This window comes from Sparus aurata, chromosome 9 (genome assembly GCF_900880675.1).
Source record: "Sparus aurata chromosome 9, fSpaAur1.1, whole genome shotgun sequence".
In the NCBI taxonomy this organism is placed as follows: Eukaryota; Metazoa; Chordata; class Actinopteri; order Spariformes; family Sparidae; genus Sparus; species Sparus aurata.
Genome location: NC_044195.1, coordinates 6,321,208 through 6,463,240, shown reverse-complemented (window position 1 = coordinate 6,463,240; position 142,033 = coordinate 6,321,208). Strand labels below are relative to the sequence as shown.

General features: G+C 41.6%; 11 protein-coding genes, 1 long non-coding RNA gene and 2 pseudogenes across 23 annotated transcripts; 7 read left to right on the top strand and 7 right to left on the bottom strand.

Moving 5' to 3' along the window:
- The first annotated feature begins 24,651 nt into the window (after window positions 1-24,651).
- LOC115588504 (trace amine-associated receptor 4-like) lies at window positions 24,652-25,808 on the top strand. The gene is made up of 2 exons (XM_030429146.1): window positions 24,652-24,824; window positions 24,998-25,808. Exons 1-2 carry the CDS (start codon window positions 24,652-24,654, stop codon window positions 25,806-25,808), a joined length of 984 nt encoding a protein of 327 aa, XP_030285006.1.
- Window positions 25,809-33,266: 7,458 nt separating this feature from the next.
- Window positions 33,267-34,423, top strand: LOC115588132 (trace amine-associated receptor 13c-like). Its single transcript, XM_030428517.1, has 2 exons — window positions 33,267-33,439; window positions 33,601-34,423. The coding sequence occupies exons 1-2, from the start codon at window positions 33,267-33,269 to the stop codon at window positions 34,421-34,423; spliced, it is 996 nt and encodes a 331-aa protein (XP_030284377.1).
- Window positions 34,424-44,127: 9,704 nt separating this feature from the next.
- On the top strand, window positions 44,128-45,391 carry LOC115588131 (trace amine-associated receptor 13c-like; annotated as a pseudogene).
- Window positions 45,392-55,517: 10,126 nt separating this feature from the next.
- Window positions 55,518-56,686, bottom strand: LOC115588428 (trace amine-associated receptor 13c-like). The gene is made up of 2 exons (XM_030429046.1): window positions 56,514-56,686; window positions 55,518-56,328 (listed from the first exon to the last, which is right to left on the bottom strand). Exons 1-2 carry the CDS (start codon window positions 56,684-56,686, stop codon window positions 55,518-55,520), a joined length of 984 nt encoding a protein of 327 aa, XP_030284906.1.
- A 6,334-nt stretch (window positions 56,687-63,020) lies between these two features.
- LOC115587618 (trace amine-associated receptor 1-like) lies at window positions 63,021-66,532 on the bottom strand. 4 transcript variants are annotated; one of them, XM_030427540.1, is made up of 3 exons: window positions 64,435-65,088; window positions 63,985-64,246; window positions 63,021-63,228 (listed from the first exon to the last, which is right to left on the bottom strand). In XM_030427540.1, the coding sequence occupies exons 1-3, from the start codon at window positions 64,674-64,676 to the stop codon at window positions 63,202-63,204; spliced, it is 531 nt and encodes a 176-aa protein (XP_030283400.1). In that variant the 5' UTR covers window positions 64,677-65,088; the 3' UTR covers window positions 63,021-63,201. The 4 variants fall into 4 exon arrangements, with proteins under 4 accessions (XP_030283400.1, XP_030283398.1, XP_030283399.1 ...); XM_030427538.1 differs by lacking the exon at window positions 63,021-63,228 and adding an exon at window positions 66,517-66,532 and having other exon boundaries at window positions 63,277-64,246; window positions 64,435-64,855; XM_030427539.1 differs by lacking the exon at window positions 63,021-63,228 and having other exon boundaries at window positions 63,277-64,246; window positions 64,435-64,557; window positions 64,717-65,088.
- A 1,482-nt stretch (window positions 66,533-68,014) lies between these two features.
- On the top strand, window positions 68,015-73,404 carry LOC115587619 (uncharacterized). 2 transcript variants are annotated; one of them, XM_030427541.1, is made up of 6 exons: window positions 68,015-68,155; window positions 68,233-68,287; window positions 68,500-68,841; window positions 70,519-70,631; window positions 70,747-70,809; window positions 71,306-73,404. In XM_030427541.1, the coding sequence occupies exons 3-6, from the start codon at window positions 68,723-68,725 to the stop codon at window positions 71,695-71,697; spliced, it is 687 nt and encodes a 228-aa protein (XP_030283401.1). In that variant the 5' UTR covers window positions 68,015-68,155; window positions 68,233-68,287; window positions 68,500-68,722; the 3' UTR covers window positions 71,698-73,404. The 2 variants fall into 2 exon arrangements, with proteins under 2 accessions (XP_030283401.1, XP_030283402.1); XM_030427542.1 differs by lacking the exon at window positions 68,015-68,155 and having other exon boundaries at window positions 68,254-68,287; window positions 68,414-68,841.
- Window positions 73,405-77,210: 3,806 nt separating this feature from the next.
- Window positions 77,211-79,139, bottom strand: LOC115587684 (trace amine-associated receptor 13c-like). Its single transcript, XM_030427626.1, has 2 exons — window positions 78,936-79,139; window positions 77,211-78,747 (listed from the first exon to the last, which is right to left on the bottom strand). Exons 1-2 carry the CDS (start codon window positions 79,106-79,108, stop codon window positions 77,937-77,939), a joined length of 984 nt encoding a protein of 327 aa, XP_030283486.1. The 5' UTR covers window positions 79,109-79,139; the 3' UTR covers window positions 77,211-77,936.
- A 3,441-nt stretch (window positions 79,140-82,580) lies between these two features.
- LOC115587686 (uncharacterized) lies at window positions 82,581-83,009 on the top strand. Its single transcript, XR_003985129.1, has 3 exons — window positions 82,581-82,666; window positions 82,744-82,831; window positions 82,969-83,009. It is a non-coding gene; the product is annotated as an uncharacterized LOC115587686 (long non-coding RNA).
- Window positions 83,010-83,014: 5 nt separating this feature from the next.
- On the top strand, window positions 83,015-83,592 carry LOC115587685 (UV excision repair protein RAD23 homolog). Its single transcript, XM_030427627.1, has 2 exons — window positions 83,015-83,143; window positions 83,234-83,592. The coding sequence occupies exons 1-2, from the start codon at window positions 83,048-83,050 to the stop codon at window positions 83,570-83,572; spliced, it is 435 nt and encodes a 144-aa protein (XP_030283487.1). The 5' UTR covers window positions 83,015-83,047; the 3' UTR covers window positions 83,573-83,592.
- A 9,571-nt stretch (window positions 83,593-93,163) lies between these two features.
- Window positions 93,164-96,995, bottom strand: LOC115587636 (trace amine-associated receptor 1-like). 3 transcript variants are annotated; one of them, XM_030427559.1, is made up of 4 exons: window positions 96,980-96,995; window positions 95,171-95,309; window positions 94,889-95,011; window positions 93,164-94,700 (listed from the first exon to the last, which is right to left on the bottom strand). In XM_030427559.1, the coding sequence occupies exons 3-4, from the start codon at window positions 94,972-94,974 to the stop codon at window positions 93,890-93,892; spliced, it is 897 nt and encodes a 298-aa protein (XP_030283419.1). In that variant the 5' UTR covers window positions 94,975-95,011; window positions 95,171-95,309; window positions 96,980-96,995; the 3' UTR covers window positions 93,164-93,889. The 3 variants fall into 3 exon arrangements, with proteins under 3 accessions (XP_030283419.1, XP_030283418.1, XP_030283417.1); XM_030427558.1 differs by lacking the exon at window positions 96,980-96,995 and having other exon boundaries at window positions 95,171-96,244; XM_030427557.1 differs by lacking the exons at window positions 95,171-95,309; window positions 96,980-96,995 and having other exon boundaries at window positions 94,889-95,092.
- Window positions 96,392-99,545, top strand: LOC115587637 (G8 domain-containing protein DDB_G0286311-like). 6 transcript variants are annotated; one of them, XR_003985101.1, is made up of 6 exons: window positions 96,392-96,757; window positions 97,922-98,133; window positions 98,525-98,618; window positions 98,696-98,783; window positions 98,923-99,096; window positions 99,187-99,545. XR_003985101.1 is itself a non-coding variant. In XM_030427560.1 (3 exons), exons 1-3 carry the CDS (start codon window positions 96,629-96,631, stop codon window positions 99,523-99,525), a joined length of 642 nt encoding a protein of 213 aa, XP_030283420.1. In that variant the 5' UTR covers window positions 96,392-96,628; the 3' UTR covers window positions 99,526-99,545. The 6 variants fall into 6 exon arrangements, 1 of the variants encoding a protein (XP_030283420.1); XR_003985102.1 differs by having other exon boundaries at window positions 97,897-98,133; XR_003985104.1 differs by lacking the exon at window positions 97,922-98,133.
- A 9,789-nt stretch (window positions 99,546-109,334) lies between these two features.
- LOC115587665 (trace amine-associated receptor 1-like) lies at window positions 109,335-114,510 on the bottom strand. The gene is made up of 3 exons (XM_030427591.1): window positions 114,425-114,510; window positions 113,755-114,249; window positions 109,335-109,371 (listed from the first exon to the last, which is right to left on the bottom strand). Exons 1-3 carry the CDS (start codon window positions 114,508-114,510, stop codon window positions 109,335-109,337), a joined length of 618 nt encoding a protein of 205 aa, XP_030283451.1.
- A 6,101-nt stretch (window positions 114,511-120,611) lies between these two features.
- Window positions 120,612-122,023, bottom strand: LOC115587663 (trace amine-associated receptor 1-like; annotated as a pseudogene).
- A 3,166-nt stretch (window positions 122,024-125,189) lies between these two features.
- Window positions 125,190-126,990, bottom strand: LOC115588125 (zinc finger BED domain-containing protein 1-like). The gene is made up of 3 exons (XM_030428510.1): window positions 126,176-126,990; window positions 125,624-125,861; window positions 125,190-125,567 (listed from the first exon to the last, which is right to left on the bottom strand). Exons 1-3 carry the CDS (start codon window positions 126,988-126,990, stop codon window positions 125,190-125,192), a joined length of 1,431 nt encoding a protein of 476 aa, XP_030284370.1.
- Between the last annotated feature and the right edge of the window lie 15,043 nt (window positions 126,991-142,033).

Here is a 142,033-nt window from a genome sequence, read left to right as displayed (position 1 = left end):
TGTTAATTATCCATTATTTCTTTCAAAAAAACATCGGTTTACCGTGTAGTTGTTTAATATCAGCACTGTAACCTTTTTTTGTGGTGGTGTCTGTGTGGTAAGCACAATGGAGTATTGAGATTCCATTTCCAAACTCTACTCGTGTTTTTCCAGATGTGATTATCCAAGATATAAAGTCAGCCCAGAACCTGAAGAATTACAAAATGTAACACTCCATCCTTACAAATATCCCAAAAGTTAAACTTGCTCTTCTTAATCATAGCTGAACTCAAATGTGTGCCCCATACAGCCTTTAAATTCAACACTAAATAATTTGAGCACAGTGATATATTGTTTGGATTTTTTCCTTTTCAGTATGTTACCTACTAAGCCATGCAAGTTGCATGAGTTCAGAATGAGATATCTCAACAACTACAGATTGATTGCCATTAAAGTTTGGATTGGATTTATGGTCCCTAGAGGAAGAGGTCTATTGACTGTGAAGCCCCTAACTTACCACCACTAGTTTGACATTTGTGGCTTTTAGTAAAATGCTTTGATAACTATGAGAATGAATGTCTTGCATTTGATTGAGTCATGTGCTGCTGTCATGTAGTCCTTTTTGCTTATGAGGGTTTCTATACTTGAGTGATATGACCCAGACGTAATGGCAATCATAAAAAGAAACTCTTTCAATTCTATAAATTCTGAGAGAGGGGAGATCAATGCTTAGTACACATGTCATTTAGTAAAGGATAGACTGGACAATTCTTTATAAAAAGGAAAGGAGATTTTTTTCTGTCCCACAATACCTTGCAACATTTAAATCAAAGCACCTCTAGCCTGTTCACAGAATGAAAGGATCAGGGTCCGTGTATCATCTGATCATTCAATTATTCCATTTAATCCGACAAATAAAAAACGAAAAAACTAGTCAATATTTCATTCTTCTGATTTTCTGTTTGCACCCAACACTGAAAACTGGTGTTTGTTTTCCTATTTTCAGCAAAAAGTGGAAAATATAATAAACAAGGAAACTGAAATGATAAATTTCATTTACATATCCGTTACTGCCATTTCCCATGGTACATTTCTGCTGTGTGGCCACGCTTTGCGCAATGTGAAGTCTGTTATCTCTGGTCGCTAATTACTTTTTCAATAAAGAATTAGGGAAAATAAATCTCTAGTCGCTAAATATACTGCGGGCAAGCCAGCCATTGTTCGCGTTTGCTTGGTCAAATCAGCCGCACCTTTTATTCCAATGCACGAATATACTAACATTAACGGTAATCGTACTGAAACCACTTTGATTGTAGGTCAGACTGCAGGCTCACAATCAGACGCATGAAACATACAATGCTTTTACATTAATTATTCCCGGTAACCAGTAGGTGATTTGTTAATTTTTAACAGGGGGGATGGTCCAATGGGAGCACCACCCTGCCCCGACACACCTATGTACACCTCCCAAAGGACAACGTTGCAGGACGCCTAACCATAACTGTGACATTTCTAATTCTACAATTCCATTTTATCCAGTTATCTTCCTTCTCTCCCCACTACAATTGTCTTTTTATAACTGTATTCAATTAATGAGTAAATACACCTTTAAATTGTATGCAGTGGACTGAGGTTTTTCAGGCAGGTTTTCTCATGTTTCTCACAATACACTACAAGCAGGGTTCTTTTAAGTTACATGACTCACATGACCCCTTGGAATTTTTTACCATCTAAATTTCTTGAAGGACACACAATGAACATTGTGCAAAATAGCAAAGCCCGACCGACTTATCGGTATTTGCATTTATTGATTTATTGGCTGATTCATAAGGTTTTAAAACCTTACATTTAAAAAGTATGATGCAGAAAAAACATGCTTGGGGTAATACAAAATTGTAGTAATGACACAGTTTGCCCAGCAGAGTGCGTTTCAATGGGGGATAAAACAGCTGGTATCAGGAAATGTAACAGCTACCTCACTAATGGTTAAACTACAAACAAGCACAAAAATGACAATTGGCAACATAACGTAAGCCACCATGTTCTGAACAGACATACTTAGAAATGCTAACAAAAAGTAACATTTTGTTTTTAGAACAGAGAAAGCAAACTTTTGTTGATCTGGTCATTTTTTTGTTTTTATACAATAGGGAGTCTGTACAGGGCGTTTTATTTTGAAAATTGACCTGATGCTCTATGCCCTTCCTGTGGCGCAATCTGTGCTGTGCAGCTTTCGTCAAAAATAGACCAGGCAGCCGGATCGCAAAGCAGCCGTGCCCGGCTTGACTCCACAGTGCAACAGAGCTGATCGCGACCGCTTGTGATTTGTCACACACTATCTGCTGCTTGCGGATGGAGAGTGATGGCAGGTTGACAAGGGGGATGCTTTTTGGTAATTTTGTTAACAAGGGGGACGGCATCCCCCCTCATCCCCCCTCAAATTGCCTACTGCCGGTAACAAACTGAAGGTATCACGAAGGTATCCTTTGGGATTTCGAAGTGAAGGACGACGTGAGAAAAAAACAAAAACAAAACATTGTTTCCATAAGTAGATCAAGATTCATATACTGCTGAATTTAGCACTTCCTAGACTACTTTCATGCATGATATTACTGTGTACTTTTTGAGTAATCATGTGTCAAAATCCTTGAATCCAAGATTAAGGATATTTCACCCAAATTTGATGTGGAATAAAAAACGTATTTTCCATAAGTAGTCCAAGATTCATATAATGCTGAACTTAGCACTTCCTAGACTACTTGTATGAATAATATGAAGTTCTTTTACTGTGTACTTTTTGAGTAGTCCTGTGTCAAAATTCTTAACAGAGAACAAGTATAAGTATTTTTGTCCAAATTTGATGTAGAAAGGGATATTCCGGTGTAAATTTAATCCATGATCTAACACCCGTGACAAAGAGTAGGACCCTCCCTCGAGAGATAAAGTTTGCGGACCGCTAGCTTGCGTAGTTTCAGCATCCTCAGAAACGACCGCACGACAACAATACATTGCAGTTAATGAGTCCAAGTATAAACCGCCATCAAAAAGCCACAAATAATGCTCACAACAGCACCAAACTTCAGTGCAGTAGAGTCCCGCAGTAATGATCATCATTGAGCTGTGGAACTATAATGCACTCGGTAATCGATTCACAGGGCTTCCCGACAACAAGGAAGGCTTCTCGGGTGGTGAGATTTGTTTATCTATTCTGAAAAATACAGCAACTATATCAAATGTTTGATGCCTCGAAATATGTGCTGGGACTGTTTCTAATGTTGCTGAAGTTTGGTGCTGTTCTGAGCATTATTTGTGGCTTTTTGATGGCGGTTTTATATTTGGACCCATTTACTGCAATGTATTGTTGTCGTGCGGTCGTTTCTGAGGATGCTAAAACTACGTTAGCTAGCGGTCTGCAAACTTTCTCTCTCGAGAGGGAGTCTAACACGGTGTGTTAGACCATGGATTAAATTTACACCGGAATATCCCTTTAACTTGGAAGACAACGTGACACGATATACTGTATCCACACTAACCTGTCAGGTAGCTCAAATTGGGCTTGACAGGATGGTCTAGACCTGGAATGCACAGAGCATCCAAGGTTAGTGTTTAATCTGTCTAAGACTGGCTCACAGGTGATTGCGTATCACCATGCTGAAGAATGTAGGAGGTTTCAGTTTAAGCCATTTGGTTATGGTTCGTAGAGTGGCGAGGCAGTGGACCCAAATGTAGACCTTAACCCCAGTGAAGCTCAAAAGTATTAAAAAACAAAAATTATCTCCAAGGTGGTCTGCCGACATAATAATAATAAATAATAACTTTATTTATATAGCACTTTTCAAAAATGAGTTACAAAATGCTTTACAATAAAACAGATAACATAATGAGTTAAAAAAATCCAAACAAAGATAAAACATAAAATAATTTAGTTACAATACCAACAATTAAGAAAAAGCCATAAGATAAAAGTGAGTTTTAAGAAGGGATTTAAAAGAGGATACTGAGTTAGCCTGCCTGAGATCTCTAGGCAGGGAGTTCCATAGCGGAGGGGCACGAACAGCAAAGGCCTGGTCACCTTTAGTGACAAGTCGAGATTTTGGAACCATTAGAAGGGCCCTGCTGGAGGATCTCAGGCGACGATCAGGCTCATAAGGAGTCAGCAGATCACAAATATAGGCAGGAGCCTGACCATTCAGGGCTTTAAAAACAAGCAGTAAAATCTTAAACTCAATTCTAAAACTCACAGGTAACCAGTGAAGAGAAGCAAGGATTGGTGTAATGTGGTCACATCTCTTAGTACGTGTTAAAAACCTAGCAGCAGCATTTTGTATCAGCTGCAGTCTTTGGATGTTTCGCCTGCTGAAACCAGAGTAAAGTGTGTTACAGTAGTCCAGTCTGGAGGATATAAAAGCATGGATGACCTTTTCTAAGTCAGCAGAGGACAGGAATGACATGATCTTTGTTAGCTGTCTCAGTTGGGCAAAGCATGACTGCAACACTTTAGTTACCTGAGTATCAAAAGATAATTCTGAGTCAAAGATGACACCGAGATTGCGAGCCTCTTTTCGAACATTGTTAGATAAGGCGCCAAGACTAGAGGAGAGATTGGTATAGTTACTAGTGCTGGGGCCAGAGGGACTCATTATAACAATGTCTGATTTGGAGTCATTCAACTGCAGAACATTTTTGGACATCCAATTTTTTATCTCAGCAAGGCAGGAGAAAATTCGAGAAACATCACTTTTACCAGGCTGTAGTGGGACATAAAACTGTGTATCATTGGCATAGCAGTGGAAATCAATATTGTGTCTACGCATGGTTTGCCCCAGGGGTAGCATGTAAACAGTGAATAGGAGGGCACCCAAAATAGACCGCTGAGGGACTCCGCAGAAGAGAGGGGCAAAAGAAGAGGAGGCTTCTCCAAACCTTACAAAGAAAGACCTGTTTCACAGATAGGAGATAAACCAATCCAGAGCCACATCACTGATACCAACATAATTTTTCAGACGGCTGATTAAAAGCCCCCGCCAGCGGGGGGCTATCAGGCAGTATAACAACACCCCCCTCAGCAGGATCATGTAGCTTGCACACACACACACATGCTGCATACCCACAGAAAGCTCAGAATATCTGCTACACGCTCATATAAACCATTCGTATGACCAACAAACACAGTTACAAAACGAGGTGAAAACACAAATACGAGTGACACAGACAAATAAAGCAGGCACAGTGGCTGCTCTGATGTCAGCATGGTTTCACTGCATCCACTCGATAGCAGAGTCTCCACACGTTCCAACGATACAATTTTTTTATCCCTATACGACCAAGTTTCACTGATCCAGCAGCCAAACATGACAAAAAACAACAAGTGCCTTTGAAAAACAAAACCAGAAATGCTGTGTAACCTTTGTAGTATCACAGCGAAAAGTATAATCCACAGAAATAAGAACTGCTGAAATGGAAGGACTACATCTCCCAGCTTCTTTGACATTCTTAGCCCGCTATTCAAAGGCTCTGATTGGGTCAAAGCACCTGTCCGTCACGTAGTGTCACTCATCCTTATCGCTTTGTGATTCGCTAGTCGTGTGGTTTACTTGAAAAAAATGCGCAGAACTTGATTCTTTTGGCTCTTATTATTCCAAAGAGATGTCATGCTTCAAGGGGCTCTGTCGTACTGAAAGCTCATAACGAACAGTGACGCACTGGAGGCTGGCGACACACCACTGCTGTTGACACAGAACATACGGCTTAACTGTTCTGCTGCTTTTATTTCTTTTATCTTCTTTGACAAAATGTCAAGTGATAAGGGCATATACAGCGGAGAAGAAGCTTTGGCGTTGATATTTTTGGACAGTTGGGCAAATGTTGCTCTTGAGGACTCATCGTCTGACGACGACAGCCTGATACAGCTTGAGCACTCTGATTCAAGGTACGTAATCTCAAGTATTTTTTTGTGGAATTCATTGTTATGTCATCACTCTGGTGCTGACCTTTATTTGTTCTTGTAAACAAAGCCCCAGCCATTGTATGAGACCCGGCTATTGCGTTTCAAATTAAATGAAAAATAAAATGGACCCCTCTGGCACTCTTCCAGTTGTTTTTTAGTGCATCTGTTGTCAGGACAGTTATTGACAACACCAATACCAATGCAGCTAGGAGGATTGAAGCTGGCAGAAAGTTCACGTGGAAGACTCTGACAGTGAAAGACTTCTACATGTTTTTGTGCATCATTGTCTTCACTGGCCTTGTGCATGTCCACCACAGAGAAGACTATTGGAGGAAACAATGGCCATATAACTTTCACTTCCCTCTTGAGAGGACGTCCCGTGACCGGTTTGAAACAATTTTGTGGTCGCTGCACCTCAGCAACCCAAAAGAAGATGAGGACAACAATCGCAAAAAAAACTCTCAAGGCTCATTTCCAGCCTTCTCAAAACATTTGTATTGACGAGAGAATGGTTGCGTCAAAGGCTCGGATCAGAATGAAGCAGTACATGAGGGACAAGCCTAGCGGTTTCACACTGGCAGGACTCCGGCACGGTTCTGGTTCCCGAACGCAACTTTGAACCAGCTGGCGCGTTCAGACTGAAAAAATAATTGGTTCGGAACCTAAAAAGTTGGTTCTCAGCGGAACCTAAAAATAGTTGGTCTTTCCTTGTGAATCGTGACATCACCAGTGGGCGTGTCGAGCAGGAAAGCAGGAAGGGGAAGGAAAGAAAGCAGAGAAGACGATGGAGAAGAAAAATGTTCAGTGTCCGGCAGAAGAAACAAAGTGTTTGGTGGCAATTTGGGCATCACCCATGCTTTGTTAGATACGGTGTAGGCTAACAGTTAGCCAGGCTAACATATAAATATACTTTTTACATACCATTCGCCTTACGTAATTGTCTTCTACGTCTTATCATCATCAGTTGGTGCATGTTGGTGTGTTGGATGTGAGTAAATAGCTGCAGTAACAAAACAAACGCTCGTAAATAATCCACACGACCTGCCATTTTGCCGTTGCTGTGTTTACTTCCGCCTGTGTGACGCAGAATGACGTCCTCCCACTTTGGTTCCACTTAAACAGGTGTGAAAGAAGGCTGGTTCGCCAGACAGCACCAAGGTTCTGAGACTCCAGAACTGAACCAGTGCCAGAACCAGAACCGTGCCAGTGTGAAACCACTATCAGTGGGACCACAAACTATTTGTACTTGCTGACTCTGCTACAGGCTACATGTGGAACTTTTTGTGTACACGGGGAAGGGTGACAGGAGTAATGTCAGCACAGCTCATGGTCTGAGCTATTCCTCGGTTGTGGACTTACTGCCTTATTCTCTGCTTGGTGGTGGCTACATTTTATATGTAGACAACTTTTATACCAGTCCTGCCCTCTTCACAGATCTGCACCAAAAACACATTACCTGCTGTGGGACCATAAGGAAAGGCCAGATCAGGATATGCGCTGGATCAGGAACGACAAACTGCTGTTTCTGAAGTGGATGGACACTAGGGAGGTGACGTTCTGCTCCACACTACACCAGGCTTTCAGTGGAAAGACTGTTCAGCACAAGGTGAAGGAGGGTGGGGTGTGGAGCACAAAGGCAGTGCCTGTGCCTGATGCAGTTGTGGACTATAATAAGAGCATGGGCGGTGTTGATCTTTCCGATGCTCTTGTCGGATATTACACCGTACAAGATTATGAAGTGGTATAAAACTTTCTTTTACCATTTCATGGACATAGCTATCGTCAACTTTTTCCTGCTGCACAAGGAGTTGTGCAGGATGAAGTCTCTTCCTGCTCTGACTCAGAAGGCCTTCAGAGAGCAGCTTGCAACTGAAATGTTGGCATTTACTGAAGGGTCATCCTCCAAATCTGCTCCAGCGTCATCCTCCACGTCTGCTGCAGCGTCATCCTCCACGTCTGCTCCAGGGTCATCCTACACATCTGCTCCAGCGTCATCCTCCACGTCTGCTCCAGCGTCATCCTGCATGCCGCGTTATTACAGTACTGACGCGAGTCACAGTAGGAGGTACTGTAAGAGGTGCCAGAACGCCGGCATAAAGAGGATGAAAACTCCCATTTATTGCAGGAAATGCAATGTCCCCCTGTGCCTCACTCCAAAAAAAAAAACAGTTTTGAGCAGTGGCATGACGAGCTGCCAAATGCTTGAATATCACATCCTGCTGCCTCTACCTGTGGCTGTGCAAGCCAATGATTTGTGTCTGATTGAAAATGGTTGTTTGCAGAATTTTTTGTTTTTGCACTTTGTGGTTGATGCTGTTTTCCATCATTATTATTACATTATTACTATTTTTTATTACTATTTTCCTACTGTTATTCTTATATTATTACAGTTATTGTTGTATTATTATAGTGAATAAATAAATCTGCTACTGTTGGAGACAAATGTAGTCCTTTTGTAGGGTTTCTTTGACTTGAGGACGCCGAGTCATTTCTTTACTAAAACCGCTATAATTTTTCTCTGCTTTATTTCAGCTGCATCAGATTTCTCAAAGGTGATGTCCAGATGTTGTTCCATGGCTTTATCGAGTTTTTATGCGACTGTGGCATTATTTTCGAAGGGATATTTACTAGAGATGCACCGATCAGGATTTTTGGGGCCGATCACCGATCACCAAAAGCAGTATCTGCCGATCCCGATATTGCCGATCACCGATCACAGCATCAAATCCATAAATTCTTCTATATTGTTGTCTTGTGTGTAACTTTCATATATTTAATTAATGATTCTTCTTACACAACATTGACATTGTATTATTAAGTATAAAAATTAGGAGATGAGAAAGTATCATGAATTGACCACCGTTTTATTGCAGGCTGAGGCAATGTGCAATATTTCACACTCTAGAGACTCTTAGAGACAACTTGGACTCAGCTTACATAGAGTAACTGTAGCTTACTAGTGGGAATGCAGTCAGGGTGGGAATTTTGTCATTTTAGGGGCAAGTCCATTTGGCCTTCACTTTTTTTTCAGGGGCACCAAGGCCACATGACAGGGCACAAAGGCCACTGGGTAAAATGTGTTGATTTACCTTTCAGACTGATACCATAACATCCTAATTTATAATAAGACATGGATTGTGTATTAAAACATTTTTTAATACCAAAATCAAGTTAAAGTTACATTAGAAAGTATTTTTTGTTAAGTGGGGTTAGGGTGAGGGGAGTTTTGTGACACCACACTGAATATTAGTGTTATTGAATATTTCTCCCAATAGAAATTCCCCCAAATTATGGCAAAGCACATTTTTCCCAAACAAAAAATTGTAGAATAACCAGCAGGAGACCACTGATGTGTGGAGTGATTTTGGTGACACTACACTCTGAATAATAGTGAAGTTATTGAATTTTTTGTAGTTTCTCTTTTCAGTGTTGCACTTTGTAGACGGTCCCTGCGCCCTCGTCTCACAGACGGCTGACCATACAGACCAGAGTTAATGTCCAGACGCTCGTTTTGATTAACATACGGTAGTAGCTCGTTGTCTACCTTACTACGGTAGGAAAGAGCCGTCGTTTGTGTTTTAACAAGGTTGCACTTATGAGTTATTGATCCGGGAAGTTCGAATCTGTGAATATATTTCCAACTTTACCGGACTAAATCCTACCACATAAGTCAGTTACGTATCATCGTTACGCTGCGCTCGCTCGCTGTAAGTTTCGTTCTTCTGTTTTGAGACGCTGCTGCTGTTTGAGAGGCTTTCACGTGAGATCATCGTGATGATGAGACTCCACCTTCAGGGCAAGCTCACTACACTGACCGGGCCAGGGGCACAGAGGCCACTGTGGCGCGGGGCAACGGCGGCCATGAAATTCATGGATGCAGTTAATGCACTGTCTTTATACTTAAACGTCATCTGATCGGCCTGATGTGATCTATTTTGAGAACTCCGATCAAAACCGATAGGGGCATTATCGGCCGATTGCGATCGGTTGCCGATCGATCGGTGCATCTCTAATATTTACTATAAAATTATTTTTTTTTAGGCGAGGGAAGAAATTCTTCCATTTATGCTTTGTTCCATCTACATTTACTCTGACACAGTTGCATCAATAGTGATGCTTACGCGTCTGATGGAATCTCACAAGTGTTACCTTTATTAGTGATACCAAGATAATGCACAAAAAGCTTGTAATTACAGAGATATACCCTATTTATTCTGAGCATGTCATTTTCAAGCAGGAGCCTCAAAAAGGGACTCATTATGGCCCACTGTGTCAAAAGTTGAGCTGAGGTCAAGGAGAATTAATACTGAATAGAGGCCTGAGTCGGCAGTAAGTCATTGGCGACTTTGACTAGTGCAGTCTCAGTACTATTCTGCCAAATCTCCACTTTTTTTTAACGAAGTGATTAAAAAATTCTTCACATTTGTCTGGGAAGGATTCAACTGGCTGGCTGGGTGAGGGACCAACCACAGAGTTAACTGTTTTTAAAAAGAATTCTGGGATTATGACCCTGCTTGGCAATCAACTCAGAAAAATAGTTGTTTCTTGCTTCTCTGATTGTAAACTGATAAGTGAACATTAGCTCTTTGAGAGAAGCAAGAGAGACACTGAGTTTGTCCTTTTTCCATTTTCTCTCTGCCACCCTGCATCGTCTCTTTAAAATTCTTAGTCCTTCGTTCAGCCAAGGCAGAGAATTTGGTTTCAGCTTTTTGAGTCTGACTGGAGCTATAGAGTCTAAAATATTTGTGCAAGAGCTGTTAAAACCATTTACAAGATCATCTATTGTGAGGCCGTGTAGTTCACCTGCATTAAGAATCGTGCTTGACGACATAAAGGCTTGGCTGAAACGAGGAACAGACAGTGAATTTAGGAGGCGGGAGTGAATTAGTGTGGGGGGTTTGGGGTCAGGAGACAGGAGCGCAACCTGGAAAAGCACTGCCTTGTGATCGGAGATGACAAAGTCAACCAAATTCACTTAATCCACACAGAAACCATTTAGGGGGTCGGTAAATTAAAACACATAGAATAGGTAATTTTATCATTAAAATACAGCTAAGACACTGAAAGGTAGAGAAGCGGCCAAGCGGGACTTGAGAACAGTTAAAATCATTTCTGAGTATTACTGCAAGCCCCCCCCCCCTCGGCCTGTCATTCTAGACTGGTGGAAAAATAGATAATCTGGGGGGGAAGACTCAATGAGGGGACACATTCATCCCGATTAATCCAGGACTCTGTGATGATAAAAAAAAAATATTGTTTGCCATGATAAAATCCTGGCAGATAAAGACTTATTTGCAAGGGACCTTACATTACATTACATTGTGTTAATACAATATGTCAAAATGAAAGAAATAACTGTACAGTCACACATGTGAGGTTGTGCTGAAAATAATGACATCAAACAAGGCAAGCTAAATAGTTTAAGGTGAAATATAATGGTAAAATCAAAAATAGTCAAAAACGGCCAATTATACCACAGGCTCTTAAGGGTTAAAGTCTGTGTAAAGCAAATTTAGCCATTTTCTTCTAAACACGTTAAAAAGGTCATAAATGTATTTCCTTAAAACATGTAAAAAGCCATTCAACCATTTAGAATTTCATTTTAGAGCTAGGCTCACAAACTGTGTTTCAAAATTTCTGTGTTCAGGATTTAATGGGCAGGTCAGATGTTACGTAACGCGGCCATGATTTGCATAAACCCCACCCTGCTGCGGAAGCGGTATAAATACATTCAGCGCATTAGCTTCAGTGGTTTTTCCGCTTGCTTTCGAGTCTTGGATAGCATCTCTTATGGGGCGTTCAGACCGAACGAGATAGATGCGAATGGAGCGGCAACTCTACATTGAAAATCAATGTAAATGGCGCGATGACACGCGATTCAGGTGACGGCGGCGCGAATGGAGCGTCTGGCGCGGCCCGAATGAAGCGTCTGAAGTGTCTGGCGCGTCTGCAGCGGCGCGAATGAAGCATCTGAAGCGTCTGGCGCGGCGCAAATAAAGTTGAAAATATCCAACTTTTCAGGCGGCATCGCGCCGCGACATCCAATCAGCGCCGACGACGTCAGTTTCCTCATGTACGGTTGTTTACGGTTGCTCAGAGCAACGATGGAGGAGAAGCTAATTGTAGCTGTGTGTGGGCACCTGGTGCTGTACGACACCGCAACTCACCTCAGACAGATGGACAGGCGCTCTGCAGCTGAGATGGAGCGCCTGTAGTTGGTGTCCAGGCGGGAGATCCTGGCACCGACCCGAGCTAACAGGTCCTCGAACTGGGCTCCGGTCAGCCTGAGGTACCGCTGGAACCGGTCGTCATCCAGACGGAGCTCCTGGAGGAGACAGTGAAATTCCCCCAGCTTCATGCGTCTCCGGAGGACTTCATGAATCCAGACACGACGGCGGGTGGTTTTCCGGCGTTTCTGGGACTTGTACAGCAGGTACAGTGCAGCAACAGTGGTGATATCAGCCATGATAGACGTGGAAAGACAGCGGGTTGAGAAATACTGGTTCAAAATGACCGGGCAAGCGCGAATGACGCGATTGACGCGAATGAAGCGAATAGTCCAAAATGATCACGCGGCGCGAATGAAGCGCCTGAAGCGATTGTATTCGCGTCTGTTGCGTTCAGTCTGAACGCCCCATTAGAGTAGTTTGCAGCTAGCTAATCAGTCAACCAGTCAGCTAAACAGTCATGTCTCCTCCACATCACTCTGCATCTTTCCTGGATGCCACAGTGTGCAGGGAAACGGCACTGTTAGCTTAGTTTCCTAAGGACGACAACGTAAGGAAACGGTGGATTGATTTTGTCAAGACCAGCTACTGTTCCGTTCCGTTTTCTTCCGCTTTTTCGTCAGGGTCGTGGGGACGAACTACTGTGGAGGGTTTAAAATCACCACCATCACCCGTCTCTGCAGTGTCCACTTTACCCCCGATTTTTACAGCAACCAGGTAAAGTCTGGATATCTGAAGAGTCCGTTGACGCTGGTCAGTGGGGCCGAACGGACCCTCTTGTCCCCGGCTTGCATCCTCCCATCCCGCCGACAGCGCATGTTCTCATCTCCGCCGCCTGCGACCGTCCCGCCGACAACAGGTCTCTCATCCGGCATTACGTGCCTGCCTGCGACCGTCTCGCCGACAACAGGTCTCTCATCTGGCATTACGTGCCCGCCAGAGAGTGCTAGTAGAGTTTAGAATCTCTGCCCGAGCCCGACCCGGGCAGGGTCGTGCTGGTGTTTCGGATTAACACGCATGTTTCGGATTAACACGCATCAGATTAACACGCATCCATGTTAACTAGATAACGTGCTTAAAAGCCACCAAAAAATCACTAAACAGAAATTGGCCCAGGGCACAGATGACAATTTCCAAATTGGTGATATTGTACTCAAACAGAACATCAGGCAACAACAGAGGAAGGGAGGCAAAATGGCTCCAGATATGCTGGGGCCATTCACAGTGACGGGGATTAAGGGCAAACATGTGAGTTTGGCCAGCAAAACTGGCAAACTTGTGGCCAACATGGACCAGCTGGCTCATTACATCGAGCCAGACGAGAGAATTCCATCAAAGCTCCGTAAAGGTAGCGGCTCTCCTCTGGCTTGCCCCGCCAGCCCCCACATGCCTGTGACCTGTGTCCCTCAAGCAGCCGGGTCACCAGAGGGTCGACCTATCCACAATGGTACTTTCTGTTCAGTAATCTCACATGGTATAATAACACTATATATGCTTTGAAATTACTTTATTGTTTTATATTTCCAGCACACGACCATATATGGAGGTGCAAGGGGCAGCTTCTGTGGGCCAAGGTGGGGCCTTATCAGCTATATACGGCAGACCTCATAAGCCTGGCACCTGGGAGGGAATTGGTGTGTGAGGTGAGTTTGTGAGTAGTTTCAGATTTTCCCTCCTTGATATGCAAGTTAATTATTGAAATATGATTTGTGCATATCATAAATGGTTACCTCACACTTTTGATGAAAAAACAATCCTGATCGATTCATAGAGATGACGGCCATATGGAATCAAACATCAAGGGGGATGAGAATGGTGAGAATAATGGTTGTTTTTCAAAGGTGTTCACTACAATAGCACATCTTGAATCTTAAATTCTCACTTGCAGCTGGATGTGTTGGAGTGGCATGTCCTAATTGGGGCCGTCTGCAAGGATCAACATTGGATGTTAGTCGTAAGTTTAGTTAGATGAGTGCCATTTAAATCGATAGACACAAGTCAATTCGAGTGCATTGAGGTATCCTATCTGTAAAAGACAATGTATCCAAGCGAGAGACCCTTTGTTGATCCATTCGGAGCCACAGAAAATCAAATAAAACAGTGCAGGGATTCAACAAGGTCAGTAAATCAGGATTTATTGTGCATTTAAAGTATGTTAAATGGATTCTGTTGTGCAAGTTTCAAACGTAACAGTTTTCTTCCCTTTTTGCTTTAGGGCCTTCATGCGGAAAAAACTTCTCTCGTTGGACCTGCCATACAGTTGCACATCCCCGCCAGCAAGATTCCACATCATGTGGAGTAATAATTTGCAAAGTAAGATTATGTACCCTGATGAAGTATTTAAATGTGTGAACTGAGTTGCACTGACGGTAACATGTGCTTTAAGATTGCAGAGCTTCTGCTGAAAGGGGAACCAATCCTTTTTCCCGTTGACAAAATGGGAATAGACCACATCAGAAGGGAAATGGCCCTTGCCCTAATGAACCAGTCTGGTAAGATTCAATCATTTTATCAGCCTAGCTGAAATCTGCATACACTTGAACCAGTGTGAAATTGACATGTCTGTTGATAGACAACATGGCAGATTTGTGCCGCGTCTGCGGAAGGAGAGACACAAGAGAAGGAGGCCCTTCAGAGATGCCTGTGGATAACTGGGTAGGAAGACTATAGTTCTTAACATAAAGTGTGGATGTAATTTCTCTCAAAATGGTTCCACCTATGGTTTCATATGGTTTGTGTTGGGGACCCTAGCTTGCAGCAGTTGTTCCTGTGTCCTGGCTGCAAGTAAAGCTCCACCAACTCCACCCTCATTGCTGCCCTACATAGGCTGGCCAGCTAGTACCACCATTGCTCAGAGAAAACTACATCTCTCAGCGACACCACGAGTGTTCTGGCACCTCAGTGGTGGAACAAACTCCACCAATGTCAAAATGACAAATTTGCTTATTGTAAGTTGCTTTGGAAAACAGCATCTGCTAAATGTAAAAGAGTCTGACGCTATCTCAACTGTTGTGACTTTTTTGAAAATAAATCACAAAAACAACAAAGGAATGTTTTAACGAACATTGAATTTTCTTTCTCTCTGGGGGTGTGTGTGTGTGTGTGTGTTGGTTCCCCTTGGGTCTCCTGAAAGGTGCTATGTAATTTGAATGTATTATTATATTAAAGACAAAAAATAGCTTGAATGATGGAAACTGACTGTGGCTAATTTCACTGATTTTGATATTGTCCCATTGTTGCATACTTTGGGCTTTTGTTGCACACATTTAAAGTGGCCTATAACATTATCTTGCAGACACTAACATAAATTGCTTAACTTTAGGGGGGAAAATGTTTCGAACGGCCGCTTATTCGTGTTATGAGCTATAACAGTACAGACACGGTGAACAGCCTCTTTGTGGCTGTGAAATAGCTTATATCGCCCGATTGTTTTGTGGCTCCGTTGGTTTAATGGGTTAATTGCTGCGTTGTAGTGTTTTTTTTCCCTCACTGAGTACGAGTTTGAGTCTCGTACGTTATTATTATTATTTTATTTTTCGTTTCAAAGAGTTCCATAGTTCGTGATGCATGTTTACTCAAACAGACAGCAAAGACGGGTACATGTATTTAATAAAGGTTTATTAGAGATAGACATTCACAGGAAGAGCAACTCTCCCTTGTCCTGTTTACAACGTTTTCCATAACAACCAGCAACAACACAGTGACTGAGGGTTAGAAACACACTTACTCAAACAGGAGACCGAACACGCATCAGGTATGTTTTGGACAGAGAAAACCTGAACAAAGAGGCATATCCGAGGACAGCTACGTCTTCTCTTCCCGTTTTCAACATCTGTTGTAGCTACGGCGACCACAGATGCATTCGGCTCACGGTCGCCAGTTAACATGGACGCGTGTTAATCCGAAACACCGGCCCTTGATCAAGCATTTGTATGAGTGTGTTTTTTTTTTAATAACTCAAAATAATGACTGTATTTCCAGCTACAAAAGGCGCATCTCTCTCCTCCCTCCATGTTGTTTGTGCCGCTGCGTGGTTTTACACGGAAGTGTCTTCGTGCTGACAACGTGAATCCTCGCATACGTGACGTCACTCCCTGAGACGCAAGAAGAAAGCAAAAATATATATTTTTACTAAGGAAAATGACAAAAATAATTGTAATTGAAATATTACCGCGTTAGATTACTCCTCACTGAAAAAAGGTCAGATTAGAGTAACGTGTTACCGGCATCACTGCACGGGCTCGGCTCGGGTCAGGTCGGGTTTGATTTTTTTTTGGGCCAGATCTAACCTCTAGGCGTAAGTGTGTGCTTATGTATGTTATAAATATTGTACATTTGGGCAATTAAATGCATTTTGCTGAAGGTGCAAATCCTGAAAGTGATTTTACATTGTGCATCCTGTCATGCCCATGTATTGTTAGCAAATGTTATTGCATTTAATCATGACATGATTTGGCCTCATTCCCTGAGCAGAGTCCATCTGACAGCACAGTGATAATCTACATGTAATATTGTATGTGCACCAATATAGCTATGACAAGGAATTATACGTAGACTGGGGTTTTACTTTTGTGTGTAGTGTAAAACATGGACTGTGAGGAACGAGGCTGAGCACCATCATTGTCTGACTCAGAGTCAGTTGGCTCTGATGGTTCAAACAGGTCGGGCTGGGTCCGTCCGATGATGCTGCTAGCTTCCATTGTTACTGTAGGTTACGTCCTTGTACAGTACATGGAGGAGGCTACATAGAGAAGTGCTTGTTTTCCCATGATTTTGAAACCTAATTTTATATACTTGGCAATTTTTTTAATCTTTCAAATTTGGCTCAGTGGTCAATGACACATGTTTCTGTGGTGGGACAAACTCATAACACAAATTTATTTCTGCTTTACACGGACTTTAAGGACTTTCTGGCGGACCGCACTCAGAGGGTAAGAGTGGGCCCCCATACATCCACGGCCCTCAGCCTCAGCACTGGCTCCCCGCAGGGCTGCGTGCCGAGTCCCCTGCTCTATACCCTCTACACCCATGACTGCACCCCCGCTCACCACAGCAACACCTTCGTCAAATTTGCCTATGACACCACAGTAGTGGGGCTCCTCTTGAGGGGGGATGAGTCCAACAATAGAGACGAGGTGGAGCGATTGGCGGTGTGGTGAAGAGTTAACAACTTGCTCCTCAACACATCAAAGACCAAGAAGCTCATCCTGGACTTCAGGAGGAAGAAAACAGACATTCAGCAGCTGCTCATAGGTGGGACCTGTGAAGAGGGTCCCCTGACTTCCGCTTCCTGGGAGTCAACATCATGGAGGACCTGACCTGCTGCGTCCACACAAATGAGCTAGTGAAGAAGGCCCAGCAGAGACTTTACTTCCTGAGAGTTCTCAGAAGGAACAACATCCCCCAAAAACTGCTGGTGTCCTTCTATCGCTGCTCAATTGAGAGCATCCTGTCATACGGTCTCTGTGTGTGGTTTTCAAGCTGCACTGTGGCACAGAGGAAAAAGCTCCAGGGGGTCACAAAGGCAGCACAGAAAATAATTGGCTGCCCTCTCCCCTCTCTGGAAGAACTTCACAGTTCCCACTGCCTCAAAAAGGCCAAAACCACCATACAGGACTCATCACATCCTGGTCACGAACTGTTCAAGCTACTGCCATCAGGCAGGAGATACAGGTCCATGAAAACAAGAACAGACTACAAAACAGTTTTTATCTAACAGCCATAAGTGCACTGAATAGTGCTACTAAAGCATAGATCTCACCACTTACACTTACCAAGGGCTATGTGCAATGGTTGAATGTGGATGTATGGGTGTGTCTCCTATGTGTTTTTAGTAGGGCTGTCAAAGTTAACTTAATAACGCGTTGATAACGCAACATCCTCTTAACGCTGTTAATTTTTTTAACACGCGATTAACGTTCGGTATTACAAAAAAAAGAAAAGAAAAAAAAAGAGAAACGTGCATTGTATGATTTACGGCCGTCGGTGGCACCTGTAGTCTTGATCCAGAGGGCGGCAGAAGAATAAGACAGGCAGTCAGAAGAAGAAGAAGCAGGGTTGACGTTCGGGGAAAACACGGTGGACTGAAAAGCGAAAGTGAAAGTAAATGGAGAAAGGACTTACGAACGGCAAATTCACTTTCAAAACACTGCCAGATGGTTCGGTCGATAGGACAAAGGTTATCTGCATGTACTGTCGACATGAAATGAGTTACCATTGAAGTACGTTGAGTCTCAAATATCATTTGCAAGCCAAACAACCCCTTGCCAAAAGCAGACATCACCATGTTTTGATCCCATTAAGGGTGAGGGGATATTTTTTGAGCCTTTTATTTTCCTGCATGATTTGAAGTGTTGAATAAACATTTTTATAAAGCAAGCATATTTGCCCGTTCTTATGTTTTAAAGGTATTAAGAACATGACAAAAATACATTAAGCTACATTTAGAAGAGAAAGAAATGTGCCCCAAAAAAATTGCGATTAATCGCGAGTTAACTATGGACAAAATGCGATTAAAAAAATTAATCGTTTGACAGCCCTCGTTTTTAGCATTAATATGCATACAGTAGTTTTTATTTAAGTATTTATTTATGCACCTACTACCTCAGTAGATGTTTTTTGCACTGAATAAGGATTCTATTCTATTCTATTCTAAAAACACAGGACGGCTCAGCAAAAGGAAAAAACCCCACAAGACTTTAAACAAACAAAACCACTACTCATACTGACTATAACTATAACTATAACTAAAACTACCACAGGGAACAAATTAACTCCGCAAACACCAGAAACGACAATGACTCAACAAAGACAGAACAGAAAACAAGGCTTAAATACAAACACAAACGAGGGAAATGAGGAACAGGTGGAGAGAGCGAGGAGAAGATCAGGTGAGGGGAGACTGAGAACAGGTTGATAGGTGATAGGTGAGAAACACACCAGGAGGCAGGGAAAGACAAACAAGACAACAGGACACATGAGGCACAAGAGGGCAGATGCAGCAATCACACAGGTGGGGAAAAAGGAAAAAGGACAAAGACAGGAAGTAGACAGGAAGTAAACATGAACAAACAGAACACAAGGGGACAACTACTACAAAATAAAACGTTTTTTCTATAGCACTAGCAAAAAGAGGGAGGGGGAGGCCTAAATGAGTGCTACATAAAAAAGAATCATGCACGTAACAATTACAAAATGTGAGACATTCAGTATTCTAAATTAAGTTATTTGGATTCTAGTCTTTCCTTAAGAGCAGGGACGGACTGGCCATTGGGCAATGTGGGCAAATGCCACTGCGGCTGCCAGCCGCATCACAAATAAATAATTAATTAATTACATTAATAAACATAAAGCGGAGCGGCTGCATCAATAGGCGGCCACAAATGAACAAATAGGCTAAATAACTAAATAAATAAATAAATAAAGCAGTGCGGCTGCGTCAAAAGGCAGCCGCAAATCAATAAATGAATAAATAAGAATAATAAAACATAAGGCAGAGGTGAAGGCAGCCGACAAATCTCAGAGTGGTCCCAAGCTTGTTTCTCCCGGCTGTTTCAAGTGTCAATAAAGTTTTTTAGCTGAAGTGAAGCCAAATTTCTCCATATCCTATACCCTAAATAACATAAAGATCTAATGAGTATTTATATGCCACATACGAGTCTCTATATCACAGTCATGGTTACCCTCTACAGTCACAAACTTTTATATCACTCTGCATTGTTTTGTAGCGAAATGTCTTATTCAGATGTTCAAAAACGTGCATGGTTTGAAATAAAACAAATCTACCTGCATTTTTGTATTTGAATAGTTGTTTGCAAAAGTTAAAATGAAGCAATGCCTTCTGGGAATTTCAAGACTGAATTGAGTGGACCGTCTGCGTGTGGTTGTTGGAAGTTGGAGGTTGGAACTTGGAAGTTGACTGAGTTCAAGCTAGCTAAAAAATGAATCGAGGTATCAAGCGACACAAGGTGGGAGTGGAGAAAATGAGAGAAATCTCAGAGAGCACTGTTGGTTGACGGTGAAAAATGCTGCAAACCGACTGATTTGTTTTTAAAATCGAGTGCAACTTCAGCTAGCACTAGCGCTAATACTGTTAGCACCAGCACACCAGGGAGAAAGACAGGACGGTGAGGAATATGAGCAAGAGGAGGATGAAGAGGTAGACATGGATGACTGCGTGACGGTAAGACACGTTTGTATTATGGAGCGGCTGGCTCTGATGATTTATTCCTGTGTTTTATGTATTGGGGTGTAGTTGTTTATAGCTTGGGAATTTACGTTTACTATCACCGGGGCTATCAAAAGTGCCTGTTCTTTACGTGCGTCAAAAATTGCGCATGGGCGCGCGCACCCCCCTTTCGTGGGCCGCTGGTGGGTGAAAATACCAGGGCCGTTTTTTGTTCCCAGTCCATCACTGCTTAAGAGCTACAATTACTAAATGATGTGCACTGTGCATTTACACACAGTATAATAGCTGTAGTCTCAAACATACAGTCAAGGTGACAAATTTAGCACTGGTGAAGTATTTAGTCACATCAAACCTACAAATAACCACCCTAAGTAGTAGTAGTAACAACAAAGTAGTAACCATAGCTAAAACTTAACTTTGTATCTGATTCACATTGATACGTGAGACATTTTATAAACAGACATTACTTGATATTTGGTAAAGATGCTGTGAGATCTGAATTTTCCAACATTGCGCAGTCCAGGATTGCACATTACTTGAGGTGCATAGTTACGCATGATGACATGTAACTCATGTTTCATAAATCATAGCCCTTGATGATTTGCTTTGATTTGCTTATTCCATTTAGGCTAGGGTATCCCCAATCAACTGTATCTGGGTGGATGCCCAAAGCAGATCTTTTGCCCGAGGCGCTGGAGGCTGCAGACAGCTATGACCAGGAAGTGAGTTCCTCTTTGACACGAGCATCAGTTTTTGGCAGAAACCCATTTTACACAGTGCAGCACCAGGCAGCAGCTGAACAAGAGTTTACATGGCACTATTCAGACATTTCTGAGCTCTTTGACAGCACTGTTAATAATGAACTGGCATATTTTCAAAATGGGACTATGGACCTAATAGACATTGTCAGAAGACATGCATGACTACAAGTGCCTGAACATGATGTACCTGGAGGTCTGTGGACATGTTCTGTCCTAATATGTTTATGTTTGTTAATGTTTTGAAGTATAGAAGTATGGTCGAAGCATAGAATGATCACGTTATGATCACATGGTCTGTGATCATGACGTAGTCTGGTCTGTCTGCCGCAATATATTTGTGTTAACATTGCACTGTCCAAAGGCCGAGACGTACGCGAGAACCTTTATTTTGAAGAGAACAGCACAAATATAATTGATAGAGCACACTAGCCAATCAGAGGCAATGGGGTACCGAAGGCCCACCCACCAATGGAAACGAAATGTTGAGTGGTAAATTTGTTTTGTCTGTATGTACAAAAAAACAAGAAATCGAGCCGAATTGGTGATTTCTGTTTTTTGCTGTAAATTAGAAAAACAAAAAAAACAAAAAAAACAACCTGTTTCTGGTTTCTGAATGTGTCATTTATACCAAAAAAAAACCAAATGGTTAAAACATACCTTGGTCCTTATGTATGGAAATATAAAGGAGCAGTACGAACGCCAGGCACCAAACCAACATATATTTCTTTTTCACTCAATTTTTGCTCTTCCATTACTGCAATGCTTTCCTCTGGGACCCCTCGAACACTCAGAAACCCCAACAAATCTGACATCTTCATTGTTTTATGTGTCTCCCCTCCTGCATGTGATGACAGTCACTCTCTCACTGAAGTTGGTTCCTTACAGGGAGTTTGCCCATGATTCTCACTTCATTCTGACTTTATTGTGAGTATTCTGACTTTATTAAACCTTTAGTCAAAAAGCTGCCAGAGCTCTGCAGGTGTTATGACTCACACCATTGCAGCCCCTCCTTCTCCTTTGTTTGTCGTCTGTTTCCCCGTTTTCTGTCTGATCCTCTTGTTTCCCCCTCCCCTGTCTATGTTCTCTGTGTGTGGGCATAGCTAACTCTCTCCTGCAGGCAGTGTCAGGTGAAACCTATTTCAACTATCTGACCCACTCCATAAAGCCTCTGGATTTCCAGCCACTCATCACCAGATCGCACTATCAACCAGAGCGGTAGTTAGTTGGATATACTGGTTCACTCATTGTTTTGTACTTTTCTCCTGAGTAATTAGCTTGTATAGTTATCCTGACCTGTGTATCTTTCTGCCACAGTTTGCCTAAGTCATTTTGCCTGCCTGCTTGTGTTTGTGCTCATTTCATTGCCTGCCTGTCGGAGCGCCTGACTATCACCAGTCCCAGCTGTGAGCTCTTCGCCCTCGGAACAAAGCCGGCCAGCTAAACGCTGACCACGTGGATACAATCATCTGGCAGCAGGTAGCGTGGAGAGCAGGGTTTTATCAGCAGCCACTGATTGCCAATCTTCTGCAGGTGTGTGTGTGACTATGGAGGCGAATCTGTTCTATAATTCAAATTAAAATGGATTAATTGAAATGCTTTTTCATTTTCAAAATATAGCTGCATTTTTTGACTCATAAATAAAATGAGTAATAAATCATCCAAATTGCATTTTCTTCTGCAAGACTGCTCATTTTGTAGCTTAATTAAAATGATTAAGAAATTTACATTTAAGATTTAATGTTAATTCATGTGTGTGAATGTGTAAAAGAGAGACATTAACTTATAGCACTTTGTAGAAGGAGCTTCATAAAGTTTACTCCATTGACTTGTATTAGTTCAAGGGGCTGAGCTGCCACATCCAAGATGGGGGCGATGTCGACGTACGGTCCAGCGCTGATACCTTCAGTTTATTACCGGGAATACTGACTGTAATGTACCGTATGTTTCATGTGTCTGACTGTGAGACTGCAGTCTGACCCACAGTCACTGCCAGCAGCTCTTCAGAGCGGCTTCATTACGATCACCGTAAATGTTAGAGCATTTGTGCACTGGAAAAAAACTGTGCAACTGCTTTGACCAAGCAAATGTGAACAATGGCTGGCTTGACCGCAGTACAGAACTGGACAAGGTGGTGATTTCCCCGCTGTTTCTAAAAAACATGGACCACAGTCTATGCTACCAACACAGCCTTCACACTCTCCTCTTGCTCCAGCGTCGAATATGCACACCGCCCCCTAACGTATTAGATGCGTAGCACGGTCGGTCAGACTGGGGGCTGCAGGAGAACAGAGGCCGCTGACGTCACTCTCCTGCGCCGCTTGGGATTGCGAATTCAAATTGAATTTTGGAACATTTTTTGCGGGGGGCGGGCTTGAAAGCGAAAAAGCAGTTTTCTTTTTAGTCGTTTGACAAAATGAGCAGTCTTGAAGAGGAAAATGAAAATGCAATTTGGATGATTTATTACTCGTTTTATTTATGAGTCACATAATGCAGCGATGACCTTGAAATGAAATAGCATTTCTGCAAATACATTTTAATTTTAATTATGGAACAGATTCGCTCCCATAGTGTGACGGCAGCTTCGGTCATCGCAGACACTGCCCAGCCTCTCCATGCACCTCTGTAAACACAACACAGACACCCAAAACCCAGTCCAAGCACCATAAAAATCCACAAATATTACAGGACACGACAGATATGTCTCCTAGCAGCTTATGATTGCTTATGAGAGTTTAGTTTAGAAATAGTTTTAAATAAGTTGTTGCACCAGTTTCATACATTTTCCAAAATGTTTTAAATTGAAGCTTTGTTTATTTCTTAAATTCTTTTAAGTATTTTGAAATATGATTTCACTTTGTCATTTTGTCAAGGATATTTTTTAACACTTCTAACACTAAACATTATATGGAAATATTTGTTTTATTCCCTAGAATAAAGATCTCGAGGTATGTCTTGTGGCAGACAAATCACAGTCTTCAGTATTACCAGGCCCATCAGTAGGGCCCTATGATTTCTGCGATCACGGAATCGCGGGACGGAATCACGGAATTTATTGTTAAATGCGGAATGTTGCGGAATTTGACATAATTTCACTGAAATGCTGTTTTCCTGTGGAAGAGGAACGTATGTCTGAAGAAAACTGCACAGAGGGAAGCAAATCTGGGTGGCACAACAAGTCCAACAACACCAAAGTACTCTGTTTTACCAACGATATGGTCTCTGACAACTCAGAAAAAATTCTGGACATCGTTGCTGAACATCCGACAGCAAAATCTCTCATTTTACACACAGGGGCCTGGGATGTTGTGAAGCAACAATCGGAGGTATTGAAACAAGACTTCACTGATCTGTTGAACAAAGTCAAATCTCTCGATACTGTGGAGGATAAACAAAGAAGGCATAATTCTTCAATCTCTACGGAGAGGAACAACGCAGCAGAGGTGAGGAGGAAGGAGGGCTGAGCGACAGGGATAGTGATAAATTACTTGAATGACGGAAAGCTTCGGCCAAAAAGCTGCCAGAGCTCAGCAGGTTCTCCTCTCTCTGGTGATGGAGACCTTGGAGGAAACTGAACTCTGCTTTCCACAACTCCACAACAGCTCCTGCAGGAGGCCAATACGTCCTCACTTTGAAACCATGCTGATTTACATTCTGCTGTCATTCATCTCGCTGCTCACTTCAGCTCTTAACCTGCTGGTCATCATCTCGATCTCCCACTTCAAGTAGACATTCATTAATATATGAAAATAATAAATAGTAATAAAAAGTTTTGCCTTATATTAAACCAAGAAATAGTGATTGTAGTGTACATCAGGCATGTGCTCTATATGATTTTATCCCAATGGTAATTGGGGCTATAAATATTGATAAATACATTGCTGCTCTTCCTCTCCAGGAACCTCCACACCCCCACCAACCTCCTCATCCTCTCTCTGGCTGTTACAGATTTCTACGTTTGCCTCTTCATGTTCTTTCCAATTATGCTCATAGATGGCTGCTGGTTCCTTGGTGACCTCATGTGTACGCTGTATCAGTATCTAGCATATGTTATTTCCTCAGCGTCAGTAGGAACCATGGTGCTCGTATCTGTTGACCGCTATGTTGCTGTTTGTCATCCTTTGCATTACTCCAGTGAAATCACACAAAAAAGAGTTCAGGTGTGTATTTGTCTGTGTTGGATATGCTCTGTAATTTTTCAGTGTCTGATCCTGAAGGACATAATGAAACAACCAGGCAGGTATCACTCCTGCATTGGGGCGTGTGTAGTTTTCATTAACTACATTGCTGGACTTGCAGATCTCACTTTTTCCTTCATTGTTCCCATTACTGTTATTGTTGTTTTGTATATGAGAATATTTGTAGTGGCTGTGTCTCAGGCTCGTGCCATGCGGTCTCATATTGCAGCTGTCACACAATCAGGGAAAGTAACTGCAAAGAAATCTGAAATGAAAGCAGCCAGGACTCTTGGTGTTGTCGTAGTTGTGTTTCTAATATGTCTCTGTCCATATTATTGTGTTGCTCTAACAGGCCAGGATAACTTGCTCAATACTTCATCTGCTGCCTTTGTAATATATCTGTATTATTTAAACTCCTGCTTAAACCCTGTAATATATGCCCTTTGTTATCCCTGGTTTAGAAAATCAACTAAGCTCATAGTTACGTTTAAGATAATGAAGCATGACTCCAATGAGTTGAACATTGTGTAGAAAAACTCTGCATGGGCCTGAAATTAGGCTCTCAGCATGAATGATAAATGTACTCTGTCATGGAGAAAAAATATGACAGTAAAGTTGTTAAATGCTGCTAATCTTATCTATGTGTTCACATTGCTAATATGCTACAATGTGATATTCTTGAATAATGACTGAGCGAAGCCACTGAGAGAAGAACAGAGAACATACTTCAGGTTTGTTAATTTCTGTTGTAATTTTCTTTCAAAACAGCATATCATGGATTTGCTGTGTAGTCTGTAAATATCAGGAATGTAACCTGTTTTTGTTGTGATGGCATTGTGTTAAGAAGGGTGGATTTTAAAGAAAAATGCAGGTTTTCATTCCCAACTTGTAGTCATATTTTTCAGATGTTAATATCCACATTAGAAGAATCTTGTGTGAAAGTGCACCCTATTTTATACATGACTGAAGACTGTAATCCACAGACATAAGCAGGTTTCGTGTCTCCACTGTTGGTTCAGCTAGTTCTTGAATGCAACTATTTTGTATGTGACCACTGACAAAAACTTACATTTACAATATGTACATTTTGCCAGCAGGCTCTCTATCGAAACAAAATTAACATGTTTGTGCAGGGTTGTGTGGAGGGCCGGGCAGAGTGGGGGCAGGAGCCACTGCTCAGCTGCTTAGGGTCAGCTAGGAATTCTGAATTAGAGCCAGACCCTCCGGAGAAAAATTTCTGGAGTCAGTTCAGAAAAACCTCAAGGGGTGTTATCTATCAGGAGAGATGGAAAGTTATCCTAGCTTTCAATATGACGTGCTAACCCTAACCTTAACCCACTGACTGTAAAACAAGCCAGCCTGATGTTACTTACAGGTTTCTGAGGGGCTCGTGAGAGACTCCATTGTAAAACCTGACAAGTTAGTTCAACTTAAACTGTTTGAGGAAACCGATTGCCTTGAACTATTTAAGTTTACTAACTCAAATAAATTAAGTACCAGCAATTATTTTATGTAAGTAAAGATAAATCGTACATCTAGAGTTATTGTGACATGTGTATCATGAGTTACCATTACTAATTCCATTTACTGAAGTGAAATGTAAAGAATTTGCTTTTTACACTTAAATGCAGCAATTCATTCAACTTATATAACATGTGTTCATCAAGTAATACTAACTTTAATGCCTCTTGCATTGCTAAACTTTTTACTTAAGTGTTATCAACTTTGCCTTCCGACTGAAATAACTTATTACATTCTAGTTGTGATAACTTAAAATTACATTTTGTCTACTCAATTCATTTGAGGAAACCAATTGCCTTAAACCAGTCAAATTACATGAACACAATATAATTGACAAATCTCTGATCCAACTTAAATTATTTATTAAGCTGAATGCTGAACATTCATAACTACAAAACATTTCCATGTTCATTTCAAGTTGTCATTTACACAGCTTTACTTATTTTTTATATATGGACATGCCATTTCTTTAGGGCAATATAAACACAAGAAACACCCAGGCACAATATTAACTAACAGCAACTTAACTTTCCCTTGAAAGGAAGAATGTATGACTTCGCCCTTGAGCACCAGAATTAATACTTAGCAAGAGTAGTGTGTGGGATTTTTTTCTTTTTAAGGAACTAATTATCAGGAACAATAAAAAACAACCAAGATCTTGATCATTTACTCCAGCTCATTTCTCAATGCCTGCAGCGTTGGTTTGAGCTTTTTTCTCCCTTCATCAAGATTCAGCAGGACAACCTGGATGAACTCAAAGAAGCCACTTAGCTTTTCAGCTCAAATGTAGAGCATAAATCAGACCAAACAAAACAACAAGTGAGTCAGTCCATGATCTTGTAGACGTCACAACCTGGCCTTTCAGGATGATGGATACATGCTGCAGGTCAAAGGGAACTCCTGTCAGCACCTCATCTTCAGTGACCACTGCCATTAAAGCCACAGCTTCCTCCTGGGACACCTCAAACTCGTCCTGGGGAAAAAGTATGTATTTGGTATGTGGGAGAAAGAATTTAAGAATATCTAAACTAATACATGTGTAACCCCTACCAGATTTTAATATACAAAACCCTAACCCTATACTACTATGAAACCATTCTTACTGCCTAACATAAAGCAGAGATAACTTCACACAACTATGATGGAAGCAATTAAGGACTAAATCCAATGTCCTCTTTTCTGTGAAATTAAACTACAATGTTAAACAGTTAATACGGATTAATCAGTCTTAGTAATGCTAATCAAATGGATTATCTTAACCCTTTAATGCCAGGTGAACCATTTTAGAAATATAAGTTTTACATTATCAGTGAGATAATTTGTGTTCTTAAAAACCATATTAATACCACCAGATACATGCAGCAAACAGATAACCCACCAGAACCATAGAACCTTTTAGTAAAAAATGGCTGTCAAAAATAAATGTTTTTTTTGTTTGTTTGTTTGTTTGTTTGTTTTTTAAACCAAGGGGGTGACATGCAGCAAAGGGCCGAGGGTTTGATTCAAACACAAAGCTGCCACTAGTCTATTGGCGCCCCCCATGAAACCTGGTTTAATGCAATGATATGAATAGTTGGATTTTTCCTTGGGCTGTTTGCTCATGCACTGAAAATTGATCAACTGAGAAAATAAATTATTTTTTTTAATGCTTTTTGAGTACATTTTTTCATGGCAAATAAGCACAAACCTGAAGATGCCAACAACACTAAAGCAGGCTGCAAGAGCCAACGTGAAAAGGAAGAGCATCAGGGAAGGCAGTTTTTTTCTGTTATGACTCTAAATGAAATAATTAGATTTTTCTGGACATTTTAATTGATTTGTCCTTCTCTGAATCCGATCATTGGAATGTAACACTGAAGACAGAATAAATAATAGGATAAATATTCCTCATTGGTAAGCAAGTGAAGAAAAGTATTATTTTGAGGAGGAATGGACAATAGGAATGATCCAGACAACTTCTTTAAATTTAGACATATGGGCATTATAAAAGAATCGACTGTAAACATGCAAAGTTATGAAAAATAAAATTAGATTTTTTTTTTTTTATGTTATATACTTTTATTTATATTATTTATTTCTGAGTGAAATTCTAGTCTACAGTGTTGAGGACATGCTTCTCACACACGTGTACAATGGAACTAATTTTTGCAACCTTAAATGCAGCTGCCTTTTTCTGGTAAGATGATTGCTAACAACAATAATATGGTGCAACTGCAAACATTTATTTCCTAGTTCAACAAAAGCTGGAACATAAAGGGTTGATGAAAACACGGACCTAAAGAGTGAAAGGACATAAATAGTGATAACTATTCTCTGCTGATTTTGTGTCTAGGGTGCACTTCGGGAACTGATGTGGTTTTCCTTTAATGTTGTCCACTAGCTAGAAATTAACATTCTTTCTGGTGTAGATAATTCAATATCCACGCCAATAATCGCTACAAAGATAAACAGTATGTATAAGCACAATTTAAACACATTCCCAGATATCAGAGATAAATAATGTACTGTCTAATTTTACCTTCAACGTGGTGTTACTTCACAAGTATAAATTACAATGACTCATCATTTTAAATTTCTGCAGCTCTTCACGATAAAAAATAATCTAAGCAAGGGGAACTGCTCAAAAGGAAGCCAACTGGGCACACCTTATAAGGCAGTTTCAATTAACTCTATTCAGTGATGTTTCAGTTTCAAGTTTTGATGCAGGAGAATTAAGGATTACCGTGCAAGTCTTGAATATGTCTGACGAATCCTCTTTCAGGTACAGTGGTAGGCGGGCAAGGGCTGCTGTCCTGGCTGCAGTGATGTTGTTCTTTTCCTTTTGAACAAAGACATAGATACATTAGCTGATGCTCAAGACAGCTGTTTACATAAATTGTCAATGTAATGTAATAAAAATGTGTTTACCTGTTCTTCGTATGCTGTCACAACAAGCTGCAGCTTCTCTCCAAACCGTCCAGTCATCTTCTTTTTGTACAGTTTCAGAAGCTGTGATGTGTATTTATCCAGCGCAGAAAAAAAAGGAAGATGGCAGGTTTTCATTGGTGATCCTATGGAATTTGTGGTAGAGCTGCACAGAGAAACAAACACACCAATAACCAAAATGACCTTGATTTGATAATAATCACAACTGTAAACAGGTTGCATTTCAGTCTGATTGGTAAGACAATGGGCTCTATCTTGCACTCAGCGCAGTTGACTATGTACACTGGCGCTTGTGTAATTCCTATTTTGCATTCGGCGCACATTGGAATTTTCCCTCCACAGACGTACGTCCTTAAATTAGGGAATGACTTTGCGCTCCGGGGGCGGTTCAGCTAAAAGAGGAGGCGTGTTCCGGCGCAAAGTTCACTGGTGCTATTTTGCCATTTCAGAAAACAATTGCGCAACAGACCAGGAAAGACCTAGTCTAAAGTCAGTGCCGCTTATTCAGATGCAGTATTTTAAGGGAGCATGCTTGGCCATAATGTAGCGTGTGCTTAACGTGCATACACTTTGCTTCTCTCATCTACAAGGAAGCAGTTCCCATTTTTGCAAACCATACAAAAAACGTTTAAAAGATTTAAACAGAAGAACTAATTCCTTTTCCCTCTGATTTGCGACGCGCCCGCCGTAGCCGTGAGGGACCGGGAGTGGCAATGCGCGATGTGCTCCCAGTGGAGCAGGTGGATGGAGATGAGTGGGAGGAGGAGGACGGGGCACAACAGGAGCAGGTGGTGCGTTTGGAGACTTGAGGCGGTGCACCTGAGAGGCCGCAGCAACATCGCCACCCGGTCAAGACGGGCATTAATACCTTGCCGCATCCCGGACAGTGCGTTCCGGTCTGACAATGCTGCCACGGCGTGTAGTGGGTCTGGATCCTCTGCACCTTCGCCATTATAATAGCAATGCGCCATGGCACAAGCGCGCCTGCTTTTAAAGGGAATGTGAGATGACGCTCTGATTGGTTTATTGCACGTTACGCCCAAACCACACCTATGACTAATGCAGCTACTTCAGACCAACCCATTTTAGATTTGCGTCGGGTGCAAGAGTCATTTATCCCGCCGGCATAATAGCAACAGCGCCTGAGATCCGCCCACAAAGCTACTTGCGCTTTGCGTTTGATACTTGTGTTTTAGATCGTTAAGATAGAGCCCAATATGTAGACCTGAAACTTTCATTGAAGCCAGCTAACGCATGGGCAGCAAGGTTATCAGCTGCAACTGAGAAGACTGTTCCTTTGACACAGTCACCAAAGGCCTCAATATAGACACCCACCTCTTCAAGAGTTTTAGTGAAGACTTTTGAAAATCCAAATTCCCGTACATTATTAGAATTGCACAAAAGGGCAAGTTGAGTTAAATGGAGAGCTGAATGGTACTTTGCTGGCAGGTTAGCTAATGTCCAATAAACTATGCATACTTGGTGTATTTTTCGTGATGTTCCTAGGGGGTTTGCGATTTCAAAATCATCAACATAAAGAATTAATGATTCTGGCCCTCATCTGAGAGAAGCTGGTTTTCCTGGTAGTAGGAGCCATCACAGTGTGACAAATAATGTCGAGGCAATTTAGAAGAGGTTTCTTCGACTTTCTCAAGTACATCTGTTTTTTTTTAACAACTGTTGCAAAGTACTGAGAATAGGTACATACATAAAGGTATGCTGTGACGACTCAATCAGGTATTCGACAGACCAAAACCAGTCGTGTCACCATCTACCTTTCTGTTCCCTGCATGTATTCTTGACAAATGTACTTTTCATGAATTAAAAGTACAATGAACTAAAAGTACTACATGTACACATGCAGCTGTTGTAGAGGAATGGTAAAGGTGAAACTGTTGAATACTGCCCATGGTAAAGTCTACAATGTCTCAGTAACTGTATTTTTAAGTTACTAAAAACAACGCACAATTAACATTTCCACATTATTTGTTCCTGACAAATCAACTGGTGTAGGGTAAAAACACCACAAAAACGGATCAATTGCTTGGCTAATTTAACCTGACTTTGACGAAAAACATGCCCAATATACAGGGAGCTGACGACACGATTTTAGGCGCTAAAACATCCTTGAAAAAATATGAACATACAACACATGTATAAACTCAAATGTCAAAACTCACCCTTGGTTAGTTAAAAAGGCATGCAGTTATTAAAAATGTGATTTTTTAAAAGTTTTTATCGATTTTGCAACCTAGCAGCAGTTGCTAACACTATATTCAAACTACATGCAATGTAAAGCACAACAGAGCAACATTACCTAAAGTAGACAATAAAACGGCTCCAGGTTCGGTAATGTGTCGAAAGCGAAAAAGCAAGGGTCCGCTGTCCCGGAATTGATGCTAACCATGAAAATATGTCGAAAATAGTCTTGCGTGCGTGTGAAGGCCAGAAGGTGAACCGTAGTTCACTGCTCACGTTGGAAAAAAAGAACCAGTAAATGGGGTTTCCCAACCAAAAACAGAGGGCCAATTACAATAGCTACACTTAAATAAGTCAATGGAACACACTGGAATAAGTTGTACTTAAAATGTTCCATATTTGAGCAGCACTCAAAACAAAAGTTATTACATCAAGTATTATTTTTCAAGTTCAGTTAATGCAGGTGAATGAGTTACCCCAACAATTTTTGAGATTTAAGTTAAGTCTACTTATTTCTTTTAGTAAGATGTACTGTTAGGTTTTACAGTGCATCGCTTCTCCTCCTCCTCAGTTAAATATCAGTGTATTTTTTCATATGCAGTGAAGGGGAAGGGAAGAGGACACAACACTCAGATTAGTTTGATTTATGTTCCACCCAAAACACACCCATGGCTAATTCACATTCGAAATACCACCTATTTGCACCTGCTCGCAGATTATCAATTGTAAAAGCAGCTAAATGGTCTTGAAGACGCCGTAAATATACTAGTGCATAACACTTAAGACAGAGCACTGTAGGGCCCATTGTCTCCAGTTTATAGAGGCTGTTAAAGTTCATCTTCAGACTTGTTTTTGTATTAAAAACTTGAAGCGATAATTCAGATTCCTCTAACCCAGCACTCCAAGTAAAAATCAACTTAATAACCTTTCGAAAGATCTGTACTCCAAATGGTTCACCAACAGCTTTGAATTTACTTTAGACTAGACCAGGATAAGTTTTTTGGGATAATTTTACATACATTTCCAGGATTAGGAACAAATTGATTCTGCCATCTTGGATAATCCCAAGTGCGCACAGGTTAGCTCAAGAATGTAGTCTCACAAAGAGCAACATTTACCACTTGACCTCAGCCAACTTTGACCTGTGACATCTGGCAGATAGCAAAATATGGAGATAAACATAAACCAAAGTCACCAACGTTGAGGGGGATGAACAAGAGGGCATAATACTTCAATCTCTATGGTGTGGACCAAAGCAGCAGAGGTGAGGGGGAAGGAGGGCTGGGCTGGAAGTGATAAATGATAAATGTGTTCTATGATCAGCAGGTTCTCCTCTCTCTGGTGATGGAGACCTTGGAGGAAACAGAACTCTGCTTCCCACAACTCCTCAACAGCTCCTGCAGGAAGACAATACATCCTCACTTTAAGATTACGCTGATTTCCATTCTGCTTTCCTTTAGCTCTCTGCTCACTGCAGCTCTTAACCTGCTGGTCATCATCTCTATCTCCCACTTCAAGTAGACATTCATTTAATTATGAAACGAATGAATAGTAGTAAAAAAGCATTGACATTTAAACTGTGAGAAATAGTGATCTGATCATATTTCAATTATCTGCACAATCTGCTGTTATCTGATGATGACTGATATGATAACGTCATACTGTTCTTCCTCTCCAGGCAGCTCCACACCCCCACCAACCTCCTCATCCTCTCTCTGGCTTTCTCAGATTTCTTCGCGGGCCTCTACATGTTCCTTCCAATTCTGCTCATAGACGGCTGCTGGTTCCTCGGTGACCTCATGTGTACTCTGTATGATTATCTAGGATATGTTATTGCCTCAGCTTCAGTAGGATCTATGGTGCTCATATCTGTTGACCGCTATGTAGCTATTTGTCATCCTTTGCATTACTCCAGTGAAATCACACAAAAAAGAGTTCAGGTGTGTGTTTGTCTGTGTTGGATATGCTCTGTAATTTTTCAAAGTCTGATCCTGAAGGATGTATTGAAACAACCAGGCAGGTATCACTCCTGCATTGGGGAGTGTGTAGTTTTCATCAACTACATTGCTGGACTTGCAGATCTCACTATTTCCTTCATTGTTCCCATTACTGTTATTGTTGTCTTGTATATGAGAATATTTGTAGTGGCTGTGTCTCAGGCTCGTGCCATGCGGCCTCATATTACAGCTGTCACACAATCAGGGAAAGTAACTGCAAAGAAATCTGAAATGAAAGCAGCCAGGACTCTTGGTGTTGTTGTAGTTTTGTTTCTAATATGTCTCTGCCCATATTATTGTGTTGAACTTACAGGCCAAGATAAATTTCTCAATGCTTCATCTGCAGCCTTTGTGTTATGGTTGTATGGTTTTAACTCCTGTCTAAATCCTGTGGTTTATGCCTTTTGTTATCCCTGGTTAAGAAAATCAGTGAAGCTCATAGTTACATTTCAGATACTGCAGCCTGACTCAAGTGAGGCAAACATACTGAAAAAACACTCCTGAAATGAGACCCTGAGCATGAATAGAAAAATGTGTATGTCACGGTGAGAGGTAGTTAAAAGCTGTGAATCACATGTGTGTCTGTACATTGCTCATGCTACAATATGATATTCTCTGAGAATGACCGAGTCGAGCACAGAGAAACAACTCCAGGTTTGTTAATTTTCCATTATTTCTTTCAAAATAGCCTAGGTTTACCGTGTAGTTTGTTAAGATCAGGACTGTAACTTTTTTTGCGGTGGTGGCTGTGTGGAGTGGAGTCAAGACAACTGAGTTTCCATTCCCAACTTTTAGTAGTGTTTTTTCAGATGTTATTATCCAGATCAGAAGAAAATGAAATTGTACTCCATTTTTTTTCTTGACTGAAGTCCGTGACCCACAGAATTAAGCAGGTACTGTTTCTTCATTGGCGATACAAGCCAGTCCTTCATGGCAGCTATTTGGTATGCTAACACCTTAAAATAATGTGAGGAGCCAATAATTGAAAGTAAGCCCAGAAACTGAAGAAGTACAAAAACAAAACAAAAAAATCAACAAAATTGAAGCATACCAGCTCTCTTGTAGCAACGTTTGACTTTTGGTCTATTCGTTTTCTAGTCATCATGTGTTCTGATTCCTTGTGGTTTCAGTAAACCATCCATCTCTGATGGCCTCCCCTATCCCCTAACTTCACCGCGAGTGCCACCACTATTTGACATTTGTGGCTTTTAGTGAAATGTCTTGATTACTATGAGAATGAATGTCTTGCATTTGTTGGAGTTGTGTGCTGCTGTCACATAGTCCTTTATGCTTAGGAAGGTTCCTAATTGTATGAAATGACCCAGATGTAATGGCAACCATAAAAAGAGCTCTTCCAGTTTTATAAATTCTGAGAAAAGGTGATCAGTTCTTAGTACATTATGTCATTTAGCATAGGAAACACTGAACTATTTTTTATGAAAGGAAAGGAAGTTTTTCTGTCCCACAATTCCAAGTTGTAGTACCAAATTATGTAATAACACCCCATTATGTAATAATGTAATACATTTTCAATTCATTATGTTTTGTTTTGTTATGTTATTTCATGTATTTTGTAAATCTGCCACATTTTGTTATAAAAATTCTTGAACATTTTTCAAGGTCAAATTCAAGCACTTTTCAAGCACTTTTAAGGGTCATTTTTAAGATTTTCCAGCACATTATTGCTGTAAATTGCGGTAAAATACGTATCTAAAGGAATATATATACTTATGATTTTTTTCTTCACTTTTTATCACAATTATGTACATTGAATTATGCTGTAAACATCTCAAATTATATTCTATAATAGCAAAAACTTCAGAAATTAATTATCCAGTCTGATCCCAATTTTGTGAAAGACACAGAGTTATAATGTCAAGCACTTTCAAGCACTTAAACTAAAATCCAAGCACTTTTCAGACCTTGAAAACCCAACATTGAAATTCAAGCACTTTCAAGGATTTCAAGCACCCGTACGAACCCTGGTAATAAGTTCTTGCATATTGCTTCAGTAATATCAAAATGCAGGTGTCGCACTTTTTTGTCAAGAAAATGTAATAATTTGGTGCATTTTGTAATAAACCACCAAAATGGATGTCTTAATTAGAAAAAAACATGATACCATCTGAATGACATTGACTTTAAGCATACCAGCATGAATCGTAATTCATTTTAAAAACTAGTAGGATGTTTCATTGGTCAAATCTAAATCAAATGTAACTGAATTTGTAGAGAATGTGTTTGAAAGCTCATAGAGACAAAATCTGAACTAAATGAGTGTTATTGGCACAAACATTATTGGTCGCTGAAATGTTGGAAGACACACACATGCAATCTGGATTATGTTATGCAAACATTATACATGATAGAAAGCAAACAAAACACAAAAACTAATATGGAACAGAAAATGTAACAAATTTAGCCCTTTATCTGTAGTTATAGGATATGTAAAACAAACTCTCACAATATATATGAGGGAAAAGTAGTCTACAGACAAGAGCTGACAACTTTTTTCTCTAAATTCTAGCAAAGAAAAAAGTAACTTTTGGGTTTAGTACGGAAGTACCGAGGGGTGCTTTCAGCTTTAATTTGATTTGTGTCTGATGGTTTGAGAGACAGACAGACAGACAGACAGACAGACAGAGAGGGAGAGAGAGAGAGAGAGAGAGAGAGAGAGAGAGAGAGAGAGAGAGAGAGAGAGAGAGAGAGAGAGAGAGAGCTTTGGCCAGTTAAGCTGGTTGATCAGAAAAGTTATATTCTGATGGTTACATTCAGCACATATAGACACAGCCCCAGCAGCTCACCTCACCCTCCACCACCTGATCGAGTCTGAATCAACGGTCTGAATAAACACTTCCGCCCCTCCACCCGAGACCAACTTATCACGTTATAACGTGATATTGATTTTTATCTTTTTAATTTAGAGAATAAGTTGTCAGCTCCTGGTTTGTTCTTCCTATAACTATAGATAAAGGGCCAAATGTGTTACATTTTCTGTTCCATATTTGTTTTCATGTTTTGTCTGCTTTCTATAACGTATAATATTTGCATAACATAATCCAGATTGCATGTGTGTATGTCTTCATTTCAGTGCACCGATAATCTTCATGCCAATAACACTCATTTAGTGCAGTTTTTGTCTTTATGAGCTTTCAAACACATTATCTATGAATTCAGTTATATTTGATTTAGATTTGACCAATGGAACATCCTACTAGTTTTTAAAATTAATTCATATTTGCGATTCCTACTGGTATGCTTAAAGTCAATGTCGTTCTGATGGTATAATGTTTTTTTCTAATTAAGACATCCATTTTGGTTTTTTATTATATAATGCACCAAATTATTACATGTTCTTGATAAAGAAGTGCAACACCTGCATTTTGTAATTACTGATGCAATAAGTAAGACCTTATTACAAAATGCAGCAAAGTTTATTACAAAATGTGGGGTTATTACATAAGGAATTGAAAATGTATTACATTAATACATAATAGGGCGTTATTACATAATGTGGGGCTACACAAGCTTTTCACATTACACATGCAGCCTGTATCAGCTCTAAGAACTTCACAGCACTATCAGTTCAACATTTGGAGTTGATTTGTTGTATTGTTTTCTCTTAAGCTATTTTATTTATCAGATCATAAAGTAAAAGTGAAATGAGACATTTATTTCCATATGTTTTGAACGCAGCAGGGTTAAAACATAAACATAAACCAGAGACTAGCCTTCTAAGGCTCCCCATAAAACCCCTCTTCAACACCTAATCTGCCAGAGTGGCTACACATTCCTGGTTCCACTGCCATTTTCACCAAGCCACTTTCTCATCATGATATGCCCCCACTCCGAGTCCTGATTTCACAAGTTCAAATAATTACACCTTAAGTCTTTTCCTAACCACCATTCCTCAACCCCTCTTAAGATGATCTATTAAAAGTTCTTTGACAATGTGCCCAATGCGTTCTTAGTGTCTTGTTTAATAGGGGCTATAAACAACCAGAAAGAAATATAGTGAGAGAGACTGTCAAGTAGTTGTTGAATGCTACGGTTTTTCCTTTTGTAGACTCTCGATTGGCATGTTGACGTGGAGGTGAGAAATAGAAGGAGCCTTTGCTCAAAAAAGCAGTTTGATGAGGAAATGAATACTGCAGACATAAACCTGGAAGGTGGCTAGCAAGGAAGGTGGAAGGTTTGTTGGTAGGTTGTCTTAGGACTTAAAACTTCACCTGCAAGGACTGATTGAAAAGGTGGAGGGGCTGGTTTAGGTGGAAATGGTGGCTAAATATGGATCGACCAGTATAGGGTGAGGATTTTAATGATGAACTTTTGTTGGGCTAAATTAAGGTCAGTTTCTGGATGAATTAATGATGTGCATTCATACAATAGGAGGCTGATCACATAGGTATGCTATAAACACGTTAAGGTCTGGATAAGATCACAATGACATCTGCTCTATGAGTTTATATATCATGGTCTTTACAACTTAGCCATTCCAAGCTACATATGTTTACAGAACAGATGCTGACAAACCAAAACAAGCCAAAGCTGATTATTTGCGTGACTTTGCAGGATGGCTTACTGTCTGCTGCCCATTTTCTTGCTATTTCTCACTTGGCCAGAGGTGAAAAAACTCTGCAGTAACTTCCGCCTTCCTTGTTGTCAAACAGATAACCATGTGTGGGAGGGATGCTTTCTGAGCTGTAGATATAACCTGAAACTAAAAAGGTTGCACACAGATGTGTTGTTATGTTGTTCCTCTTTGATCAAGTTTGTAAAAACTCCTTCAATGTAAGTCATCAGTGTCTCTGAGTCTTCATCTCTCCTGAATGGTCAAGTGAGCCGAAATTCCACAACACTTTTGGACCACTAATGCCACCAAAGTATGGCAGTGATGAAGTTGGTATGAGGAGAGAGGACAGTTCTGGAGGCCAATTGGCAGCAAACCATCTGCTGCCATAGATACCTCCAAATCTGATTAAGGGTGCTGTGTTGGCCTGCAGCTGGAAATCTTTGTGTTGAGTAAGGTGGTTGTCATAGAGCACCCTGAGGATTAATCAGGCTTGCTTTGCTGGCACCAGTCCATCGGTTGAAGCCCTTGAAGATAATCACAGGTCATAGATTGTCATACAGAAAAATAAAGTGTGCCACAATCCCATCTCCAATTTGCAGGATTTGTCCATGATGATGTTCTCATGGAGGGACAGAATGGTTGAATACAGGGACAGTAAGTCAGAGATGAATGATCGATTACGAGGGATGATGGTGAAATTTAGGTGTTCAAGCAGGGACAGAAAGATGATGCTTGGTACATTGGAGGGCAAGGAGGGCATTTGTAATATATAAGGAGATAGAGGAGAAAGTCATCCAGAAGGTGAATGACATGTGGAAATTGGTGATTGTTGAGTTTTTTTGGGCTGCTCTTTCATCAGAAGGTAAGATGGATGACGAAAGAGAAAGAACCTTTCCCAAAAAACAACACAAAGAACCTCAGGAAATCTGGATGTATGGACAGTGATTTGAAAGCAGTAACGATATTTGATTTGGCCAACGAGGCACCATGACAGACAAGATGGATGAGGTTGATGGCATAGGAAAATCCAGACTGGGGACAAGGCTTATGGGTCTCTATTTGCCCTAAATTAGCCCACCAATACTATAAATAGGTCTGAATAAGTGTTTTATTATGTATATATTTACTGGGGGCTGCTATAATGGACAAAACATTATAAAAAAAGCCATCCTGGCATATGCAGGCCTAAACAGAGTATAAATACAGATAGATATGCAGGCCTACTCGATCCCCCCCCCATCTTCGACAAAATATATTAAGCAAAAAGTAGCCCACTGATTGTAAATGAAATATGTAACATCAGCCTAAAAAACAGTGAAAAAAATCTAAACAGCTGGGTATTTCAATATAATTATTACTAAAGTCCATTTCAGTGTCAAATAAGTATCTTTTTTGTACAGTAAAACAATCAACACTTGGGCCTGAGCATATTACAAAAATATCAGCTCAGGGTCATTCAGTTCATTGAAAAAATCATATCATGCTCCGATCACAACAGAACTATTCAATGTGTAGGTTACTTGTGTTTATAAATGGAGACCTACAACAATGTTGTTTAAGATTAAAAAGTGTTATCCAGCCCATGCCTCAGGTCCAGGGTTGCTCACCCAAACAGTGCATACACATGGGGCCAAATGTATGAAATCCTGTGTACATTCAGGTGCAGAAAACAGGAAACATGCATACACAGTCTATTTGTCAGATTTATAAAACCCAACGTACATCTGTTCCCTCATACATCTCAATCATCCTGAAATTTTACACACATCCACAGGTGTCTGACCATCTGCACAATTTACAATAAATGGCTCTAAACATGCCCCCAATAACCTGGTTTACATGTAAAGGGCCAGAATTTAGTTTAGTGTTGAGGAGAAATGTCAGAGGCAGAGAAGCAGTTGAGTAAGCATTGTTTCATGGACTGTGAACTTGAGGTAATGATTAATCAAACTGACAGACGGAAATTAGTATTATTTGGGGGCTTCAGTTTTGGCATAGCAAAAAAGGAGGTAAAAAAAAGGTGGTCTGATTTCAAGCGAGAGGCCAGAAGGTGCATCTCTGCGCACAGTGAGAGGGTGCGAGCTCCTGGAGGGGCTCTTCAGGCTCTCGCCACTTGATCAGTGATCATCATCTTGGGCCAGAACATCAGTACTGTCCCAGAAAATTCACTCTAGCCTGTGAGAAAGGTTGAGATCTGGGAGTGCGGGTCTGACAATGCTGCCACGGCGTGTAGTGGGTCTGGATCCTCTGCACCTTGGTGTTTGCGCTGCTTCCTCCTCAGCTGGCTCTTGCGCAATGCTCAGCCCATGCGCACCGCTCCCAAGGCACGCTGCAATGTCCTGGGGATGCCAGCCGTAGAAACAATTGTGGCAATTTCCTCCCTGGCCCGTTTAACCAAAGCTAATTTGGATGGATTTCTTCCATCCCCATACAAGGCCACTCCTCGGTCTTTTACAGCCCTGACGAGAACGTCGGTCTCCTCGGCTGTGAACCGCTCCTGGCGTGCACCTGGCAAATTCGCCATTATAATAGCAATCCGCCATGGAACAAGTGCGCCTGCTTTTAAAGGGAATGCAAGATGACGCTCTGATTGGTTTATTGCACGTTACGCCCAAACCACACCTATGAGTAATGTAGCTACTTCAGCCCAACCCATTTTAGATTTGCGTCAGGCACAAGAGTCATTTATCCCGCCGGCATAATAGCAACAGCGCCTGCGTTTGATACTTGCATTTCAGATCGTTAGGATAGAGCCCAATGAATGCACAGAGAGCATAAAGAGGAGAAAGAGTGACTAGTGAATACTAAGTTCACTGAGAGGCTCAATTGAATTCCAACACACAGACGCACAAACTCTCAATGTGTGTCATTGCTCAATAGCTTAAGGCTATGCTACAGTAAAGTGTTGTAGCTGCTGGTGAACAAAAACACTCAAACAAAAACACCAGAGGTCATTTGCTGTTAATCTCTTAAAAGTCAGCTTCTTGCTAGTTTGCCAAACTTTACAATCACAGCTAAGCAAATAGGCCAACGTCTCAATTTAATATACAATCATACAATACATGTTGTCTATTCATGCAAACCACTTCAAGATAAAACCACATCAGCAAAGTACAGTCAATAAAAAAAAACAATAAAAAAAGTTTTGCCAAGTCGCCAACAAACTGTCTTGATGTTTCAGTAGTACATCAAAGTCAAACAAAAACTTTTCTCTTATTCCCAAATGTCAAGTAGATCCATTTCACCTACATACAGTTTTCCATTGTTTGTGTATGTATTTGTCAAAACCCCCTTACAGACACCATTATCCCTCTCCATTGGAGATCTTTAGATTACCGCCATTTGATTAAAAGCTCATTTGAGCAGATTCAAGAACCAATAAGTGATCCTCTCTTCTGAGCAACTAACATGAGCCTCTGCATGATTTATGCATTATGTAGCCAATGAGATTTGAAACCCAGTAATATGTAATCAGTTTCAGTTTTTAAAGCTATACATTTGGAAATCAAGTGTATGTAGTTCTATGCATTTTTTTTTCTTGTAATAGATTTTAAGCCCTTTTTTGACTATTTAATATGCACAAAATTAGCATAGACAAGGAAATAAAGAACTGTAACTGTTTACCTTTGTTACTCTGCTGATGCTATTAGGGGTACTTTTTTTTTAAGCGTGAGGAGTCCATTTTCAGTAATATCTTTAGTAAACTGAACGTGGACCATATAAGACTACATGATGTGGACCTGTTCTATCTTATGCTAAGCACCGGTAAATTCTAGTTTCAACGCAGTTGTCACTTTCAAGCCCACGTTGTGTAAATAAGACATGTACTAGCACCCACCTGTGCACCCCTGGGCGTGTTGGTCTTAAATGATGTGTGGTCAGGCGCACTGATGTTGGATTGCTTTCTTGAGGCAGCAAAGTCAAAAGTGCAGTCTGTTTCCTGCTATTTAAAGAGCACATTAGATATGCCTATTTGAGAGGCTGCTTGCAGTTATTTTAAACATTCCCATAAACACAGTAATGTACTGTGTCTTAAGTCATGGCAAACTAAAAGCTGTAGTTATAAACTCTCCGAAGGAAACAAGTTAGGAGTTTTAAATAATCAGTGAAGTTAATCAGCTGTTCCTTGTGCAAAAAATGTGCATGTTAACCCTCTAAGACCCACTGTTGTAATATTACAACGTTACGTTTAGCCACCCTAAAAAACAATCTGTTACATTTTATCTTGTTTTTTACCACATTTACATAGTCATTGTAAATGTCATTGGGGTCACTGCACTAAAGGATACACTAACATGCAATGCAGCAAGTGTGATGTTCACCTTTGCTTTTCAGAGGACAAGAACTGTTTGTGGGACTTTCACTATGAATGAAAGTCAGCCATGAAAAGGAAAAAAAGGAATGAAGAAGTCACTAGAAAAAGCTATTTAATAAAAAAAAAATAATAATAATAATTCTTCATGAAAATATGAATGTGTGATTATTATTAATGTTATATACCTTTATGGGGCTAAGTAAGCAATCAACTCTGCAAATGAATCCTTAGTTGTTCTGAATTGTTGTTCAGAGAACATGAGTACACATACAGAAATTCTGCTCCCACCTAAGCCCAACGTTGCAATATCACAACATTTCTCTAAAAACGTACATAAACATTTTTTTTTTCAAAAACTCTTGAATTTTTGCATCAGAGGCCTCCAACAACAACATCTGAAGGGTCAAAAAAAATTTTTTTTAGGTTTTTCTATATTTGGGTCTTACAGGGTTAATGTAGGGATACACATATAGTTTCTGCTGCTGGAGGGTTGCTGCAGGTTATGTAGTTTCCTCATTAAGGACATATTTCTTTGTTCTTATCCCACTGGTTATTGATCAGGATGACACATTATATGACTCCTCTGATCCACCGACTGAGATCCATTCAACCACAGAGGGACTCAGCATCACTTGTCCTCCTCCTCAGTTAAATATCAGTGTATTTTTTCATATGCAGTGAAGGGGAAGGGAAGTGGACACGACACTCAGATAAGTTCGATTTATGTTCCGCCCAAAACACACCCATGGCTAATTCACAGCCAAAATACCACCTATTTGCACCTGCTCGCCGATTATCAATCGTAAAAGCAGCTAAATGGGCTTGAAGACGCCGTAAATATACTAGTGCACTTACACTTAAGACAGAGCACTGTAGGGCCCATTGTCTCCAGTTTATAGAGGATGTTACAGGTCATCTTCAGACTTGTTTTTGTATCAAAAACTTTAAGCGATAATTCAGATTCCTTTTAACCCAGCACTCCAAGTAAAAATCAACTTAATAACGTTTCGAAAGATCTGTACTCCAAATGGTTCACCAACAGCTTTGAATTTACTTTAGACTAGACCAGGATAAGTGTTTTGGGATGATTTTACATACATTTCCAGGATTAGGAACAAATTGATTCTGCCATCTTGGATAATCCCAAGTGCACACAGGTTAGCTCAAGAATGTAGTCTCACAGTGAGCAACATTTACCACTTGAGCTCAGCCAACTTTTATCCTGTGACATCCGGCTGATGGCCAAATATGGAGATAAACATAAACCAAAGTCACCAACTTTGAGGGGGATGAACAAGAGGGCATAATACTTCAATCTCTATGGTGTGGACCAAAGCAGCAGAGGTGAGGGGGAAGGAGGGCTGGGCTGGAAGGATAGTGATAAATGAGTTGTATGATCAGCAGGTTCTCCTCTCTCTGGTGATGGAGACCTTGGAGGAAACAGAACTCTGCTTTCCACAACTCCTCAACAGCTCCTGCAGGAAGACAATACGTCCTCACTTTGAAACAATGCTGATATCCATTCTGCTTACCGTCAGCTCTCTGCTCACTGCAGCTCTTAACCTCCTGGTCATCATCTCTATTTCCCACTTCAAGTAGACATTAATTTATTTATTAAACAAATAAATAGTAGTAAAAAGCATTGACATTTAAACTGTGAGAAATAGTGATCTAATCATATTTCAGTCACGTGCTTAATCTGCTCTTATCTGAATGATGATTGAAATGATAACTTCATGCTGTTCTTCCTCTCCAGGCAGCTCCATACCCCCACCAACCTACTCATCCTCTCTCTGGCTTTCTCTCTTTCTTCATGGGCCTCTACATATTTCTTCCAGTTATGCTCCTGGACGGCTGCTGGTTCCTCGGTGACCTCATGTGTACTCTGTATGATTCTCTAGGATATGTTATTCCTTCAGCTTCAGTAGGAACCATGGTGCTCGTATCTGTTGACCGCTATGTAGCTATTTGTCATCCTTTGCATTACTCCAGTGAAATCACACAAAAAAGAGTTCAGGTGTGTGTTTGTCTGTGTTGGATATGCTCTATAATTTTTCAAAGTCTGATCCTGAAGGATGTATTGAAACAACCAGGCAGGTATCACTCCTGCATTGGGGAGTGTGTAGTTTTCATTAACTACATTGCTGGACTTGCGGATCTCACTTTTACCTTCATTGTTCCTTTTACTGTTATTGTTGTCTTGTATATGAGAATATTTGTAGTGGCTGTGTCTCAGGCTCGTGCCATGCGGCCTCATATTGCATCTGTCACACAATCAGGGAAAGTAACTGCAAAGAAATCTGAAATGAAAGCAGCCAGGACTCTTGGTGTTGTTGTAGTTTTGTTTCTGATATGTCTCTGCCCATATTATTGTGTTGTTCTTACAGGCCAACATAACTTTCTCAGTGATTCATCTGCAGCCTTTGTGTTATGGTTGTATTATCTTAACTCCTGTCTAAATCCTGTGGTTTATGCCTTTCGTTATCCCTGGTTCAGAAAATCAATCAAGCTTATAGTTACATTTAAGATGCTGCAGCCTGACTCAAGTGAGGCAAACATACTAAAAAAAACACTCCTTAAATGAGACCATGAGCATGAATAGACAAATGTGTATGTCACGGTGAGGGGTAGTTAAAAGCTGTGAATCACATGTGTGTCTGTACATTGCTTATGCTACAATATGATATTCTGTAAGAATGACTGAGCCGAGAACAGAGAAACAACTTCAGGTTTGTTAATTTTCCATTATTTCTTTCAAAACAGCACCAGTTTACGGTGTAGTCAGTTAAGATAAGGACTGTAACTTTTTTTGTGGTGGTGGCTGTGTGGAGTTGAGTGAAGACAACTGAGTTTCCATTCCCAACCTCTAGTAGTGTTTTTTTCAGGTGTTATTATCCACATCAGAAGAAAATTAAATTGTACTCCAATTTTTTTACTTGACGGAAGTCCGTGACCCACAGAATTAAGCAGGTACTGTTTCTTCATTGGCGTTACAAGCCAGTCCTTCATGGCAGCTATTTGGTATGTGAACACCTACAAACTAAAATAAAGTGAAGAGCCAATAATTGAAAGTATGCCCAGAAACTGAAGAAGTACAAAAACAAAACAAAAAATTCATTCGTTGTCTAGTCATTACGTGTTCTGATTCCTTGTGGCTTCAGTAAACCATTAAGCAATTTAGTCAAAAGTGTAAATTGAAAAAATTAAAAAAATACATCCCATCTCTGATGGATTGTTTCTCAGCTTTTTAAAGCACACAGTTTTATAAAAACAACATTCAATCCTTACAAATGTGCTATTAAATTAAACTTACTCTTCTTAATCATAGCTGAACTAAAATGTGTGCCTCATACAGTCTTTAAATTCAACACAAAATAATTTGAGCACAGTGATAAATTGTTGGTGATTTTTCTTTTTCAGTATGTTGCCTCCTAAGCCATGCAAAGTGGCATGTGTTCAGAATGAGATATCTCAACATTTACAGATTAATTGCCATGAAAGTTTGGATTGGAGTTATCGTCCCCAGAGAAAGAAGTCTATTGACTGTCGATCCCCTAACTTCACCTTGAGTGCCACCACTAGTTTGTGGCTTTTAGTGAAATGTCTTGATTACTATGAGAATGAATGTCTTGCATTTGTTGGAGTTGTGTGCTGCTGTCACATAGTCCTTTATGCTTAGGAAGGTTCCTAATTGTATGAAATGACCCAGATGTAATGGCAACCATAAAAAGAACTCTTCCAGTTTTATAAATTCTGAGAAAAGGTGATCAATTCTTAGTACATTATGTCATTTAGCATAGGAAACACTGGACTAGTATTTATGAAAGGAAAGGAAGTTTTTCTGTCCCACAATTCCCAGCTGTAGCAGTAAATTATGTAATAACACCCCATTATGTAATAATGTAATACATTTTCAATTCATTATGTTTTGTTATGTTATGTTATTTTATGTATTTTGTAATATTCTGCCACATTTTGTGATAGAATTCTTGAACACAATATGTAATAAACTTTGCCTCATTTTGTAATAAGTTCTTACATATTGCGTCAGTAATTACACAATGCAGGTGTTGCACTTTTTTTTTATCAAGAAATGTTATAATTTGATGCATTATGTAATAAACCACCAAAATGGATGACTTAATTAGAAAAAAAACATGATACCATCTGAATGACATTGACTTTAAGCATACCAGCATTTTTATGTGGTGCTACACAAGCTTTTCACATACACATCCAGCCTGTATCAGCTCTAAGAACTTCACAGCACCATCAATTCAACATTCGGAACTGCTTTGTTGTGTTGTTTTCTCTTAAGCTATTTTATTTATCAGATCATAAAGTACAAGTGATATGAGACATTTTTGTCCATATGTTTTGAACACAGCAAGGTTAAAACATAAACATAAACCAGAGACTAGCCTTCTAAGGCTCCCCATAAAACCCCTCTTCAACACCTAATCTGCCAGAGTGGCTACACATTCCTGGTTCCACCGAACCACCTGGTTCCAAACACTGCAAGTAAAAAAGCTTAAATCTTGCATAGATCTGGCAAATAGAATCTTTTGCAGGAGTCTATCCAAGCAATTGCAAGAAAAGAAGACCTTCACCACCGAAGGCAAGGTGTATGTGTGGCAAAGGTTGGCAAAGGGATATAAAAAACTTGCCTAATGTCTTTCAATCTGCAGTGATGGACATCTTAGGTGACCTGGGAACTACTATCTACATCGAATACATGTATTGCTGCGATACTGAGGAAGAACATCTGGTCAGGCTGCAAAAGTGATCACTGCAGCAGGACTGAAGCTCAACACATTCAAGCAACATAAGAAAAATAAGGTTTTACAGACAGTACTATTACTGTCATTACAGTACAATATTAACAAACATTCATTGAGTTTATATTTTGAGTTCTTTCTTTCTTTGGAGGTCAAGTTTGCATTTATATTTGGTAAAGGGCAGTTCTTCCTTGGCAATGAAAAAGCCTGTGTTAAACTTAAAGAGTAATTTGGCCTCTTCAGAGCACTGATTAACAGCCCCTTGCCTTCTAAATGCAACTGACAGTGGAATTGCATTTGTATTGCAGTACAGGTCACAGCATATTTTATGCCTTAGACTAAAACTGTTTTTGACCAGTGTCTTGTGTTTTAAGTGGGTAGTGTTCAGTTCATGGAATTCTCCTCTCTGAGATACAAATTTGCACAAGGCATTCCTTATGTAAACAGTATTTTCTGCCCTTTTTCTCCACACATGTGTCTTCAGACTTGGACTCATCCTCTGAGTTAGGATATGTGTGTGTGCTCAAGTTTGTTTATTAGGATAAAACCCCTTGAGATGTACCATCTCATTTTTGAGGATATGACTCTGGCACACTACCAGGCTTATTGGAGAGAAAATAAGCGTCAAGAGTTTGTTTCGTCATTGTTCGCTGAAAGTGAAACCATCTCCTTCCGCGCTCAGAATGACTTTAGGACCCGCCCCTTCCACACAGTAGCCACTTACAGTGCCATTCCCCATTCCCTCCCTCTCTCTCATACACTGGCCTGCCACTTCCTGATTCCAGATTCTTTGATTTGCCCCTTCCACGTACCAGTGTAAAAAAAAACTGTTCGCACATGCATGACTACATGTAAAGTTTAGTTGCACTGTCTCAAATTTTGGTGGCAAAATGCAGTCTGGAACCCTGACTATGCAGCTATTAGAGATAACGCTTCCTCAGCTACCAGATGTATTTCAAACCACTATATTTCTGTCTCAAAATGAAGGGCGATAGTTAGGAATGTGAACCAATTAAGACCTGGGCATGGTCAGCTACAGACCATGACAAACTGGAAAAGTTGCAAGAAGTCATTCAGGCAGCCATAAGGTTGCCTTCCAGCAAGAAAACACAGAATGCAGTCCTGACAGAAGAAAAACCCTATGAATGGGTCCCCCAGACATTTCACTGGGGCTCGCTTCTCAAGCAAAATGGAGAGAAACGCTTCTTGCAGAAGGGCTGAACATCCAGCAGTGTACAACAAGGAGAGGCAACCACAGTACTGTATACATCACTGAAAAATGGACAAACAAAGGAAAAAAGGGCCAAAATAATAACAAACAGCCACTTTTGTGCCCAGGCCCTCAACAAAACCTCACCGTTTGGGAAGAAAGTGTCTTTGAAGGGGTAAAAGGTAAGATGGTGGCCTACCGGGACTTGTGGAAGAAGATAGCGAGTTGCAGCTGAACATGGATTTAAACATGGTTCACCAGAGGCCCATGTAAGGGAAGGAGCTCACTGGCAAGGAAATGATGAGGAGGAGCGGTATGTTTGAGGATGGAGGAGTGGAACGAGACACCCAAAGGAAGAGTGGTGCAGGGAGTGTAGCAGACTATGCATGCATTGTCAGGCCATGCAGGCACCCTACATACACAGAAGGATTGGGAAAAGCAGCGGCCCTGGATTCAAGGAAATCAAATTTGCCATGGCCTCAAAGTTTGTGAAGTCTGTGGTCAATACAATGCAGGGCGCCAAGGACAACCGGTGGATGGCCTAACCTTAAAAAGCACCATCCCCTGGTGATTAATCTGGATGCATGTGGCTCACCAACAGTTTCGTTAATATGCTTGACCGTGTCTGCAGTAACCTTGGAGTACCTAGCTAGAAGAAGACCAAGGACCGAAAAATGGCCTATAGCACACAGTACCTACATCAGATTGGCCACTGTATACTGGGTGGTTACCATAAGAACTCTGGACAGGCAGAGACCTGACGAGATTGGACTTTGCCAAAAAAGTGTTCCTGTCAGAAGACATTTCTGTACTTGAAGGTACAGTTCTGTCCTACTGTAGCCTATAGGGCCAATTATTGTACTTTAAAGTACCTATGTGTACCGTTTGGGGGTAAAAAAGGCACATAAATGTTCCAGAATAGCAAAAGGTACATATATGTACTCCTAAGGTACACATATTTACCCTCTAAAGCTTCAATATTAGAGACAGTGTGTTGTGTTTGATAAAGTGAAAAAATGTAGGACTGTTGGGTAACCTATTAAGCCTATTATTATTACTGTCGGACTATTAATATGAATTAACATGATGATTAAAGATTAAACACAATATTTTTAGATTAATTGAAGTATTAATTAGTATTACTTATTATTATTAATTTTATCATAATTTGTTTGTGCGCACACATACACACACACACAACACACACAGAAGGTATAATGGTACAAACATGGTACAAACGCCGGCGTGATCATCGACTCCAGAGGGTTAATGTGGAAACAACTTGAAGGCTACAAAGAATGTTATATTAGTCTTATTGGTCGGAGTGATAAACAACACGTTGATTTGCTTTTCAGTTTTTAAGTTGTTTTTTCCACAGCACCTGAATGCAGCATACTTGGCCAACGTCTCGCGGCGAACGTTTTTTTTCCTTTTCGGCCCGCGCGCTGCAGCCTGCAGGCGGATTGGTGAGAGTGACACGGAGGGCGCAGCAGGTTCAACCCTCTCCAGTGTTTCAACAGAGGATTTACTACAAATTATCACCAGCATAGGCGGCATTGAGGTCACAGAAGCCGAAGCACAGAGATTCAGAGGTAAGTTTAAATCCAAACTGGATTACAGTTGGCTCTCAGTTTTAGTATCAACCCGAGCGTTAGCTTGATGGGCAGCTAACTTTAGCTTCATAGTTAACGTTAGCTCACTCAAGAATGAGCTAACGTTTGCGAATTGTTTAATGCTAACACACATTTTCAGTTTTGCTGTGTACGTGTAAAGTAAGTTAAGCTTTGGCAAACACCAAGCAGAAAATTTAATATTATAGGTAGGCTGAATGGAGGGTTCACAAGATGGTACTACATGTTCGGCTCAGATATAAAGTCAAGCTTGTGAAACCTCACTGCAAGGAGTTATGGAGGGTAAATTGGGTTAACGTAAGTCAAGCCAGACCTAACCCGGTTTAATCACTTCTTTTAAGTGGAGTTAAGAGTTTTTTTCCTAACAACCGTATTAATCAGTAAGCAAAAGTTTACTTGGGCACTGCTCTTTTTTCTGACCATAGAATTTAATGTCATAGTTCCAAGCTACAGCGGTAACTGGCTTATGTTTAAATCTAACGTAGTTAGAATCCAATCTGGTGAGTGAATAAACCTACACATGATCAGCAGTAAAACTGCTTTGCGCTTGCTTTCCTATTGTTTGTCTACCGAAAGGGCGGCAGCGCTGCTGCGCTCAGCGCACAAATTATTTGAACTCTGTTTGCCGCCGACCGTTCAAAGCACAACCAATGAGAGTCCAGCTGTATGTGCCATAGCCAGATGGCGGATTGCCGCAGTGTTGTTTGGGCCCGCCATATTCTCTCAATTGATCCCGTTGGACGGTCCAGCCGACACCACTGAAGTTAAAATTTGAAGATAAAATTCCAACAGCTTGTGTCCAAGTTGAAAGAGAACAACAGTCTAACCCCGAGCCCTGCGCCTGATGAGGAATGCCCTCAACTTACTTCTTCAGCAACATTTACATCAAGGCAAGTGTTTGGTGAATGTTTTAATACCATCTTCCTGGTCTAACACTCAAATTGTTTTATTATTACAGCCTAAATTTTCACACATGGCCTGTTAAAAGGAATTAGACAACAAAGAACTGTAGCAGGGGAAAAAAGTTTTTTCCTTTAATAGTAATACATATTATGAGGCCTGACCTGTGAGTATGAAAGTGATTCATAAGACACAACAAGGTAACACTTGTAGACTGGAATGTGTTTGGAGCAATTGGTGTGTCTTTGTGTGTAACACAAACAGACACAGCATACATGTTCTTGTTTAATTAGGGATTATGAAATAGGTTCAATTTCACAAATAGGGGTGCCTTCCTTAGGTGATTGTGACATGGCGGACAATGTTTTTTTTCTGTTGTCTTGCAGTTTGGAACCCTCCTGCCACAGGCTGCCAGCAATCATTTCGATTCCGCAATTCCCAAGAGATGTCCAGAGCCGGCTGGATGCCAAAGAACCAGTCCAAAAGACACAGAAATACCGCAACAAAATCATTGGGACTTTGTATGAAATATTGTCACAGTACACAATGTAAGTATTTCTTTCCAAATACAGTGATATCCATTTTTGATTTTTTTTTTTGAGGAAGAACAGAATTTAATTTCCATACCAGTGGAATGTTTGTTTTGATTATTAGTCTTGTGTTGTGTCGAGCTCAGCATCCAGGGCCTTCCCTGCCTTATTAACTCAAAGGGGGACCACCCTTGCATTACTGGCCACCACAATTGCAAAGGCTTTTTTTGTTTTGTTTTGTTTTTTTTACACCAAAATATTTTGTCTTTTATCAGCAACTACTTTGAAACTATAACAATGTTGAGCATGTTGATATGAAAATGTGCAGTTTATGGATAAAGTGCTTCAGCGTGTGTCGTCTGTATCTGTCAATACTGTTAAATATGCACTTGGGGATGTTTTTGTTGTAGGGCATGTGCACACTGAAGCCGTCCCTTTATTCTTTAAAACCAAGTACATACTGAATGTGGACACGTTGTGGGTGTTGTGTGGAAAACTGTTGATTCCTTTTATGAAAGTCATTTCCATGCTTACCATGTCACAGTTGACAGGGACTGGACTCTGCTCGAACACGGAAATGAATTAGACCATCAAGCTCTTGACACGTATTTGGTTGATGACAGACTGTTTGTGTCTTTGAGGTACTCAGTTTAAGGTTTAAGGTTTCGTTTGTTGTCGTTCTTTTAGGTTTGCAAAATTTAAGAAATGACAGTTGTATGAATGAAATGTATTTGACTAAATTGTATGAAATAATAAATTGCAATGAACGGTCAAGAAATTGTGGTACATTTTTGTCTCTTTAGAGTCCAAAACAGCTTGTCACAGGGCGGTACCAATATAAGTACACTATTGTACCCTTTTATGGATACATTTTTGTTTTATTATTATTATTATTTGAAGGTACATTTTTGGCATGCTAGGTGCACAATTGTACTTAAACTGGTACACTTTGATAAGGTACAAAAATGTACCAGCACCAATGGGTACAAAATTGTCTTTAAAAGAGGTACACCTGGTGCGACAAGGGTTTGTACCCTTTTAGGTACATTTTCGTACTTCTATTTTTGAGTGAGTGGAAATAAGTTAAAAACTATTGTGTAGTATGCATGAAGCCCACTAGATGCAAGAAAATAATTATCATAGTTATCAAGAGATTTCACTACACGAAATAGACATGGACTCTCAAATTACAGACCTGTTTCTTTACTGCCACAATTTTCAAAAATACTAGAAGAAATAATGTATAGCAGATTAAATGATTTCATCACATAACATGACATGCTGAGTGATCAGCAATATGGATTTAGGGCTAACAGGACAACTTCACTGGCATTAATGGAATTTGTTGAAGAAATAACAGCTGCAATAGAGAAAAAAGAATATGCAATAGGAATATTCCTAGATCTAAAAAAAAAAAAAAAAAACATTTGACACTGTCGACCATGATCTCTTGTTAAGAAAATGCATAGATATGGAGTCAGAGGGGTGGCACTATCCTGGGTCGGCAGTTACCTGGAGAATAGATATCAGTATGTACAAATGAATAACAACTTCAAAGCTCAACTTCAGATGGTCAGTTGTGGGGTTCCCCAGGGTTCAATACTGGGACCAATGTTGTTATTATTATATATAAACAGCATATGTAAGGTCTCTAAGTTATCAAAAACAATTGTGTTTGCAGATAATACAAATCTACTCTGTTGCGGCAATAACTTGGAACAACTCATGGTTACAGTTGAGATGGAATAAAAAAAACTAAAGAGATGGCTTGATTGCAACAAGTTAACATTGAACCTATATAAAACAAAATGTATAATGTTTGGAAATCGACCAATAAATTCAAATAAGAAACTCATGAAAACAATGTTGTCATTGAAAGAGTGTCTAAAATCAAATTTCTTGGAATCATAATTGATAATAAATTGTGCTGGAAGCCACATTTAAACTATATAAAAACTAAAATATCAAAGTCAATTGCAGTACTATACAAACTTAAAGATTTTGTAAACCAAGCATCACTATACACCTTGTACTGCTCTTTTATCCTTCCATACATAAGTTACTGTGTGAAAGTGTGGGGTAAAACGTACAAAACAAATACTAAACCAAACTTTATCCTTCAAAAGAGAGCCATAAGAATTGTAAATAAAACCACTGACAGAGAAACAACAAATCCATTGTTTATCAAGTTAAAAGCTCTAAAATTTAACAATTTGGTCAATTTCAAAACAGCTCAAATTATGTATAAAGCCAAAAATAAAACCTGAGGCAAACCAATATATTCAAGAAACAACTAGTAAGAACAAACACAAAATATCATTGTATTACAGCCAAATGAGTCACATTATGGAACAATTGTAACAAGGAACTGAAAACATGTACATCATTAAATATGTTCAAACAAATGTTCAAAGACAATATACTGAAAGGATACATGATGGAATAGGATGCGTAGGTGGTTTTGTTATTTAAGAACATCTTATTTATTATCTATGTGATCCTAATCTTTGATTTCACAAGAATTATTATAAAATAAAAATGAAATATAGATATAAAAAAGGAGTAGGACTCGATAGGTTCACACTTCCTTCCTGCTCCTTTTCGGACATGAAATTTTTATTTGCTTTTCTCTGGTGGGATTTAGTGATTTTCTTTGTGCCTGATGTTTTCAAACTTGTTTGCTTTTGTATTATTATTATCATTATTACAATTATCATTATTATTATTGTTATTATTATTATTATTATATTATTTTTTAAACTTATCTTATTGTCTTATTTTGTCTTTAACATATCTGAATCAATAAATAAAGAGAAATAAAGAGATTTCACTAAAAGCCACAAATGTCAAACTACTACTTTGAGGTGAAGTTAGGGGATCTGCAGTCAACACACTTCCTCCTCTTGGGACCTCAAATCCAATCCAAACTTTTATGGCAGTCAATCTATAATTGTTAAGGTTCTGAACTCATTTTACTTGCATGGCTTGGTAGGCAACATACTAACAATATATCACAGTTCTTAAATCATTTTGTGTTTAACTTAAAGTTAAAATGTTTGTTTAGCTACGATTTGGAGGAGTTAGTTCCACTGAATTGTATATATTTAGGGATTGAGTGTTGTTTTTATAGGATAACTTAGTATATGTGTTATTTAAAAAGTAATGCGGCTGAGAAACAATCCCTCAGAGATGGGATGGATTTTTTTCTTTTTTAAAATGTACTCTAACTTGTTAAATGGTTTGAGGAAGCCACATTAAAGGTCTGTCCTTAATCACCAGTGAAGAAACAGTACCTGCTCAACTCTGTGGGTCACGGACCCACAGAATTGAGCAACTTCAAATATTTTCTTCAGATGTGAATAATGTCTGAAAAAGCACTTCTAGAGGCTGGGGATGGAAACTCAGTTTTCTACACTTCATTGTGCTTACCACACAGCCACCACCACAAAAATGCTGTTTTGAAAAAAAAAAATGGAAAATTAACAAACGTGAAGATGCTTCTCTGTTATTGACTCAGTCATTCTTACAGAATATAATATTGTAGCATAAGCAATGCAAGGACACACATGTTATTCGCAGCTTTGAATTACTCTTCACCGTGCTCACCTACATTTGTCTATTCATGCTTAGGGTCTTATTTCAGACCCAATACAGAGTCTTTCTACAGTATGTTCGCCTCACAGGAGTCGGGCTGCAGTATCTTAAATGTAACTATGAGCTTAATTGATTTTCTTAACCAGGGATAACAAAAGGCATAAACCACAGGATTTAGACAGGAGTTAAAATCATACAACCATAACACAAAGGCAGCAGATAAAGTATTGAGCAAGTTATCTTGGCCTGTAAGAGCAACACAATAATATGGACAGAGACATATTAGAAACAAAACTACAACAACACCAAGAGTCCTGGCGGCTTTCATTTCAGATTTCTTTGCAGTTACTTTCCCTGATTGTGTTACAGCTGTAATATGTGACCGCATGGCACGAGCCTGAGACACAGCCACTACAAATATTCTCATATACAAAACAACAATAACAGTAATGGGAACAATGAAGGAAAATGTGAGGTCTACAAGTCCAGCAATGTAGTTAATGAAAACTACACACTCTCCAATGCAGGAGTGATACCTGCCTGGTTGTTTCATTATGTCCTTCAGTATCAGACTTTGAATCATTACAGAGCATATCCAACACAGACAAACACACAGCTGAACTCTTTTTTGTGTGATTTCACTGGAGTAATGCAAAGGATGACAAATAGCTACATAGCGGTCAACAGATACGAGCACCATGGTTCCTACTGAAGCTGAGGCAATAACATATGCTAGGTACTGATACAGAGTACACATGAGGTCACCGAGGAACCAGCAGCCATCTATGAGCAGAATCTGAAAGAACATAAGGAGGCCAACGAAGAAATCTGAGACAGCCAGAGAGAGGATGAGGAGGTTGGTGGGGGTGTGGAGCTGCCTGGAGAGGAAGAACAGTGTGAATTTATCATATTAATCATTCAGATAACAGCAGATCAAGCACATGACTGAAATATGATCAGATTACTGTTTCTCACAGTTGTCAAAATCACCCAGTATACACTGGCCAATATGACAATCCGTTTTACTACTATTCATTAGTTAAATAAATTAGTGAATGTCTACTTGAAGTGGGAGATAGAGATGATGACCAGCAGGTTAAGAGCTGCAGTGAGCAGAGAGCTGAAGGATAGCAGAATGTAAATCAGCATGGTTTCAAAGTGAGAACGTATTGTCTTCCTGCAGGAGCTGTTGAGGAGTTGTGGAAAGCAGAGGTCAGTGTCCTCCAAGGTCTCCATCACCAGAGAGAGGAGAACCTGCTGAGCTCTGGCAGCTTTTTGACCAAAGCTTTCTGTCATACAACTCATTTATCACTATCCTTCCAGCCCAGCCCTCCTTCCTCCCCACCTCTGCTGCTTTCTTCCTCTCCATAGAGATTTACTTATTTTGACTTCTTTGTTCATCCTCCTCATTGTTGATGTCTTTGGTTTATGTTTATCTCCATATTTGGCCATCTGCCAGATGTCACAGGTCCATGTTGACGGAGCTAAAGTGGTAAATGTTGCTCTTTGTGAGAGTACATTCTTGCCCTAATCTTTGTGCACTTGACATTATCCCATCTGGTTGAACGCTGATGAACTTGTTCCTATTCCCTGAAATGTATGTAAAATGATCACAAAACAACTATCCCAGTCGAGCCCAAACTAAAATAAAAGCTGTCGGTGAACCATTTGGAGTACAGACATGGTTTGGGGCTCTTTTGAAAGTTTATTAAAATGATTTTGCACTAGGTAAGAAGAACCTTATTTACTGCTTAATTTTGATACAAAATAAGCCTGAAGATGACCTGTAATAGTCTCTGTCAGCAGGAGGAGACAATGGGCCATATTTAGACAGCTTATGGCAGTCATCTAAAGTGAAGCCAGCTAGTGCATTTAGGGCGTGTCCAAGTCCCTTTTGCTAGTTGAACAATGGATAATGCGCAAGCACAGTGCACAGCAGCAGAAATTATACGTGTATCCCTACATTAACAAGTGTATTTGTGCACAAGAAACAGCTGATTAACTTCACTTGATGAACTTGATTACTTGAAACTCCTAACTTGTTTCCTTTAGAGAGTTAATAACTACAGCTTTTAGTTTATACATATGAGACAGTACATGACTGTGTTCATGGAAATCTTCAAAATAACTGAAAGCAGCCTCTCAAATCATAAGATAAGACTGTATAAACCCATCTGTTTAGGTGCATCTAATGTGCTCTTTTAATAGCAGGAAACAGATTGCGCTTTTGGGTTTAGACCAGCTTTTTGTTAATCCATGGCAGAGTCACTTTCTGCTGCCTCAAGACAGCAGTCCGCCATCATAGCGCCTGACCACACCTCATTTTAATACCGACATGCCAAGGGGCGCACAGGTGGGTGCAGGTACATCTATTATGGAAACAATGTGTGTGCTGGGCGTAAAAATTACAGCTGTGTCAGTTTGAAACTAGCATTTAAATCTTTAAGATAAGATGAGTCCAAATCATGTAGTCTTACGTGATTGAAGTTAAATTTATTAACAATACACTTAACACTTAATTTTTCTGAGGAAATATCCAGTCACTTGGCAAAACAATGCTACTGTATAACCTCAAAAGACCTCTGATAGCCTGAACATAGTTACATGGAAAAACTCTCATTATAGTTCTTTATTTCCTCCGTCCATATAAAATAGTCAAAAAAGTGCTTATAGCCTATTAAGGGAAAAACATGCATAAAACTATGCATATAGCTATAGCTGTATAAACCAAAATGAATTACCTATTACTGGATTTTAAATCTCATTAGCTTCATGATGCATCAATCATTCAGACGCTGCTGTGTAAGTGGCTCAGGAAAGAGGATCATTCATTGGTTATTGTAGGCTCTAGCTTGGGCATAGAAGCTCATATCTGCTTAAATGAGCTTTTAATCAAACGGCTGCCATCTCAGGATCTCCAATAGAGAGGGATAATGGTGTCTGCAAGGCTTTTGACAAATAAATGCACAAATAAGCAATCCAATCGCAATTTTTTGCCACTATCATTTAATCATGGATTACTGTGTGTTTGGACTTAATGTGTTACTGGAATGGATTTACTGTACATTTGGGAATAAAAGAAAGTTTTTGTTTTTTTTGAGCTGCCATTTGCCTTGCCCTTTTTTTGAGGGGTGTTAGTGAGCAGCTTAAGTTAATGGCCTGAGATGAGCCAAAGTGGGCTCTCTAATTTCCCTGACCAGTAATTTAAATGATTGCTTTTGCTTTGTAAGTGAGTGCCTCTCGCCACTCATTCATGCAACACGATCACATACAAAGTTTGAAGCCATTTACTGACAGTAAATGTAAAGTGTAGATAAAAGTCCATCAGTGATGAAGGCTGCAGTTTCTCAACACCAAAGTAGGCTATATCTCCCATATTGACACATCTCCCAGGTGAAAAAAAATGCACTCTTGCAGGCGTTGGGAGTGTGGATGAAAGAGAGACGTGGTTGAAGTCACCTGTGATGGTCACAGCGTGGATTACGTCACATGCGGCATCCTCATTCCCAGTTGCCAGAATGTAAAAAGTAATGGCATACAGGAGAGATCATCAGGAGAGACCCAAGCACGAAAAAAGTAACAAGGAGATATCCGGTGAAACGGCATCGTGATGTGTGAATTGTGTATAAATCCACAGCACAGTGAACAATTACCAAAGAAAAACAAGCTAAAAACACAATAAAAACTATGACGTACCGGGAGCTGCTACTATAGGCTGCTACTGGCATGGCACCATCTTGTAAATGAAATGATCATGATCATTCCCCGCTCCTCTCCCCGGAGATATCCGAGAGGGGGGCTGTTGTGGTGGTTTATTGTAAGGACTGTATAGTTAACTGGATTGAATCACTTGTGGCAGCTGGGGGGCATTGGTTAGAATACACAAGTCCAGATGTTCCTTTTAGTTTCTTTATAGCCGATTAAAGGAGAACTTCGGTCGATTTAAACATGCAGCTTCATTGCTCAAGCTACCCTTGACTTGCGAGTACCGAAGACGCGAACAAATTTGGTCCAGCCATTACAGAGCTCCGTGAACGGAGATGTAGCATTGAACGCTAACTGCATGGGGTCAGAACTTCACGCTGTGTTTTAAGCATCTTAACATGCTCCACATCTCACACCAGAAGTTATGCAACATCAGCAGACACCTTAGCACACAGCACTGTAGCGTGTATGACTCAAACTGAATAAAAAAGTAGTTAAAATAGTGTGTTTGTGCAAGCAGCTACTTACCTGTTTGTTGACATCCGTGTGTTCCGGTAGCTAGACCAAACTAGTCAATCCGTCGAGCGTGCACTTACTCCCTCACTGGAGGAGACGGAAACGTATTCCAGCATTTTCGTGTGTATGTTCATAATGTACATGTCCATGTTACAACCTGTCATGAGCCATGAGCCTTACAATAGCCTGTTAAGCCTGTTAAGTGCACACTCGGTGGATACGCTAGTTTGGTCTAGCTACCGGAAGACGCGGATGTCAACAAACAGGTAAGTAGCTCCTTGCACAAACACACTATTTTAACTACTTTTTTATTCAGTTTGAGTCATACACGCTACAGTGCTGTGTGCTAAGGTGTCTGCTGATGTTGCATAACTTCTGGTGTGAGATGTGGAGCATGTTAAGATGCTTAAAACACAGCGTGAAGTTCTGACCCCATGCAGTTAGTGTTCAATGCTACATCTCCGTTCACGGAGCTCTGTAATGGCTGGACCAAATTTGTTCGCGTCTTCGGTACTCGCAAGTCAGGGGTAGCTTGAGCAATGAAGCTGCATGTTTAAATCGACCGAAGTTCTCCTTTAAGAATGGTTGAGGGTGTGAGTGTGACAGATGAGTGTGTGTGGGTGAAATGTGTGTGAAAGATGTATGGAAGGTGTGTATATGTGTGTGTGGTTCTGTAACAGAGAATAAAAAGCAACAGTTATCAGAACAGCATGTACATGATTAACTATACAGTACCAGGAATGGTAAAGAATGAATCGTTCAGCTTACTTACAACCAGTAATATACAGTAATAATACAAACATATACACGTGAGAGACTTCTTACTATTAGCAACTATTAGCATTAACTTGTTAGCCAGATATCAAAACATGTTAGCTCTAAGGAATAACATAAAGCAATAAACAACCATAAACATCACACTCACTGTTCTTTGAACGCACACTGTCAAGGTCCCAACTCCTGACAGAAACGGCAACACTGATAATCCAACAACAGTCTCTCTTTCTCTCTCTGGCACATGTCCACCTGCTACATCGGACCACTCTGTGGAGGCTCCTTTAGACAGCAGGGGGCGCAGTTCTGCCTGTTATTTAGCTCTTCTATGTCTGTCCTTCAGCACAGCCGCCCCCAAATTTGTCCATCAAATTTGTCACCTTAAGAAGGACAGACATTATCTGTGTCATGGATGGCAGGCAGGGCAACAAGACGAGCGACTGGTCTGGTGTAGGTCTTGTCTTTGACCTTGACCACTGCAGTCCTGACTCTAATATCCCGTCCTGGGATGACTTGGTAGATGTGGCCAATTGGCCAAAGTGCTCTTGACAGATGGGGGTCCACTATCATAACTATGGTTCCAGGTTGAAGCTGGGGCTGGGCCGAATCTTTGTGCCATTTACAGCACATTTGCCTAGTGGGAAGATAGTGTTGAATAAAGCACCTCCAAAACTGATCAGCCAAAACCTGACTATGTCTCCAGTGGCGCCGGCTCAGCATCTCAGTCTCTCCATATATAGCCTATGGAAGCAAGGGGTCCAGCCGCCCCATGAGGAGCAAGTTAGGGGTCACTGGATCAGCATCCGCTGCATCTGTTGACACATAGCCAAAGGGCTTGGAGTTTAAAATCCCCTCCACTTCCTGAAGTTCTCTCTCTCCTCCTTTAAAATTAGTACCCTGATCAGACAGGAGCTAAGCCTGTTTGCCTCTTCGTGCAATCAAGTTATGGAGGGCCATCAGGAAGGAGTCTGTGTCCAAGATAGAAAGCACATCTAAGTGCACTGCACGAGTGGTGAGACATTAAAATACTATGCCCCATCTCTTCTCATGGCGACGGCCAAACTTCACAGTAAAGGGTACAAAAAGGTCCATACCTGTTGAAAAGAAGGGGGTTTCATAAGTTTCAGTCTGGCTGGAGGTAGATCTGCCATTTTTGGCACTGTTGGAGTGGTTCTCCACCTCTGACAGTCAGATCAGTAGCGCTGATGCCATCTAACTGCCTCACGGCCATGTAGTGTCCAGTATTTGCGACGTAGCTCTGCAAGCAGTCGCTCTGCTCCAGGATGGTGAAGATCCTTGTCAGTATCTTGGATAATGAGGTAAGTCACTCAATGATGAAGATCCAGAATCACCGGTTTAACAGCTTCTGCTCCAGTTGGTCACTCCGCCACAACCTTCCTCTAACACGAATGAGTTTCACAGTCTCATCATACTCTGGGGCTAGAGAGAGCCATGGCCTCATAGTCTGTGCAGTCTGTGGTCAATACAATGCAGGGCGCCAAGGACAACAGGTGGATGGCCAAACCTTAGAAAGCAACACCCCCTGGTGATTAATCTGGATGCATCGCCAGCAGTTTCGTCAGTATGCTTGACCGTGTCTGCAGTAACCTTGGAGTACCTAGCTAGAAGAAGACCAAGGCTGAAAAGTGGCCTATAGCACACAGTACCTACATCAGATTGGCCACTGTATACTGGGTGTTTACCTTGAGAAAAACAATCTCAGGACCCTGGACAGGCAGAGCCCTGATGAAATTGGACTTTGCAAAAAACAGGTTCCTGTCAGGAGATAAGGAGTAATTGGAGAGGAGATAAGTAAAAAACTATTGTGTAGTATGCATGAAGCCCACTAGATACTCGTTTGTAAATGTCTGCAATTTAAATGTGCAATTTTTAATTTCTTTTACTGTTATTTATATGGTCCTGTGAAGCACTCTGAGTTGCCTTCTGTCTGAATTGTGCTTTACAAATAAACTTGCCTTGCCTTATATTTTGATTGTATTTGTACTTGAATGTACCTGCTGCTATTATGATCTAATTTCCCTATCTATCTATCTATCTATGTATCTATCTATCTATCTATCTATCTATCTATCTATCTATATAACTTATAGCCATTTCAAATAAAATGGCTTATATCCTATGGTGATCTTGGTCATTAAATCGAATGCAAGAAAATAATTCTCATAGTTATCAAGAGATTTCACTAAATGTCACAAATGTCAAACTACTGCTGACATTTGAGGTGAAGTTAGGGGATCTGCAGTCAACACACTTCCTCCTCTGGGGACCTCAAATCCAATACAAACTTTCATGGCAATCAATCTATAATTGTTAAGATTCTGAACTCATTCTACTTGCATGGCTTAGTAGGCAACATACTAACAATATATCACAGTGTTTAAATCATTTTATTCCATTCCGTTCCGTTACATATTTAAGGATTGAGTGTTGTTTTTATAGGATAACTTAGTAAACGTTATGTTATTTAAAAAGTAATGAGGCTGTGAAACAATACCTCAGAGATGGGATGTATTTTTTTCTTTTTTAAAATGTACTCTTTTGTCTAACTTGTTAAATGGTTTGTTGAAGCCACATTGAAGGTCTGTCCTTAATCACCAGTGAAGAAAAAGTACCTGCTCAACTTATTGAGTAAGTTGAGCAACTTCAAATATTTTCTTCAGATGTGGATAATAACATCTAAAAAAGCACTTCTAGAGGTTGGGAATGGAATCTCAGTTTTCTTTACTTCATTGTGCTTACCACACAGCCACCACCACGAAACGCTGTTTCGGAAAAAAAAAATGGAAAATTAACAAACTTGAAGTTGCTTCTCTGTTATCGACTCAGTCATTCTTACAGAATATCATATTGTAGCATAAGCGATGCAAAGATATATATGTTATTCGTAGCTTTTGATTACTCTTCACCGTGACATGTACATTTGTCTATTCATGCTCAGGGTCTCATTTCAGACCCCATACAGAGTGTTTTTACATTATGTTTGCCTCACAGGAGTCAGGCTGCAGTATCTTAAATGTAACTATAAGCTTAATTGATTTTCTTAACCAGGGGTAACAAAAGGCATAAACCACAGGATTTAGACAGGAATTAAAATAATATAAACATAATACAAAGGCAGCAGATGAAGCATTGAGCAAGTTATCTTGGCCTGTAAGAGCAACACAATAATATGGGCAGAGACATATTAGAAACAAAACTACAACAACACCAAGAGTCCTGGCTGCTTTCATTTCAGATTTCTTTGCAGTTACTTTCCCTGATTGTGTTACAGCTGTAATATGAGACCGCATGGCACGAGCCTGAGACACAGCCACTACAAATATTCTCATATACAAAACAACAATAACAGTAATGGGAACAATGAAGGAAAAAGTGAGATCTGCAAGTCCAGCAATGTAGTTAATGAAAAATATACACTCCCCAATGCAGGAGTGATAGCTGCCCGGTTGTTTCAATATATCCTTCAGGATCAGACTTTGAAAAATTACAGAACATATCCAACACAGACAAACACACACCTGAACTTTTTTTTGTGTGATTTCACTGGAGTAATGCAAAGGATGACAAATAGCTACATAGCGGTCAACAGATACGAGCACCATGGTTCCTACTGAAGCTGAGGCAATAACATATGCTAGGTACTGATACAGAGTACACATGAGGTCACCGAGGAACCAGCAGCCATCTATGAGCATAATCTGAAAGAACATAAGGAGGCCAACGAAGAAATCTGAGACAGCCAGAGAGAGGATGAGGAGGTTGGTGGGGGTGTGGAGCTGCCTGGAGAGGAAGAACAGCATGAATGTATCATATTAATCATCATTCAGATAACAGCAGATCAAGCACATGAATGAAATATGATCAGATTACTGTTTCTCACAGTTGTCAAAACCACCCAGTATACAGTGGCCAATATGTTGATACATTTCACTACTATTCATTAGTTTAATAAATTAGTGAATGTCTACTTGAAGTGGGAGATAGAGATGATGACCAGCAGGTTAAGAGCTGCAGTGAGCAGAGCGATGAAGGACAGCAGAATGTAAATCAGCATGGTTTCAAAGTGAGGACGTGTTGGCTTCCTGCAGGAGCTGTTGAGGAGTTGTGGAAAGCAGAGGTCAGTTCCCCTTAAGGTCTCCATCACCAGCGAGAGGAGAACCTGCTGAGCTCTGGCAGCTTTTTGAACAAAGCTTTCTGTCATACAACTCATTTATCACTATCCTTCCAGCCCAGCCCTCCTTCCTCCCCACCTCTGCTGCTTTCTTCCTCTCCATAGAGATTAACGTATTTTGACTTCTTTGTTCATCCTCCTCAATGTTGATGTCTTTGGTTTATGTTTATCTCCATATTTGGCCATCTGCCAGATGTCACAGGTCCATGTTGGCTGAGCTAAAGTGGTAAACATTGTTCTTTGTGAGAGTACATTCTTGCCCTAATCTTTGTGCACTTGACATTATCCCATCTGGCTGAACGCTGATGAACTTGTTCCTATGCCCTGAAATGTATGTAAAATGATCACAAAAAAACTATCCCAGTCGAGCCCAAACTAAAATAAAAGCTGTCGGTGAACCATTTGGAGTAAGGACATGGTTTGGGGCTCTTTTGAAAGTTTATCAAGATGATTTTGCACTATGTAAGAAGAACCTGATTTACTGCTTAATTTCAATACAGAATAAGCCTGAAGATGACCTGCAATTGTCTCTGTCAGCTGGAAGAGACAATGGGCCATATTTAGACAGCTTATGGCAGTCATCTAAAGTGAAGCCAGCTAGTGCAATTAGGGCGTGTCCAAGTCCCTTTTGCTAGTTGAACAATGGATAATGCGCCAGCACAGTGCACAGCAGCAGAAATTATACGTGTATCCCTACATTAACAAGTGTATTTGTGCACAAGAAACAGCTGATTAATTTCACTTGATGAGCTTGATTACTTAAAACTCCTAACTTGTGTCCTTTAGAGCGTTAATAACTACAGCTTTTAGTTTGTACATATGAGACAGTACATGACCGTGTTCATGAAAATCTTTAAAATAACAGAAAGCAGCCTCTCAAATCATAAAATAAGAGTGTATGAACTCATCTGTTTAGTTGCATCTAATGTGCTCTTTAAATAGCAGGAAACTGATTGTGCTTTTGGGTTTAGACCAGCTTTTTGTTCATCCATGGCACATTCACTTTCTGCTGCGTCAAGACAGCAGTCCGCCATCATAGCGCCTGACCACACCTCATTTTAAGACCAACATGCCAAGGGGCGCACAGGTGGGCGCAGGTAATCCATTTTGGAAACAATGTGTGTGCTGGGCGAGAAAATTACAGCTGTGTCAGTCTAAAGCCAGCTAGCAGGTAATGTTCCCACAACATTGGCCAACATTCCCTACAAGTTTTTATTATGTTTTAAAAAATGTTTTTATCTAATGTTCAAAGTGCATTTTCAGGATGTTTTGTTTCAAATAATGTTCCTGTAACGTTAAATGTTAAGAAGGAAGAATGTTTTACTGCAGCCCTCTGAAGATGTTTTGGTGATGTTGGGTGAGGTAACATATCGTCGCTGTCCGATGAAAACCGCGTATCTCCAATTTTGAGGATTTGGACTTTTTATGATATATGGAATGCAACCATTCTCCTCTGTCTACTGTTAGTGTTCAACATCTAAATGACCAATAAGAAGAGGTTTTATTAGGTGTTTCATTTAACGCGTATCTCCATTGGATGTCAGAAGTGTCCATCAAACCGTGTATCTCCACGCCCCTTTCAAATTGCATAAGCTTTTTTCCTTCGCAGTCGCAGATTGAACGAGAAGCGAGACTCCCCACTCAGAACTTTCTTCGTGCAGTCAAGGTAAAGTATCACCATAATGGGGCATTCAGACCAAACGCGACAGACACAAATACAATCGCTTCAGACGCTTCATTCGCGCCGCGTGATCATTTTGGACTATTCGCTCCATTCGCGTCATTCGCGCTTGCCCGCTCATTTTTGAACCAGTATTTCTCAACCCGCTGTCTTTCCACGTCTATCATGGCTGATATCACCACCGTTGCTGCACTGTACCTGCTGTACAAGTCCCAGAAACGCCGGGAAACCACCCTCCGTCGTGTCTGGATTCATGAAGTCCTCCGGAGACACACGGAGCGGGGGGAATTTCACTGCCTCCTCCAGGAGCTCCGTCTGGATGACGACCGGTTCCAGCGGTACCTCAGGCTGACCAGAGCCCAGTTCGAGGACCTGTTAGCTCGGGTCGGTGCCAGGATCTCCTGCCTGGACACTAACTACAGGCACTCCATCTCAGCTGCAGAGCGCCTGTCCATCTGTCTGAGGTGAGTTGTGGTGTCGAACAGCACCTGGTGCCCACACACATCTACAACTAGCTTCTCCTCCATCGTTGCTCTGAGCAACCGTAAACAACCGTAGGTGAGGAAAGTGACGTCGTCGGCTTGAGCTCGTCGCTGATTGGATGTCACTTCAGACGCTTCATTCGCGCCGCGCCAGACGCTCCATTCACGCCGCAGTTGCCTGAATCGCATGTCATCGCGCTATTTACATTGATTCTCAATGTAGAGTTGCCGCTCCATTCGCATCTATCGCGTTCGGTCTGAACCCCCTTTAAGCCTCTTGTTTGATGACTGTATTCAAGTTCGTACTAATGTTAGTTAACATTCATTCACATTGACATTTGTATGGATTAGTTTATACTGCAAATTCTTTACAACTCAATGCTGATAGCTAGCGCGTAGCTCTTGATAGCATGCTAACTAGCATGCTAATAAATGGTGTCTTTATCTGTATTGTGATTAGAAAGATATTTACTTAGATCAAACATGGGGTTTTCCGCCGTCAACCTAAGCTAACGCTATACATCAGACTATTTTCTGTGGCCTTAAACTCCTTATACCGTGGATATCTGGCAGACTTCAAACTCACAGCATCTAGGCTAATACTGTTAGGGCCTGTCCCAATTCAAATCCTAGCCCTTGATTTGACCCCTTGCCCTAGATTTTGCGCGTTCCCGTGAGGGGGTAGGGTGTCCCAATACTTTAGGGACAAGGGGAAGTGCCTATCCTCCCCTAAAAATGCCCCCTCGCTACCAAGTCAGCTCTGGACCAGGCTTGCGGGCAAGGGAGTATCCCATGATGCCTTGCGCGCTCAGCCAACGGCAATTTTCTGGAGCAAGATGGCGACTACCGGCGGAAACGACAATTACAAATGTAAGTATATATTCGCAAATACCACTGTCAAAAAATTTTAAACGTGTTGGAATATGTTAGTTAGATGTATATGCAATGGACTGTTAAGTTATAGTTTTGAAAATCGTTATTTGACGACGTTCGTAAATATGCCGAGTGCTTCGCAAGAGTCTGCCCATGACCGGGGGTGTGTGTCTCGGTGTATACAAGCAGATGTTTCGTGCTTATCCAGGCTTCAAATATTCTTGATAACAAGGCGTAATGAGTACAGAGAAACCTGAGTTACACGTTCAGATTCAGAAGCGAAAACTCGCAAAAGTTACAGAAACGCCGTGGACACATATCGGGTCGTAGCCTATCATATTGAACATTGAAAACAAATGTCCTGTTCTCATGACAACTGTCTTTTTAGGGACTCAAGAGAAGACCTTTGGCCTCATCCGCTTTAGGGCAGCCAATGATGCCAGTTTTCTTAAAACAAAATTCGCCACCAAAAGCCTGTGGGAGTGAGTGACCAGATTGTACAAATCATATCTGATAAAGCTATCGACCCTAACTACATGCCCATAATATATGTTTACAGGCAAGCAGTGAAAGAGCTGGGCATTGATCAATGCAGCAAGCCTGTTGATGAAATGGTATAAACAAACAAACAATATCAACTGATCTTTACATTTTGTTGAAATGTATAAAATGAAACATATGTACAAAATTAAATAGCACAAAAGAACATGTGCATGTAAACTATTTAAAATTTTTAACAGAATATTCTATTGAGGGGCTTGTGCATTGATCAATGCAGAAAGCCTGTCCCTTGTTGCATTTCCTGGTCTCTCGTGTGCCTGAGCAGCTTCTTGGAGGGGAGGTTCCGGGTCCAGGATGTCCAGTGCCACATCATTGTCTGGCTCCAGGACGTCTCCATTGTCCAGGCAGACATTGTGCAGGAAGGCACATGATGCAGTCACCTGGGGTGCAAATGTAGGTTTGACCTCCAAGGCCCTGAACAGAGTTGACCTCCAGCGAGTCTTCATGATGCCAAATGCTCTCTCTACAATAGAACGGGCCTTTGATTGATGGTAATTGAATTTCCATTGCAACTGGCCATTCACTGGTTCTCTGTATGGAGTGATGAGGGAGACTGGTGTCTCCAAACAAGGATACCCACCATCTCCCAGGATGAAGTATCCATTAGGTGGGTACCTTCTAGCAAGATAGAAAAAACTGTTTTTTAAAATGCGGGTGTCGTGTACTGAACCTGGATAGCCCACGAAAACATCCAGGAATCTGCCTGTATGGTCACAGAGGCCTTGCACGTTGATGGAATAAAACCCTTTGTAATTTAAATAGTCCAGACGATGGACTGATGGAGGCTTGATTCGCACGTGACAACCGTCAATGGCACCAACAGCTTTGTTAAGGACTGGTGTCCCAGCAAGCTGTGCAAATCCATTACCTTCAGTGTCCAGGTCTGCAGGCTTGGGGAAACTGATGGCTCTGTGTAGATTGTCCCAAATGAACTGTGCCACCCGGTGAACAATCCTGTGAACGGTGGATTTAGGAACACTGAAAACTCTTGAGACCACACGATAGGACAGACCATGGGCAAGCCAATAAACAAAGATGAGGACTTCATATTCATGGCCCCAACCATGGTCCTGCTCTCTCCTCATCAGACGCTGTAGGGAATGCATGGCCCGTCTAGACAGTCTGAAATCCTGTCTGGTCTCCAACTCGACATCAAACCACAGGCATAGGATTGGCACATCAATGTTCAATCTGCAGTATCTCACTGGGCGGTCACTCTGGAAAACAATGAACAACCCACATTATTGTACGAGTCGTGGCCCAACAACACCAGTGTGATCTCCTCCATGATCAAGTAGCAGTACACATTCAACAATGTAGATTGGTGATATTTACAATGCTAACAATGAATGCAAAGGCATGAAACTATGATATTTTCAGCCATATAAATGATTATTGATTGACCGATCAAAACCAGTAATGTATCAAGTTTAATCATTTTACCATAGACTGGAAGAAAATTATACGATCTGAATGTGTAGGCCATCCTTAGACACAATGGTTGGTAGCTGAGCAAAGCGCCAAAAAGCGCCAAAATTAAACAAAACCACATACCTGAAACATCGCGACTATTGCGAGCAAACGGCGAATGCGTCTTCTGTTTCGCATATTTCTCTCCCGTTGATTTATCAGACGAAGATAAATCAACATAGCCCAAACAACAGGCAGGATCTCCACTGGAACCGGCATTTTCAAACGTGAATGAAAAATAGTTTTGAAAATAGTTCTTCTTCTTCTTCTTCTTCTTCTTCTTCTTCTTCTTCTCCTAGTTCGTCTTCTTCTTCTTCTTGTACAATTCCGGCAGTTTAGACGCTGTAGTACTTCTTCTGTATGGTGGTTTGCAGTTCACTGGCAATGTGTATCACCGCCATCTACTGGACTGGGGTTAATCAGACACGTCGATGATGCGCGTGACGTAGGGAACACGTTCGCTATGTCAGTTTGCATACTAGTGGTGTCCCATTTCTTAGGGGGAAATCTTCCCTTGCACTTCCCTCATTGAGGGGACTTTACTGTGGAGGGAACTCATAGCAAGTGTTCTCGGAGCAAGTGAGAGAATTGGGACAGGCCCTTACTCTCGCATCTAGCGACCCCACAGTTATACTAACGTTACTGTATATTACTGGCACTATGTAGTGTGTCAGCAGCCCATCATTATCATGTGTGTTATTTACCCTGTACATTTCATCACTTACCGAGATGTGTTCATAAACGTCTGATTTCTCCAATTTAGTACCTTAAAATGATTTTGACTGTTGCATGCATTCTGTTTTCTCTTTTTCAGGATAGACATGTCTTATTCATTAGAGGAGCTTTGTGCATTGGTGAATGTTAAATATGATAGGGAACTTGAGGCAGAGGCAGAGGCAGGGGCAGTGGTAGACAGCAGTGAGGAAGGTTTGTGGAAAACTAGGATTAAGTTAGCCATAGCAAAGGATGCAAACTACAAGCATCATTGAATTGTGTCAACATTGCGTTCAGTGTACTTAATGTGTTTATCTTTCTTTTCAAGATGAACTTGAATGTGACCAGGCTGATGACGAGAATTTTGTCCCTGAAGAATCTGGAAATGGAGGTATTATTAATATTATTATTATTATTATTATTATTGGTGGTAGTAGTAGTAGTAGTAGTAGTAATAATAGTAGTTGTAGTAGTTATTAGTATTATTGTTATGAATAATAATAATAGTTTTATTTCTGTACAGTGTTTCTCAATCCTGGTCCTGGGGACCCACTGTCTTGCAAGTGTTAGATGTTTCCCTGATTCAACACACCTGATTCAGATGATCAGCTGATCATCAAGCTCTGCAGAAGATTTGAATCAACTGTGCTGGAGCAGGGAAACATCTAAAACATGCAGGGCAGTGTTTCTCAATCCCCCGTGACCAGGACTGAGAAACACTGAAGAAACTTTCATACAAAAAATGCAACTCAAAGGGCTTCACAGATCAAAATGGACTAATGAGTAAAACAACACTAAATAACATAGACACACACACACACACACACACACAGAACGACATCCATTCACAGCATATTTATTTTCTCTGTTTTTCTTGTAATCAAAAGAAGGAGAAGGAGTTGAGGAGGACTCCTCAGCTGATGAGGCTCATCAGGGAAGGCCGCGGAAGAGGGCAAATCCAGAGACCTGGAGGGTGAATGTCCATAAAAGGAGGAGAATGAGGGGCCAATCATATCGGGGATGGAGGAATAAAGAGCCAGTGTTAAAGGAAGAAAGACAGATGGGGAAGCCATGCCAGTCTGCAGCCTGTCAAAAGTCCACTAAACTGCACTGCAGAGAAGTAAAGGAATCGAAGAGGGAGAAGATTTTTAAGTACTTCTGGGGGAAATTGGACTGGAAAGAGAGGAAAATCTTTGTTAAGTCTTCGGTAGAGATGTGCAGTGTAAAGCGGCGGCGGACAGAAGCAGAGGAATCCAGGAGGTCAGCATCCATTTTTTGACACCTTGTTGTGGATGGTAGAAGACTGCGAGTGCCAACGCATGTTCCTGTCAACCCTGGGCATAAAGCAGCGGTCTTTTTTGAAGTGGGTAGGAAGAAGAGGGGCAAGTCCTGAGAAGACTGAGAGAGTGAGAGTGAGGGTGAGGACAGAAGGGCAAGACTTCCTGAAGACCTTCCTTCTGGACCCTCCAAAAGTTCCCTCCCACTACTGTAGGTCTTCTTCCTCTAAGATGTACCTGGAGCCTGTTTTCAAGTCCATCAGTCAGCTCCACTCAGAGTACAAGCGCTGTAGTGCAAAACGTGGCATCCAGCCTCTGTCAAGGCAAGTCTTTTCTAATGTTTTTAATGACCTTAATCTGCCCCTCTTTCACCCAAAGAAAGAACAGTGTGATACCTGCTGTGCGTTCAAGGCTGGGAACATTGAAGCTGCCACATGGGAGGAGCACTGCATTAAAAAAGACACTGCACAAGCGATGAAACAAAAGGACAAAGAAGAGGCAGGTGAGAAGACCCTGGTGGCATGCATGGATCTACAGGGGCTCCTGCTCTGCCCCAAGCTGCAAGCCTCCGCCCTCTATTACAAGACCAAGCTCAGTGTACATAACTTCACCAGTTTTGACATGACATCAAACGATGCTGCCAATTATTTGTGGCATGAGGGTTAAGCTGGTCTCTCTGCCAATGAGTTTGCATCATGCATAGTGAACTTTCTTGAAGCAAACCCCTCGTATGAAGAGTACATTCTGTGGAGTGATGGATGCGGCTACCAGAACCGAAACCTGCTCTTAAGCAATGCCCTCCTCAAGTTTGCTACTGAAAAGCAGAAGACTGTGACACAGAAGTATCTTGAAAGAGGTCACACACAAATGGAATGCGACTCTGTGCATAGTGTGATTGAGAGAAGATTGAGGGACAGAGACATCTGTGTTCCGGCTGAGTATGCTGCAGTGATCCGGGGAGCTCGCTCCAATCCCAGGCCATACAGTGTGAGGTACGTGGACCACAGCTTCTTCACAGACTTCAGCCAAGTGAACATCTGCAAGTCAATCCGACCGGGAAAAATCACTGGAGATCCAACAGTGCATGACCTCCGAGCAATCAGGTTTTTTTATCATACACGTACATTCTTGCACAAATATTGCCTTCTATGTTAACAGACATAACTGTGTAATCAATTAAAACTTGACATTTGTTATCCTCTATCATCGTCCCTCTTTTCCCTTCCAATTTCTTCTATCCTTCTTCTTCTATTCTTCATCCATCTATCTACCACAACGTGGATGGCACTATGGAGTACAAGATTCGCCACTCAGACGACTGGGAGCCTTACCTGTCCCCATCTGTCAGGAAGAACAACAGAGTCACCACAGTGTCCCCCCTGTACACATCCAGACAGAACATTAGAGAGCTGAAGTTCAAGCACCTGCAAGACCTGAAGAAGGTGTTGCCCAAGGACTTCCATGGCTTCTATGATGGACTCAGCCATGAGTGATGCCCATCACCAGCTGGAATCCCGCACTCAAGCACACACACAAATGTACATAGGCCCAATTGGTTACAGTTTGTTTGAGGTTATTTATGGTTAATCCTCTGGACTCTGTGCTGGCCATTTGTGTCCACCTCACTTCCTTTTTGTTGATCATTTTAGCTGTGTTAATGCATATGGAATGATATTTCCCAAGGGTCTGGATTTTTGGCTGATCTTTAAATTTTCAAAACCTGCTCTTTGAATATGTCAATATTATACTGTGTATCTACAATTGTACTTATGGCTCTATCGTGGACACTTTTGGCCAATTGAAACCCATGAAAACCAATTTTTTTAATTCCTTGTGATTTACGGTATAAAATCATTTAATGTAGGTAAAATGGCTTTCATTCTAAACTCAACACTTGAAAATTTTAGTTTTTAATGTTTTTTACCAGATTGTGTCATTTGTCCATTTTTGAGCAAGGGAGCAATTTCAGTTAATATTCTTAGTTTCCACTAGGGGCGTATGATGGCTTCCTGCACTCCAATGGAGCAAATGAATGACACAATTTTGACATAGGTGTGATCCTAAGGATGTCACGTAATGATGTGTGTTTGTGCATGAAAAAAAAATAGTATTAGCAAGATAAAGTGACATAAATTAACAACAACAATAGCCTTTACATACTCAAATAGCTGCTCTCCAAAAAAAAGGATCACAGGTCATCTTGACCTCTGGCTTCTGGGGAAACAAAAACAAAGTCTGACACTGTTTATAAATCTGTCCTGGAGTTTTTGCAGGTGCAGTCAGTACTAATGCTATAAGTGAGCCTATCAGCTCCCAGATCCTTCTTTATCTGCAGGATGGCGAGAAGGTCATATGCCCTGACTGAAGCACTTGAGTATGTGATGGGCTCAGAGAGTAAAGATGGAGAGAAATCCTCTGCGGTTGAGGAGGAGAAATCTTCTACCCAAGATGAGGACACGTCCTCTCCTGAAGATGATGGGACACCTTCCTCAGAGGATGACAGCAACACCACTGATGACGACTTCCAGCCAGTGCCTGATTCCTCTTCCTCAGGGGAAGAGGACGGTACAGACACAGCGATGGAGGCCGATCAGCTGATGGCAGAGACAGAGGGGCTGGCGGGTGAGTGGATGTCTCGTCATGGGAAAATTATGTGGTTTCCCACTGCTGAAGAGACCCTGCACCACGATCCAGTATCCACTGGTTTCACCCCAGAGCCCACCCTGTATGCAGTTGCCCATATCAGCAACCTGAGGTCTGCCTTTGACCATTTTATTACAGAGGAGATCATTCAGCTGCTGTGCACCAACACAGACCTGCATGGAAGGCGAAGGTGTGAGGATTGGAAGGATGTGGATGAAGTGGAGATTAGAGTCTACATTGGGATTCTGATTCTGGCTGGCGTCTACCGCTCAAGACATGAAGCAACACATGGCATGTGGGATGCCAAGACAGGACAGGCCACGTTTTGTGCCACGATGCCCCTCTACTGCTTCACTCAGATCAGCGCTAACATCTGCTTTGATGACAGGCTCTCCCACCCAGGACGCTTCAGGAATGATGCATTTCGCATCCTGTGGGAAAAGTGGGTTGCTTGCCTCCCCCTCTTATTTAATCCAGGGGGTGATGTGTGTGAGTTGACGAGCAGCTTGTTGCATTCATAGGTCATTGTGGACTTCGACCAGTTGCGTGCACAGACCTTTTGAAAGGCAGGGGCGAAAGGCAAAAAAAGGGCACATACAGCACGTTCTTGTGACTGAAGAGGGCACGTTAGCGTGCGTTTTGGCTCCGAAGAGGGCACTTTAGTGCCTGATTTTGTCACCCAAGAGGGCAGTTTATCATGTTTTAACCAGCCAAGGGGGCAGTTTGTTGTGTTCTGCTAACCAAGAGGGCACTCTAACACACTTTTTGGCTCCCAAGAGGGCCTTTCAGCGTGCGTTTTGGCTCCCAAGAGGGCACTTTAGCACGCATTTTGGCACCGAAGAGGGCACACCACTGACATCTACAATATATCCCCAACAAGCCTGCAAAGTATGGCATTAAAATCAGGTTCACCTGTGATGTGGCAACCTCCTATGCCTGGAGCATGGAAATTTACATGGGTAAACGACCCAGTTAAAATTCTGGAAATGATTAAAATTTTGGATTTCATGATCAGGACTGATGTCAAATTTAAAGAAAGAAGCAAATATTTTATGTATATAGTGTTTGTATAGCATTTTGTAAGCAAACAGGAGGTGGACACTTTTGGCCACAAATAAGCTAAGAGGGAGTTTTTATGTTTTTTCTGCCACTGTACCAAAAATTAATGAAGCAAAAAAATCATTGATACTGCTTATTATTGATACACATTAAGCTGCAATGATGGTTAAAGAATAATTCAGGTAGCATGTATTATTTTGTAAAAACATGGTGATTTAATGCTATTCTCCCTTATAAATCATCAGCATTATGTTATCTAATAGGCATTTAAAGGGTTAAAATTCAGAATTTGAATGAAATTTTAGTTTTCATGACCAGGACTGATGCAAATTTAAAAAACTGGTGAAACATTTTTTATATATATATTAGTTTTATAGCATTTTGGAAATGTAAACAAGAGGTGGACACTTTTGGCCACGAACAAGCTGAGAGGGAGCTTTATCTACTTTGCCTTCCCTGCACAAAAATAACAATGCATAATAATCAACGGTGACGGTCAGTTGTGGGGTTCCCCAGGGTTCAGTACTGGGACCAATGTTGTTATTATTATATATAAACAGCATATGTAAGGTCTCTAAGTTATTAAAAACAATTGTGTTTGCAGATAATACAAATCTACTCTGTTGCGGCAATAACTTGGAACAACTCACGGTTACAGTTGAGATGGAATAAAAAAAGCTGAAGAGATGGTTTGATTGCAACAAGTTAACATTGAACCTATATAAAACCAAATGTATAATGTTTGGAAATTGACCAATAAATTCAAATAAGAAACTCATGAAAAACAATGTTGTCATTGAAAGAGTGTCTAAAATCAAATTTCTTGGAATCATAATTGATAATAAATTGTGCTGGAAGCCACATGTAAACTATATAAAAACTAAAATATCAAAGTCAATTGCAGTACTATACAAACTTAAAGATTTTGTAAACCAAGCATCACTATACACCTTGTACTGCTCTTTTATCCTTCCATACATAAGTTACTGTGTGGAAGTGTGGGGTAAAACGTACAAAACAAATACTAAACCAATCTTTATCCTTCAAAAAAGAGCCATAAGAATTGTAAATAATACCACTTACAGAGAAACAACAAATCCATTGTTTATCAAGTTAAAAGCTCTAAAATTTAACAATTTGGTCAATTTCAAAACAGCTCAAATTATGTATAAAGCCAAAAATAAAGCCTGAGGCAAACCAATATATTCAAGAAACAACTCATAAGAACAAACACAAAATATCATTGTATTACAGTCAAATTAGTCACATTATGGAATAATTGTATCAAGGAACTGAAAACATGTACATCATTAAATATGTTCAAATGAATGTTCAAAGACAATATACTGAAAGGATACATGATGGAATAGGATGCGTAGGTGGTTTTGTTATTTAAGAACATCTTATTTATTATCTATGTGATCTGAATCTTTGATTTCACAAGAATGATTATAAAGTAAAAACGAAATATAGATATAAAAAAGGAGTAGGACTCGATAGGTTCACACTTCCTTCCTGCTCCTTTTCGGACATGAAATTTTTATTTGCTTTTCTCTGGTGGTATTTAGTGATTTGCTGTATGCCTGATGTTCTCAAAGCTTGTTTACTTTTGTATTATTATTATTATTATTATTGTTATATAATTAATAAACTCATTGTATTGTCTTATTTTGTCTTTAACATGTCTGAATCAATAAATAAAGAGATTTCACTAAAAGCCACAAATGTCAAACTACTACTTTGAGGTGAAGTTAGGGGATCTGCAGTCAACACACTTCCTCCTCTTGGGACCTCAAATCCAATCCAAACTTTTTATTGCAGTCATCTATAATTATTAAGGTTCTGAACTCATTTTACTTGCATGGCTTGGTAGGCAACATACTAACAATATATCACAGTTCTTAAATCATTTTGTGTTTAACTTAAAGGCTGTATGGGGCAAAAATGTTTGTTTAGCTATGATTTGGAGGAGTTAGTTTAACTGAATTGTATATATTTAGTGATTGAGTGTTGTTTTTATAGGATAACTTAATAAATGTGCTATTCAAAAAGTAATGCGGCTGAGAAACAATCCCTCAGAGATGGGATGGATTTTATTCTTTTTTAAAATGTACTCTAACTTGTTGAATGGTTTGTTGAAGCCACATTGAAGGTCTGTCCTTAATCACCAGTGAAGAAACAGTACCTGCTCAACTCTGGGGGTCACGGACCCACAGAATTGAGCAACTTCAAATATTTTCTTCAGATGTGAATAATGTCTGAAAAAGCACTTCTAGAGGTTGGGGATGGAAACTCAGTTTTCTTTACTTCATTGTGCTTACTACACAGCCACCACCACGAAAATGCTGTTTTGGAAAATTAACAAACCTGAAGTTGCTTCTCTGTTATCGACTCAGTCATTCTTACAGAATATCATATTGTAGCATAAGCGATGCAAAGATATATATGTTATTCGTAGCTTTTGATTACTCTTCACCGTGACATGTACATTTGTCTATTCATGCTCAGGGTCTCATTTCAGACCCCATACAGAGTGTTTTTACATTATGTTTGCCTCACAGGAGTCAGGCTGCAGTATCTTAAATGTAACTATAAGCTTAATTGATTTTCTTAACCAGGGGTAACAAAAGGCATAAACCACAGGATTTAGACAGGAATTAAAATAATACAAACATAATACAAAGGCAGCAGATGGAGCATTGAGCAAGTTATCTTGGCCTGTAAGAGAAACACAATAATATGGGCAGAGACATATTAGAAACAAAACTACAACAACACCAAGAGTCCTGGCTGCTTTCATTTCAGATTTCTTTGCAGTTACTTTCCCTGATTGTGTTACAGCTGTCATATGAGACCGCATGGCACGAGCCTGAGACACAGCCACTACAAATATTCTCATATACAAAACAACAATAACAGTAATGGGAACAATGAAGGAAAAAGTGAGATCTGCAAGTCCAGCAATGTAGTAAATGAAAAATTTACACTCTCCAATGCAGGAGTGATACCTGCCTGGTTGTTTCAATATATCCTTCAGGATCAGACTTTGAAAAATTACAAAGCATATCCAACACAGACAAACACACACCTGAACTCTTTTTTGTGTGATTTCACTGGAGTAATGCAAAGGATGACAAATAGCTACATAGCGGTCAACAGATATGAGCACCATGGTTCCTACTGAAGCTGAGGCAATAACATATGCTAGGTACTGATACAGAGTACACATGAGATCACCGAGGAACCAGCAGCCATCTATGAGCATAATCTGAAAGAACATAAGGAGGCCAACGAAGAAATCTGAGACAGCCAGAGAGAGGATGAGGAGGTTGGTGGGGGTGTGGAGCTGCCTGGAGAGGAAGAACAGCATGAATTTATCATATTAATCATCATTCAGATAACAGCAGATCAAGCACATGAATGAAATATGATCAGATTACTGTTTCTCACAGTTGTCAAAACCACCCAGTATACAGTGGCCAATATGTTGATACATTTCCCTACTATTCATTAGTTTAATAAATTAGTGAATGTCTACTTGAAGTGGGAGATAGAGATGATGACCAGCAGGTTAAGAGCTGCAGTGAGCAGAGCGATGAAGGACAGCAGAATGTAAATCAGCATGGTTTCAAAGTGAGGACGTGTTGGCTTCCTGCAGGAGCTGTTGAGGAGTTGTGGAAAGCAGAGGTCAGTTCCCCTTAAGGTCTCCATCACCAGCGAGAGGAGAACCTGCTGAGCTCTGGCAGCTTTTTGAACAAAGCTTTCTGTCATACAACTCATTTATCACTATCCTTCCAGCCCAGCCCTCGTTCCTCCCCACCTCTGCTGCTTTCTTCCTCTCCATAGAGATTAACGTATTTTGACTTCTTTGTTCATCCTCCTCAATGTTGATGTCTTTGGTTTATGTTTATCTCCATATTTGGCCATCTGCCAGATGTCACAGGTCCATGTTGGCTGAGCTAAAGTGGTAAACATTGTTCTTTGTGAGAGTACATTCTTGCCCTAATCTTTGTGCACTTGACATTATCCCATCTGGCTGAACGCTGATGAACTTGTTCCTATGCCCTGAAATGTATGTAAAATGATCACAAAAAAACTATCCCAGTCGAGCCCAAACTAAAATAAAAGCTGTCGGTGAACCATTTGGAGTAAGGACATGGTTTGGGGCTCTTTTGAAAGTTTATCAAGATGATTTTGCACTATATAAGAAGAACCTGATTTACTGCTTAATTTCAATACAGAATAAGCCTGAAGATGACCTGCAATTGTCTCTGTCAGCTGGAAGAGACAATGGGCCATATTTAGACAGCTTATGGCAGTCATCTAAAGTGAAGCCAGCTAGTGCATTTAGGGCGTGTCCAAGTCCCTTTTGCTAGTTGAACAATGGATAATGCGCCAGCACAGAGCACAGCAGCAGAAATTATACGTGTATCCCTACATTAACAAGTGTATTTGTGCACAAGAAACAGCTGATTAACTTCACTTGATGAACTTGATTACTTAAAACTCCCAACTTGTGTCCTTTAGAGCGTTAATAACTACAGCTTTTAGTTCGTACATATGAGACAGTACATGACCGTGTTCATGAAAATCTTTAAAATAACAGAAAGCAGCCTCTCAAATCATAAAATAAGAGTGTATGAACTCATCTGTTTAGTTGCATCTAATGTGCTCTTTAAATAGCAGGAAACTGATTGTGCTTTTGGGTTTAGACCAGCTTTTTGTTCATCCATGGCACATTCACTTTCTGCTGCGTCAAGACAGCAGTCCGCCATCATAGCGCCTGACCACACCTCATTTTAAGACCAACATGCCAAGGGGCGCACAGGTGGGCGCAGGTATCCATTTTGGAAACAATGTGTGTGCTGGGCGAGAAAATTACAGCTGTGTCAGTCTAAAGCCAGCTAGCAGGTAATGTTCCCATAACATTGGCCAACATTCCCTACAAGTTTTTATTATGTTTTAAAAAAATGTTTTTATCTAATGTTCAAAGTGCATTTTCAGGATGTTTTGTTTCAAATAATGTTCCTGTAACGTTAAATGTTAAGAAGGAAGAATGTTTTACTGCAGCCCTCTGAAGATGTTTTGGTGATGTTGGGTGAGGTAACATATCGTCGCTGTCCGATGAAAACCGCGTATCTCCAATTTTGAGGATTTGGACTTTTTATGATATATGGAATGCAACCATTCTCCTCTGTCTACTGTTAGTGTTCAACATCTAAATGACCAATAAGAAGAGGTTTTATTAGGTGTTTCATTTAACGCGTATTTCCATTGGATGTCAGAAGTGTCCATCAAACCGTGTATCTCCACGCCCCTTTCAAATTGCATAAGCTTTTTTCCTTCGCAGTCGCAGATTGAACGAGAAGCGAGACTCCCCACTCAGAACTTTCTTCGTGCAGTCAAGGTAAAGTATCACCATAATGGGGCATTCAGACCAAACGCGACAGACACGAATACAATCGCTTCAGACGCTTCATTCGCGCCGCATGATCATTTTGGACTATTCGCTCCATTCGCGTCATTCGCGTCATTCGCGCTTGCCCGCTCATTTTGAACCAGTATTCTCAACCCGCTGTCTTTCCACGTCTATCATGGCTGATATCACCACCGTTGCTGCACTGTACCTGCTGTACAAGTCCCAGAAACGCCGGGAAACCACCCTCCGTCGTGTCTGGATTCATGAAGTCCTCCGGAGACACACGGAGCGGGGGGAATTTCACTGCCTCCTCCAGGAGCTCCGTCTGGATTGACGACCGGTTCCAGCGGTACCTCAGGCTGACCAGAGCCCAGTTCGAGGACCTGTTAGGCTCGGGTCGGTGCCAGGATCTCCTGCCTGGACACTAACTACAGGCACTCCATCTCAGCTGCAGAGCGCCTGTCAATCTGTCTGAGGTGAGTTGTGGTGTCGAACAGCACCTGGTGCCCACACACATCTACAACTAGCTTCTCCTCCATCGTTGCTCTGAGCAACCGTAAACAACCGTAAGTGACGAAAGTGACGTCGTCGGCTTGAAACTCATCGCTGATTGGATGTCACTTCAGACGCTTCATTCGCGCCGCGCCAGACGCTCCATTCACGCCGCAGTTGCCTGAATCGCATGTCATTGCGCTATTTACATTGATTCTCAATGTAGAGTTGCCGCTCCATTCGCATCTATCGCGTTCGGTCTGAACCCCCTTTAAGCCTCTTGTTTGATGACTGTATTCAAGTTCGTACTAATGTTAGTTAACATTCATTCACATTGACATTTGTATGGATTACTTTATACTGCAAATTCTTTACAACTCAATGCTGATAGCTAGCGCGTAGCTCTTGATAGCATGCTAACTAGCATGCTAATAAATGGTGTCTTTATCTGTATTGTGATTAGAAAGATATTTACTTAGATCAAACATGGGGTTTTCCGCCGTCAACCTAAGCTAACGCTATACATCAGACTATTTTCTGTGGCCTTAAACTCCTTATAACCGTGGATATCTGGCAGACTTCAAACTCACAGCATCTAGGCTAATACTGTTAGGGCCTGTCCCAATTCAAATCCTAGCCCTTGATTTGACCCCTTGCCCTAGATTTTGCGCGTTCCCGTGAGGGGGTTGGGTGTCCCAATACTATAGGGACAAGGGGAAGTGCCTATCCTCCCCTAAAATGCCCCCCTCGCTACCAAGTCAGCTCTGGACCAGGCTTGCGGGCAAGGGAGTATCCCATGATGCCTTGCGCGCTCAGCCAACGGCAATTTTCTGGAGCAAGATGGCGACTACCGGCGGAAACGACAATTACAAATGTAAGTATATATTCGCAAATACCAGTGTCAAAAAATTTGAAACGTGTTGGAATATGTTAGTTAGATGTATATGCAATGGACTGTTAAGTTATAGTTTTGAAAATCGTTATTTGACGACGTTCGTAAATATGCCGAGTGCTTCGCAAGAGTCTGCCCATGACCGGGGGTGTGTGTCTCGGTGTATACAAGCAGATGTTTCATGCTTATCCAGGCTTCAAATATTCTTGATAACAAGGCGTAATGAGTACAGAGAAACCTGAGTTACACGTTCAGATTCAGAAGCGAAAACTCGCAAAAGTTACAGAAACGCCGTGGACACATATCGGGTCGTAGCCTATCATATTGAACATTGAAAACAAATGTCCTGTTCTCATGACAACTGTCTTTTTAGGGACTCAGAGAAGACCTTTGGCCTCATCCGCTTTAGGGCAGCCAATGATGCCAGTTTTCTTAAAACAAAATTCGCCACCAAAAGCCTGTGGGAGTGAGTGACCAGATTGTACAAATCATATCTGATAAAGCTATCGACCCTAACTACATGCCCATAATATATGTTTACAGGCAAGCAGTGAAAGAGCTGGGCCTGGAGGGTCAAATCACCCACAAGCAGGCCAGCAAAAAGTGGGAAAATTTAAAGAAGCGTTAAAAGGTAATTATTTGCATAGATATGTTTCGTGTCTTTATCCTGTAACCTACAACTCCTATTACAAAAATCAATTTCACTGTGTGTGTGTGTGTGTGTGTGTGTGTGTGTGTGTGTGTTTGTGTGTTTGGTTGCTATTGTAGGACCTAAAAGTGCCAAGGACGGGCTCTGGCACAGACAGCGGGGGAGAAAACTGCGTCAACTTGGCCGTATTATGCAGAAATGCATGCGATTTTGGGTGGAAGGCCAGCAATTGATCCCCCAGTCATCGTGGCTTCCTTCAGGCCAGCTGAGGAGGACCCCACAGCCTTGCTAATGGTAAGGTGAATGGAGTAGGAATTATAACATTTTCCAAAACTAGCCAATAACTTTACAATATGATCTCAGAATTATTTTTGTCCCCAACAGGCCATTGTCACACCATATGCCGAATCCCCTTGGGAGGACCTACCTGAGTCAGTCCCAGCTTCTTCCACCAATCCTCCCACTACACCATCCACCACTCCAACCACAGCCGCCACTCCAACCCCAGTCTCTTCCACCAATCCAGCTACACCATCCACCACCCTAACCGCCACTCCAACCCTATCCCCAAGAAAGAGGAAAAGGAACGCCAACCAGCAAATACTGGACTTCCTACAAGCAGAATCGGCTAATGAACAGAGGAGACACGCAGAATCAGAGGAGAAAACAGAGAGGTTTTTAAATCTGTTTGAAAGACTCGTGGACAAAATGCCTGATAAATAGACTGGTTCTGTTAAAGTAGCCATTTTGTTAGTCATGTTCATTTCCATATTGTTATAAATTGTTCATTATAAATTGTTCATTTGTTATTTATATTCATGGATTTTTTTTTATTGTTCTGTTATTTATGTTCAGTGTTCTGTTCTTATTAATAAACCTATTCCAGCAAGTTTATGTGACTATCAATTGTTTTCACTGATCATCATACAAACAATATAGATTATGAAAGAAACTAGCACCAACATGTTCTACAAATAATGTTTAATAGAGTTTTAAGGAATTGTATCCAACTGACCAGGAAGTAATGGATTCTGGGAAATGGTATAAACAAACAAACAATATCAACTGATCTTTACATTTTGTTGAAATGTATAAAATGAAACATATGTACAAAATTAAATAGCACAAAAGAACATGTGCATGTAAACTATTTACAATTTTTAACAGAATATTCTATTGAGGGGCTTGTGCATTGATCAATGCAGCAAGCCTGTTGATGAAATGGTATAAACAAACAAACAATATCAACTGATCTTTACATTTTGTTGAAATGTATGAAATGAAACATATGTACAAAATTAAATAGCACAAAAGAACATGTGCATGTAAACTATTTACAATTTTTAACAGAATATTCTATTGAGGGGCTTGTGCATTGATCAATGCAGCAAGCCTGTTGATGAAATGGTATAAACAAACAAACAATATCAACTGATCTTTACATTTTGTTGAAATGTATAAAATGAAACATATGTACAAAATTAAATAGCACAAAAGAACATGTGCATGTAAACTATTTACAATTTTTAACAGAATATTCTATTGAGGGGCTTGTGCATTGATCAATGCAGAAAGCCTGTCCCTTGTTGCATTTCCTGGTCTCTCGTGTGCCTGAGCAGCTTCTTGGAGGGGAGGTTCCGGGTCCAGGATGTCCAGTGCCACATCATTGTCTGGCTCCAGGACGTCTCCATTGTCCAGGCAGACATTGTGCAGGAAGGCACATGATGCAATCACCTGGGGTGCAAATGTAGGTTTGACCTCCAAGGCCCTGAACAGAGTTGACCTCCAGCGAGTCTTCATGATGCCAAATGCTCTCTCTACAATAGAACGGGCCTTTGATTGATGGTAATTGAATTTCCATTGCAACTGGCCATTCACTGGTTCTCTGTATGTGGAGTGATGAGGGAGACTGGTGTCTCCAAACAAGGATACCCACCATCTCCCAGGATGAAGTATCCATTAGGTGGGTATCTTCTAGCAAGATAGAAAAAACTGTTTTTTAAAATGCGGGTGTCGTGTACTGAACCTGGATAGCCCACGAAAACATCCAGGAATCTGCCTGTATGGTCACAGAGGCCTTGCACGTTGATGGAATAAAACCCTTTGTAATTTAAATAGTCCAGACGATGGACTGATGGAGGCTTGATTCGCACGTGACAACCGTCAATGGCACCAACAGCTTTGTTAAGGACTGGTGTCCCAGCAAGCTGTGCAAATCCATTACCTACAGTGTCCAGGTCTGCAGGCTTGGGGAAACTGATGGCTCTGTGTAGATTGTCCCAAATGAACTGTGCCACCCGGTGAACAATCCTGTGAACGGTGGATTTAGGAACACTGAAAACTCTTGAGACCACACGATAGGACAGACCATGGGCAAGCCATTAAACAAAGATGAGGACTTCATATTCATGGCCCCAACCATGGTCCTGCTCTCTCCTCATCAGACGCTGTAGGGAATGCATGGCCCGTCTAGACAGTCTGAAATCCTGTCTGGTCTCCAACTCGACATCAAACCACAGGCATAGGATTGGCACATCAATGTTCAATCTGCAGTATCTCACTGGGCGGTCACTCTGGAAAACAATGAACAACCCACATTATTGTACGAGTCGTGGCCCAACAACACCAGTGTGATCTCCTCCATGATCAAGTAGCAGTACACATTCAACAATGTAGATTGGTGATATTTACAATGCTAACAATGAATGCAAAGGCATGAAACTATGATATTTTCAGCCATATAAATGATTATTGATTGACCGATCAAAACCAGTAATGTATCAAGTTTAATCATTTTACCATAGACTGGAAGCAAATTATACGATCTGAATGTGTAGGCCATCCTTAGACACAATGGTTGGTAGCTGAGCAAAGCGCCAAAAAGCGCCAAAATTAAACAAAACCACATACCTGAAACATCGCGACTATTGCGAGCAAACGGCGAATGCGTCTTCTGTTTCGCATATTTCTCTCCCGTTGATTTATCAGACGAAGATAAATCAACATAGCCCACACAACAGGCAGGATCTCCACTGGAACCGGCATTTTCAAACGTGAATGAAAAATAGTTTTGAAAATAGTTCTTCTTCTTCTTCTTCTTCTTCTTCTTCTAGTTCGTCTTCTTCTTCTTCTTGTACAATTCCGGCAGTTTAGACGCTGTAGTACTTCTTCTGTATGGTGGTTTGCAGTTCACTGGCAATGTGTATCACCGCCATCTACTGGACTGGGGTTAATCAGACACGTCGATGATGCGCGTGACGTAGGGAACACGTTCGCTACGTCAGTTTGCATACTAGTGGTGTCCCATTTCTTAGGGGGAAATCTTCCTTTGCACTTCCCTCATTGAGGGGACTTTACTGTGGAGGGAACTCATAGCAAGTGTTCTCGGAGCAAGTGAGAGAATTGGGACAGGCCCTTACTCTCGCATCTAGCGACCCCACAGTTATACTAACGTTACTGTATATTACTGGCACTATGTAGTGTGTCAGCAGCCCATCATTATCATGTGTGTTATTTACCCTGTACATTTCATTACTTACAGAGATGTGTTCATAAACGTCTGATTTCTCCAATTTAGTACCTTAAAATGATTTTGACTGTTGCATGCATTCTGTTTTCTCTTTTTCAGGATAGACATGTCTTATTCATTAGAGGAGCTTTGTGCATTGGTGAATGTTAAATATGATAGGTAACTTGAGGCAGAGGCAGAGGCAGGGGCATTGGTAGACAGCAGTGAGGAAGGTTTGTGGAAAACTAGGACTAAGTTAGCCATAGCAAAGGATGCAAACTACAAGCATCATTGAATTGTGTCAACATTGCGTTCAGTGTACTAAATGTGTTTATCTTTCTTTTCAAGATGAACTTGAATGTGACCAGGCTGATGACGAGAATTTTGTCCCTGAAGAATCTGGAAATGGAGGTATTATTAATATTATTATTATTATTGGTAGTAGTAGTAGTAGTAGTAATAATAGTAGTTGTAGTAGTTATTAGTATTATTAGTAGTATTATTGTTATGAATAATAATAATAGTTTTATTTCTGTACAGTGTTTCTCAATCCTGGTCCTGGGGACCCACTGTCCTGCACGTGTTAGATGTTTCCCTGATTCAACACACCTGATTCAGATGATCAGCTGATCATCAAGCTCTGCAGAAGATTTGAATCAACTGTGCTGGAGCAGGGAAACATCTAAAACATGCAGGGCAGTGTTTCTCAATCCCCCATGACCAGGACTGAGAAACACTGAAGAAACTTTCATACAAAAAATGCAACTCAAAGGGCTTCACAGATCAAAATGGACTAATAAGTAAAACAACACTAAATAACATACACACACACACACACACACACACACAGAACGACATCCATTCACAGCATATTTATTTTCTCTGTTTTTCTTGTAATCAAAAGAAGGAGAAGGAGTTGAGGAGGACTCCTCAGCTGATGAGGCTCGTCAGGGAAGGCCGAGGAAGAGGGCAAATCCAGAGACCTGGAGGGTGAATGTCCATAAAAGGAGGAGAATGAGGGGCCAATCATATCAGGGGTGGAAGAATAAAGAGCCAGTGTTAAAGGAAGAAAGACAGATGGGGAAGCCATGCCAGTCTGCAGCCTGTCAAAAGTCCACTAAACTGCACTGCAGAGAAGTAAAAGAATCGAAGAGGGAGAAGATTTTTAAGTACTTCTGGGGGAAATTGGACTGGAAAGAGAGGAAAATCTTTGTTAAGTCTTCGGTAGAGATGTGCAGTGTAAAGCGGCGGCGGACAGAAGCAGAGGAATCCAGGAGGTCAGCATCCATTTTTTGACACCTTGTTGTGGATGGTAGAAGACTGCGAGTGCCAACGCATGTTCCTGTCAACCCTGGGCATAAAGCAGCGGTCTTTTTTGAAGTGGGTAGGAAGAAGAGGGGCAAGTCCTGAGAAGACTGAGAGAGTGAGAGTGAGGGTGAGGACAGAAGGGCAAGACTTCCTGAAGACCTTCCTTCTGGACCCTCCAAAAGTTCCCTCCCACTACTGTAGGTCTTCTTCCTCTAAGATGTACCTGGAGCCTGTTTTCAAGTCCATCAGTCAGCTCCACTCAGAGTACAAGTGCTGTAGTGCAAAACGTGGCATCCAGCCTCTGTCAAGGCAAGTCTTTTCTAATGTTTTTAATGACCTTAATCTGCCCCTCTTTCACCCAAAGAAAGAGCAGTGTGATACCTGCTGTGCGTTCAAGGCTGGGAACATTGAAGCTGCCACATGGGAGGAGCACTGCATTAAAAAAGACACTGCACGAGCGATGAAACAAAAGGACAAAGAAGAGGCAGGTGAGAAGACCCTGGTGGCATGCATGGATCTACAGGGGCTCCTGCTCTGCCCCAAGCTGCAAGCCTCCGCCCTCTATTGCAAGACCAAGCTCAGTGTACATAACTTCACCAGTTTTGACATGACATCAAACGATGCTGCCAATTATTTGTGGCATGAGGGTTAAGCTGGTCTCTCTGCCAATGAGTTTGCATCATGCATAGTGAACTTTCTTGAAGCAAAACCCTTGTATGAAGAGTACATTCTGTGGAGTGATGGATGCGGCTACCAGAACCGAAACCTGCTCTTAAGCAATGCCCTCCTCAAGTTTGCTACTGAAAAGCAGAAGACTGTGACACAGAAGTATCTTGAAAGAGGTCACACACAAATGGAATGGACTCTGTGCATGGTGTGATTGAGAGAAGATTGAGGGACAGAGACATCTGTGTTCCGGCTGAGTATGCTGCAGTGATCCGGGGAGCTCGCTCCAATCCCAGGCCATACAGTGTGAGGTACGTGGACCACAGCTTCTTCACAGACTTCAGCCAAGTGAACATCTGCAAGTCAATCCGACCGGGAAAAATCACTGGAGATCCAACAGTGCATGACCTCCGAGCAATCAGGTTTTTTTATCATACACGTACATTCTTGCACAAATATTGCCTTCTGTGTTAACAGACATAACTGTGTAATCAATTAAAACTTGACATTTGTTATCCTCTATCATCGTCCCTCTTTTCCCTTCCAATTTCTTCTATCCTTCTTCTTCTATTCTTCATCCATCTATCTACCACAACGTGGATGGCACTATGGAGTACAAGATTCGCCACTCAGACGACTGGGAGCCTTACCTGTCCCCATCTGTCAGGAAGAACAACAGAGTCACCACAGTGTCCCCCCTGTACACATCCAGACAGAACATTAGAGAGCTGAAGTTCAAGCACCTGCAAGACCTGAAGAAGGTGTTGCCCAAGGACTTCCATTGCTTCTATGATGGACTCAGCCATGAGTGATGCCCATCACCAGCTGGAATCCCGCACTCAAGCACACACACAAATGTACATAGGCCCAATTGGTTACAGTTTGTTTGAGGTTATTTATGGTTAATCCTCTGGACTCTGTGCTGGCCATTTGTGTCCACCTCACTTCCTTTTTGTTGATCATTTTAGCTGTGTTAATGCATATGGAATGATATTTCCCAAGGGTCTGGATTTTTGGCTGATCTTTAAATTTTCAAAACCTGCTCTTTGAATATGTCAATATTATACTGTGTATCTACAATTGTACTTATGGCTCTATCGTGGACACTTTTGGCCAATTGAAACCCATGAAAACCAATTTTTTTAATTCCTTGTGATTTACGGTATAAAATCATTTAATGTAGGTAAAATGGCTTTCATTCTAAACTCAACACTTGAAAATTTTAGTTTTTAATGTTTTTTACCAGATTGTGTCATTTGTCCATTTTTGAGCAAGGGAGCAATTTCAGTTAATATTCTTAGTTTCCACTAGGGGCGTATGATGGCTTCCTGCACTCCAATGGAGCAAATGAATGACACAATTTTGACATAGGTGTGATCCTAAGGATGTCACGTAATGATGTGTGTTTGTGCATGAAAAAAAAATAGTATTAGCAAGATAAAGTGACATAAATTAACAACAACAATAGCCTTTACATACTCAAATAGCTGCTCTCCAAAAAAAAGGATCACAGGTCATCTTGACCTCTGGCTTCTGGGGAAACAAAAACAAAGTCTGACACTGTTTATAAATCTGTCCTGGAGTTTTTGCAGGTGCAGTCAGTACTAATGCTATAAGTGAGCCTATCAGCTCCCAGATCCTTCTTTATCTGCAGGATGGCGAGAAGGTCATATGCCCTGACTGAAGCACTTGAGTATGTGATGGGCTCAGAGAGTAAAGATGGAGAGAAATCCTCTGCGGTTGAGGAGGAGAAATCTTCTACCCAAGATGAGGACACGTCCTCTCCTGAAGATGATGGGACACCTTCCTCAGAGGATGACAGCAACACCACTGATGACGACTTCCAGCCAGTGCCTGATTCCTCTTCCTCAGGGGAAGAGGACGGTACAGACACAGCGATGGAGGCCGATCAGCTGATGGCAGAGACAGAGGGGCTGGCGGGTGAGTGGATGTCTCGTCATGGGAAAATTATGTGGTTTCCCACTGCTGAAGAGACCCTGCACCACGATCCAGTATCCACTGGTTTCACCCCAGAGCCCACCCTGTATGCAGTTGCCCATATCAGCAACCTGAGGTCTGCCTTTGACCATTTTATTACAGAGGAGATCATTCAGCTGCTGTGCACCAACACAGACCTGCATGGAAGGCGAAGGTGTGAGGATTGGAAGGATGTGGATGAAGTGGAGATGAGAGTCTACATTGGGATTCTGATTCTGGCTGGCGTCTACCGCTCAAGACATGAAGCAACACATGGCATGTGGGATGCCAAGACAGGACAGGCCACGTTTTGTGCCACGATGCCCCTCTACTGCTTCACTCAGATCAGCGCTAACATCTGCTTTGATGACAGGCTCTCCCACCCAGGACGCTTCAGGAATGATGCATTTCGCATCCTGTGGGAAAAGTGGGTTGCTTGCCTCCCCCTCTTATTTAATCCAGGGGGTGATGTGTGTGAGTTGACGAGCAGCTTGTTGCATTCATAGGTCATTGTGGACTTCGACCAGTTGCGTGCACAGACCTTTTGAAAGGCAGGGGCGAAAGGCAAAAAAAGGGCACATACAGCACGTTCTTGTGACTGAAGAGGGCACGTTAGCGTGCGTTTTGGCTCCGAAGAGGGCACTTTAGTGCCTGATTTTGTCACCCAAGAGGGCAGTTTATCATGTTTTAACCAGCCAAGGGGGCAGTTTGTTGTGTTCTGCTAACCAAGAGGGCACTTTAACACACTTTTTGGCTCCCAAGAGGGCCTTTCAGCGTGCGTTTTGGCTCCCAAGAGGGCACTTTAGCACGCATTTTGGCACCGAAGAGGGCACACCACTGACATCTACAATATATCCCCAACAAGCCTGCAAAGTATGGCATTAAAATCAGGTTCACCTGTGATGTGGCAACCTCCTATGCCTGGAGCATGGAAATTTACATGGGTAAACGACCCAGTTAAAATTCTGGAAATGATTAAAATTTTGGATTTCATGATCAGGACTGATGTCAAATTTAAAGAAAGAAGCAAATATTTTATGTATATAGTGTTTGTATAGCATTTTGTAAGCAAACAGGAGGTGGACACTTTTGGCCACAAATAAGCTAAGAGGGAGTTTTTATGTTTTTTCTGCCACTGTACAAAAAATTAATGAAGCATAAAAATCATTGATACTGCTTATTATTGATACACATTAAGCTGCAATGATGGTTAAAGAATAATTCAGGTAGCATGTATTATTTTGTAAAAACATGGTGATTTAATGCTATTCTCCCTTATAAATCATCAGCATTATGTTATCTAATAGGCATTTAAAGGGTTAAAATTCAGAATTTGAATGAAATTTTAGTTTTCATGACCAGGACTGATGCAAATTTAAAAAACTGGTGAAACATTTTTATATATATATTAGTTTTATAGCATTTTGGAAATGTAAACAAGAGGTGGACACTTTTGGCCACGAACAAGCTGAGAGGGAGCTTTATCTACTTTGCCTTCCCTGCACAAAAATAACAATGCATAATAATCAACGGTGACGGTCAGTTGTGGGGTTCCCCAGGGTTCAGTACTGGGACCAGTGTTGTTATTATTATATATAAACAGCATATGTAAGGTCTCTAAGTTATTAAAAACAATTGTGTTTGCAGATAATACAAATCTACTCTGTTGCGGCAATAACTTGGAACAACTCACGGTTACAGTTGAGATGGAATAAAAAAACTGAAGAGATGGTTTGATTGCAACAAGTTAACATTGAACCTATATAAAACCAAATGTATAATGTTTGGAAATTGACCAATAAATTCAAATAAGAAACTCATGAAAAACAATGTTGTCATTGAAAGAGTGTCTAAAATCAAATTTCTTGGAATCATAATTGATAATAAATTGTGCTGGAAGCCACATGTAAACTATATAAAAACTAAAATATCAAAGTCAATTGCAGTACTATACAAACTTAAAGATTTTGTAAACCAAGCATCACTATACACCTTGTACTGCTCTTTTATCCTTCCATACATAAGTTACTGTGTGGAAGTGTGGGGTAAAACGTACAAAACAAATACTAAACCAATCTTTATCCTTCAAAAAAGAGCCATAAGAATTGTAAATAATACCACTTACAGAGAAACAACAAATCCATTGTTTATCAAGTTAAAAGCTCTAAAATTTAACAATTTGGTCAATTTCAAAACAGCTCAAATTATGTATAAAGCCAAAAATAAAGCCTGAGGCAAACCAATATATTCAAGAAACAACTCATAAGAACAAACACAAAATATCATTGTATTACAGTCAAATTAGTCACATTATGGAATAATTGTATCAAGGAACTGAAAACATGTACATCATTAAATATGTTCAAATGAATGTTCAAAGACAATATACTGAAAGGATACATGATGGAATAGGATGCGTAGGTGGTTTTGTTATTTAAGAACATCTTATTTATTATCTATGTGATCTGAATCTTTGATTTCACAAGAATGATTATAAAGTAAAAACGAAATATAGATATAAAAAAGGAGTAGGACTCGATAGGTTCACACTTCCTTCCTGCTCCTTTTCGGACATGAAATTTTTATTTGCTTTTCTCTGGTGGTATTTAGTGATTTGCTGTATGCCTGATGTTCTCAAAGCTTGTTTACTTTTGTATTATTATTATTATTATTATTGTTATATAATTAATAAACTCATTGTATTGTCTTATTTTGTCTTTAACATGTCTGAATCAATAAATAAAGAGATTTCACTAAAAGCCACAAATGTCAAACTACTACTTTGAGGTGAAGTTAGGGGATCTGCAGTCAACACACTTCCTCCTCTTGGGACCTCAAATCCAATCCAAACTTTTTATTGCAGTCATCTATAATTATTAAGGTTCTGAACTCATTTTACTTGCATGGCTTGGTAGGCAACATACTAACAATATATCACAGTTCTTAAATCATTTTGTGTTTAACTTAAAGGCTGTATGGGGCAAAAATGTTTGTTTAGCTATGATTTGGAGGAGTTAGTTTAACTGAATTGTATATATTTAGTGATTGAGTGTTGTTTTTATAGGATAACTTAATAAATGTGCTATTCAAAAAGTAATGCGGCTGAGAAACAATCCCTCAGAGATGGGATGGATTTTATTCTTTTTTAAAATGTACTCTAACTTGTTGAATGGTTTGTTGAAGCCACATTGAAGGTCTGTCCTTAATCACCAGTGAAGAAACAGTACCTGCTCAACTCTGGGGGTCACGGACCCACAGAATTGAGCAACTTCAAATATTTTCTTCAGATGTGAATAATGTCTGAAAAAGCACTTCTAGAGGTTGGGGATGGAAACTCAGTTTTCTTTACTTCATTGTGCTTACTACACAGCCACCACCACGAAAATGCTGTTTTGGAAAATTAACAAACCTGAAGTTGCTTCTCTGTTATCGACTCAGTCATTCTTACAGAATATCATATTGTAGCATAAGCGATGCAAAGATATATATGTTATTCGTAGCTTTTGATTACTCTTCACCGTGACATGTACATTTGTCTATTCATGCTCAGGGTCTCATTTCAGACCCCATACAGAGTGTTTTTACATTATGTTTGCCTCACAGGAGTCAGGCTGCAGTATCTTAAATGTAACTATAAGCTTAATTGATTTTCTTAACCAGGGGTAACAAAAGGCATAAACCACAGGATTTAGACAGGAATTAAAATAATACAAACATAATACAAAGGCAGCAGATGGAGCATTGAGCAAGTTATCTTGGCCTGTAAGAGAAACACAATAATATGGGCAGAGACATATTAGAAACAAAACTACAACAACACCAAGAGTCCTGGCTGCTTTCATTTCAGATTTCTTTGCAGTTACTTTCCCTGATTGTGTTACAGCTGTCATATGAGACCGCATGGCACGAGCCTGAGACACAGCCACTACAAATATTCTCATATACAAAACAACAATAACAGTAATGGGAACAATGAAGGAAAAAGTGAGATCTGCAAGTCCAGCAATGTAGTAAATGAAAAATGTACACTCTCCAATGCAGGAGTGATACCTGCCTGGTTGTTTCAATATATCCTTCAGGATCAGACTTTGAAAAATTACAAAGCATATCCAACACAGACAAACACACACCTGAACTCTTTTTTGTGTGATTTCACTGGAGTAATGCAAAGGATGACAAATAGCTACATAGCGGTCAACAGATATGAGCACCATGGTTCCTACTGAAGCTGAGGCAATAACATATGCTAGGTACTGATACAGAGTACACATGAGATCACCGAGGAACCAGCAGCCATCTATGAGCATAATCTGAAAGAACATAAGGAGGCCAACGAAGAAATCTGAGACAGCCAGAGAGAGGATGAGGAGGTTGGTGGGGGTGTGGAGCTGCCTGGAGAGGAAGAACAGCATGAATTTATCATATTAATCATCATTCAGATAACAGCAGATCAAGCACATGAATGAAATATGATCAGATTACTGTTTCTCACAGTTGTCAAAACCACCCAGTATACAGTGGCCAATATGTTGATACATTTCCCTACTATTCATTAGTTTAATAAATTAGTGAATGTCTACTTGAAGTGGGAGATAGAGATGATGACCAGCAGGTTAAGAGCTGCAGTGAGCAGAGCGATGAAGGACAGCAGAATGTAAATCAGCATGGTTTCAAAGTGAGGACGTGTTGGCTTCCTGCAGGAGCTGTTGAGGAGTTGTGGAAAGCAGAGGTCAGTTCCCCTTAAGGTCTCCATCACCAGCGAGAGGAGAACCTGCTGAGCTCTGGCAGCTTTTTGAACAAAGCTTTCTGTCATACAACTCATTTATCACTATCCTTCCAGCCCAGCCCTCGTTCCTCCCCACCTCTGCTGCTTTCTTCCTCTCCATAGAGATTAACGTATTTTGACTTCTTTGTTCATCCTCCTCAATGTTGATGTCTTTGGTTTATGTTTATCTCCATATTTGGCCATCTGCCAGATGTCACAGGTCCATGTTGGCTGAGCTAAAGTGGTAAACATTGTTCTTTGTGAGAGTACATTCTTGCCCTAATCTTTGTGCACTTGACATTATCCCATCTGGCTGAACGCTGATGAACTTGTTCCTATGCCCTGAAATGTATGTAAAATGATCACAAAAAAACTATCCCAGTCGAGCCCAAACTAAAATAAAAGCTGTCGGTGAACCATTTGGAGTAAGGACATGGTTTGGGGCTCTTTTGAAAGTTTATCAAGATGATTTTGCACTATATAAGAAGAACCTGATTTACTGCTTAATTTCAATACAGAATAAGCCTGAAGATGACCTGCAATTGTCTCTGTCAGCTGGAAGAGACAATGGGCCATATTTAGACAGCTTATGGCAGTCATCTAAAGTGAAGCCAGCTAGTGCATTTAGGGCGTGTCCAAGTCCCTTTTGCTAGTTGAACAATGGATAATGCGCCAGCACAGAGCACAGCAGCAGAAATTATACGTGTATCCCTACATTAACAAGTGTATTTGTGCACAAGAAACAGCTGATTAACTTCACTTGATGAACTTGATTACTTAAAACTCCCAACTTGTGTCCTTTAGAGCGTTAATAACTACAGCTTTTAGTTCGTACATATGAGACAGTACATGACCGTGTTCATGAAAATCTTTAAAATAACAGAAAGCAGCCTCTCAAATCATAAAATAAGAGTGTATGAACTCATCTGTTTAGTTGCATCTAATGTGCTCTTTAAATAGCAGGAAACTGATTGTGCTTTTGGGTTTAGACCAGCTTTTTGTTCATCCATGGCACATTCACTTTCTGCTGCGTCAAGACAGCAGTCCGCCATCATAGCGCCTGACCACACCTCATTTTAAGACCAACATGCCAAGGGGCGCACAGGTGGGCGCAGGTATCCATTTTGGAAACAATGTGTGTGCTGGGCGAGAAAATTACAGCTGTGTCAGTCTAAAGCCAGCTAGCAGGTAATGTTCCCATAACATTGGCCAACATTCCCTACAAGTTTTTATTATGTTTTAAAAAAATGTTTTTATCTAATGTTCAAAGTGCATTTTCAGGATGTTTTGTTTCAAATAATGTTCCTGTAACGTTAAATGTTAAGAAGGAAGAATGTTTTACTGCAGCCCTCTGAAGATGTTTTGGTGATGTTGGGTGAGGTAACATATCGTCGCTGTCCGATGAAAACCGCGTATCTCCAATTTTGAGGATTTGGACTTTTTATGATATATGGAATGCAACCATTCTCCTCTGTCTACTGTTAGTGTTCAACATCTAAATGACCAATAAGAAGAGGTTTTATTAGGTGTTTCATTTAACGCGTATCTCCATTGGATGTCAGAAGTGTCCATCAAACCGTGTATCTCCACGCCCCTTTCAAATTGCATAAGCTTTTTTCCTTCGCAGTCGCAGATTGAACGAGAAGCGAGACTCCCCACTCAGAACTTTCTTCGTGCAGTCAAGGTAAAGTATCACCATAATGGGGCATTCAGACCAAACGCGACAGACACGAATACAATCGCTTCAGACGCTTCATTCGCGCCGCATGATCATTTTGGACTATTCGCTCCATTCGCGTCATTCGCGTCATTCGCGCTTGCCCGCTCATTTTTGAACCAGTATTTCTCAACCCGCTGTCTTTCCACGTCTATCATGGCTGATATCACCACCGTTGCTGCACTGTACCTGCTGTACAAGTCCCAGAAACGCCGGGAAACCACCCTCCGTCGTGTCTGGATTCATGAAGTCCTCCGGAGACACACGGAGCGGGGGGAATTTCACTGCCTCCTCCAGGAGCTCCGTCTGGATGACGACCGGTTCCAGCGGTACCTCAGGCTGACCAGAGCCCAGTTCGAGGACCTGTTAGCTCGGGTCGGTGCCAGGATCTCCTGCCTGGACACTAACTACAGGCACTCCATCTCAGCTGCAGAGCGCCTGTCCATCTGTCTGAGGTGAGTTGTGGTGTCGAACAGCACCTGGTGCCCACACACATCTACAACTAGCTTCTCCTCCATCGTTGCTCTGAGCAACCGTAAACAACCGTAAGTGACGAAAGTGACGTCGTCGGCTTGAACTCATCGCTGATTGGATGTCACTTCAGACGCTTCATTCGCGCCGCGCCAGACGCTCCATTTACGCCGCAGTTGCCTGAATCGCATGTCATCGCGCTATTTACATTGATTCTCAATGTAGAGTTGCCGCTCCATTCGCATCTATCGCGTTCGGTCTGAACCCCCTTTAAGCCTCTTGTTTGATGACTGTATTCAAGTTCGTACTAATGTTAGTTAACATTCATTCACATTGACATTTGTATGGATTACTTTATACTGCAAATTCTTTACAACTCAATGCTGATAGCTAGCGCGTAGCTCTTGATAGCATGCTAACTAGCATGCTAATAAATGGTGTCTTTATCTGTATTGTGATTAGAAAGATATTTACTTAGATCAAACATGGGGTTTTCCGCCGTCAACCTAAGCTAACGCTATACATCAGACTATTTTCTGTGGCCTTAAACTCCTTATACCGTGGATATCTGGCAGACTTCAAACTCACAGCATCTAGGCTAATACTGTTAGGGCCTGTCCCAATTCAAATCCTAGCCCTTGATTTGACCCCTTGCCCTAGATTTTGCGCGTTCCCGTGAGGGGGTTGGGTGTCCCAATACTATAGGGACAAGGGGAAGTGCCTATCCTCCCCTAAAAATGCCCCCTCGCTACCAAGTCAGCTCTGGACCAGGCTTGCGGGCAAGGGAGTATCCCATGATGCCTTGCGCGCTCAGCCAACGGCAATTTTCTGGAGCAAGATGGCGACTACCGGCGGAAACGACAATTACAAATGTAAGTATATATTCGCAAATACCAGTGTCAAAAAATTTGAAACGTGTTGGAATATGTTAGTTAGATGTATATGCAATGGACTGTTAAGTTATAGTTTTGAAAATCGTTATTTGACGACGTTCGTAAATATGCCGAGTGCTTCGCAAGAGTCTGCCCATGACCGGGGGTGTGTGTCTCGGTGTATACAAGCAGATGTTTCGTGCTTATCCAGGCTTCAAATATTCTTGATAACAAGGCGTAATGAGTACAGAGAAACCTGAGTTACACGTTCAGATTCAGAAGCGAAAACTCGCAAAAGTTACAGAAACGCCGTGGACACATATCGGGTCGTAGCCTATCATATTGAACATTGAAAACAAATGTCCTGTTCTCATGACAACTGTCTTTTTAGGGACTCAAGAGAAGACCTTTGGCCTCATCCGCTTTAGGGCAGCCAATGATGCCAGTTTTCTTAAAACAAAATTCGCCACCAAAAGCCTGTGGGAGTGAGTGACCAGATTGTACAAATCATATCTGATAAAGCTATCGACCCTAACTACATGCCCATAATATATGTTTACAGGCAAGCAGTGAAAGAGCTGGGCCTGGAGGGTCAAATCACCCACAAGCAGGCCAGCAAAAAGTGGGAAAATTTAAAGAAGCGTTAAAAGGTAATTATTTGCATAGATATGTTTCGTGTCTTTATCCTGTAACCTACAACTCCTATTACAAAAATCAATTTCACTGTGTGTGTGTGTGTGTGTGTGTGTGTGTGTGTGTGTGTGTTTGTGTGTTTGGTTGCTATTGTAGGACCTAAAAGTGCCAAGGACGGGCTCTGGCACAGACAGCGGGGAGAAAACTGCGTCAACTTGGCCGTATTATGCAGAAATGCATGCGATTTTGGGTGGAAGGCCAGCAATTGATCCCCCAGTCATCGTGGCTTCCTTCAGGCCAGCTGAGGAGGACCCCACAGCCTTGCTAATGGTAAGGTGAATGGAGTAGGAATTATAACATTTTCCAAAACTAGCCAATAACTTTACAATATGATCTCAGAATTATTTTTGTCCCCAACAGGCCATTGTCACACCATATGCCGAATCCCCTTGGGAGGACCTACCTGAGTCAGTCCCAGCTTCTTCCACCAATCCTCCCACTACACCATCCACCACTCCAACCACAGCCGCCACTCCAACCCCAGTCTCTTCCACCAATCCAGCTACACCATCCACCACCCTAACCGCCACTCCAACCCTATCCCCAAGAAAGAGGAAAAGGAACGCCAACCAGCAAATACTGGACTTCCTACAAGCAGAATCGGCTAATGAACAGAGGAGACACGCAGAATCAGAGGAGAAAACAGAGAGGTTTTTAAATCTGTTTGAAAGACTCGTGGACAAAATGCCTGATAAATAGACTGGTTCTGTTAAAGTAGCCATTTTGTTAGTCATGTTCATTTCCATATTTTTATAAATTGTTCATTATAAATTGTTCATTTGTTATTTATATTCATGGATTTTTTTTTATTGTTCTGTTATTTATGTTCAGTGTTCTGTTCTTATTAATAAACCTATTCCAGCAAGTTTATGTGACTATCAATTGTTTTCACTGATCATCATACAAACAATATAGATTATGAAAGAAACTAGCACCAACATGTTCTACAAATAATGTTTAATAGAGTTTTAAGGAATTGTATCCAACTGACCAGGAAGTAATGGATTCTGGGAAATGGTATAAACAAACAAACAATATCAACTGATCTTTACATTTTGTTGAAATGTATAAAATGAAACATATGTACAAAATTAAATAGCACAAAAGAACATGTGCATGTAAACTATTTACAATTTTTAACAGAATATTCTATTGAGGGGCTTGTGCATTGATCAATGCAGCAAGCCTGTTGATGAAATGGTATAAACAAACAAACAATATCAACTGATCTTTACATTTTGTTGAAATGTATGAAATGAAACATATGTACAAAATTAAATAGCACAAAAGAACATGTGCATGTAAACTATTTACAATTTTTAACAGAATATTCTATTGAGGGGCTTGTGCATTGATCAATGCAGCAAGCCTGTTGATGAAATGGTATAAACAAACAAACAATATCAACTGATCTTTACATTTTGTTGAAATGTATAAAATGAAACATATGTACAAAATTAAATAGCACAAAAGAACATGTGCATGTAAACTATTTACAATTTTTAACAGAATATTCTATTGAGGGGCTTGTGCATTGATCAATGCAGAAAGCCTGTCCCTTGTTGCATTTCCTGGTCTCTCGTGTGCCTGAGCAGCTTCTTGGAGGGGAGGTTCCGGGTCCAGGATGTCCAGTGCCACATCATTGTCTGGCTCCAGGACGTCTCCATTGTCCAGGCAGACATTGTGCAGGAAGGCACATGATGCAATCACCTGGGGTGCAAATGTAGGTTTGACCTCCAAGGCCCTGAACAGAGTTGACCTCCAGCGAGTCTTCATGATGCCAAATGCTCTCTCTACAATAGAACGGGCCTTTGATTGATGGTAATTGAATTTCCATTGCAACTGGCCATTCACTGGTTCTCTGTATGTGGAGTGATGAGGGAGACTGGTGTCTCCAAACAAGGATACCCACCATCTCCCAGGATGAAGTATCCATTAGGTGGGTATCTTCTAGCAAGATAGAAAAAACTGTTTTTTAAAATGCGGGTGTCGTGTACTGAACCTGGATAGCCCACGAAAACATCCAGGAATCTGCCTGTATGGTCACAGAGGCCTTGCACGTTGATGGAATAAAACCCTTTGTAATTTAAATAGTCCAGACGATGGACTGATGGAGGCTTGATTCGCACGTGACAACCGTCAATGGCACCAACAGCTTTGTTAAGGACTGGTGTCCCAGCAAGCTGTGCAAATCCATTACCTACAGTGTCCAGGTCTGCAGGCTTGGGGAAACTGATGGCTCTGTGTAGATTGTCCCAAATGAACTGTGCCACCCGGTGAACAATCCTGTGAACGGTGGATTTAGGAACACTGAAAACTCTTGAGACCACACGATAGGACAGACCATGGGCAAGCCATTAAACAAAGATGAGGACTTCATATTCATGGCCCCAACCATGGTCCTGCTCTCTCCTCATCAGACGCTGTAGGGAATGCATGGCCCGTCTAGACAGTCTGAAATCCTGTCTGGTCTCCAACTCGACATCAAACCACAGGCATAGGATTGGCACATCAATGTTCAATCTGCAGTATCTCACTGGGCGGTCACTCTGGAAAACAATGAACAACCCACATTATTGTACGAGTCGTGGCCCAACAACACCAGTGTGATCTCCTCCATGATCAAGTAGCAGTACACATTCAACAATGTAGATTGGTGATATTTACAATGCTAACAATGAATGCAAAGGCATGAAACTATGATATTTTCAGCCATATAAATGATTATTGATTGACCGATCAAAACCAGTAATGTATCAAGTTTAATCATTTTACCATAGACTGGAAGCAAATTATACGATCTGAATGTGTAGGCCATCCTTAGACACAATGGTTGGTAGCTGAGCAAAGCGCCAAAAAGCGCCAAAATTAAACAAAACCACATACCTGAAACATCGCGACTATTGCGAGCAAACGGCGAATGCGTCTTCTGTTTCGCATATTTCTCTCCCGTTGATTTATCAGACGAAGATAAATCAACATAGCCCACACAACAGGCAGGATCTCCACTGGAACCGGCATTTTCAAACGTGAATGAAAAATAGTTTTGAAAATAGTTCTTCTTCTTCTTCTTCTTCTTCTTCTTCTAGTTCGTCTTCTTCTTCTTCTTGTACAATTCCGGCAGTTTAGACGCTGTAGTACTTCTTCTGTATGGTGGTTTGCAGTTCACCTGCAATGTGTATCACCGCCATCTACTGGACTGGGGTTAATCAGACACGTCGATGATGCGCGTGACGTAGGGAACACGTTCGCTACGTCAGTTTGCATACTAGTGGTGTCCCATTTCTTAGGGGGAAATCTTCCTTTGCACTTCCCTCATTGAGGGGACTTTACTGTGGAGGGAACTCATAGCAAGTGTTCTCGGAGCAAGTGAGAGAATTGGGACAGGCCCTTACTCTCGCATCTAGCGACCCCACAGTTATACTAACGTTACTGTATATTACTGGCACTATGTAGTGTGTCAGCAGCCCATCATTATCATGTGTGTTATTTACCCTGTACATTTCATTACTTACAGAGATGTGTTCATAAACGTCTGATTTCTCCAATTTAGTACCTTAAAATGATTTTGACTGTTGCATGCATTCTGTTTTCTCTTTTTCAGGATAGACATGTCTTATTCATTAGAGGAGCTTTGTGCATTGGTGAATGTTAAATATGATAGGTAACTTGAGGCAGAGGCAGAGGCAGGGGCATTGGTAGACAGCAGTGAGGAAGGTTTGTGGAAAACTAGGACTAAGTTAGCCATAGCAAAGGATGCAAACTACAAGCATCATTGAATTGTGTCAACATTGCGTTCAGTGTACTAAATGTGTTTATCTTTCTTTTCAAGATGAACTTGAATGTGACCAGGCTGATGACGAGAATTTTGTCCCTGAAGAATCTGGAAATGGAGGTATTATTAATATTATTATTATTATTATTATTATTGGTAGTAGTAGTAGTAGTAGTAATAATAGTAGTTGTAGTAGTTATTAGTATTATTAGTAGTATTATTGTTATGAATAATAATAATAGTTTTATTTCTGTACAGTGTTTCTCAATCCTGGTCCTGGGGACCCACTGTCCTGCACGTGTTAGATGTTTCCCTGATTCAACACACCTGATTCAGATGATCAGCTGATCATCAAGCTCTGCAGAAGATTTGAATCAACTGTGCTGGAGCAGGGAAACATCTAAAACATGCAGGGCAGTGTTTCTCAATCCCCCATGACCAGGACTGAGAAACACTGAAGAAACTTTCATACAAAAAATGCAACTCAAAGGGCTTCACAGATCAAAATGGACTAATAAGTAAAACAACACTAAATAACATACACACACACACACACACACACACAGAACGACATCCATTCACAGCATATTTATTTTCTCTGTTTTTCTTGTAATCAAAAGAAGGAGAAGGAGTTGAGGAGGACTCCTCAGCTGATGAGGCTCGTCAGGGAAGGCCGAGGAAGAGGGCAAATCCAGAGACCTGGAGGGTGAATGTCCATAAAAGGAGGAGAATGAGGGGCCAATCATATCAGGGGTGGAAGAATAAAGAGCCAGTGTTAAAGGAAGAAAGACAGATGGGGAAGCCATGCCAGTCTGCAGCCTGTCAAAAGTCCACTAAACTGCACTGCAGAGAAGTAAAAGAATCGAAGAGGGAGAAGATTTTTAAGTACTTCTGGGGGAAATTGGACTGGAAAGAGAGGAAAATCTTTGTTAAGTCTTCGGTAGAGATGTGCAGTGTAAAGCGGCGGCGGACAGAAGCAGAGGAATCCAGGAGGTCAGCATCCATTTTTTGACACCTTGTTGTGGATGGTAGAAGACTGCGAGTGCCAACGCATGTTCCTGTCAACCCTGGGCATAAAGCAGCGGTCTTTTTTGAAGTGGGTAGGAAGAAGAGGGGCAAGTCCTGAGAAGACTGAGAGAGTGAGAGTGAGGGTGAGGACAGAAGGGCAAGACTTCCTGAAGACCTTCCTTCTGGACCCTCCAAAAGTTCCCTCCCACTACTGTAGGTCTTCTTCCTCTAAGATGTACCTGGAGCCTGTTTTCAAGTCCATCAGTCAGCTCCACTCAGAGTACAAGTGCTGTAGTGCAAAACGTGGCATCCAGCCTCTGTCAAGGCAAGTCTTTTCTAATGTTTTTAATGACCTTAATCTGCCCCTCTTTCACCCAAAGAAAGAGCAGTGTGATACCTGCTGTGCGTTCAAGGCTGGGAACATTGAAGCTGCCACATGGGAGGAGCACTGCATTAAAAAAGACACTGCACAAGCGATGAAACAAAAGGACAAAGAAGAGGCAGGTGAGAAGACCCTGGTGGCATGCATGGATCTACAGGGGCTCCTGCTCTGCCCCAAGCTGCAAGCCTCCGCCCTCTATTACAAGACCAAGCTCAGTGTACATAACTTCACCAGTTTTGACATGACATCAAACGATGCTGCCAATTATTTGTGGCATGAGGGTTAAGCTGGTCTCTCTGCCAATGAGTTTGCATCATGCATAGTGAACTTTCTTGAAGCAAAACCCTTGTATGAAGAGTACATTCTGTGGAGTGATGGATGCGGCTACCAGAACCGAAACCTGCTCTTAAGCAATGCCCTCCTCAAGTTTGCTACTGAAAAGCAGAAGACTGTGACACAGAAGTATCTTGAAAGAGGTCACACACAAATGGAATGGACTCTGTGCATAGTGTGATTGAGAGAAGATTGAGGGACAGAGACATCTGTGTTCCGGCTGAGTATGCTGCAGTGATCCGGGGAGCTCGCTCCAATCCCAGGCCATACAGTGTGAGGTACGTGGACCACAGCTTCTTCACAGACTTCAGCCAAGTGAACATCTGCAAGTCAATCCGACCGGGAAAAATCACTGGAGATCCAACAGTGCATGACCTCCGAGCAATCAGGTTTTTTTATCATACACGTACATTCTTGCACAAATATTGCCTTCTGTGTTAACAGACATAACTGTGTAATCAATTAAAACTTGACATTTGTTATCCTCTATCATCGTCCCTCTTTTCCCTTCCAATTTCTTCTATCCTTCTTCTTCTATTCTTCATCCATCTATCTACCACAACGTGGATGGCACTATGGAGTACAAGATTCGCCACTCAGACGACTGGGAGCCTTACCTGTCCCCATCTGTCAGGAAGAACAACAGAGTCACCACAGTGTCCCCCCTGTACACATCCAGACAGAACATTAGAGAGCTGAAGTTCAAGCACCTGCAAGACCTGAAGAAGGTGTTGCCCAAGGACTTCCATTGCTTCTATGATGGACTCAGCCATGAGTGATGCCCATCACCAGCTGGAATCCCGCACTCAAGCACACACACAAATGTACATAGGCCCAATTGGTTACAGTTTGTTTGAGGTTATTTATGGTTAATCCTCTGGACTCTGTGCTGGCCATTTGTGTCCACCTCACTTCCTTTTTGTTGATCATTTTAGCTGTGTTAATGCATATGGAATGATATTTCCCAAGGGTCTGGATTTTTGGCTGATCTTTAAATTTTCAAAACCTGCTCTTTGAATATGTCAATATTATACTGTGTATCTACAATTGTACTTATGGCTCTATCGTGGACACTTTTGGCCAATTGAAACCCATGAAAACCAATTTTTTTAATTCCTTGTGATTTACGGTATAAAATCATTTAATGTAGGTAAAATGGCTTTCATTCTAAACTCAACACTTGAAAATTTTAGTTTTTAATGTTTTTTACCAGATTGTGTCATTTGTCCATTTTTGAGCAAGGGAGCAATTTCAGTTAATATTCTTAGTTTCCACTAGGGGCGTATGATGGCTTCCTGCACTCCAATGGAGCAAATGAATGACACAATTTTGACATAGGTGTGATCCTAAGGATGTCACGTAATGATGTGTGTTTGTGCATGAAAAAAAAATAGTATTAGCAAGATAAAGTGACATAAATTAACAACAACAATAGCCTTTACATACTCAAATAGCTGCTCTCCAAAAAAAAGGATCACAGGTCATCTTGACCTCTGGCTTCTGGGGAAACAAAAACAAAGTCTGACACTGTTTATAAATCTGTCATGGAGTTTTTGCAGGTGCAGTCAGTACTAATGCTATAAGTGAGCCTATCAGCTCCCAGATCCTTCTTTATCTGCAGGATGGCGAGAAGGTCATATGCCCTGACTGAAGCACTTGAGTATGTGATGGGCTCAGAGAGTAAAGATGGAGAGAAATCCTCTGCGGTTGAGGAGGAGAAATCTTCTACCCAAGATGAGGACACGTCCTCTCCTGAAGATGATGGGACACCTTCCTCAGAGGATGACAGCAACACCACTGATGACGACTTCCAGCCAGTGCCTGATTCCTCTTCCTCAGGGGAAGAGGACGGTACAGACACAGCGATGGAGGCCGATCAGCTGATGGCAGAGACAGAGGGGCTGGCGGGTGAGTGGATGTCTCGTCATGGGAAAATTATGTGGTTTCCCACTGCTGAAGAGACCCTGCACCACGATCCAGTATCCACTGGTTTCACCCCAGAGCCCACCCTGTATGCAGTTGCCCATATCAGCAATCTGAGGTCTGCCTTTGACCATTTTATTACAGAGGAGATCATTCAGCTGCTGTGCACCAACACAGACCTGCATGGAAGGCGAAGGTGTGAGGATTGGAAGGATGTGGATGAAGTGGAGATGAGAGTCTACATTGGGATTCTGATTCTGGCTGGCGTCTACCGCTCAAGACATGAAGCAACACATGGCATGTGGGATGCCAAGACAGGACAGGCCACGTTTTGTGCCACGATGCCCCTCTACTGCTTCACTCAGATCAGCGCTAACATCTGCTTTGATGACAGGCTCTCCCACCCAGGACGCTTCAGGAATGATGCATTTCGCATCCTGTGGGAAAAGTGGGTTGCTTGCCTCCACCTCTTATTTAATCCAGGGGGTGATGTGTGTGAGTTGACGAGCAGCTTGTTGCATTCATAGGTCATTGTGGACTTCGACCAGTTGCGTGCACAGACCTTTTGAAAGGCAGGGGCGAAAGGCAAAAAAAGGGCACATACAGCACGTTCTTGTGACTGAAGAGGGCACGTTAGCGTGCGTTTTGGCTCCGAAGAGGGCACTTTAGTGCCTGATTTTGTCACCCAAGAGGGCAGTTTATCATGTTTTAACCAGCCAAGGGGGCAGTTTGTTGTGTTCTGCTAACCAAGAGGGCACTTTAACACACTTTTTGGCTCCCAAGAGGGCCTTTCAGCGTGCGTTTTGGCTCCCAAGAGGGCACTTTAGCACGCATTTTGGCACCGAAGAGGGCACACCACTGACATCTACAATATATCCCCAACAAGCCTGCAAAGTATGGCATTAAAATCAGGTTCACCTGTGATGTGGCAACCTCCTATGCCTGGAGCATGGAAATTTACATGGGTAAACGACCCAGTTAAAATTCTGGAAATGATTAAAATTTTGGATTTCATGATCAGGACTGATGTCAAATTTAAAGAAAGAAGCAAATATTTTATGTATATAGTGTTTGTATAGCATTTTGTAAGCAAACAGGAGGTGGACACTTTTGGCCACAAATAAGCTAAGAGGGAGTTTTTATGTTTTTTCTGCCACTGTACAAAAAATTAATGAAGCATAAAAATCATTGATACTGCTTATTATTGATACACATTAAGCTGCAATGATGGTTAAAGAATAATTCAGGTAGCATGTATTATTTTGTAAAAACATGGTGATTTAATGCTATTCTCCCTTATAAATCATCAGCATTATGTTATCTAATAGGCATTTAAAGGGTTAAAATTCAGAATTTGAATGAAATTTTAGTTTTCATGACCAGGACTGATGCAAATTTAAAAAACTGGTGAAACATTTTTCATATATATATTAGTTTTATAGCATTTTGGAAATGTAAACAAGAGGTGGACACTTTTGGCCACGAACAAGCTGAGAGGGAGCTTTATCTACTTTGCCTTCCCTGCACAAAAATAACAATGCATAATAATCAACGGTGACGGTCAGTTGTGGGGTTCCCCAGGGTTCAGTACTGGGACCAGTGTTGTTATTATTATATATAAACAGCATATGTAAGGTCTCTAAGTTATTAAAAACAATTGTGTTTGCAGATAATACAAATCTACTCTGTTGCGGCAATAACTTGGAACAACTCACGGTTACAGTTGAGATGGAATAAAAAAAACTGAAGAGATGGTTTGATTGCAACAAGTTAACATTGAACCTATATAAAACCAAATGTATAATGTTTGGAAATTGACCAATAAATTCAAATAAGAAACTCATGAAAAACAATGTTGTCATTGAAAGAGTGTCTAAAATCAAATTTCTTGGAATCATAATTGATAATAAATTGTGCTGGAAGCCACATGTAAACTATATAAAAACTAAAATATCAAAGTCAATTGCAGTACTATACAAACTTAAAGATTTTGTAAACCAAGCATCACTATACACCTTGTACTGCTCTTTTATCCTTCCATACATAAGTTACTGTGTGGAAGTGTGGGGTAAAACGTACAAAACAAATACTAAACCAATCTTTATCCTTCAAAAAAGAGCCATAAGAATTGTAAATAATACCACTTACAGAGAAACAACAAATCCATTGTTTATCAAGTTAAAAGCTCTAAAATTTAACAATTTGGTCTGTGGCAGTGGGGTGTGGTTAGGGCGCCGGCTGCTGGAGGAGAGAGAGGAGTGGCTCAGCCGGTGTTCAGACAGCAGGAGAATCAGGTAATCAATCAGCTATATAAGCATGCTTGTGACCTGGTTCTGATCTCTTGCAGTAGGCTGGGTCCAGGAGCCGGGCCGGAGCAGAGACGGGCCGCAGAAGGACCGAGAACCCAAGCCACAGTCGTCAGGGTGACGGCTGTTCCTTTGTTTTACTTACTTTCATTTACTTTCTGCCCGTGCCCAACAATAAAGCACTCTTATTAAGCAGCAGGGCCGGCTTCCTGCCTCCTTCCCCTCCCCCCCCCGAGCGAGCGTGAGCGGTGAAGCTCACATTCTGGCGCCTGAACAGGGACATGGAAGGGCAGACGCCGCTGTCGCTGGCCCTCCAGCACCTCGCTGCGATGCAGGAGAGCACCACCGCGCTCCAGCGGCAGCAGTCGCAGGCACTGGCGGACATCGCGGCGGCACAGCGGGACGATCGTGCTCTCCTGCGGGAGCTGCTGCAGCGCCCGGCCACCCAGGGCGCCCCGGTCCCCGATCCGGAGCCCAGTCGGGGCCGGCCTCCGCCGATTGGCCTCCAACGGATGACCGCGGAGGATGATCCGGAGGCCTACCTGGACATCTTTGAGGGCACGGCGGAGGCGTGTGGGTGGCCGGAGGAGGAGAGGGCGGTCCGGCTTCTCCCCCTGCTCACCGGCGTGGCGCAGCTGGCCGCGCACAGCCTGCCGGCGGCCTCGCGCTCTGACTTCGCGCAACTGAAGAGAGCCATCCTGGACCGATTAGGCAGCACGCCAGAGGGACACCGACGGCAGTTCAGGGGGCTCTCATTCGAGGAGGCCGGCCGCCCCTTCTCCTACGCGCGGCGGCTCCTCGACGCAGCGAGGCGCTGGCTACAGCCGGGCACAAACTCCGCTGAGGACATCGTTGGACAGGTGGCGCTGGAGCAGTTCGTCGCCGGATAACCCTCGTCCACCTCCAATTGGGTCCAGTGCCACCGTCCCTCCGACATCGAGGCCGCGATCGTCCTCGCGGAGGACCATCTCTCCCTTCCCCGGCGGAGCATGAAGGAGGAGGCCAGGCCAGCGGCGATCCCCGCGGGCCGCCCCACCCCGGCCCCGAGGAGGAGGTTCCCGACGGCAGCCGCGCAGCACCCTGCACCACACGCACACACGCACACAACCCCGGAGCACGCCCCGCTCCGCTCCGCTACTAACACCCTTCCTTTTGCTCCCCAGGGCCCAGCCTACGTGTCTGACCATCCGGCACCCCGGGGGGCTCCTCAGACGCCGGGGCAGGTGTGCTGGCGGTGCGGGCAGCCCGGCCATCTCCGGGCGGAGTGCCCCCTCATGGAGGTCGGACAAGTGGTTCGGGTTGCGGGGCCGCCAGCCCCCTCCCCCGGTTCGGAAGGGATGTACCGTATACCGGTATGTATACAGGGGGGTACACACCAAGCTCTGCTGGACTCGGGTTGCGAACAGACCATGATCCACCAGCGCTTGGTTCGACCAGGGGCATTGCTGGAGGCATCGTGGGTGCGGGTGAGGTGTGTGCATGGTGATGTCCACGATTATCCGGTGGTGACTCTAAAAATGTATTTTAAAGGGAAAAAGCATAGAGTCAGGGCTGGAGTTAGTACTCGCCTCACGCACCCTCTGATCTTGGGCACGAATTGGCCGGGGTTTGCTAGTTTAGCGGGGGAAACTCTGAGGGCGCGGTCACGTAAGTCAGGGGAATGTGAGTGGTGTGCGGTGCTTAGCGGTGAGGCGGGGGTGCCACCTCCTGACACGGCTGGGGGGGGCGCGGGGCCGAGGGGGCCAGCACCGCTGGCTCCGGCGGCCCCGACGATAGCCCCCATGGAAGATTTTCCACTGGAGCAGTCTCGGAATGAGACCCTCCGCCATGCGTTCGACCAAGTGATGAAAATTGATGGTCGCATGCAGGTCCACCCTAGCACAGCGCTCACTCACCCCTATTTTGTTGTTATTAGGGACAGGTTATACAGAGCGAGTCGTGACGCTCGGACAGGAGAAGAACTCACTCAGTTGTTGGTGCCGAAGAGCCGTCGGGAAACCATCTTCCAGGCGGCTCATCACAACCCCATGGCGGGTCACCTCGGGTTTGACAAAACACTGAACCGGGTCATGGCCCAGTTTTACTGGCCGGGCATTCGGGCGGATGTAAGTCGGTGGTGTGCTTCCTGCCGCGAATGTCAGTTAGTCAACCCCCCGGCCACCCCAAAAGCGCCATTGCGCCCGTTACCACTAATTGAGGTCCCGTTTGATAGAATTGCCATGGACCTCATCGGGCCATTAGACCGGAGCGCACGGGGATATCGCTTTGTGCTAGTCCTTGTGGACTATGCAACGCGCTATCCCGAGGCGGTGCCCCTGCGTAATATTTCTGCAAAGAGCATTGCGCAGGCACTGTTTCAAGTTATCTCCCGAGTTGGGATCCCGAAAGAGATTCTGACTAATCAGGGCACGTCATTCATGTCACGTACACTACGCGAACTCTATGAATTATTGGGCGTCCATTCAATCCGGACTAGTGTGTACCATCCCCAGACTGACGGGCTGGTGGAGCGGTTTAACAAGACACTAAAGAACATGATTCGTAAGTTTGTGCACGAGGATAGCCGTAATTGGGATAAATGGTTGGACCCTCTGTTGTTTGCAGTACGGGAGGTGCCCCAGGCCTCCACGGGATTTTCTCCCTTTGAACTCCTGTTTGGCAGGAAACCACGGGGTGTCTTGGACCTGGTTAAGGAAAGCTGGGAGACGGGTCCAAGCACCAGCAAAAACGAGGTGCAGCACGTCCTGGACCTGAGAGCAAAACTCCATTCACTGGGTCGGTTATCACGGGAGAATTTGCTCCAGGCCCAGGAACGTCAACAGCGGCTGTACAACAGGGGGGCAAAACTTAGACAGTTTTCACCGGGAGATAAAGTGCTTGTATTGCTCCCATCATCTAGCTCCAAATTGCTCGCCAAGTGGCAAGGGCCCTTTGTGGTCACACGGCGAGTGGGGGAGGTTGATTATGAGGTGGTGCGTTCTGACCGGGGCGGGGCCACACAAATTTACCACCTCAACCTCCTTAAAGCATGGAGGGAGGTGACGGCTGTCTCCCTGGCTACCACGGTGATCGAGAGGGATGAGATGGGGCCGGAGGTGGCTAACTCAAACCAGTCAGCGCCGGTCCCCGTTGATGACCATCTCTCACCGAGCCAGAGGGCAGACGTGGCCTCGTTGCAGCGGCGTTTTGCTGATGTGTTCTCTCCCCTGCCAGGGCGCACCAGCCTCATACACCACCACATTGAAACATCCCCGGGTGTGACAGTGCGGTCACGACCCTATCGGCTGCCGGAACACAAGAGACGGGCCGCAGAAGGACCGAGAACCCAAGCCACAGTCGTCAGGGTGACGGCTGTTCCTTTGTTTTACTTACTTTCATTTACTTTCTGCCCGTGCTCAACAATAAAGCACTCTTATTAAGCAGCAGCGCCGGCTTCCTGCCTCCTTTCCCTCCCCCCCCCGAGCGAGCGTGAGCGGTGAAGCTCACATGGTCAATTTCAAAACAGCTCAAATTATGTATAAAGCCAAAAATAAAGCCTGAGGCAAACCAATATAATCAAGAAACAACTCATAAGAACAAACACAAAATATCATTGTATTACAGTCAAATTAGTCACATTATGGAATAATTGTATCAAGGAACTGAAAACATGTACATTATTAAATATGTTCAAATGAATGTTCAAAGACAATATACTGAAAGGATACATGATGGAATAGGATGCGTAGGTGGTTTTGTTATTTAAGAACATCTTATTTATTATCTATGTGATCTGAATCTTTGATTTCACAAGAATGATTATAAAGTAAAAACTAAATATAGATATAAAAAAGGAGTAGGACTCGATAAGTTCACACTTCCTTCCTGCTCCTTTTCGGACATGAAATTTTTATTTGCTTTTCTCTGGTGGTATTTAGTGATTTGCTGTATGCCTGATGTTCTCAAAGCTTGTTTACTTTTGTATTATTATTATTATTGTTATATTATTAATAAACTCATTGTATTGTCTTATTTTGTCTTTAACATGTCTGAATCAATAAATAAAGAGATTTCACTAAAAGCCACAAATGTCAAACTACTACTTTGAGGTGAAGTTAGGGGATCTGCAGTCAACACACTTCCTCCTCTTGGGACCTCAAATCCAATCCAAACTTTTTATTGCAGTCAATCTATAATTATTAAGGTTCTGAACTCATTTTACTTGCATGGCTTGGTAGGCAACATACTAACAATATATCACAGTTCTTAAATCATTTTGTGTTTAACTTAAAGGCTGTATGGGGCAAAAATGTTTGTTTAGCTATGATTTGGAGGAGTTAGTTTAACTGAATTGTATATATTTAGTGATTGAGTGTTGTTTTTATAGGATAACTTAATAAATGTGCTATTCAAAAAGTAATGCGGCTGAGAAACAATCCCTCAGAGATGGGATGGATTTTATTCTTTTTTAAAATGTACTCTAACTTGTTGAATGGTTTGTTGAAGACACATTGAAGGTCTGTCCTTAATCACCAGTGAAGAAACAGTACCTGCTCAACTCTGGGGGTCACGGACCCACAGAATTGAGCAACTTCAAATATTTTCTTCAGATGTGAATAATAACGTCTGAAAAAGCACTTCTAGAGGTTGGGGATGGAAACTCAGTTTTCTACACTTCATTGCGCTTACCACACAGCCACCACCACAAAAATGCTGTTTTGGAAAATTAACAAACCTGAAGTTCCTTCTCTGTTATCGACTCAGTCATTCTTACAGAATATCATATTGTAGCATAAGCAATGCAAAGACACACGTTATTTGCAGCTTTTAATTACTCTTCACGGTGTACATCTACATTTGTCTATTCATGCTTAGGGTCTCATTTCAGACCCAATACAGAGTGTTTTGACAGTATGTTTGCCTCACAGGAGTAAGGGTGCAGTATCTTAAATGTAACTATGAGCTTAATTGATTTTCTTAACCAGGGGTAACAAAAGGCATAAACCACAGGATTTAGACAGGAGTTAAAATCATACAACCAAAACACAAAGGCAGCAGATGAAGCATTGAGCAAGTTATCCTGGCCTGTAAGAACAACACAGTAATATGGGCAGAGACATATTAGAAATAAAACTACAACAACACCAAGAGTCCTGGCTGCTTTCATTTCAGATTTCGGTGCAGTTACTTTCCCTGATTGTGTGACAGCTGTAATATGAGACCGCATGGCACGAGCCTGAGACACAGCCACTACAAATATTCTCATATACAAAACAACAATAACAGTAATGGGAACAATGAAGGAAAAAGTGAGATCTGCAAGTCCAGCAATGTAGTTAAGGAAATATGTACACTCTCCAATGCAGGAGTGATAGCTGCCTGGTTGTTTCAATACATCCATCAAGATCAGACTTTGAAAAATTACAAAGCATATCCAACACAGACAAATACACAGCTGAACTCTTTTTTGTGTGATTTCACTGGAGTAATGCAAAGGATGACAAATAGCTACATAGCGGTCAACAGATATGAGCACCATGGTTCCTACTGAAGCTGAGGAAATAACATATGCTACATACTGATACAGGGTACACATGAGGTCACCGAGGAACCAGCAGCCATCTATGAGCATAATCTGAAAGAACATAAGGAGGCCAACGAAGAAATCTGAGACAGCCAGAGAGAGGATGAGGAGGTTGGTGGGGGTGTGGAGGTTCCTGGAGAGGAAGAACAGCATGAATGTATCATATTAATCATTGAGATAACAGCAGATCAAGCACAAATATGATCAGTTATTGTTTCTCACAATTGTCAAAACCACCCAGTATACAGTGGCCAATATGACTACATTTGACTACTATTCATTAGTTAAATAAATTAGTGAATGTCTACTTGAAGTGCGAGATAGAGATGATGACCAGCAGGTTAAGAGCTGCAGTGAGCAGAGAGCTGAAGGACAGCAGAATGTAAATCAGCATGGTGTCAAAGTGAGGACGTGTTGTCTTCCTGCAGGAGCTGTTGAGGAGTTGTGGAAAGCAGAGGTCAGTTCCCCTTAAGGTCTCCATCACCAGAGAGAGGAGAACCTGCTGAGCTCTGGCAGCTTTTTGAACAAAGCTTTCTGTCATACAACTCATTTATCACTATCCTTTCAGCCCAGCCCTCCTTCCTCCCCACCTCTGCTGCTTTCTTCCTCTCAATAGAGATTAACGTATTTTGACTTCTTGGTTCATCCTCCTCATTGTTGATGTCTTTGGTTTATGTTTATCTCCATATTTGGCCATCTGCCAGATGTCACAGGTCCATGTTGACTGAGCTAAAGTGGTAAATGTTGCTCTTTGTGAGAGTACATTCTTGCTCTTTGTGCACTTGACATTATCCCATCTGGCCAAACGCTGATGAATTTGTTCCTATTCCCTGAAATGAGTGTAAAATGATCACAAAACAACTATCCCAGTCGAGCCCAAACTAAAATAAAAGCTGTCGGTGAACCATTTGGAGTACAGACATGGTTTGGGGCTCTTTTGAAAGTTTATTAAGATGATTTTGCACTAGGTAAGAAGAACCGTATTTACTGCTTAATTTTGATACAAAATAAGCCTGAAGATGACCTGTAATAGCCTCTGTTAGCAGGAAGAGACAATGGGCCATATTTAGACAGCTTATGGCGGTCATCTACAGTGAAGCCAGCTAGTGCATTTAGGGCGTGTCCAAGTCCCTTTTGCTAGTTGAACAATGGATAATGCGCCAGCACAGAGCACAGCAGCAGAAATTATATGTGTATCCCTACATTAACAAGTGTATTTGTGCACAAGAAACAGCTGATTAACTTCACTTGATCAACTTGATTACTTGAAACTCCTAACTTGTTTCCTTTAGAGAGTTAATAAGTACAGCTTTTAGGTTGTACATATGAGACAGTACATCCCTGTAAGGGCTGCAGTCCTGGCGAGCACTTCCAGTTCATCCATCTTATCTGTCAGGGACATACATTTCCCATAGTAACTGCAGAGACGCAGGGTTTAAACTTCCTACTCTTCCTCTCCATTTAACCCACTCTGCAGCTTCGCCGTCACCTCCTTAGTTCCTAAGTGGGTGGGTCTCTCCCTGGCTAAGAGGGTTGGGGGCCTCAGAGCGATCAGCTGCTTGCGATTGTATAAAATGCCGGCTGTATAGCCGGCATGGCTTACAGTCATCAGGAGACACCCAAGCACAAAAAAGTAACAAGGAGATATCCAAACTGGTGAAAAGGCACCTTGATGTGTGGATTGTGTATAAATCCACAGTACAGTGAACAATTACAAAAAATAAACAAGCTAAAAACACAATAAAAACTGAATAAAAACTATGATGTACTGGGAGCTGCTATGATAGGCTGCTATTGGCATGGCACCATCTTGAAGATGAAATGATCATGATCATTCCCCGCTCCTCTTCCCGGAGATATCCGAGAGGGGGGCTGTTGTGTTGGTTTATTGTAAGGACTGTATAGTTAACTGGATTGAATCACTTGTGATCAGTTAGAATACACAAGTCCAGATGTTCCTTTTAGTTTCTTTATTGCCGATTAAGAATGGTTGAGGGTGTGAGTGTGACAAATGAGTGTGTGTGGGTGAAATGTGTGTAAATGATGTATGTGTAGCAGAATGGGGCTGCAGTATATTCTGCTCCAGTTCTGTGGTCCCGTATGTTGACTCTGTGATTGACAGCCAATCATTGCAGACAGGCAACCTATAAAGACAGGTAGGGGTCCTATGCTCTCCCTCTCTCTGTTGCTCTGTTATTATTCCTTGGTGACCTCCCAAGGTGGCGTTGTTGGCTCCTTAATTATACCAGTTTCCTGGTCAAATCTCCTAACCGCCCGCCACATATGGAAGGCGTGTGTGTGTGTGTGTGTGTGTGTGTGTGTGTGGTTCTGTAACAGAGAATAAAAAGCAACAGTTATCAGAACAGCATATACATTATTGACTATACAGTTCCAGGAATGGTAAAGAATGAATCGTTCAGCTTACTTACAACTAGGGATGTCCCGATCCGATCTGTAGGATCGGGATCGGAGGCGATCTGGGCATTTTTCCGCTGATCGGAATCGGCAGTTTTGAACGTGGACCCAAGCCCGATTTTTTTTTTTCTTTTTCTTTTTTTTTTTTAACGTCAGAGCACAATTTGTGGCGGAACACAGACGCGCGCGTGGTGTTACTCTGTGAAAACCTGTGAATAAAGTGTCTGCCGTGTGGAAATAACGTCAATTAGAAAGCGAAAGCAGTCCAACGGCGACATGTAACATCTGCTATACGGCCGTTTCGCGGAGCTGCATTGTACTACTCATTTGATACAGCATATACAAAACAAAAACTCAAAGAATACAACGTGTTCACTCGAGAGTACAGGCAAGGAGACCAAAGCAGCAAACAGTCGCAGATACTTTCAGTTATGAGAAATATCTTCAGCGACATGTCCACAAATAATACAGAGAGGGTCATCAAATTAATCGCTCTGGAAAACCAGCTCATCTCCGTAATAGGGGATCAGGGTTTTCTTCGTCACCTGGAGTTTTTGAATCCCCGGTATGCCCTACCATCTCTGCATTACATTTATTCCACTTTCGAGTTACAACATGCCAGTATATGCGCACTAGTTTCGTGGGTCTCATACAGCATGTAAAGCAGGCAATCCAGGAGATGCTGAACGCGTTAATAGACAAGCAACGTGTCCACGTCATTTTATGTGACAACGTAAAGTACATGAAATAAGCAAAGGATTATATGGAGGTACCAAGCGTGAGCTGCGTCTCACACACACTTCAGCTGGCTGTACACGAGGGTCTGCTGTCACAATGCAGCATCACACACTCACCTGCTAACACAAGGAAGGTGGAGGCCAATGTTGTAATAGCATATGCAGAATAATTAAGAGCTATATTAAAGTATATGCTTTGTTTCAACAAAATAATAAAAACCTATTAAGGAACAGCTTGGATGCAGGTACTTTTTTTCTTAATACAGCTGTATTATCTAGGAAAATATTAGTTAAGGCCAAGTATCGGATCGGGACTCGGTATCGGCAGATACTAAATATTAAATGACTCGGATCGGGATCGGGGTAAAAAAAACCTGATCGGGACATCCCTACTTACAACCAGTAATATACAGTAATAATACAAACATATACACGTGAGAGACTTCTTACTATTAGCAACTATTAGCATTAATGAGCTAACTTGCCGGATTATCAAAATATGTAAGCTCTAAGGAATAACATAAAGCAATAAACAACCAGAAACATCACACTCACTGGTCTTTTAACGCACACTGTCAAGGTCCCAACTCCCAACAGAAGCGGCAACGCTGATAATCCAACAACAGTCTCTCTTTCTCTCTCTGGCTCATGTCTACCTGCTGCATCGACCCACTCTGTGGAGGCTCCTTTAGACAGCAGGGGGCGCAGTTCTGCCTGTTATTTACCTCTTCTATATCTGTCCTTCAACGCAGCCGCAACTAAATTTGTCCATCAAATTTGTCACCTTAAGGAGGACAGACATTATCAGTGTCTGGGTTGGCAGGCAGGGCAACAAGACGAGCGACCGGTCTGGTGTAGGTCTTGTCTTTGACCTTGACCACTGCAGTCCTGACTCTAATATCCCGTCCTGGGATGACTTGGTTGATGTGGCCAATTGGCCAAAGTGCTCTTGGCAGCTGGGGGTCCACTATCATAACTATGGTTCCAGGTTGAAGCTGGGGCTGGGCCAAATCTTTGTGCCATTTAGAGCAAGTTTGCAGAGTGGGAAGATAGTGTCGAATGAAGCACCTCCAAAACTGATCGGCCAAAACCTGACTATGTCTCCAGCGGTGCCGGCTCAGCATCTCAGTCTCTCCATATATAGCCTATGGAAGCAAGGGGTCCAGCCGCCCCATGAGGAGCAAGTTAGGGGTCACTGGATCAGCATCTGCTGCATCTGTTGACACATAGCCAAAGGGCTTGGAGTTTAAAATCCCCTCCACTTCCTGAAGTTCTCTCTCTCCTCCTTAAAAATTAGTAACCTGATCAGACAGGAGCTAAGCCTGTTTGACTCTTGCAATAAAGCGACGGAGGGCCATCAGGAAGGAGTCTGTATCCAAGATAGAAAGCACATCTAAGTGCACTGCACGAGTGGTGAGACACGTAAATACTATGCCCCATCTCTTCTCATGGCGACAGCCAAACTTTACAGTAAAGGGCCCAAAACAGTCCATACCTGTTGAAAAGAAGGGGGTTTCATAAGTTTCAGTCTGGCTGGAGGTAGATCTGCCATTTTTGGCACTGTTGGAGTGGTTCTCCACCTCTGACAGTCAGATCAGTAGCGCTGATGCCATCTAACTGCCTCACAGCCATGTAGTGTCCAGTATTTGCAACGTAGCTCTGCAAGCAGTCGCTCTGCTCCAGGATGGTGAAGATCCTTATAAGTATCTTGGATAATGAGGTAAGTCACTCAATGGCGAGGATCCAGAATCACCGGGTTAACAGCTTCTGCTCCAGTTGGTCACTCCGCCGTAACCTTCCTCCAACATGAATGAGTTTCACAATCTCATCATACTCTGGGGCTAGAGAGAGCCTTGGCCTCAAAGTCTGTGCAGTCTGTGGTCAATACAATGCAGGGCGCCAAGGACAACAGGTGGATGGCCGAACCTTAAAAAGCAACACCCCCTGGTGATTAATTTGGATGCATACCTAGCTACAAGAAGACCAAGGCCGAAAAATGGCCTATAGCACACAGTACCTACATCAGATTGGCCACTGTATACTGGGTGTTTACCTTGAGAAAAACAATCTCAGGACTCTGGACAGGCAGAGCCCTGATGAAATTGGACTTTGCAAAAAAAGGGTTCGTGTCAGGAGATGAGGAGTAATTGGAGTGGAGATAAGTTAAAAACGATTGTGTAGTATGCATGAAGTCCACTAGATACTTGTTTTAAAAAGGTATGCAATTTAAATGTGCAATTTTTAATTTCTTTTACTGTTATTTATATGGTCCTGGGGAGCACTTTGAGTTGCCTTCTGTCTGAACTGTGCTTTACAAATAAACTTGCCTTGCCTTGCCTTATATTTTGATTGTATTTGTACTTGAATGTACCTGCTGCTATTATGATCTAATTTCCCCATCTATCTATCTATCTATCTATCTATCTATCTATCTATCTATCTATCTATCTATCTAACTAACTTTTAGCCATTTCAAATAAAATGGCTTATATCCTATGGTGATCTTAGTCATTAAATCGAATGCAAGAAAATAATTCTCATGGTTATCAAGAGATTTCACTAAATGCCACGATGTCAAACTACTGCTGACATTTGAGTTGAAGTTAGGGGATCTGCAGTCAACACACTTCCTCCTATAGGGACCTCAAATCCAATCAAAACTTTCATGGCAATCAATCTATAATTAAGTTAAGATTAGTTAAGATTCTGAACTCATTCTACTTGCATGGCTTAGTAGGCAACATACTAACAATATATCACAGTGCTTAAATCATTTTGTTCTGTTCCATTCCGTTATATATTTAAGGATTGAGTGTTGTTTTTATAGGATAACGCAGTAAACGTTTTGCTATTTAAAAAGTAATGAGGCTGAGAAACAAAACCTCAGAGATGGGATGTTTTTTTTCTTTTTTAAAATGTACTCTTTTGTCCAACTTGTTAAATGGTTTGTTGAAGCCACATTGAAGGTCTGTCCTTAATCACCAGTGAAGAAACAGTACCTGCTCAACTTGTTGAGTAAGTTGAGCAACCTCAAATATTTTCTTCAGATGTGGATAATAACATCTAAAAAAGCACTTCTAGAGGTTGGGAATGGAAACTCAGTTTTCTTTACTTCATTGTGCTTACCACACAGCCACCCCCACAAAAATGCTGTTTTGGAAAATTAACAAACCTGAAGTTGCTTCTCTATTATCGACTCAGTCATTCTTACAGAATATCATATTGTAGCATATGCGATGCAAAGACATACATGTTATTCGTAGCTTTTAATTACTCTTCACCGTGACATGTACATTTGTCTATTCATGCTCAGGGTCTCATTTCAGGCCCATACAGAGTCTTTCTACAGTATGTTCGCCTCACAGGAGTCAGGCTGCAGTATCTTAAATGTAACTATGAGCTTAATTGATTTTCTTAACCAGGGGTAACAAAAGGCATAAACCACAGGATTTAGACAGGAATTAAAGTAATACAAACATATTACAAAGGCAGCAGATGAAGCATTGAGCATGTTATCTTGGCCTGTAAGAGCAACACAATAATATGGACAGAGACATATTAGAAATAAAACTACAACAACACCAAGAGTCCTGGCTGCTTTCATTTCAGATTTCTTTGCAGTTACTTTCCCTGATTTGTGTGACAGCTGTAATATGAGACCGCATGGCACGAGCCTGAGACACAGCCACTACAAATATTCTCATATACAAAACAACAATAACAGTAATGGGAACAATAAAGGTAAACGTGAGATCTGCAAGTCCAGCAATATAGTTAATGAAAAATATACACTCCCCAATGCAGGAGTGATAGCTGCCTGGTTGTTTCAATATATCCTTTAGGATCAGACTTTGAAAAATTACAGAGCATATCCAACACAGACAAACACACACCTGAACTCTTTTTTGTGTGATTTCACTGGAGTAATGCAAAGGATGACAAATAGCTACATAGCGGTCAACAGATACGAGCACCATGGTTCCTACTGTAGCTGAGGAAATAACATATGCTAGGTACTGATACAGAGGCACACATGAGGTCACCGAGGAACCAGCAGCCATCTATGAGCAGAATCTGAAAGAACATAAGGAGGCCACTGACGGAATCTGAGACAGCCAGAGAGAGGATGAGGAGGTTGGTGGGGGTGTGGAGCTGCCTGGAGAGGAAGAACAGTGTGAATTTATCATATTAATCATCCTTAAGATAACAGCAGATCGAGCACATGACTGAAATATGATCAGATTACTGTTTCTCACAGTTGTCAAAACCACCCAGTATACAGTGGCCAATATGTCAATACATTTTACTACTATTCATTAGCCTAATTAATTAGTGAATGTCTACTTGAAGTGGGAGATAGAGATGATGACCAGCAGATTAAGAGCTGCAGTGAGCAGAGCGATGAAGGATAGCAGAATGTAAATCAGCATGGTTTCAAAGTGAGGACGTATTGGCTTCCTGCAGGAGCTGTTGAGGAGTTGTGGAAAGCAGAGGTCAGTGTCCTCCCAGGTCTCCATCACCAGAGAGAGGAGAACCTGCTGAGCTCTGGCAGCTTTTTGAACAAAGCTTTCTGTCATACAACTCATTTATCACTATCCTTCCAGCCCAGCCCTCCTTCCTCCTCACCTCTGCTGCTTTCTTCCTCTCCATAGAGATTTACGTATTTTGACTTCTTTGTTCATCCTCCTCAATGTCGATGTCTTTGGTTTATGTTTATCTCCATATTTGGCCATCTGCCAGATGTCACAGGTCCAAATTGGCTGAGCTAAAGTGGTAAACGTTGCTCTTGCCCTAATCTTTGTGCACTTGACATTATCCCACCTGGCTGAAAACTGATGAACTTGTTCCTATTCCTATGTATGTAAAATGATCACAAAACAACTATCCCAGTCGAGCCCAAACTAAAATAAAAGCTGTCGGTGAACCATTTGGAGTACAGACATGGTTTGGGGCTCTTTTGAAGATGTATTAAGATGATTTTGCACTAGGTAAGAAGAACCGTATTTACTGCTTAATTTCAATACAGAATAAGCCTGAAGATGACCTGTAATAGTCTCTGTTAGCAGGAAGAGACAATGGGCCATATTTAGACAGCTTATGGCGGTCATCTAAAGTGAAGCCAGCTAGTGCATTTAGGGCGTGTCCAAGTCCCTTTTGCTAGTTGAACAATGGATAATGCGCCAGCACAGTGCACAGCAGCAGAAATTATACGTGTATCCCTACATTAACAAGTGTATTTGTGCACAAGAAACAGCTGATTAACTTCACTTGATGAGCTTGATTACTTAAAACTCCTAACTTGTGTCCTTTAGAGAGTTTATAACTACAGCTTTTAGTTTGTACATATGAGACAGTACATGACCGTGTTCATGAAAATCTTTAAAATAACAGAAAGCAGCCTCTGAAATCATAAAATAAGAGTGTATGAACTCATCTGTTTAGTTGCATCTAATGTGCTCTTTAAATAGCAGGAAACTGATTGTGCTTTTGGGTTTAGACCAGCTTTTTGTTCATCCATGGTAGAGGTGGATTTCATAGTTCGATGTCGAGATTTAGTTCCCGTCGGTCAGTTCGGCAGGATGAATCGTTCATGTAGTTTGTTTGTTCGTTCGTTCAGTCGCGCTTCCGGTACAACGTCATTCAGCGGTGAATCATGTAACAAACAGTTCTCAGCTCCTCGTTCTCAAACGATCACGCTAACGGTCAACATAATACTGTAGGTCATGGCAAATGCATAGCTGCAACTACATGATTATGTGTACTTTTAGACAACACGACAGTGGATCATGCGTATATTCCCCCCATATTAAATTGACATGTATTGAAGGAAAAGGTAGACTATGGTTAAATCAGCTGATTTATTGTTTTCAGTTTTTTTTGTTTTTTGTTTTTTTGCTCAATTTTAGCAAGGGCAACTGAATAAAGAAATAAAGACCCAATATGCTGACAATGTTTAAAAGCTTTGCAGAAATATTATTTAAATTTCTTGTGATATAAAGTTGTCTAAGTCTAAATCTATATTCATGAAAAGGTTTCAAGTCCCCATTTAGCAAACTGGATTACCCATTCGAGCGAGCTATAATCACTCTGGGCTAAAGCCTGCAAGTCAAGAACGAGTGTTCACTTAACGAGAACGCCAGGAGACGAATCAGTGAGCCAGATGTACCAAATTGGTTCTCCTGGTTCACTGATTCCTCTCCTTGGTTCAACCAGTAGATGGAGCTAGCGAGCTACGAACGAAAACCTGTGTGCAACTGACGTCAGCAGTACGTCATCATAGCCTCAGTCACCTGTGACCCTTACCTCTTTCTGCTGGTGACCGCCTGATGTTCGGATGTCGCCTGCTCGTCAGCTGACTTTATACTGAAAGGTGAGTCAATATCGGTTCGTTTATTTGTGAAAAATACCCGGGATAAAGAAACAATGTGTCAGGTAATAGTATTAAAAACCAGGCTACCCAACAAGAAAAAGCCCAGCTGTAGGCCTATTTAAAAAATTGAGCTACTGGTGGAAACGATGTAATGAACCACCTGAGGCTTTTCTTTAGCTCAGAGATAGCCTACCATATGTGCAGTTAACCTCTTGCTGAACTCTCACGTTGGCTAGGACAGACTAGCTGCTACATTGGACTGTTACTTTCCGTAATAAAATTAAAGAAATGAACTTGTGTACTGTGTTCTGCCTGACGCTTAGGCAATAAATGGGCTACGTCCAGCTACGAGTACCCAGTTATTTCCAACATGCCAAGCCCAATCGAGCCCGTATGCTTTGTGTCCAAGCCGATACATTAACTGTAATTACGAGCCCGAGCCCGAGGGCTGTTATAACTGACGGTCTCAACTACAATTCAGTTCAGTTAGCTGAACTACAGAAATGTTTAGAATTGAAGTGCCGAACTTAACGCACTGGACAAAGCCGACACATATGTTGTCACTGCTCGCGACTTGTTTAACATGGTTCCATACCTCCAACTTTCCTCCAAACTTGCTCAAAGTTAATTCTCCTGTTTTTATTTTTTCTTTACGTTTTCAAGCTCCATGTTGCACTTAAGCTACACAATCAGTGATGCCGATAACACGTTTCAACACTTAGTAACGCATTAATCTAACCACTTTTTTCATTAATGAAAAACGCCTTAATATTTCCAAACCAGTAATCAGATTAAAGTTACTTATTCAAGTCACTGTGCGTTACCTTATTTTTTTCATTTTCCTCAGTAAAAATATATATTTTGCGTCTCGGGGAGTGATGTCACCTGTCCGACAAGTCACGTTTTCAGGATGAGGGCAAGTCACCTGTAGAACCACGCAGCGACACAAACAGCAATGAAGGGAGGAGAGAGATGCATGTTTTCTGGAAATACAGTCAGCATTTTGAGTTGTTGAAAATAGCTAAATAAATAATTTACCACAAATGCTTGATCAAGTTCGGGTCGGGCTTGGGCGGAGAATCTAAACTCTAGGCTGGATCATGACAACCACTTGAATGTATTGTTGAAAATGTGTTAAGAGGAGCAAAAGACAATATCTGCCATTGACCACAAAACAGTCTGTGCCATTTATTCAGCACTCAGCTCCAGTATGTGACTTTGGGAATGCAATTTGATATGGTTACAAGTTACCCTATTAAGAACGTAAGAGTAGTATATTGATTACTTAATCAAAGTCAATGTAACAAATTTGATCACCTTAGGCCATATTCCTCAAAACTGAATGAGCTACCGTCTACTGTGGAACACACAGACTTGAACATAAATTTTTTTGACTATGAAATCATTCTGAGATCAATTAGATTTGAATTAAAAATAGTTGTAATGATTATTGAACATTGCAATTGAACTTATGTGTCTTTTGACATCAACAGTGATGAACCCTAACACAGGAACCTTTGGAGAGCTGGAGAACAGGAGAACACTGGCTGCTCACTCAAGGTTTGCATTGAAGAACATGAGCTTCTGAACCTTGGAGGCAGACAGACGGCTGCGCTTCTCCGAAATGAGCTGCCCCATCTTGCTGAACACGCGCTCTGATGGAACAGATGTCGCGACAACGCACAATTTTTCCATCATCAGATGAGTCAGCCTCGGGTAGATGACGCATCTGCTTTTCCACCACGTCAGTGGATTGCTGGACCTGGGGATCAGTGCCTCTTGGAGGAAGGACCGGACCTCGAGAGTGGCTTCTGTGTTGGCACTGATGTGACTCACGAGACCCGAGACCTGCACATCAAAGTCTCCCCAGACCATGCTCTCTTCTCTGGGTTGTCCACCAGCAGCTCCTTGTTCCACCAGAGCTTCCTCCTGTGGTGGATTTGAAAGGATCACCTGTGCTGCAGCATGCGTAAGCTTTGTATTGCCTCGTTGGCTGCCTGCTCATTGGAAAAGGCCTTCCTCTTGAATCTGGGGTCGAGGATTGAGCATTCTTCCAGCAAGGAAGTGAACTCAATTCTGTGAAAACGCTTGGCCATCTCAGAATTGAGCGCAGAGAGAAGGGACACCACCACTGGCTGCTTGAAGTGGCCAGTCCTCAGGTGACATGCAGTAAGCCTCTGCAGACCGCTTGACAAGATATTTATTTTGGAGGCAGTCACGTGGCTACAGAAAAGACACAGAAAGGACACAGTTACAGTGGGTGAGATCATCTACGGGGAACTTTTTTAAAATGTGTTTATGAAATATTTATTAATTGTATGAATGTATTTATCTATTTATTTATTCATTGTATTAATTAATTAATCTATTTAATTACAATGTATACAATGTCCCACTCTTTTTTTACCATGTATTTATCTATTTATTTAAACACTATGCATTTATCTATTTAATTACTATGTATGTATTTTAATATTTATCTGTAATTTATTTATAATGCCTGAATGAATTGAATTATTTATATATGTTTTTCATACCTTTCCCCACTGATCTCCTCTGTGACTTCCTCGAATGGCTGCAGCACCTCGCAAGCCTCCTCAATGGTCTCCCACTCCGTGTGCGTTAACGCGGTCATGGCTGAATTCACCAAAGCCAGGGTGGTGATAATGGCATCCTTCAGCTTGGCAAAACATTCGAGCATGATGAAGGTGGAGTTCCAGCGGATGGGGCAATCTTGTAGAAGCTTTAAGTCTGGCAGGCCCATTTGCGCCAGTGTGTCCCTCAGCTTCTCTGCAGACACAGAGCTTCGGTGGAAGTGGTCCACTACATGTTTGACCTTCTCCAATGTTTCTGACAGGTTTTTCAACCCCCCCCTTGCGATCAAATTTAGGGTATGGGCAAAACAATGTAGGTGTTTCCACCCACACTTTTGAATCGCCAGGGTGATGTTTGATGCTCCATCTGACACGCAGGCTACCACCTTGTCCTGGATCTCCCACTCCCGCGTAATCCTCATCAGATGATCGGACAAATTGTCAGCTGTGTGACGCTCGCTGAACTGAAAACAGTCCAGGAGACAGCTGACCATGTCATAATCTTCCAAGAAATGGCAGGTCATGGACATGTAGCTCTGGGTTGTCCTGGATGTCCAGTCGGTTGTGAGACACACAGCTGCAGGATGTCCCACCCTCTCCTTGACACTGTCATGACAGCTGGTGTACAGTTGGGGAACCAGGATCTTGGAGAGGGTCTTCCTACCTGGCAGGGTGTAGGAGAGATCAAGGGTCTTTGTAAAGGCCCTGAAGCCCCTGTCCTCCACAATAGAAAATGGCTGTAGGTCCCAGATCACCATCTTTGCCAGTTTTTCGTCCAGGGTTTTCTGGCGCTGTGGTGTCATCAGCTTCGACATAAACTGGGTCAGCCTAGTTTGCCCCATAGACTGACCTCTGCCCCCTAGAGTCCCCTGAAGACGGTTGGGAGCGGGCTCTGGCAGGTGACTCCTCTGATGGTTCCTCAAATGGTGCCTCCTCCTCTCTCCTAACCTCAAACGGCCGGACCCCAGGGTGCTTCGTCTTCAGGTGCCGGTGCAAACTGGCAATGGACCCTCCTTTAAATGATTTGTTGGCCTTACAGATAGTACAAGTACATATTGTACCCTCTGTTCTTTGACTAAAATAAGTCCATATCGCGCTCTTTTTTCTTCCTGTCATTTTCTGTAAGTACTATGCTAATAACTATGCTAATTGCTAAGCTAATTGCTATCTGCTTTGTAGTATTGTATCTGTTATTTTCTGCAGGGTGAAGGTCAAGATGCCTTCTTGACAGACCAACTGGGGTTGGGGGGGTGGATGGGTGTTAATAAATGTGTAATAGCAAATACAACACTGTGTCTCATTAATTGTGTTAAGTATTTAATGGCCCTAATGACTCATTCAACAGTTTTATTAAATGTATGCATGATGTCATGTCCTTAAATGAATACGCTTCAGGATCAAAATGCCCCCTACCCCCATCTCGAGTTTAAGTTTGACTTAGACTACTAAAAAGCAGCGGGAATGCCCCCCCCCCCCCTCACTGATATTCAAATGTAAAAGTGGTATTGTTAATATTGTAAACTATTATCATAAGATAAGGGTGACTGACTGACTGAACGAAGACGAAATGAAATGTTTTTATTCCATGGAAACGGTTGCTATGCTTTCCCGTTTCTCATTGGCTAAAATTCGATGACAGTGTCCCAGACTCAGCATACGATTGGCCGGCACTCAGTCCTCCTCCTCACCACTCGGATGAACAGCGCACAGGGACTGGTCTGTGAGTGAGAACGAACGAACGAACGAGAGAGAAGTGAAACGGGGAATCAGTTCAGTTCGTTCGCGTTTAAGAGTTGTTCGTTCGAACTTATTCGTTCGTGACCGAGCCATCACTAATCCATGGCACAGTCACTTTCTGCTGCCTCAAGACAGCAATCCGCCATCATAGCGCCTGACCACACCTCATTTTAAGACCAACATGCCAAGGGGCGCACAGGTGGACGCAGGTACATCCATTTTGGAAACAATGTGTGTGCTGGGCGAGAAAATTACAGCTGTGTCAGTCTAAAGCCAGCTAGCAGGGAATGTTCCCACAACATTGGCCAACATTCCCTACAAGTTTTTATTATGTTTTAAAAAATGTTTTTATCTAATGTTCAAAGAACATTTTCAGGATGTTTCGTTTCAAATAATGTTCCTGTAACGTTAAATGTTAAGAAAGGAAGAATTAGTGCAGAAGTTTTAGTGCAGCCCTCTGAAGATGTTTTGGTGATGTTGGGTGAGGTAACATATAGAATGTTCTTTTATAAAACATTCCCACAATGTTACAAAATAGCAAAGGAAGAGCATTCTTAAGGCAACATTTAGAACATGTTTTTGGCATGTTTTTAGGGCCTCCGATTACATAATGTTTTTTCTAAAACTTTCCCACAATGTTAAAAATAATAATAATAATAATAATAATAATAATAACAACAACAACAGCTTTATTTCTATACCACTTTTCAAAAACGAGATAGATAGATAGATAGATAGATAGATAGATAGATAGATAGATAGATAGATAGATAGATAGAATTACTTTAATGATCCCAGACTGGGAAATTATTTTGTTACAGCAGTAGTGGGTCCGCAAATAAAACACTTTGTACATAACATAAATAGAATCCAATATATACATAGTGTATATATACAGTGCACAGTGTGCTATTAACAATAAACAATAATAATATATACAACAAAACAAAATATGCAAAATATACTATAACAACAATAATATATACAAGAAAACAGAAGAGAGACCAGAGTTCTCTGTCAGGCAGAGGTGAGAGAGTTGTTGTATAAAGTGATGGATTGTGGCAGGAAAGATTTCCTGTATCTGTTGCTACGACAGCGAAGCTGAAGCAGCCTTCCAGAGAAGGTGCTCCGCTGTCTGACCAGTGTGAGTTGGAGAGGGTGGAGAGGATTATCCATGATGGATAACAGTTTTTTCAGTGTCCTCCTCTCCACCACAGCCTCCAGAGTGTCCTGTTTGCAGCCAATCACAGAGCCAGCCTTCCTGATCATTTAGTTGAGTCTGTTGGTGTCGCTGGCTCCAATGCTGCTTCCCCAACAAACCACAGCAAAGAAAAGTACACTGGCCACCACAGACTGATAAAAGATCATCAACATCTTGCTGCACACGTTGAAGGATCTCATCTTCCTCAGGAAGTAAAGTCTGCTCATCCCCTTCTTGTAAACAGCTTCAGTGTTAGATCTCCAGTCCAGTCTGTGGTTGATGGTAACACCCAGGTACTTGTAATCCTCCACCGCCTCCACATCCTTTCCCAGAATGCACAGAGGTTGAAAAGCCGTCTTCCTCTTCCTCCTGAAATCTATCACCATCTCTCTGGTCTTGCTGATGTTCAGCCGCAGGTGATTCTGTCCAGTCCACTCCACAAAGTTGTCTACCAGTGCCCTGTACTCCTCCTCCTGTCCCTCACTTATACACCCAACAACAGCCGAGTCGTCAGAAAACTTTTGCAGGTGACACGACCCGGTGTTGTACTGAAAGTCAGTGGTGTATAAGGTGAACAGGAAAGGAGACAGTACAGTCCCCTGTGGAGCTCCTGTATCACTAACCACCAGCATCAGACAGAACACTGCCCATACGGACGAACTGTGGCCTGCCTGTCAGGTAGTCAGTAATCCAGGAGATCATTGTGTCGTCTACACCCATCACCCGCAGCTTCTCCCCCAGTAGCAGTGGCTGAATGGTGTTAAAATCACTAGAGAAATCAAAGAATGCGATTCTCACAGTACCGCCTCCACCATCCAGGTGCGAATGGGCTCGTTGCAGCAGGTAGATGACAGCGTCATCAACTCCCAAGTGGGGCTGGTAAGCAAATTGCAGAGGGTCTAGCAGGGCTCTCATCTGCGGCCTCAGGTTGGCCAAAACCAGTCTCTCCAGCACCTTCATGACGTAAGATGTGAGGGCCACTGGTCGATAGTCATTGAGGTTTGATGGTGTCGACTTCTTTGGAACAGGAACCAGGCAGGAAGTCTTCCAAAGCACCGGTATTCTCTTCTGACCAAGGCTCAGGTTGTAGAGGTGTTGTAGGACAGGAGACAAAGTGCTTTACAATAAAACAGATAACATAATGAGTTAAAAATCCAAACAAAGATAAAACATATAGAATAATTAAAATAGTTACAACAATACCAACAATTAAGAAAAAGCCATAAGATAAAAGTGAGTTTTAAGAAGGGATTTAAAAGGGGACACTGAGTAAGCCTGCCTGAGATCTCTAGGCAGGGAGTTCCATAGCTGACAGCAAAGGCCTGGTCACCTTTAGTGACAAGTCGAGATTTTGGAACCATTAGAAGGGCCCTGCTGGAGGATCTCAGGCGGCCATCAGGCTCATAAGGAGTCAGCAGATCATAAGTATAGGCAGGAGCCTGACCATTCAGGGCTTTGAAAACAAGCAGCAAAATCTTAAAATCAATTCTAAAACTCACAGGTAACCAGTGAAGAGCAGCAAGGATTGGTGTAATGTGGTCACATCTCTTAGTACGTGTTAAAAACCAAGCAGCAGCATTTTGTATCAGCTGCAGTCTTTGGATGTTTTGCCTGCTGATACCAGAGTAAAGTACGTTACAGTAGTCCAGTCTGGAGGATATAAAAGCATGGATGACCTTTTCTAAGTCAGCAGAGGACAGGAATTATCTGATCTTTGTAGCTGTCTCAGTTGGGCAAAGCATGACAGCACCACTCTAGTTACCTGAGTATCAAAAGATAATTCTGAGTCAAAGATGACACCGAGATTGCGGGCCTCCTTTCGAACACTGTTAGATAAGGCGCCAAGACTAGAGGAGAGATTGGCAATGTTACTAGTGCTGGGGCCAGAGGGACTCATTATAACAATTTCTGATTTGGAGTCATTCAACTGCAGAACATTTTCAGACATCCAATTTTTTATCTCAGCAAGGCAGGAGAAAATACGAGTAACATCACTTTTACCAGGCTGTAGTGGGACATACATCTCGTATCATCTGCATAGCAGTGGAAATCAATATTGTGTCTACGCATGATTTGCCCCAGGGGTAGCATGGAAACAGTGAATAGGAGGGGACCCAAAATAGACCCCTGAGGGACCCCACAGAAGAGAGGGGCACAAGAAGAAGAGGCTTCTCCAAGCCTTACAGAGAATGACCTGTTGGACAGATAGGAGATGAACCAATCCAGAGCCACATCACTGATACCAACATAATTTTTCACACGGCTGATTGAGACATTATGGTCCACTGTGTCAAAAGCTGAGCTGAGGTCAAGGAGAATTAATATTGAATACAGGCCTGAGTCGGCAGCAAGCAGTAAGTCATTGGCGACTTGACCAGTGCAGTCTCAGTACTATGAAGGGAGTGGAAACCAGATTGGAATTTTTCAAAAATATGTCATTCATAAGAGAAATCAGTTGAGTGGAGACTATTTTTTCTAAAATATAGGATTAAAAAAGGCAGCTTTGAGATTGGTTTAAAATTACATAAAAGAGATGGATCTAGAGATGGTTTCTTTAAAAGAGGGTAAACAGTGGCATGTTTAAAATAGGAGGGGAAAGTACCAGTAGACAAAGAGCAGTTAATAATGGCTAAGATGTCCGGACCAACCGTCTGGAAAACAGCTATAAAAATCAAGTAGGAATGCAGTCTGAAAGGCAGGTGGATGATTTTGAAAGTGCAATAGCACGTTCCAGGGTAGACAGAGAGATTTCACTGAAGTGGGTTAAGGTTGAGAGTGGGCAGGAGTCAACTACCATCTCTCTGAAGTCAGCATTAAAATTCTGCCGAATCTCCACTATTTTGTCAACAAAGTGATTAAGACATTTATCACATTTGTCTGGGGAGGATTCAACTGACTGGCTGGGTGGGGGACCAACCACAGAGTTAACTGTTTTAAAAATAATTCTGGGATTATGACCCTGCTTGGCAGTCAACTCAGAAAGATAGTTGTTTCTTGCTTCTCTAATTGTACACTGATAAGTGAGCATTAGCTCTTTGGTTATAGGATAACAAAGGAAGAACATTGTCAAAGCAACATGCGGAAAATGTTTTCAGAATATTATTAGGCCTACAATCCCAAAACGTTTTTTTATAACGTTCCTGTAATGTGAAATGTTAACAAAGAAAGGGAGTTTTAGCTGTAACATTCTTGGGATGTTTTGGGGATGTTGGTGAGGTAACATATTATAGAAGGTCCTTCTATGAAACATTCCAACAATGTAACATGGAAACAAAGGAAGAACATTCCAAAAGCAACATTTTTAAAATGTTTTCAGGATGTTATTAGGGCCTCAGATTATATCTATGTCACGTTTGTTATAAAACATTTCAACAATGTTACATGATAACAAAGGAAAAACATTCTTTAAGCAACACTTGTAAAATGGTTTCAGGATGTTATGAAGGCCTCAGTTCACAAAACATTTTTTCTACAACATTCCTGTAATGTCATGTGTTAACAAAGGTAGAACACTTTGCCTGCAACATTCTGAGAATGTTTCGGTGATGTTGTTGAGTTAACATATATAGAATGTTCTTCTTTAAAACATCCCCCCAATGTTATATGATAACAAAGGAAAAACATTCTGTAAGCAACACTGGGAAAATGTTTTCAGAATATTATTAAGACCTACAATCACAAAGCATTTTTCTAAACATTCCTGTAATGTAATTTGTTAACAGAGGAAGGACGTTTTAGCTGTAACATTGTCCGGATGTTTTGGGATGTGGGTGAGGTAACATATTATAGAATGTCCTTCTATAAAACATTCCAACAATGTTACATGAAACAAAGGAAGAACATTCTGAAAGCAACATTTTGAAAATATTTTCAGGATGTTATTAGGGCCTCAGATTATATCACGTTTGTTATAAAACATTTCAACAATATTATCTTATAACAAAGGAAAAACATTATTTAAGCAACATATGGAAAATATTTTGATACCTCAGATCACTGAAAATAACATTCTAAAACGTTCCTGAAATATGATATGTTAACAGAGGAAGGATGTTTTACGTGTAACATTCTTGGGATGTTACTAAGGCATCAGATTACAGAACATTTTTTTACAAAACGTTTCTGTATTGTGATATGTTCACAAAGGAATCACATTCTCACTGCAACATTCTGAGGATGTTTGGGGGACATTTTTTTAATAAATAATTCACTCAGTATTATCACAAAGGGGCTGATAAATTGGATAGCTTGCCGTTTGCAAATTACTTTATCAGCTACAAAGCAACTAATGCCAGATCCATGCTGTCTGGCCACTGGCTGCTCGCTCCCATGCAACAGGTCGCTGTCTGCACTTGCCCTAACAGCCATCAGTGTCATTCTGATTCTTACACATAGGCCTACCTTTAATTGGTGAGAACATCCCAAGTGTATCAAAACATCTTCTGAATGATATAGGGATAGGGGATTAATTGACGTGACTATCCCCTTCCCTGATGTCCATTTGTCCTAGTCTCTATTTTTCCATGACAAATCAAGAATATTAAAAGAAAGTTGACCAGGTGGCATTATTACCAGTGCCTACCAGATAGCAAAATTCTTCTGGCCCATATCTGGCCCACACCTGTCATGTTCATCCGGCCCACATACCGCATCGACTGATGGCACTTAAGTGCTCCACTTCTGTTTGCCAAAAGTGGGCCACAACCAAGCCATCACAATGCCAGATATCAAACAGAAGATGCATAAATGCGGGAGCGGTGGTTCGCCAAGCCGATGGTGATTCACTCAGAGTGAAGCCATCTCCACCTTAAAGATGAACTGCAGTGAATTCACACAGAAATCCGGCGCTGTGGCTCCTAAAGAGGCGTGATGGTACACGGCATGATGATGACGTCGTGTGTTTTCAAGGTGTTTCCCCGGTGTCCCCCCTGTCAGTCTGACTCCCTCACTCACGAGACAGACAGGAGGACAGACGCTTCTCCAGGTACAGCTGCGGTATTGTTTTCCTCATATAAGTTGCCAAAGACAGTTACAGTTACTATGTTACTTTTGTTTGGTCATGTAACGTTGCTTTGTGGGACATTTATCTGTATTAAATTGAGTGAAAGACCTGTGTAGTTATCAGACTGTCCGGTCGACACTCCCCCGCTCCACGCCGCCGGCTTATCCATTCGGTTCTCCAACAATATGACCCTGACACTACCTCCAGAGGCAGATCAGGGCTGGAGCAAAATTTCACCCCTTGTCGCCTCCAAGAGATTCACACAGAGATGGAGGCGGGGATTTGGCTTACTAAAGCCGTATCCAGACGCCAGTGTGTAATTGGCGAATAGCTAACGAGGAGGCTGATGATGTTGTCTGATCCTGCCGCAGAGGCTTGTGGTCTGAGCCTGCTGGAGTCTGATTGGATTTATTGCACCTTATTCTTCACTCCGCCACAGAGCCACGGATCGACGTTTAAAAGGTAAGGTTACAATTACTGTTTTTAACTTATTAACGTCAGCGTAACTCTGTATAGCTGGCTAAACTTTCTTGACCACAAACGTCTTCCCTTTTGACGCTGTGCCAAAAGCGAGTAACGTCGAGCATGTGTGTTGTCAGAAATAGCTAAGTTAGGAAGCTAGGTACAAAATTAACTTTCTCTGGGTTTCCGCGGGGTCTTAAGAAGTCTTAAATACATACATATTTGCACATAGGTCTTAAATTAAATTTAGTCAGGTCTTAAATATGTACGTCCATTTACCGCTTACGTCGTAGCCTTTTTGTTTTTTTGTTTCAGGGTTTTGTTGGTGAGATTCACAGTTAGCTCCGTGTGTTGTAGTTCTTACTATAGTGTCCTGGAACGTAAAGGCCCCCACACACCGCCCAGTTGTCCAACTGCCAAATCCGACCACTTTCCGACTACTGTGTTGCCTCTTGTCTGACCCATTCGGCAGAAAAGTTGCATTGAACACACCGCTTCAACATGCTGCCAACTCCACAGTAGTGTGTGCGTTTTGCGCATGCGCAAGATGCAATAAGTGGGTGGCTCTAGTGTTAGGGCCCCCACACTCCGCCCAGAAGTCCAACTGCCTTCTCCGACCACTCTATTGACTCTTGTCTTACTCGTTCGGCAGAAAAGTTGCATTGAACACACCGCTTCGATGTGCTGCCAGCTCCACAGTAGCGTGTACATTCTGCACTTGCACGAGATGTGATAAGCGTGTGGCTCTAGTGTTAAAGATGCTGGACTAGAGGTTTATGCACACACCTCTCTTTACCTTCGATCAAAACAAAACTATTTCAGACAAAAACAGCTGCACACTAAACATGCAGCGAGGCATTAAAAGATTAATTCGTCCTGAATGGACATAATAACAGCTAGTCTCGTGCAGTACTCTAAAACATGATGTTACGTGTGCATGTTTTGCTCTGCTCTCTTGTGCCCTGCTTCAGGTGGCGCCCTCCCCACCTGACTGGTCAGGCACACCTGCAGCACCTCAGCAATCAGGTGGATTGCTATAAAGCTGCAGGGATGGAAGCAGACGGGGCCAGTGGGCCAAGCCACCAGATAGTGTTGTGGAGTGCTGTCGGTTGTGAACCAGAAGCTGTGTGCTACTCTTAATATTATTATTATTCCCTCGAGGCTCCGGCCATAGTGTAAACCTTTGTTGTTGGTTAGATCAGATTTTGTCTAGTTTGAATGGTTTTTGACTTCGCTTCCATAAGGAAGTGGCTTTGTGTTAAAGTTGGGCTTATTTACGTATAAATAAATAGTTTAATTGTACAAATCTTTCTGTTTCCTATCCTCCTTGAAACACCCACTTTATTATTAAATTGTTGCTCGTCTTTTCCCCTGGATACGACAAATGGGGACGTAACACATGAAAACAAGAAATCAATCAGATTGTTTAATGGCTCAGACGGCCTACAAAGGTGTTGAACACCTTTGTAGACCAGACTGGGTAATCAGCAGGGAACCACCGGTCATAGGTCTTTCGCCCCTTTAATCCCTGAACACTGACCAGTGGCTAGGCAGCAGCTGGGAACTTTGACAGTGAGAGACAGAAGCCTTAGGTGTTACTCAGCCCCCAGTCAGTGGACCAAGAGGTCCTGGGCTAGAGATGTGATAAGACACTCCTGTACCTGAAGATCTGTACCTGAACTGTCATTTTCTTTCCAGAGCATAATCGACCCTCCTTTGTCACCAGTGTCCTCTCCCGGTACTCAGGAAGAAAGCACAGAGTTAATTTATATTTATACAATGATAAATTTAGATGATCCTGGTATGATGATGGTGATGTGGGTGTGTATGATAGACTAGTCGTGTGTAATCAACATGTCTATCTATCTCAGAACACTTTAGAAGAGGCCAGCACATCAACAAGCCCTGCCACTTCAAATGCCTCAAACACTGCAGCATCAGCTGGAAGTGCCTCCGACCCACCACCAAGTGGAGCTTTTTCAAAGTGGGCATCAGGTCGGCTTCCATTCCCATCTCCCAAAAAGAAGAGAAGAAACCCTGTGCTGGACTACCTAAAGGTAGAGTCTGCAAAGGAACAGCAACGGCATGAGGAGAGTGAGGCAAAAACAGACAGGTTTCCTAAGCTTATTTGAGAAACTTGTCAACAAAATTCCTGATAAGCAATAGTAGTACACTATTCGCCAAGCACAGGCTTCGTGCCTGCAGTTTTTTGTTTAATATGCAGGCTGTTTTTTGTTTTTTTTAAACATTGTTTGTTCTAAGTTATTTCTGCTCATATGCAAGTACAAGTACATATTTTTGATAACTTATTTCTATATGCACATATTTGTAAGTTCTTTGTTATATTTGTAGTACCATATTTCAGGGAATACAGTTCTATATAATTACTGTGCAATACTGTGGACTGCACAATAAGAACAAAAACCACTATGTGGACTTTGTAATTTGATAGGAAAAAGCACTTTACTGTTCTTTTGTGTGCAATGTTTACATTTAATTTATTTTTAAAAGAATGCACACAAATTGTGTTTTAAGCCATATTGTTGTATTCTGAATACAATTGCAATAGATTCAAAATAAACAGCCTTTTTTTACTGCAGATTTTCTCACTGTCCTTATTTTACTACTGATCTCATTGTACAGTTTATAATTTGTGACATTACCTTACTTTGAGAAACTCCAGGAGAAAAAAACTGTTGTGTAACAAGTTTTATTAAAGACATTTTAAAAAGGATTTCAAAGTGAGTAAAACCACACAAGTACAGAACTGTTTACAGATATGTGTCAACTCTTCATGCATAATGGGCTTCCTGGGTGAGCAGGGCAGCAAGTCTGTCTCTTGTGGCACTCCGAGAACTCTCATCTTGGGCAAGGCCCTCACGTGGAGCGTGTGGGTCAAGGATGTCCTGAGCAACATCCTCGTCCGGCTCCAGCATGTCGCCATTGTCCAGGCACACATTGTGCAGAAAAAGCACATGTTGCGATCACGAGAGGTGTGAAGGTTGGCCTAACCTCCAAGGCCTTGAACAGTGTAGACAGCCATCTTGTTTTCATTATTCCAAATTATCTTTTAACAATTGAGCGTGCTCTGGATTGACGAAAGCTGAAACGTCCCTGCACTGCACCGATGACAGGCTCCTTGTATGGTGTTATGAGACCGATTGGACTGTCCAAACACGGATAGCCACCATCACCAAGCAGGAAGTATCCTGGGGGAGGATACTGTCCAGCCAGGTAAAATGAACTGTTCTTCAAAATGCCAGTGTCATGGACTGACCCTGGGTAGCCCACAAAAATGTCCAGGAACCGTCCTTCAGAGTCACAAATGGCCTGCATGTTGATCGGGTAGAAGCCCTTGTAGTTCAGGTAGTCCAGTCTGTGAAGTTGGGGTGGTTTTATCCAAACGTGGCAGCCATCGATTGCACCCACAGCGTTGTTGAAGACAGGGTGTCCTGCAAGCAAGCCAAAGCCTTGTCCAACTGCATCCAGATCTTCTGCACTTGGGAAGTGGATGACTTTCTTCAGGTTGTTCCCTATGTGTCGTGCCACTTTGTTGATAATCCGATGGACAGTAGATCTGGGTTCACTGAAGACAGAAGACACAACACGGTAGGAAAGTCCATGAGCAAGCAAATATACGTAGATCAAGACCTCCAGTTGACTGCCCCAGCCATGATCTTCCACATCCCTCTGTAAAAGCCTCTGAAGACCCTGTATTGCTCTCCTACTCAGGCGGAAATCTTGCCACACGTTGAACCACAAACGCAAGACAGGGACGTTGTAGTTCAGCCTGCAGTAGGCCACAGAACAGCCACTCTGGAAAACAAAGAAGTTGATGGGTTTTATTGAATTGGAACTTGTTACAAAATATAAGGCCATGGGTCCAAATACACCAATTTCATAATACATGCACATGTGCTAACGTATTTTATAGGTTGTAGTGGTGGTGCACTGGAGTGTGTTATATTGAAAAGGGTGCCTGATATAAAATAATAAAATTCTAATAATAAATATTAGAAACAGTTTTCTATATAATGCAGCCCAGTGCACCACCGAAATAATAAAAATAAAGTAGAATTATCTCTTTACCTTTCTGACAATGTCAACAAAAACACCTGGGGTTAGTTTATTCAATAAAAAACATTGTACAGCTAACGTTTGCAAGCCAACGTTGTCTTTGACCGACACTGTGACTGATTTCAAAAGGTTTGATGTTAGATAACACATCCAGGATCTCCGAGGTTTAATACATTTTCAGGTGTATTAGATTCTGCATAAGTTATATAACATAATACACGTTAGTTTGTAACGTTAGCCAGCTAGATACGCTAGCTAACGTTAGGCTAAAATACTGACGAAAAGCTTGCGAATGTGAAAACATTAACGTTACATACCTCCAAAAAATTCACAAGAGACAACAGTCGTCGATGGCGGCTTCTTCTCCATGTAGTTCTTCGTTTATTCATTAACCAAAGCATGATGAATGACAAAACCGATCGCAACCGTTAACTCCATTGCTGCCGGGTTTGTTGTTTTGGTGGGACGTATGTGCAAACGTAACTATGTAGTCGCTTGAGTGCCTGAACGTAAACTATGCAGTGACGTTCCTAGGGAAGATCACAAAGCTCTACCCCTTGTTGCTTCATTTCCAGGGTGTAGTGGTAGTGGGTGAGGGCTAGTGGTAGTGAGTAGGGTGAACATTGGAATTGGCCCAAAATGTAGCGCCAAAAGAAAGGGCGGTCTGATGGCGATGTAAAGTGGTGTGAACTTTCTCTATATAACGTACAGTTGAAATGATATAGATTCAAGATTTTTTTAGTCGAGCCTTGTTTTAGGTGGTTCAAATTCACTTTGCATCTGGACTCTGTTCACTGCAAAGCTGATCGTCTGGGCTGGAGCGGCTCTCCTCTTCTCCAAGCTGAGGCTGCGCTGATCGCAATTACGGTAGGAATCGGACCGACTATAGATGCGTACTCTATATGACCCCACTTCAATAAACCCGAACTATCCCTTTAAGCTACATAAAGTACTGCTTAAAACAATATCTGCTTTTCTAGATCTGTATTTTCTCTTTCTTTCTTCATCTTTAGAGGCCTGCCAGAGGAACCACCCACAGACCCTGAAGAAGACGGTTGAAACCTGCATTTCAGATACCCTACGATATGCTCCCCACAGACAGACTCAGGTCAGTGTTTAAGGGATATTCCGGCCTAAATTTTATCCATGGTCTAACACAAAGTGACACAGAGTAAGACCCCCCCCCACCCCGACGAGAGATCAAGTTTTCCAACCGCTAGCTTATGTAGTTTTAGCAACCTCAGAAAAGAACGTATGATAACAATACACTGCAGTCTATGTCTCTCTTTTTGATGGTGGTTTCTTGTTGGAGGCATAGACTGCAGTGTATTGTTATCATGCAATCTCTTCTGAGATTGCACGTCTCTATTTAACTGTCTTGTTTACTTGATTATTATATAGTAACTACAAGTCATTGTAATGCTATTATTAGATATAACAATATTTTACTTGGATATTACTTGGTTATTTCCAGTAATTACTGCCTGATCAACAGCCTGTGATTTAAAGGGTTACCAAAAAGAAATCTGATAATGATTCTGATTTTAATTACTATTTTTGTTATAATGACAGAGGACGATCATGCAAGTGAACCATCTGTGGTTCATAGCCATGAAAATACAGCAGTGCTTAAGGGGAGCAGAAGCCTCTCATTCTTGGAGGACTCTGACTATTTTTTTTTCTGTCTTTTTGAAGTTTAAAATTGATAAAATTAGTCTTGTTTCTCATCGATCTAATCAATAAATTGGCTAAAATTTCTGAAAACCTGTTTTTGCTTAGTCATTATTATTATTATTACATTGCTAGAAGATATTCTATGCCTTTTTGTAGATTTTTACTTGTATTATTGTATTACAAATTGTATTTTGTGTTACTGTTGCCAAAAAGTTTGTCACGACTGGGGAAAACTAAAAGGGGTGGACCCAAACGCAGACACACAGGAGGCAAGATTAAAGTGAACAAAAAGCAAGCTTTAATTACAGCAAAGCAGGGTGATACAAAAAAGGGCCAGGAGAACAAACTTAAAGGAGTCAAAAGGACCAAAAGACAAAGTAGCAAAATAACAATGCTAAACAAAGTGCAACAAAACCAATTCTACAAAGTCCAAATCCAAAAACATACCATCAAGGAGGACACAGGAGGAGACACGGGAGGTCATGGGGAATCACACACACACAACGAACTGACAAGGAGTGAGTGGATAACAAAGACTTAAGTGCACAGGCACTGATGAGGAGACGAGGAGCAGGTGCGGAGAGGGAGGAGAGAAGAGGGCAGGTGAAATAACGAGGGGGAAGCACAGAGGAGATATAACACTGGCAGACAGAGGGAGACAAACATGTGCAAGGTGGAAGGGAAAAAACACAGAAAACACTGACAAGACACCAAAGGGCATAGAAATCAAGACATAAGGCACAACCAGACACAGAACCATGACAAAGTTAGGTTGAAAGTTTTTGTTTAAAGTGGGGGCTTTGCCAGTTTTTGTTGTTTTTTTTTTTTTTTGTTAGTTTTTTTTTTTTTTGGCTCTAAAGGAATGTCTAATTGGGAAATTAAAATTAAAAATAAATTTAAAAGCATGTTATCTAACACTAAAATAGTATAATTCCAGGAATATTAAAAACTTTCATCTGAAAATGTTTTAAGAACATTTGGGCATAATGTTCTTACAGAGCTTTTAGTAAACATTTTAATAAGGTTATCGCAAAACATTTTTGAAATGTTTTTAGAGAACGTTATCCTCGAACATTCTGGGAACTTAACGAAAACTTCCCGCTGAGAACCTTTTGACGAACGTTGGGGCATAACGTTCAGGCATTGTTGTCATTGAACATTTTAAGGAGGTTATCGCAAAACATTTTTGGAATGTTTTTAGAGAACTTCATCCTCGAACATTCTGGGAACTTGACGAAAACTTCCCGCTGAGAATGTTTTGAAGAACGTAGGGGCATAACGTTCAGGCAATGTTGTCACTGAACATTTCAAGGAGGATATCGCAAAACATTTCAGAATGTTTTTAGAGAACGTTATCCTCAAACATTCTGGGAACGTGATGAAAACTTCCCGCTGAAAACATTACAAGAACATTCTCGGTAACATTCTCAGAACGTTTTTAGAACAATAAATTGCTAGCTGGGAAACTAGCATTTAAATCTTAAATCTCTAAATCTCCAGTGTAGCAGGATAAAGGTGTCTAATAGGAGTTTTTTGTCAGATAAAAGCACAAATAAGCACCCGTGATCGGAATTTTTTGCCACTATCATTTAATCATGGATTACTGTGTGTTTGGACTTAATTTGTTACTGGAATGGATTTACTGTAC

Excerpts from the sequence above, each read along its gene's own strand:
- LOC115588504 (XM_030429146.1), top strand. The coding sequence starts at position 24,652 with ATGGAGACCTTGGAGGAAACTGAACTCTGCTTTCCACAACTCCACAAC. Across the intron at positions 24,825-24,997 it reads ATCTCGATCTCCCACTTCAA|GAACCTCCACACCCCCACCA; the intron begins GTAGACATTCAT and ends CTTCCTCTCCAG.
- LOC115588132 (XM_030428517.1), top strand. The coding sequence starts at position 33,267 with ATGGAGACCTTGGAGGAAACAGAACTCTGCTTCCCACAACTCCTCAAC. Across the intron at positions 33,440-33,600 it reads ATCTCTATCTCCCACTTCAA|GCAGCTCCACACCCCCACCA; the intron begins GTAGACATTCAT and ends CTTCCTCTCCAG.
- LOC115588428 (XM_030429046.1), bottom strand. The coding sequence starts at position 56,686 with ATGGAGACCTTGGAGGACACTGACCTCTGCTTTCCACAACTCCTCAAC. Across the intron at positions 56,329-56,513 it reads ATCTCTATCTCCCACTTCAA|GCAGCTCCACACCCCCACCA; the intron begins GTAGACATTCAC and ends CTTCCTCTCCAG.
- LOC115587618 (XM_030427538.1), bottom strand. The coding sequence starts at position 64,676 with ATGAGTTGTATGACAGAAAGCTTTGTTCAAAAAGCTGCCAGAGCTCAG. Across the intron at positions 64,247-64,434 it reads ATCTCTATCTCCCACTTCAA|GCAGCTCCACACCCCCACCA; the intron begins GTAGACATTCAC and ends CTTCCTCTCCAG.
- LOC115587619 (XM_030427541.1), top strand. The coding sequence starts at position 68,723 with ATGGTAATTGAATTTCCATTGCAACTGGCCATTCACTGGTTCTCTGTA. Across the intron at positions 70,632-70,746 it reads GGTAGACAGCAGTGAGGAAG|ATGAACTTGAATGTGACCAG; the intron begins GTTTGTGGAAAA and ends TTTCTTTTCAAG. Across the intron at positions 70,810-71,305 it reads TGAAGAATCTGGAAATGGAG|AAGGAGAAGGAGTTGAGGAG; the intron begins GTATTATTAATA and ends TGTAATCAAAAG.
- LOC115587684 (XM_030427626.1), bottom strand. The coding sequence starts at position 79,108 with ATGGAGACCTTAAGGGGAACTGACCTCTGCTTTCCACAACTCCTCAAC. Across the intron at positions 78,748-78,935 it reads ATCTCTATCTCCCACTTCAA|GCAGCTCCACACCCCCACCA; the intron begins GTAGACATTCAC and ends CTTCCTCTCCAG.
- LOC115587685 (XM_030427627.1), top strand. The coding sequence starts at position 83,048 with ATGCATGCGATTTTGGGTGGAAGGCCAGCAATTGATCCCCCAGTCATC. Across the intron at positions 83,144-83,233 it reads ACCCCACAGCCTTGCTAATG|GCCATTGTCACACCATATGC; the intron begins GTAAGGTGAATG and ends TGTCCCCAACAG.
- LOC115587636 (XM_030427557.1), bottom strand. The coding sequence starts at position 95,061 with ATGGAGACCTTAAGGGGAACTGACCTCTGCTTTCCACAACTCCTCAAC. Across the intron at positions 94,701-94,888 it reads ATCTCTATCTCCCACTTCAA|GCAGCTCCACACCCCCACCA; the intron begins GTAGACATTCAC and ends CTTCCTCTCCAG.
- LOC115587637 (XM_030427560.1), top strand. The coding sequence starts at position 96,629 with ATGTCAGAAGTGTCCATCAAACCGTGTATCTCCACGCCCCTTTCAAAT. Across the intron at positions 96,758-98,922 it reads ACTTTCTTCGTGCAGTCAAG|GACCTAAAAGTGCCAAGGAC; the intron begins GTAAAGTATCAC and ends TTGCTATTGTAG. Across the intron at positions 99,097-99,186 it reads ACCCCACAGCCTTGCTAATG|GCCATTGTCACACCATATGC; the intron begins GTAAGGTGAATG and ends TGTCCCCAACAG.
- LOC115587665 (XM_030427591.1), bottom strand. The coding sequence starts at position 114,510 with ATGCTGATTTACATTCTGCTGTCCTTCAGCTCTCTGCTCACTGCAGCT. Across the intron at positions 114,250-114,424 it reads ATCTCTATCTCGCACTTCAA|GAACCTCCACACCCCCACCA; the intron begins GTAGACATTCAC and ends CTTCCTCTCCAG. Across the intron at positions 109,372-113,754 it reads TCTCAGGCTCGTGCCATGCG|CCAGCGCCTCGCTGCGTCGA; the intron begins GTCTCATATTAC and ends GCCCGGCTGTAG.
- LOC115588125 (XM_030428510.1), bottom strand. The coding sequence starts at position 126,990 with ATGGTGATCTGGGACCTACAGCCATTTTCTATTGTGGAGGACAGGGGC. Across the intron at positions 125,862-126,175 it reads GAGGAGATCAGTGGGGAAAG|CCACGTGACTGCCTCCAAAA; the intron begins GTATGAAAAACA and ends TCTTTTCTGTAG. Across the intron at positions 125,568-125,623 it reads ATGAGCAGGCAGCCAACGAG|GAGGAAGCTCTGGTGGAACA; the intron begins GCAATACAAAGC and ends AATCCACCACAG.